Here is a 141616-nt window from a genome sequence, read left to right on the forward strand (position 1 = left end):
CCCAGAGGGACAGCCCCCCAGCTGGGCCCCGGAGGTCAGTGCTGGAGGTGGCAAGTCAGGGGCTGACCACGGAGGGAATCGGGCCGGAGGTGAGACAGCGGTGACATGAAGGACAAAACAGATGGGATGCAGAGGCAGGCTCCCTTCCCTGGGACGGTGCTGTGGTGGGGGAGGCACCGCTCCAGGGTTTACCCGGCCAGCAGTGGTCTGGCCAGGGGCAGAGCAGAAGCAAATGGACCAAAGCCTGAGGGGATGGTTGGGCAAGAGGAAGTGGCCAGGGCAGGCCGAGGACTTTCCTCCGGGAGTGAGCGGGGTTCCCCCACCACCCCTGTAGTGACAGCAGCGACAGTGGGGGTGGGGGAATCAGCCCTTAGCTCCAGTCCACAGAAGCTCCCTTCCACAGAATGCGAGGTGACGGATGAGATGGAGACAGGGACAGCAGGAGGGATGACATGGCCGGCATCACACTGCCCCCTGCTGGGTTGGGTCATACCTTCCTCTCCGGATGTTTCTTAATGAGCCAAGGAGAAGAGGCAGAGAAAGAAAGAAAAAGAAGCCATCTGTAACCGTCCCTTAGGGATGTGCCTTCAGTCCCCATGAGACCCCAGGCCCCAGAGATGGTTCCAGCACCCTGGGGCCTGGATACTAAGGACAGGCCCAGGGAGAGATATCTGGGTTTGAGTCTTGACTCTGCACCTAACTCACTGTGTGACCCGGGGCCTAACATCCCTCCTTAGCACTGGGAGTGTGCTAAGAGCCCAGAGTGGGAGGACACAGGCTGTGGCTGGATCACACTGAGGCACAGTGTGGCCCAATTGTCTGTTTTCAAGAAAAGGTAGAAATCAGCATTGTTAATGTAAAATCTCTGAGTTTTAAAAATGTGAGCAACTAATTTTTTTTAAATGTTCAAACAGCCCTGGCCAGCCAGATAGCTTGGTTAGAGCGCTGGCCCAAGGCCCAGAGGTTGCCGGTTCAATTCCCAGTCAGGGCACATACAGGAACAGATTGCTGTTCCTATCTCTCTCTTAAAAAAAAAAAAATCAATAAAAATAAAATGTTAAAACAAGATGCTATGGTTGCCTTGAACCGTGATGTGTAAGCTCCGATTTAGCTAACCTCTGAGAGGCCCCTCAGCTACAACAATCTGGAGTTCTGAAGCCCTTGGGACACCAGGGAGTGTAGGGTGCATGTGTGTCTCTTACTTAAATCCCCAGCCTGTGCCGCCCAGGACGATGGCTGCAACCAGGACAGCCCCGGCGATGGAGCCAATGATGATGTTGGTGCCACTGGGACCTGGGGAGGATGGCAGGGCTTGGTTGGCAGAGACAGGCATGGAGAACAGAAAAGACCGAACCCCACCCCGGCCAGCGGCAGCCTCACCCTTATATTTCTCCGTCTCCCCAGTGGGCAGAGATGTAGGCAGGGGGTTGTGGATACTGCAGTCTTTGCCTGTCCAGTCTGGCTGACAGATGCACTTCCCTTCATTGCTGCAGACCTAGAGGTAGGGTGAAGCCGGTCAAAGTAAGCAGGGTGCTGTGTCCTCCTGCCGCCTCTGGCCTCCAGGCACCCACCCCATGGTGGGAGCAGACACGGCGCTCCCCGCTGCCTGGGCAGGTACTGAAGTTGAAGGCCGCAGCTGGCAAGCAGCGATGATCCAAGCACAGCATGTTGGGCCCACAGGCTGTGCCATCCTCCACGTAGCTCAGGTCTGAGCCATCAGCCAGCTGCACGTGGCCACCCCTGGAGAAACAGCATAGCCAGCCTCCGCCATGCCCCCCACCCCATCACAGCTGCAACCTCCCCTTCCCCAGCCGTGGTCCCAGCTAACACCTGCAGTCCAGCTCCTTGCCCTGGTGGTAGAAAGTGACACTGCTGATGTCTCCTCCTAGGTCCCCTAGACGAGGAGTTCCAGAGATATTGACACAGAGGAGGAAGCCACAGAGTACATCCCTGTTGGGGCAGCAAGGAGACAGTGAGCCCCAAGTCTGACCTCTGACCAGACTACTAAACCTGTATATGCCTTCTCCCCACCCTCTGGCTTTTTACATATTCTTCCATCAAGACTCACAGGCACATCCTAGAAGAACCTACTGCTCCATGAACCCCCAGGCCCCAGAGCTAGGGAGGCTCAACCAAGAGCCTTGGCAACTCACTGTTTATTGCACTGGACCCAGCCTGACCCCTTGCGCCCACAGTTCCCACGCTCTGTCCCCTCCACATTCAGCTTCTCATAGCAGAAGCGATCAGCAGCCGCTGTAAGAAGATGATGCAAGGCGTCACCCCAAAACCTACCCCAGGACCTCAGGCCTGCACCTCCAACAATCCAGCTGATCTCCTGTCCGCTGGGTCCCCATGAGCCTGGGGAGCCACGCATTTGGTGGAGGGCATATTTAGCTAGAACGTCCCCCTCCCAAGACTCTTGATTCTGGGTCCTTCAGAGTTCCTTCTCCTACTACTACTCAGACTCACCATGGCCCCAAAGGGCTTGGCACTGCCGGTCCCTGGTTTTGCAGCGACCTCCGTAGCAGCGGCCCTAAGATACAAACAGGAGCCAAAAGGGACTGACACACTGAGTGGTCAGAGTGGAGACAACAAACTGTACTGAGCCAGAAGCTCCCAAGGGTTGGAGCCCCTACTCCATTATACCTGTTCATGATCACAGTAGTAACCATCCAGCTTGTGCAAGTTGGGAGGACACTGCGGAGAGAGGAGCTGGACTGAGCAGGGCAGTCCCAGGGCTAAGAAGTGAGGCTGGCCCCAGGGAGGAATGAAGAGGTGGCCTATTGCCCCTGAGTGGAGGCTCACGTTCAGGGCTCTTCCGTGTCAAGAACAAAGATCTGGATTGGAACTCAGACCAGGCAGGTTGGCAAGTCTCATAGCCCCCCCTCCAGTCTCCCAGTTTCCTGCACCAATTCACAGGGCTGGGAGAACGAAATAGCTGGCAGTAAGAAGGACTTGAGATGTTAACTAATATTATCATACACTCCGATCCCTAGCACACACCAGGGCCGTGCCAGGTCCTGGGGACCCCAGCCAGACTACAAATACTGGTTTATGACTGAAGAAGCAAAGCCAGGAGGCGTGAACAACCCCTTTCTCAGGTGAGGAAACAGGCTATTCAGCGGCGGCTATGCCAGCAGCAGAGCAAAGGGGTGCAGAGAACAGTGGTCCCTCGACACAGCCAAAACAAAAGGGACAGGGGTTGCCTCGCCCAGGGTTCCGAAGGGCGGCTGGGCCGGGCGGACCTGGCTTGAGTCGCCGGTGCAGGTCTCCGCGATGTCGCATTCGTTCACGGCTTCTCGACAGGACACACCCCGCGGCTCATACTGAGGGGGGGATGCGTTTCTGGGCTCAGACAGGGACAGCGGACCCGCAGCCCGCTCCCCGCATGACCCTGTCCCCTCACGGGGGCTCCTCGCCCGGGCTCCCACTTGCTCCCGGCCCACTCTATGACGCCACCAGGGCTGCTCACAGTTCCGCCCCTCCCACCACTTCATGGCAGGTGCCCCGCCCCGCTCCTCGTAGCCCCGCCTTTAACAGCCCGCACGCCCCGCCCTTCTCCTTCCCGATTGGTGCTTTCTTCGCGGCAAGCCCCGCTCCTCCAGATCTGCTGTGCTCGCAGCTGCTCCTCATTTCTAAATCCCGCCCCTTATCAGATCTTCAGCAGCTTGGTCCCTCCGGGTCCTGCTCCCTTCCCGCATCAGCAGCGGGTCCCCCTCACCTTGCAGCGGCGACAGCAGAGCCCGTCGCTGCACATGGCGTCGTGAGTCAGGGTGCATTTCTTGCAGCAGGTCCCACCCGCTCGGCTACACTCCTGAGGGACGCGGGGAGAAGGGGAGGGAGGCGGGCGAGCGCAGACCCTCCCCACCTAGACCCTCCCTCGCACCCACTCCCGCGTCCCCTGCCTCCTACCTGGCACTGGTAGCTCACCTGCACAGAGCCGCAGTCACACTCCTCTCCCGCCTCCACAAAGCCGTTTCCGCACTCAGGGGGGTCCAGCAGCTGGACGGAGAAGGGGTGTCGAGAGTCTGACCCGGACTCGACCCAAATCCCGCTCCCACGTTCCCCGCCCTCGGGCTGGTACCTTGAGGGGCTTGTTGAAGAGGCAGCTCCCGCCGCCCTCCTGCAGAAACTGGTTGTACTCGTCGATACTGCAGCGTGAGAACTTGCGGGGCAGGTAGAACCTGGGCAAGGATGATGAGACGATGTTGCTGGGTCCCGGCCCGTGCCCTCTCCTCCAGCCAGTCTAGCCCCTTCTCAAGATTGAGGATGGGCTGCACCAGTGATTCGGGATTCGGTCACCCTTTCCGGGAGACCGAGGATCTCTGTACTCGGAAACTGCACAAAAATCCTCCCGTCTGTCCATCAATCGGGAGTGGGCGGGGGACGTAGCTCTTGTCCTCTTCATGCAACCTCAAGCCGCCTAGAGTCAGAGGTTGGGGCGCCAAGGACAGGTGCCTCCAAAAGAGGCTCTGGCGGCGCCCAGTGGCGACAGTGCGCACTACATTCTGGTCAGTGATGTCTCGCAGGGGAATCTGGGTCTCCCTATGCATTGTGCTGCGGAAAATTGGGTTTCTTGGAATCCCAACAGCTGAACCTCTTAAGGCCAACGGGTCCAGACCGTTATTCAGTGCCTGCTCTGGGACTCTCCTCGCCCGAAGCTTTCCCCTGATTTGTCCCCCAAAACTCACCCCGTGTCCTCCATGATGCAGCCCAGCCAGTTGTCTGGACACTTGCAGTCTCCTGAGAGGTGAGGCAGGTGTATATAAGGGAGGGTGGATGACTGCCCCCCTCCCATGGACACCCGCTTCACTTCTGGAGCTGCTGGGCGTGGGTCTGGGCTGGTTATGGGGCCACATGGGATCTTCACTGTTACCTGCTGAGCTCCGGTGTTTATTCCACATCATGCCCAGGTTCTGCCCGAGTGTCTGGGCCAGTGTCACCGCCATGGCCCCCATGTTGTCGTACTGGGGGTGAGGAAAATGAGCACAAAGATATCTACATCTCTCCTTAAGGCGCAGGCCTCATGCCCTTAGCAGCCCCTTTCCCACCCACCACTACCCCAGCCGGGGCCCCCACATCGCTCACCTCATTCACACCGCCACCCCTTGACAGAGAGCAAATGCCTCCCACGTAGGCAGCCCCACTACTGGTGCTCTGGAAAGTCCTGCCCCTGGGAGGAAGCGGGTTGTCAGGAAAACCTTCTGCCTCCCCAGAGTGGCTCCCCGGGCTGTGCGGGGAAGGAGGGCGCCTCCCTCACCAGGCCCTTCCTTGAGGAGGTGGGTACTGCCCGCATGTCAGCCTGTGTGATCTCAGGCAAGCTCCTTTCCCTCTTTGGCTTTGTTTGCCCATAAGCGAAATGATAGGTTCCTGTTAGGTCATCTCTAATTGCAAGGACTTTTTACCGGATTTTTTCCACCAGGAAGGGATGCTAAAACAGTTTGAAGAAGGAAGAGGGAATGAAGGGGAGGTGAAGGCATAGGTGACGGGGAGGGGGGGAGGGAAAAGAGGCATCAGCTTAAGATGCAGGGGTGATGCTCAGCCTGTTGCAAGCGGCTGGGGGCAGGTACTACAAGATAAGACTGACCAGTCCCAGACCCTGCAAGGTCACCTGGCACAGAGCAGGTGCTCAGTTGCCCTGAGCACTGCAGCTGCCAGCAGAGGCTGGCAGGACGCATGAGGTGGGGGACTCACGAGAAGAGGTGGGTGGCATCGCTGGGCTCAGGCAGGCCCTCCCGCCGATAGACCATGAGTCGAGCCAGGGTCTCTAGGAGGTCATCCTGCACCTGGATCTTGTCCCCATCTGCCCACGTTTCCATGGCAACCAGCACTATCCGGGTATTGAGCTGCTCCTTGTACATCTGGGCCCAGATGGGAGAAGATGGGGAGAAAGCTGGAAGGTGGGAGTTGGCATGGGGGGGATAGGGCTGGAGGAGGGCTTCCATCTGTGCCTCCGGGAAGTGGGCATCAGTGGCTGACAGTGTCCTCCAGAGCTCACCCCAAGGATGCATGGGAGGGTTTGGGGTGAGAGGGAGGGGAAGGGCGAGTTGCTCACCACATCTGCCAGGTTCACCACAGACTTGGCAAAATTGCTGGTGAGGACCACTGACTGTCGCATCTGTTCAAACTGGAGGAAGAGGTGGTGGAGGGTGAGGCTGCCTCCGGCCCCTCCTCCCAGAGCCAGCCCCTGCCTGGGAACTTACCAGCTGGTGGTCATTGATCACGATCAGCTCCACATACTTGGTCTCACTGTGCACTGTAGGGTGGCCCCGGCGGACCTGGGGGATGGGTGGCACTTGGAATCAGTCTCTTCTATGCCTGGCATCATGGCCAAGCCTCGGATAGACTTAGGGACTCTAGCCAGGGACAATGCCAGTTCCTCACTAGCAGGGACACCATCCCTCCCCAGCCTTGGTATGAGGGCAGGCGGCCCCTGTTAGCCCACCATGGGAGTGAGATGGGGGCTTCCTTCCAGAGATGGTTCCCTGGCCCCCAACCACATCAGTATGAGCCCTGCTTTGCCCTAGTCATGGATGGGGTGTCTTCCTGCTCTGGACCACAACCTGAGGTCTCTGCAGCCCGGGATCTGTGCGGGCCCCGTACCTGCCTTTTCCTTCTCAGCCTCGGCCGGTTCAGAGGAGCGGGATGGGCAGGGGCCGCGAACAGGCAGTCTGAGGGAAGGGACAGGTGAGGGAGGGCACAGCCGGTGCCCTCCAAGCCCCACTTCTCCTCCTTACCTGGTTCCCTGCATCTGATGGGAGCTGGGAGGAGAGGGGTCCGGTAAATGAGGTGGGGAAGGGGTCCCTGCAACGAGGGGGAATTAGTTCTTGGGAGGTTGACCAGGACTGCTCTGAGCCCAGCTCGCGGGGGGACAGCTCCCGCCTTTCCCCCCACCCCACCCCAGAGTGACCCAGAACTGGCCAGGGCTCCCATGTCGGATCTGATCTCCCAGATGCTCAGATTCCGGGGTCAAGACCTGGGGGTGCCCTGAGAGATAGGGGCAAAGGACACTGGAACCCAACGGGAGGTTACTTGGGGGACAGAAGGGACATTGGAGCTAGGGGCACAGGGGGAAGGAATTAGAGCTGGGGTCACTGAGGGCAGTGAGGCTGAGGTTACCAAGGAAGGAGGAGGGGTGGTGACAGTCATCAGGACGAGCATGGCAGGGCTGTCCCAGGGAACAATGCAGGCTCACCTGGGGGGGCTCCCGAGGCCCGGCCATGTCTCTGGGCTCCACGATGTAGGTGAAGCTCCCATCAGAGAAGACCCCACTGCAGAAGAGAGAGGCGCAGCTCCCACCATGCCCAGGCCTGGGGCTGGGGGCTTTCCCGGGCTGCCCAGCCCCTCCCCGTACTCACTGCAGCCCCTGGCAGGTGGAGAGAGCGGCAAAGGAGTGGGGGTCCCCTCGGAGCGTCCCCTGGTAGTAGCAGTGGTCTCCAGCCCCCTGTAGGAGCAGCAGAATGTAAGCAGACAGCCCCCTGCCCTGGCATAAAGGGAGGAGGACAGGTGAGGGGCACTGGCAGTGCCCCACGTGCAGGTGGCTACAGTTGTGGGTACACCTGGATTTCCACAGCCTGGCTCTGCTCCTAATCTGCCCTCTTTGGGCCTCCCTCACCTCACCTACAAAATGAAGAAGTTGGACTACATCAGTGGTTCTTACCCTTTGTTGGGGCTAAAGCAGGGACTCGACTCTTGAGAAGAGCATTCATATCGCACCTGCCATGTGCCACGCACTGTTCTAAGCATTTACCCTGGATTACCTCAATTAGATGCACGCTATGGACTCACCCCCAACATGCACACACAATTTCACACACAGTGTGTTCACAGACGCCACTGCCTCAGTGGACCGCTTCGGGACACGTGGTCTGGGTCTGAGGAACTGAGCAGGATGTGTCCTCCTGGCCCGACTCTGGGTCAGAGGGGACCAGCACCCCCTCTCCCCTGCTTCCTGCAGAATTACTTGTGCTCCAGTTACTGAACAGGCTGGGCGGGGGGGGGGGGCTATTTATAGACACTCATTCATGTCTGTTGGGCCCCTGGGCCTCCAAGGAGAGACCATGGTATCCCAGGCAGCTGGGAATTCCCAGAGTCCTGGTGCTGAGCAAGGTGTGTGGGCCTGCAGCAGTGAGGGTGCTTAACGCCTCCATGCCAGGCAGAGAGGCTGTCTGGGGCCAAGGCCTCCGGAGCTGGGCAAGATCTCAGGGCTCCACATGCCACCCAACTCCAACCCTCAAAACCTCCAAGGTGGGGAGAGACGGAGTCCTGAGGGGCCAGGCCCATGTCAGGTGTTCTCCCATCCAAGTACTAACCAGGCCCGACCCTGCTTAGCTTCCGAGGTCAGACGAGATCGGGCGCGTTCAGGGTGGTGTGGCCGTAGACCCATGTCAGGTGTTAAGTATACCCCGGACCCCATCTCCAAGGGCCTCCTGTCCTTCAGTCCACCTCCCCTGTCCCCTCCCAAGGGCACTCACAGTGATATGCTGGGTAGTCCCCTCCCGGCTGAAATGGCGTTCCACGTATTTTGAGGAGAGAAGGTGACTGAAACAAGAGTGGGCAGGGGGAAGGATAGGTCACTAGTGGGACTGGGTCAGGCTTGGGTCCCGCCCCGGGTCAGATCCAGACCCCCTGCCGCAGCCCAGTGCCCCCCGCCAGCAGCCAAGCGCAGGCTGGGCCTTGCCCACCCGCCTGGAGCCCTTTCTCCGGGCTCAAGGCCACACTCACTGGTTCAGTTCCAGGTCCAGAGTGAAGTTGGAGTTGAAGGCTGGGATGACGAAACTCACCTGGGCCAGGTGGACAGCCTGGGGGGGGGGCAGAGGGAGGGTCAACATGGGGAGGCCTGAAGGTAGGAACTGGGGAGTTGGGGAAACCCCAGAACAGGAGTAGCCCTGGAAAGGGGGAGGGTCCAGGCTAGCTGTGGGAATCACTGATTTGGGGGGGAGATGCTTTGCACAAGACCCTAGTCCTCTTCTGGAGGTAGGGGCAGGAGTGTGCACACCCGGGCACAGCCCACTCTGCCCTCTGGCTCAGGGCATGGTGAGCAATGTAGAGAGCAGGTGCCAGGCCACCCTCGCCGGGACGGAGACGGACAGCTTGGCATGCTCACCGCCTTGGGCCAGGCGCTCCTGCTGTTGGCAGGGCCGCCCGCCCTCAGGTGCACTAAAGGGAGCCCTTAGAAGCATTATGGGGAAGGGGAAGCAGGAGCGGGCTGCAGTGGGCCTCCTTCCTGTCTCCCTACCCTGGCCCCAGCCTCAGCTGGAGGCAGAGCCCTCAGACTCTGCAGACGGCGGGGTGGGTCGGAGTCGATCGCAGGACCCCTGGAAGCTGGGGCGATGGGCAGATGCCAGCCCGTCAGGACGAAAGAACTTGGCTCCTCTACCCCCAAGTCCATTGCCCTCTGCCTCTCCCAAAGCGGCTCATCTTTAATATTTCAATCCCATGGTTAATTTTTAAACATGGAAGTTTTCCTGATAAATTTTTCAGAGGGGCCTTTGCAGTGGGGCTGGGAGGCTCCAGGTTGTCATGACAATGCACTAGGCCTGAGCAAGATGGCTGTCATCCCCAGCCTGGGCGCCCACCTCCTGTGGGGGGTGGGGACTCTAGACCTGAAGCTAGTGTGCTTGGAGCGAAAGCCACCGGAGAGAAGAAGGAACAGGAGAGTTTAGGTTGAGAGGGAGTTGGCCTCCTCAGCTCCCATGTCCCTACCCCAAACCTCAGGTCCTAGAAAAGACTGAGAAGAGGCCCTGGTCCATTAGTTTGGTCGGCTAAGAGCGTCGTCCTGAAAGAAGATGTGGGTTCGATCCCCGGTCAGGGCACACGGGAAGCAGCCAATGAATGCATGACTGAGTGGAACAACAGATGAGTGCCTCCCTTCCCCTCCCCTCTCTCTCCTTTCCTCTCTCTGTCTCTAAAAAATAAAAATAGAAAATTCAGCCCTGGCCAGATAGCTCAGTTGGAGCGTAACCTGGAGAGCAGAGGTTGCCAGTTCGATTCCCTGGTCAGGCACATACAGGAGCAGCTCATGTTCCTGTCTCTCTCTCCCTGCTCCCTCAAAAACAAAACAAAACAAAACAAAACAAAAAACAAAGGATTGGGAAGTATGGGAGAGGCCCCGAGTGGCTGGAGCCTTCTTCCCACCCTCGTCCATTTAAGAAGACTGAAATCCAGACCCCAGCTGAAGGGCCCCACCGCTGGGCCATGCATGTATTAGGAATCTGTGCTTTTCTTTAGGGAGGAGCAGGTTGCAGGATGGAGGGGAGCCCCGATGTCATGAAATCCTATAGTCCCATGTTAGTTGGCTTCCTCGTCAAACACCTGGATTTCTGCTAAGCAGTTAGTACATGCCCGACACTGTTCTAAATGCTTTACTAGTATTATCATATTTGACCTTCACAACAACCCAGTGGGATAGATGCTGCTGTTATCCTTATCTGACAGATGGGAAACTGAGGCACAGAGATGCTAACTTACTTGTCCAAGGTCACACATCTAAGAAGTGGTGGAACTGCGATTCAAGCCTAGCAAATCAGCTTCCAGAGCCTTCTCACCCCAAAGGTGGGATAAGACGGGAAGGACTCAGTGTCCACGCAGGCCCTGGGAGAGGGGGTGGAACAGGCCGGAGCGTGGGCTGGAAGCCCTCTGAGCCTCGAGAACACTGACTCACCCCACCCCAGGCTGCCCGAGGCTCCAAGCTCTGTCCTGAGCCCCTACAGCATTGATCAGACTTGAAATAGAAAGTCAAGGACGAGTAGTCACTGCTTCCCTCTCCTCCCCATTGGCGGGGACTACCTCTGCTCTGCCCCTGCCCCTGGGCCTGAAAACTAGCTCTCCACCCACCTCACTCTTGGCATGGACCATCCCTGCTCTCCCCTCCCCTCCTGGGCTTGGGCTGTACCCACCGAGACCACCTCTGCACTCCCCTGCTCCCAGGTCTGATACTGTTTGCTCTTTTTACCCCCAACTGACAAACCCCTGTCCCTACCCCCATGCTGGCCATCCAGAGAAGCAGCCTGTCCAGTCTCCTTGCCCTGATTTCACTCTCTCAGGCTGTGCAGCCTCAGGGATGGTCCAGCAACCTCTCTGAGTTTCAGGTTGTCCCAATGAAAATGATAAGGTGAGCCCAGACGCAAGGTGTGAGGTGGCTTGTGGGCGGGGGTCCTCCTGGGCCTGGAGCATTCTGGCAGAGTTGGCTCCGGCCATTGCAGGATCTTCTCAGGAAGTAAGCGAGCTACCCCATCTGGTCTCTCCCCTCTCTGTGTAGAGCTAGCTGACCCCCATTCTGGGGAAAGCCCAAACTGATGAGGAGCAAACGTCAGCTCCCCTTCGTCCCCATCACTTCCTGCGCCCACCAGAGGCAGTAGGAGGAAGAGGAGGGAGACCAAATATCTGGGCAGGTCTGTCTGGCCCGGCTCTGAGAGGTGGTGGAGGACACAGGAAGTATTCCGCGGCGGAAGGATGAGAAAGAGCAGGCAAACCCACCTCAGTCTCCAGGGCTTCTGTACCCCGCCACCCGGGGAGGGGACCCAAGGGCACCAGAGTTCTAAGACTCCCCTGCCAAGATTCAGGCCCATGTTCTATCCAGACCAAACTGCTCCTGGCCTGGCTTGCCTCCTGCCCCTGACCTGCCCCTGACTTCTCCCAGTGTGCCTCAGCTCCTCCTTTGGGAGCCCCTCCTGTCCCCTGTCACCTGCTCTCCTCTGTGCCCAGCTCAGCGCAGCTGGTGGCCTGCCCGCTGGGCCTCGACCCTGTGCCCTGCTCTTGGTTATTGCTACCTTGTTCCCCAGCCAGCCGGCTTTCACGTGCTCCAGCCCGTTGGATCTCCACCTGCCCGGGATGTCTGCTGCTCATTTTACAAATGCCAGGCTGAGGCTCGGGGAGGGACACTTGGAGGTGACTGGCCCGGGGCCACGCTGGGGAGGTGCAGCAAGTCTCGCTCTCAGTCTGGAGTTTGTGCCTACCATGGCAGCTAGGGTCACCTGGCTAGAGTCACCATACCCTCCCCCAGGCCTCCCTGTCACCAGGTCATCTACTCCCCAGGCACCTGCTTGCATCCCGTGTCAGACCTGACAGATACAGGGTGCCGGGGGAAGGAGGCAAAGATCCCGCTGAAGTCCCAAAAGAACAAATACAGACTACCAGGCCTCCACCCCAGGCCTACAGAATCGGTCTTGGGAAGGGGGAGACAAAAGATTGTTAGGGTCCCCAAACGCCCTAGAAAATGTGAACATCCAGGCAGTATCCCCCATAGAGTCACCCTGAATCCCTCCCCCCGAACCCCGTCTCCTACCACGACCTCCTCCTCCTCCTCACCCGCTTCTACAGCCCATCAACCCAAAGAGGCCCTGGCCCCTCTCTGCTCCTGGTCCTCAGGCAGTCCTCCCACCCTGATCCAGCGTTTCACAGGGTGACCGCTGGCCCCTTGGAGCACACGCTACATTTGCCTTTTTCCCTGCTAGGGCTCAACCCTCGTGTTGAATGGAAAGGCATCTGAAGACCTGACTAAGCGGTTTAATCTCTCCGAGCCTCAGTGTCCCCATTGGTAAAATAGGGTTGTCGTGAGGATTAAATGGAAGCTCTTTTTAACGTGTTATTGGCACAGGGATTAGTAATAATAAGTGAAAAGAAGAAAGTATAAATGGTCCATCTGAACAGCGCTTTGAGGAACTGGATACAATGCGTGAGCTGCGTGGTGGGAGATGCGAAGGAGCCAGAGAAGCAGGGGCCCCACCTGAGGAAATCCCCTCCCCCAGCAGCAATGCCCCCAAGTCTCCCAGGATGCAATGGGGCTCTGCTTATCATCAGGACGGTGGGAGTCCCAGATAGGAGAATTGTTTGAATTTCTGATAACTGGGTTTGACCTAAATTTTTGACAACAGGTCACTTCCTTACAGGGTCATTAGTCTTCTGAAGACAGACTTTGGGCAGCTGGGTCCCCCTAGGCAGCCAGCAGGGGTGCTTAGGGAGGTCAAGCCCACAGGCTGGAGACTGGCTGAATAGGCAAGACTCCTGCCCACGTTGCCCCCTTGAACCCTGCCCGGAGCCTGACAGGTGACCCCCAAATGCCCTGGCTCCTGTTTCTGACACCCAGCCCTCATGCCAGCACCTGGAGGGAGGGCAGGCCTCACAGATGTTGAACAGCTGTTCGTGCCAGATGTTAGGCAGGACACCTGTCTACACATCATCTCCTATGATCCTCACAGCAGCTGGGCAGAGTGGAGATGACATTTATCCTCATTTTATGGATGGGGAAGGTGGGGAAGGTGGGGTTCAGAAGGTATCAGTGGCTTGCCCAGGCCACTCAGACAGAAGTAGTGAAGCTGGGACACACTGACGCTGTCCCTCTCCAAAGCCGCATGTGCAGCCCTTCAGATAGAAGTTTTGTAGCCTTCTGCTTGACCTCTCCCTCTGCTTAGATTCATGGCAGGGCTTGGTTCACTCGCTGGAGCAAACTGAGCCCAGCATAAACCCCAGCTCCGGCTTCCAGCCACCAGCCCCCCGCCCAGGACAGACAGCCTCCTGCTTCCGACCTCAGGACAGGGCTGTGACCTTGGCTGCAGAGACCACAGCGAGACTTTGGCCCTAGTGGGGTACTAGGGCTCCCGGCACAGACCCTGTGGCTCCTTGTCCCTGACTGCCATCTTGCAAGGGCTGGGGCCTAAGCCTTGCTCAGTTGTCCCTCACCCCTCTGCAGGAAGAAAACAGGGTGGCATGTCCTGGAAATGCTGGTCTGGGTGGTTCTCACAGGAGCTCAGCCTAGTGACTGAGGTCCCCTTACTCAGCTGGCCCAGTTGAGGGTCTGTCTCTTGGGCCTGGCACCCTACACCCAAACTGTCCTGTTCTCTTACCCACATCCCACAGCTCTGAAGGAGTCTGGGTTTCCCAGGGGCAGGTACAACCCACGCAGCATCTTTGTGTGGATTAGAAAAAGGGTCTTCAGAATGCATGCAGCTTGACGAGCCTACTGATTTCATTGAGCCCACTGCCCGGCACCCTCGCGCCCTGAACAGCGAGTGCTCTGGCACACCGTGGCTCTGCTCACCCCCCCTCCCAGCTGCAGGCTCCTGTGACCGCAGGTTTCTGCGTTTCCAGAGGCTCTTCACATCTCCGCTTCCAAGCTGGACAGAAGTGAGGTGTTGAGAGCAGTGGCAAAGAGAGCAAAGCGTCCCCTGCGCCCTTGCTCCCAATGCCCTGAGAGAGAGGCAGACACCACACTGGTTAAGAGTGATTCTCTGAGTATCAACCTTGACTCTGCTACTGAAGTGACCTAGGGTAGTTACTTCACCTCTCTGTGCCTGTTTCCCCATCCGTGAAGTGGGAATCACAGCCCCACCTCCTGGAGTTGTGATGAGGATGAAATAAATGAATTCATGTAAAGGCAGAAGAATGCATGGCAGAGCAGGTCCCAGGACCGCGTCATTTCTCTAGTTTCTAATTCCTTCCTGGCTGCCTTCCCTCTCCCCAGTTCCCTCTCATAAAAGCCCTTTCCTGTCATGGCCTCCAGGCAGTGGGGAAGGGGGTGGCTGAGATGATTACCATCCTCCTGATCTTAGAGTGGGCTCAGAAAGGTACCATGAGCAGCCCAAGGCCAGAGCAGGTTAGCACCCTGGGCCTCACCGTCCCAGGCCTGTAGGCCAGCACGTGCCTGTGGACTCGCCCGTGACCCACAGCAGATGGAGACCTTGCTGCCGACCCATCACCTTCTTTGGCCTGAAGTCCTAACCCATGCAACAACTTCAAACAAAGCCCAACAGTGCTGCGGTGGGACATTTCCCGCTGGGACACTTGGGCTCAATACTGTCCTGTCTCCACCATCATCCCCAAGGTCCTGAGCCAGAAGCGCTCCACGGAAAAATGTCAGGTGGGAGGTAGAGGGTTGCAACATCTCCTTCTGGTGTGTGTGTGTAGGGGTGTTCTGGACATGCGTTTTTGCCTCCCTTGGCCTTCCACTTTGCACTGGGTTGAGTTAGAGACCTGCCCCCACCCCCACTCTGTGCCAAGATCTAGAGTTCTGGAGGCAGTGGGAAGTACCTGGTGTTGGAGCAAATTACTCCACTGCTTAAGATCTGATTGAGCCTGACTCGGCGGTGGCGCAGTGGATAGAGTGTCGGACTGGGACACAGAGGACCCAGGTTTGAAACCCTGAGGTCACAGGATTGAGCGTGGGCTCACCAGTGTGAGTGCGGGGGCACTGGCTAGAGTGTGGGATCATAGACATGACACCATGGTCGCTAGCTTGAGCCCAAAGGTCACTGGCTTGAAACCCAAGGTCGCTGGCTTGAGAAAAGGGTCACTCGCTCTGCTGTAGCCCCCACCTATCAAGGCACATATGAGAAAGCAATCAATGAACAACTAAGGTGCCGCAACGAAGAATTGATGCTTCTTATCTCTCTGTTCTTATCTGTTTGTCCCTATCTGCCTCTCTCTCTGTCTCTCTGTCTCTATCACACACACACACAGAAAAAGATCTGATTGACTTTGGGCAACTTACTTAACTTTTCTGAACCACTGTTTGCTCATCTGTCAAACGAGCAGACAAAAGTTGCCTACCTTACAGTGTTATGAAAACTTCACCTACCGGGAAACAGGTACAGGTAAGACCCGTCTATGAGTAAGTTCCCTGGGAAGGCTGCAGTGGGGTGACAGGGAAGGCTCAATCCCAGAGAGACCCACACCCCACTGGAGGTGACCACTGCCTCACAGATGCGCAGAACCCTCCACCCCCACCTCCTGAGACACCCCCTGGGCATGTTCGGACTGTCACTCAGACACACATCACACATCACACACACACACACACACACACACACACACACACACACATGCCACCCACTCACCCAGCTGAACAACACTCAAAGACGCTCCCCCTTCTCCGCACACTCAGCCCATCCAGCTCTCTCCACACTGGCAAGGCATCCCCATACCCCAGAAGTCCCCTCCTTTCAGGCCGACTATGCTGAAGGAGCACTCACTCCTCCTTACCAGCCATGTGCTTCCCCTCCCTGTCCTCTGACCCCACCCGCAGCATCACCGCACCATTCTTCCTGGACGGTCCCTAAAGCACCAGACAGGAGTCCCGGCAGTAAGGCCCAGCAGTCAGCTCCCAGCTGACACAGCCTTGAGGTGCACAGTTTACTGGTGGGGGCCACCAGGGAAGACAGTCAGACTCATGGTCACACCCAGCCAAGATACCTCATCCCTGGCCCTGGGACCATCCCTACTGCCCATCTACTCCCTCCCAGGGAGCCTGGCAGGTGCTGAAGGGCCTCCACCCCTTTTCCTCTCACCCCCATGTCCCACTTCCCCACTGGCACCCTCCCACCCCCACCCCACGCAGGCCTGCTGCTCATGACCATTAACCACCCTTCCTCCTCTGCACTGCCCTGAGTGATGGTCCATCTATTATGCATGCTGCCTTCCTGCTCCATTCCATTTCCCGAGTGCTCCCCCACCCCCCACAGCCCCCCCCAAGGGCTTTTAACCAAGTACATTAGGCAGGGCCACATGCCAGTCTGACAGACGTCCACAATGTTAGCCTCTGTTTCCCTCCTTCCTCCCTTCGTCCAGCCCAATTTATCTTCCATGACTCTAAGACCTCAGCTGCCCAAACTTCTAAACCTCAGCTGACTCCTCCTCTGCATCCCTCCTCCACACTCTTACTTCCGCCAGGCCTTCACCACCTGCCCTCTGCCACCCCCACTGGCCGGGCTAACTTTCAGCTTCCAGCTCCTGGACAGCCGAGGCGCACTGAATGAATATTCCATCTGGGTGATTATTATTCACATGATATTAATTAATTATTAATTGCAATTAATCTCTTTCATTCCTAACCTTCCTCTGGGAGGCAGGAGGGGCCTGGCAACTGAAAGGGACAGGGGGTGGTGGCATTTGTGGGTGTGCTTGAAGCCTGGAACCTTTTTCTAAGGCCTCATCCTCAGTGAGAACAAGAAAGAGGACAAGAAGTCTATCAGTGCAAGGGGGAAACTGATGCAGCAACAAGCACTAAGCTGTTTTCAGAAAGCCCACTAAGGGTGGCTATGGAAAGAACCCAGGAACCCCAATCCTGTCCTGGGCTCTCGGCTGCTTTGCCCTGCCTTTCTCATCCTACCCAAACACTGTTTGGAGTAGAACCACTCGCTTTGGCAGGGGAGGAGTGGGGGCCGGCAGAAGGCTGACCCTGGATATTTCATCCCGCTGAGGGCAGGGGATCCCCACGATGATAGGAGGGGATCTGGAGTGGTGCAAATGGATGTTCCCACTAGTGGGCTCCTGTACCCTCTTGGCAGCCCAAAGGGGAAAGCACAAAAAGGGAAGCCTCAAGAGCCAGCTGCTGGGGAGCTGTCCAAACCCTGGCTGCCCCCGGACCATCCTGGCTCTAAGGCCTGCCCCAATCCTCTGGCCTCCAACTCAGCCCCACTCACCGGGCCACCGGGTGGCTCCTGTCGGACCCTGGTGTCCAACTGCTGCTTTCGGACCTCTCCCCCGGAGCTCTCCCCCACGAGACGGCTGGGCTCTGTGACCTCAGGGGCTTCCAGGCCCCACAACTTGGGTGAGACCCTCCAACGCAGAGCTCCAGCAGGACCCCAGGTCCCAAGACCTGGAGAGACAAGGCCATAGCTATAGGCAGGTGCCCACCGTGAGGCGAGGGACTTGGGGATGGAGTGGGCACCCTCACCCCCCTCTCAAGCCTGAACCTTGGGGCGCTGGGGGGGTCTGAGGGAGAAGACATGCTGCCCTGCAGGGGGAAGAGTCCGATGGGGCGGGGAGGGGGCCGGGAGCTTCATTGCTGTTCAACTGTCACGACTGTCCCCTCAGATCCGCAGAGACCTGCGGAGTCCGCCGGCCGGCGGCAGGGGCATGGCCGCGGTGGGGCGGGCCAGATGGGGACAGGTGGGTGTCCGCACCCTCCCTCCTCCCCTGCCCCCACCCTCCTGCGCTCTGGACCGGCTGTCACTCCGAGCACTGCAGGAAAATGTGGCTGCAGCAGAAACCGCCGCAAACCCCGGGGCGGGGGCAGGGAGGGGGCGCCGGGCGGCGGGCGGGGGTCACTCACCGGGCGGGGGGAGCAGCGGCAGCAGCAGCAGCGCCGCTATCGCCCAGCGCCGCAGCCGCCTCATGGCTCGCTCATAATCCTCCGGGTCCGGGGGCTGCGGCTGAGCGGCTCGGCGCGGGCGGGGGCGGGACGCGGGCGGGGGCGCAGGCTGCGGAGCCGCGAGCGGGGGCGCCGGCCGGCCGGGGGGCGAGGCTGGCGGCGGCAGCGAGGGTGCCGGCTCAGCGCGCTCCGGCCGCGGCCATCCCGGCGGGCGGCGGGCCGGGTTAAGAGCGGAGCGGCGAGCACGTGAGCGGAGGGCCCGCCCCCGCCCCTCGGGCCCCCCCAGCCGGGCAGGGCCCGGGCCGCCGCGGCGGGAGGACAAAAGAGACGCCGCCCCGGGGCCGGCCTGCTCGCAGCCCCTCGGCAGGTGCAGGGCCGGGCGCCCCCGGTCCCCATCCCGCCACCCCCTCCTCGGCCACCTCTTGTTAGGGGAGCTCCAAGGACCCGCAGGTGTGTAGGGGGCGGAAGGCAGGGCACACGGGGCCCTCGGGCTCTGACTTGGTGAGTGCCGGTCTGGGGACCCGCGCGATCGAGATGCGGGGGCGTGGCTGCCCCGGCCCAGGTTCGTTGTACCCAGGACCCGGCTTCCCGGTCCCAGTCCCGGAAGCCCCAGTCGACCGAAGGCTTTTAGAGCTAGAAAGGTTTGGGGCCAGGGACTGGACGGAAGGGCAGATGCTCATTTGACTATCGTCCCGCGGGACGCCTCTGGGATCTTTCTACCACCTCGCAGAGCGGCTCACTGCGGAGTCCTCCCACACCTTTGGTCCAGATCCCTTTCCATCCTACAGGTTCCTTTTCCCGTCCAAAGATGCCTCTGCCTCCAGGAGGGCTTCCAGATTTGCTGTCACCGAGCCACCACCAAATAGGCTGGCCCCTCTCTGGGATCCTGAGTCCTTCACACAGGGCATTGCAGCCCTTCCCCCAAACATCACATTGACTAGCCAGGTCATCTACATGCTGTGAGCATGCCCCATTTCTGCTCCTCCTTTGTCAGCCCAAATCTTTGAGGAGCAGAAGATACCTGTCGAGCCACCCCAGTTTCCCCTCTGCAAACCACCTGACCTCCCAACCTTCCACTGGAGCTGCTCCCACCCCATCCCCCAGCCCAGATACAGGGTCCCTGAGCAACATGGAGCCCAAGATGGGGTGGGGTGGGGTGGGATTTCTGATCACTGCTAGAGATCCCAGGAACCAGAGACCTGAAATATGGGGGGGGGGTAGGGAGTGGGCACCATGGGTGAAGCCCCCACCTTGACCTTGTGCCCAAAGCCAGAGACTCCTTGAACCCACTCTGGAAAACCACAGATTACTGAAAAACAGAGTGGAGGCAGGGAACCCCTTCCTGGGTCCTCTGTGTCCCTGGGGACCCAGGGCCTCCACCAGGAATGGAGAAGCTGCCTCTGGCTTGTGACAGCCCCCCCCCCCCGACTCTATTTTAGGCCCAGGAGAGGTGAGGAGGCGATTTCCCAGGAGTCACTGACATCAATGCTGGGAACAGGAACAGGTGATTCCCTACTTCCAACCACCTGCCATTGCAGACCCAGATGCTCAGCAAGGCTGAACCAATTGTTCCTTCACTCTGGAGACATCGTGGAAACCTCTTAGGGGTGAGGGGGTTCTTGAGGATGAGGACCTACTATGTGATATTCCCTGGTAACCCACAATTACCCAAGAGGGAGAGACTGTGCTCTTCATTCTACAGATGGGGAAACTGAGGCTACGAGAGGCAGCTTGAGCTTCTTAAAGTCACACAGCTAGCTGGTCAGTGAAAGTGCAATCCCAGAGAGGGCCCCACTCTTCTCTCACTACCCCTATCCCTACCTCTGCCTCTTATCTCGGACCTAGAAGGGACTGGTCCATCTATCTCACTCGCCCTCCCCCCACACCACCAGGGTGTGTCTGTCCTACCCCACCTGTGCCGTGTTCCAGGGCCAAGTCAGTGAGCCCTGATCTGATGTGCCTTCCAGAGGACAGCTCGGTTTGTTGTTTCACAATGGAGGGCCCCTGGCCTGGTGGAGCTTGGATCCCCTCCTCCAACACGCCCAGGACCACACAGTAAGCCCAATCTTGGCCTGACCCTCCAAGACTGAGTCACATCCCTATCACTTCTGTGGCCCTGGTTCCTTGGGCTTCTTGCTGGGGAGAGCTTCCCGGACCTCCAGAGTGACTTCTCTCTGGTGCGCTCTCAGGGCCAGCCCCAGAGGCTCGACCTACGGCCCTCAGCCCCCAACGGTTCCTTATCTTCCTGGGTTCCCCAGCTCTAAGGAGGTCCAGCTGGGCATCTTGACTCTCCCCTGGCCAGACCCCGCTCCCCAACCCGAGGCCCCCCACTGTGTCTTCCATGTCAGCCCTGCTGCAAGCTGCACGCCTCTCTCAAGCTGGAAGCGTTTCTGTTCCCTCCCCCACCCTCTCTCCTGAGGCTGGAGAGACATCTCTCCTCTCACCACGGGGATCCCACCCCAACCCCACTGCGAGGGTGGGCTCCTTGGGTCCCTCTGCCCCACTGCTTGTTTTCTGCAAGAGGAGGCCTGGGAACTCTGGAAATTAGAGACTGGTGGCCACTGTTTGTCTTGATGTCACCCTCGGGGTCACTCCTGCTGAGGAAGCTGTTTGGCTCTGGTCCTCAGACCACCCTCAGGAGCTCCCACAACCAGGAGGTCTGGGGCCTCTTTCCGCTACATACAGTTCTCTCTGCCTTTCAGCCAATTCTTCTCTCCCACTGGACTGCACAGGGGCCGAGCCGGGTTGTGTGGAGCCAAGACCTAGTCCCAGCAGCTGCAGGTAAGGGAGGGGCGTCAGCTGCCCCAGTCCTAGGGCAGAGTGCGGGGCAGTGATTCCTGCCAACAGATGATGTTCAGGCCCTGTAACATCTGCGGGGCCTGCAGGGGAGACCACGCCATGCAAGAGGGCAGGGCGGTGTGGTGGGTAAGAGCAGGACTCAGCTCTCCAGGCACCCAGTGTGATCTCAATTCTGGTTAATGTCTATGTGACCTTGAGCAAGTCCCTTAACCTCTCTGAGTCTGTTTCCTCATCTGTGGAAAGGGGGTTAGAAACCTCCTCACAGTGCCACTGGGGGACAAACGAGCTGATGGGCCTCAAGTGCTCAGAGCAGTGCCTGGTGCACAGAGGGGCCACACCATTCGTGTTGACCTTAAGGTGCCAAGGAGAAAGTCCAGGACCTAAGGGACTCCTTTATGGCTTGGGGACCTGAAGGCCTTCTCTACCCACAGCAAGGAGAGACTATGTCTGCTGACAAGATGTTGATGGGTGGGGAGCAGCAGAAATACCTACAGCACTGGGACAGGAAGTTCATTCTCTTTCCACCCAGGTCCCAGCCCATTAGCTGTCCTCCCACCCTGCTTTTGTCACTTGAAGGGAGCCTCGTGCTTCTCCCGTTTTCTGAGTAGCCCCCTTCTTTACTCTCTGGAGCTCTGAGGCATTCAGGGTGCCAGGACTCTGGGGGGACACCCATCCTTTGAGAGGTTCATAGCACACAAATGTAGTCATGCCCCCAAAGGCCTGCCGTGCTATGGGGGTGCAGCACCCACCTCACTGCCCCTTCTCTCCCACATAAGGGACCCTCCAAGAGTTCTGGGAAACTGCCACCAGATAATGGGGGGCGCAGGGATGAGGTGACATCCACAAATTTACACGGGAGATGTAGGTGCGGGTCAGAGAGCCGTCCCAAGGTTGCTTAGTGAAGACGTCTAGGAGGAAGGCCTCACAGCTGAGCATGTGCAGGGGGTGGGTGCGGTGGCGGTGGTCGTGGTGATTATTGAGTATTTACAATGTGCCAAGCTTTGTGTCCAGACCCTCACAAACATATGATTTAATTCTGTGAATTCCTAGTGAGATAGCAACTACTGTTATTACCTCCATTTTCAGATTTAAAAAACCAGGCTTCAGGAGTTTGCCAAAGGTTAAAGTGGCAGCGTCCAGATTTGAACTCAGGCTTCTGCGGCCTGAAGGTTTATTACTCTCTAAGGTTCATGGAGAATATGGAATATAAACTTGGAGAGTGGGGCATTCCAGGTTGGGGACCAGAGCAAAAGACTCAGTGTGGCCAGAGACAAGTGGATCAGCCTAGCTGAATGGGGTCGGGGGTGGTGGGAGGCAGGGCAGACAGTCCAGGAGGCTGGGTGTAAGGGAGGGCGGTCAGCAGAGAGCGGACAGGAGGACCTGGGGCCAGTTGGAGCGGCTGAGGGGGAGGAGTTAGAGAATGCCAGGAGACACGACATGGGAAGGGGAGTCAGTCTCGGGCTAGGAATGAGCTCCTAGGTCTGTCGGTCTGGTGGCAGTAGAACGGGAGGGGTATAAGGGATTTATTGGAGGTCATGGTATTTTACTATTGGAAGGAAGGACCCTTGAAATCATCTCATTGAAGCCCCTTACTTAGATAAGGAAACCAAGGTTCAGAGTAGTCAAGGGACTTGCTCAAAGTCACAGTGTAAGTTGAGGTGGTGGTTAGGTCTGCCTTCCCACCTAGCACAGGTGAAGATTAGAATTAAAAGGGGAAGGGGAGTAAAGAGGGACAAATATATGGTGATGGAAAATGATTTGACTTTGGGTGATGAGCACACAGCACAGTCAACAGTTCAAATGCTATAGAGATGTTTCCCTGAAACCTGAGACAGAGCAAGGGACAGACAGGAATGAAGAGATGAGAAGCAGCCTGACCAGGCAGTGGCGCAGTGGATAGAGCGTCGGACTGGGATGCAGAGGACCCAGGTTCGAGACCCCGAGGTTGCCAGCTTGAGCGCGGGCTCATCTGGCTTGAGCAAAAAAAAAAAAAAAAAAAAAGCTCACCAGCTGGAGCCCAAGGTCTCTGGCTCGAGCAAGGGGTTACTCGGTCTGTTGAAGGCCCGCGGTCAAGGAACATATGAGAAAGCAATCAATGAACAACTAAGGGGTTGCAATGGCAACGAAAAACTGATGATTGATGCTTCTCATCTCTCTTCGTTCCTGTCTGTCTGTTCCTTTCTATCCCTCTCTCTGTCTCTCTCTCCGTCTCTGTAAAAAAAAAAAAAAAAAAAAGAGAGAGAGAGAGAGAGATGAGCTTGGGTCCAAGCTGGTGAGCCTTGCTCAAACCAGATGAGCCTGCGCTCAAGCTGGCGACCTCGGGGTCTCGAACCTGGGTCCTCGGCATCCCAGTCTGATGCTTTATCCACTGCGCCACCGCCTGGTCCGGAAACCTATATATTCTTATTGACCAATGTCACCCCAAGAAATTTAACTTAAAAAAAAAATTCAAGAGGTCAGGGTTGAAGATACCAACTCAGGTCACAACTTCAAGGAGTGAAAGTCAGTGTCCATAGGTGAGAGGGGTCCCAGACCCCTCCTGGGGCGGCAGTGAGGGCTGGAGGGCTCATTAGATCTCTGGGAACAACTCAGGACGGACATCTCAGGCTAACGCAGAATGAGTGCACTTGAGGGGAACAAGCTAATCTGGGCTGCCAAAGTAGGGGACCCAGGTTTCAAGGTGGGAGAGGAGAAAAGGAACCCGAATTTGGTAATTAGCAGGTTATCCACTGGCCCTGGGATGCACAGTCCCAGCTGAGTGCTTCGAGATGGAGGTTTGAACGGGGAAGGGGTGAGACAAGGAGGCAGTGGCTGTAGACAGAAGAAATATACAAAAAACAGGAGGGAGCCTCCTTCAAGCTACTGGATCAATGCAAGCGTTTTCTGGGCCAGAGTTTTCAGGCAGAAGGAAGGAGAGGTGGCGAATCCGAGGAGGCAAGCGGCAGGGCTGGCCGGGGTGGCTTGGAGAGCACAGGGACGGCCTGACTTGGAAGGACACTGCTTCCTTTGAGAGTCCGATGTTGAAGAGGGATGAGAGGCGGTGCCTGAGTCTGAGTTCAGAACACTGGCTAAGAGGGAGGGAGCAGGTTTTAAGTCATGTCAAGGAGCCACGGAGGGGCCACTATGTCAGTTAGCACCCACCTGTCCTGGGCCCTCCTGAATTTATAACCTGGTGGCCTGAAGAGACATGGCTGTGGCTCTGGGGTGTACCCTTGGGCTTGCCCTGGCTGAAATGTAACCAAGGTCACGTAGTTGAGATGGGAGGGGAAGGCCACACAGTTGGACATGAGGTCCTGGGCAGGTGGCGATGAGTGTCAGAACCTGGTATGGTGAGTGGTGTAAGCAGCATGTGAGTATCGGAGGAAAGGCTGGGGGGTACTTCTCATCCAGAGTGGCAGTGTCATGCAAAGGTACCGGGGATGAAGCATCACAATGTGTCACACCAGGGATCAGAAGGAAGCCATTGTCTGGGACCCAGGGAAGGGGAGAAGGCCCTCAGCAGGGTCCTAGTCAGAGCAAAGGGTTTCCCTGAGAGAGGCTGGTGAGCATGCCCTCCACGGTGACCACTCAGCAAGCAGCCGTCAAGTACTGAGGACAGGACACAGAGGCCCCACCAGCCCTGGGGGGGGGGGGTACTCACACAGGCCTCTCTCACCTGCAGGAGGCTCTTGTCCTGCTAGTCAGTTATACTGTCCATGTCAACTGGCCCTCGGCACTGCCTCAGGTCACTGAAGGCCCAACACTGTTCTCTAGCCCCATTGCTTTGCTATTTGTTATTAACAAATTTATTTACAGTTCTTGAACCAAGATTGTGAAATTAACAGGAATGGCACAAAAAGGCCAACCATGACCTCTGTGATGGGTGTATACACGGTTGCTCTATTTCCAAACTAACAGCTCAGGTCCTCACCCGCAGCTAGGCCCCCCTTTCTTCCTCCAAAATGAGAACAGAATGGCACCAGGCTTCTGGTAGCTTCAACATTTAAAGAGACAAACACGCAGAGGCAGAGAAGGGTGAGAAGAACCACAGTACAAAATGTAATAAAAAAATGTGGCCAAAGAATCGATAGCAAACCCATCTCTGTCTCCAGATTAATGGCTTGGCTGAAAGAAATGGGGGGAGGTCCTTGGGGAGAGAGGGGGGGAGTGATGGAGAAGTTGGCAGGTGAGCCACTGACCCTGGAACAGAAGCCCGGTGGGCAGCCAGATGGAGGCGGGGAAAAGCAGAGAGGGGCCTGTCCCCAGAGGGGCATCTGGCCACATCTTGGGCTCAGGGGAAAGGTCAGTGCTGGGCCCACCAAGTGCAGGGGGCGGGAGCTGTGAGCGCTGCAGCCGAGCCCTCCTCTGCTTCGTATGTTCCTGAGGATGTGTGCACAGCGTGGGGGGCTGGGGGAGGGGACACCACAGCACTTTGGAAAGCAGGAGAGCCACAGGCTTGTGGAAAGGAGGCTGGGTGGGGGTGGGGAACACTAACCCTGGCTCTGCAAAGAGGCCAGTGCCTGCGAAGGGACAGGAAGCCAGGCCAGGGTTCCTGCTGCTCCAGCTTCTTTGTGATCCTGCCCTATGCCAATCTTGCCTCTGCCTCCTGGCAAGTGGGCAGCTGGCCATGGCTGGACAAGCCCTTCACCGATCACTGCCCAGCTGGGAACATGGCTGGAGGGAGGGGTGGGAGAGGACAGCCCCCAGGCCCAGGTTCTCCTGGTCCTACCTGAAGACTGGGTGGGTGGGAGGACTGGCTCGGCCCACTCGGAGCTTGGCCATGACAACAGCTGTTCCTTGGACTTCAAAGGCCAGTCCCCAGGCTCCTCTGGCTCCATTGGAGAGGCCCTGTGGCACTGCTCGCTGTAGAGGTGGACTTGTATCTGTGCATCTGGCCCTCAAGCTAGGAGCCGTCTGCCCCCCTCCCCCAAGCTGTGTGCCGGAGGGGACTCACAGGAACAGTTTGCTGCTGGTGCTGGGAGGCAGGGGCTGGCAGAGGGTGGGGGAGAGAGGGAGCCTGGCTCTCTGCAGGTCCTCTTGGGGACTGGGGGTTACATGCCTGCAGCTGAGTGCAGGTGTGCTGACGGCTGGCCTGGGGCTGCAGAACATCTGGGAAGCTGGTCAGTCTGCTGAGAGGTCTAGGGGCTGCACACTCACAATCCTCAGATCCTGGGGAATAGCCTCCCCCAGGCCAGGAGGGCTATGGGGTCCAGAGCTCTGCAGACCTGTCTGTGAGCTGCCAGGGTAAGGGGTCTGAGAGGGAGAGGCTGGTCTGTGGGTGGCACAAGGTCAGAAGGGAGGTCAGAGGCCTGGACTCATGGTCTGGAGGAGAGAAGAGATGTCTGCCATGGGTTGTCCTGGTGTCACACTGGCTGAGGGCTCTTGGGACAAAGAATGAGGCCTGTGGCCAGGACATCCCTGGCCTCTTTTCCGCATTGCCACTGGGGAACTGAATCTTCCGCTTGTGGCCAACAAGTGCCGGGTCTGGGCCAGAGGAGAGGTCCGCAAGACCAGAGCTGGTCAGGAGGCACTGGCACCTAGGGCTCCTGGACACCAGTGTCCCTGGGGGGTCCACAATGACATCAACAGATCCCTTCAGGTCTTGGCAGCTTGCTACTGGTCCAGGTGTCTCTCCAGCCCCCACATGCTCAGCTGGTGCCTTCGTGCTGCCCACCGTCCCAGCCTGTTCTAGGATGCCTGGATCCCGGTGGTCGTCTTCCTCCCTCATCCTGGGAGGCGCTGCCCCGCCACAGGAGGGCTGGCTGGGAGGCAGAGTCTCAGGACACAGAGGGTCACAATCTGAAGCTGGGGAGCCTGGGTGCCTGCGGGGACAGAAATACCCTGTGGGCCACAAGGCTCAACCCCAAAGCAGGCGGTAAGCTGGGATCCTCCCTGGCTGGGCTGAGCGCACGGGGCGGGGCACACATGGTACTACTCTTCTAGGGTTTCGGGGAGACCTGCCCACTCTGGGGCCCTGTAAAACACCCCCTCTTTGGGACCGACCCTGCAGCAGTGGCCAGTGCTGTCTGCACCTCCCTCGGCTCTGTAGCCTGTGGTCAGGACTGGCCAGTGGAACAGGTTAGAGGCCGTTCCATTTAATAACTTCAGAGGAGGCTGGGCCCTTTGGCGGCTGGAGGAAGCAGCACAGAGCCTGGCTGTCTAAGCTGGGCCCCGGAAGGGAGGCCCGAGACAGACTTGGGCTGAGAGATGAAGCCGCAGCTCCTTGGTGGAAGCTCAGAGATACCTGGAATTCCAAGAACCCCCTGCAATCTTTCTTTCTGGAGGTAACTTCTAGAAAGGCAGAAAGACCTTGCTCTTCAGCCACATGGGAGGGACTTTGGAATCCCCCTTCCACACTTCTAGAAGGCCAGACAGGCTCATGACCAGCCACGTGACCGGGAGTGCAGTTGCTGAATGCTCCCAGCCCTCCACACTGTGGCGATGCCCATGTGTTAGAAGGGAGCGGTGCTCTGGCCCAGGTCCAAAGCCACCAAAGGAGGTCTTTCCTACCTCTGATCACCAAAACAAACAAAAGGGAAGATGATGGGAAAGAAAGGTAAGAAAAGAGAAAGCTGCCACCAACCTGAGAGCTCCTTGCCACTTAGAGCGGCGGCAGCAGGAGAGAGGCTGTGGAGCCGCCCCCCGTGCCTGGGCCGCCCGGGCGCTCACCTGGGAAGGCTGGCCCAGCAGGGGGTGTCCGCAAAGCTCTGGCTCAGCTGGGTGATGATCCGATCAACTTCCGCATACAGGTGGGCTTCTAGGGCAAAGCCCTGGTGCCGAGCACCCTGGAGATGCTACCCGGGGGTGAGAGGAGGCAGGGCATTAGACAAGGCCAGGGTAGGGGGACAACAGACCCCCCAGCCACACCAGTGCGACTGGGCAGGAAGTGCTGTCTCAGAACAGTCTGGGAGAACCGCTTAGTGGAAGGGGCTCACCCTCTGGAGCTCCTCAAAGGCCTCCTGGCAGCACTCGCAGTACCCTCTCCTCCTCCTGGGCATGAGGTGGCTGGCCGAGCGTGGGCCTGGCTCTCGGTCCTTGGGTTCTCTGGGGAGGTTACAGGGTGGGGGACAGTGGTCACTGTTGAGGCCCTCAGAGAGGAACTGCCATTCCAGGGCCTGGAGCTCCGGCCAGGGAAGGAATGGACTGAAATGGCCACGGAGCTGGGCAGGCACAGGCAGGCCTGCCCACACGCGGCACCACTGTCCAAGGGTAGAGGAGGGACAACAGGGAAAGTGAGACCTCCCCACGGGCAGCCTGTCCTAGCTCTCGCATCTCAAAATACAGGTGAAAAGAGGTGGTGGTGCGTGGCAGCAAGAACCCCTTGAAGGACAGTTCCAGCTCTGTGCTCATACCCAGACCCGCTCCTTTGGCCTACAGGCTGAAAGGGGAAAGGCCTCCCAGCGGCACGGAGACTGGACTCCTCTGACGGCCTCCACCTTACACGTACCCTTCCCTGCTTCAGTCTGTCCCCTCCTTTATGCTTACTTGTCCCTTGCACAGCTGCCACCTTAACTGAGGACTTTATTTTTTTTTAGAAAGAGACAGGAAGGGAGAGAGAAGAGAAGCGAAGCATCAACTCATAGTTGTGGCACCTTAGTTGTTCATTGATTGCTTTCTCATATGTGCCTTGACCGGGGAGCTCCAGCAGAGTGACCCCTTGCTCAAGCCAGAGACCTTGGACTTTACGCCAGTGACTTTTGGGCTCAAGCCAGCAACCTTGGGCTTCAAGGTAGCAACCACAGGGTCATGTCCATGATCCCATGCTCAGGCCAGTGACCTCATGCTCAAACAGGATGAGCCTGTGCTCAAGCCAACAACCTTGGGGACCCAAACCTGGGTCCTCTGCGTCCCAGGCCGACACCCCACCCACTGCATCACTGCCTGGTCAGGCAATATTTAAATATAAAAAGTTAAACATTTTGCCCTGGCTAGGAAGCTCAGTTGGTTAGATCCTCATCTGGATACGCCAAGATTGCAGTTTAAACTTCCAGTCAGGGCACATATAGGAATCAACTGATGCATAAGTGGAACAAATCAGTTTCTGCTTCTACCTCTCTCTAATTAGTAAAAAAAAAACACCAAAAAAACCTAAAAAAAACCCTTTCAACATTTCCTTCCACAGATTTTACACACACACACACACACCCCACGGAACCCTGGCCAACGCACTCTCAACGTGCAGATACCGAAGCTTCACTGATCCCCACCTGCCCATTACAATCCCTCGACCCCCCACACGAGACCCTCCCAGGCTGGCACCGCCTACACGCCCCACACCCATCGCGTCCCTGCTGGCTCCCTGTGTCCCTTGCACCTTCTAGCAGGGGTGTGAAGGGCACCTGGACATCACCTTGTTTCCTCCTGTCTCCCTTCCACCTACTGCCATGTTCCCTTCTGCTTCCCCTCCCATGTGCACTACTTCCTGACCCCGCCATCTTTGTCAGCTATGGAACCTGCAGGCCCTCCTTGGCCCTGGGACCCCTCAGGCTGAGTCTGCTCTGTCCTGTTCTCCTGGTCTGTGAACTAACTCTGTGGCCCAGAAGTCAGAAAGGGTCTGAGAAGGCATCTAGTCCATCAAGCAAGCTCTGTTCCTTCTGCACCCTGGTCGGTGAAGGTTCACACCTCACACATCGGCAGAGTAGGGATACCAATAAGATGCTAAGCCACTCTGGGCCACATAACGCAGGAGGTCCCCTAGGTTCCCTGCCACTTAGTCATTCCTTATGTTTAGCCCAAAGGCCTCCAATTCCGATGTGCAGCAAATCACCCAGGGCGCTTGGGAGGACGCAGCTATTGGGGCCCCATCACCAGAGATGGTGATTCGGTGGGTGTGAAGTCGGGTCCAGAAACCTGCATTTTTAATGGCACACAGGGGACTCTGATGAAGGCGAGTTATAGACCAGAGTTTTGGAAACCAGCCTGTTGTCCTCTGAACACAAATCAAATGCTCCAGGAGGGATGGAGAACACTCCTCAGGTCTCTCTTCTCTGGGCTAAGTTCCCAGAATAGATTTCGCCTAAGGAGCTAACACATGGCCATTCCCAAATCTGACCAGCAGGTCCTTGAGGAGAAGGACTTGGCCTGTAACCAGCCTTGTTATTCAGGAACCAGAAAGACCCACCTGGTATGGTGCGAGCCGCCCGGGGTCGTCAGGGCCTCAAAGGGACTTGCGTCTTTGGGTCCCAGAAAAGAAATTTCAGGAAAGGATTTAAACTGATGGTGGAAAGGACGAAACTTCCTGAAACACACAAAACTGCCACTTTGACCACAGTGGGGAAGGGAGAGGATGAGCAAGGGCGGCAGCCCACTCCTAGTTCCAATGCCGATAAAGCGACTTGCACTGCACAGCTTCTAGGTCCTAACAAACCCTGATCCGCGGTACGAGGTCAAGTTAGTACTTTGCTCTCCCTGTCTCCTTTGCAAGCTTGTTACACTCACTGCCTGATCTGAGTCCTACAGCCACCCTGAGCTGAGTGGACAAGTGGAGTAAACGAAGCCCAAGCAGTTCTAGAACTCACCGAAGCTCACAGCCAGTGTGTGGCCAGAGCAGCCTGGAAGTCACCGCTCCCACCTCCTGATCTAGTCCTTCCCACCTTCCCATTTTGTTTCTTGATCCTAAAATAACCTTTGAGAACTCTAGCCTCACAGAATCTAATGAAAGGAAACCAGTGCAGTGATTTTCCTGCTCAGAGCAAAAGAGCAGCACTTCTGCTCTGGGCTGGTCCTCCGCCCCCTCGGAAGGTCAGTGTTCTGAACAGAAAAGAGGTGCAGTCTGACCCACGCTGAGGACGGGCAGGCATGTCAGGCTCATGGCGCTGGGTCTTTAGCTGTTCTGCGTGAGGCTGAGGGACTGAGAAGGGACTCTGGCCCATCTGGAGGACGGGCAGGCATGTCAGGCTCATGGCGCTGGGTCTTTAGCTGTTCTGCGTGAGGCTGAGGGACCCAGACAATTCTGGTCCCAGAACCCTCTGCTACACACGGACTTTTTCCCTTCAAAACCCTTCTGAGATAATTACAGATTCACATGGACTTCTGATCTAGTACTTACTGAAGAGTCAGTGACGACCCCGATGGCTAAAAGCTCATCAGGTCATCAACATGACCCTGCTGCTCCAGGTAAAAAGGGGCCCGATGGTGGACAGGGCAGAGTGGAGAAGGCACCAGGCAGGACAGTGAGGACACCTAAATGTCATCAGTAGAGTGGCTCTGTGAAAATCCTCACTTTCTCTGACCTCAGTTTCCCCACTAGGAAGAGGATGGACTGTCCCACCGAGGGCTGTCGTGAGATGCCACGTGCCAGAGGGGGTTCTGCACAGCAGAACAGAAGCACTTCTTCAAGTGCAAGGGGATCCCAGCACCACCCCGAGGACCCTCACTTTGGCCAAAATGAACTGTACTAGCTCTCCACGGGGTGCAACGGCCGCCATATACCAGGGAGCAGACGCGGAGAAACGAGCCCGGCTGAGACAGCACGAGCTCATAAAAGCAGAGCATTACAAGGAGGTCATTCCCACACAGGGTCATTAACCTCTGACTCACGGCCAAGAGGAGTGCCAGCTGTGCCCTGCTGCCCCAGAGGCTCCTCCTGGCCTCCGCGAGGCTCCTCCACGTTGAGGAGGGACGGAGCTGTGGGGCAGAGGGGCTCCCTGACCCCACATCAGCTTGGGACCTCTCCTTCATGTCCTGGTGGGGGTGAGCGAAGAGGGAGGAGGCTTCACTCACCTGCTCTCATCTTCAATTTTGAGGAATGGTGCCTTCAGCCTGGCCACTGGAAAGGAAGAGCGCACGCATTAGCCATCCGTCTGCGCAGTGCAGGGCCCACACCGCACACACAGGAAGCACTGAGGTGAGGCCCTGCCAAGGCCCAAGAGCCTCCCAGAGCCAGAACACACGTTGGCCCGAGGTGCGCCTTTCCGCCTGGCAGAGGTGAGGCATCTGCGCCCAGCTCTTCCGGCCTCTACCCTGGGAGAAAGAATTCCACTTTTGAGGGGAGAGGCTGCAGGGTGCCAAAATCCTAAGCGTGCTCCTCAGCAGGACAGAGGACCCTCCTACATATGGATTCTGGAAGCTGTCAACTGCCCATCAGAAACCTGGCTGAGTGGGAGAAACCCAGCCCCTGCTGGTTTCTGCGAAAACCTCCTTGCCAGACCTTTACTCCTGGTGTTTCAGAATCCTGAGGGGCCTGTGAACACGCTCAGGCAGAACTCCCATGAGGACCATGGTTTTCTGCGGGGAGAGGAGCAGAGAGAAAGAGAGCTAAAGGGTATTCAGAAATCTTAGCAGAGGGATGGTAAAAACACATCAAAGGTGAAATATGGTTCCTGAAAAAAATAGGGCACAGGGGTTCTGGGAGGACAAATTTGAAGTCATTTAATCAACAGATCCATCCCAGACCAGCTAGTTATTTTGCACAGGGTAGAACATCACTTAGGCATTAAGAACCATTTCTACCTTCCCACAGTGACCAGAAGTCCTGCCAAAGGGGCTGGAAGCCTGGGCAGAACTAACAGCCACCAAATCTCCGAAGAGGCTGGCACCTCAAGCTTCTAGACCTGTTCGAGGAGGCCGCCGGTACCCAAGGGAAAAAAAAAAAAGGGCAGCTTTTCCTCTTGCACGGCAGCAGCTCCCATTAATTACTTTTTTCGGGGCGATTCCTTATCTAATTAACTGAGACAGTATTAAAATCAATTCCCCCACAGATTTCCTTAAATTTTGAACAAGAAAGGTGCCAAGTGACTTTTCTTGGCTCCTGCTTGTGCACGAATAAATGCCACTTAAAGAGCATCTTTGGGAGAAACACCCAGCGGGAGAAACTCTCCTGCTGTCCAAGAGGAGTTGGGAACTGGGCCTGTCAATCTGTCTGTTTGTCAATTTCAGGGAGTTTGGCATTTCTAAAAGAGGTAGGCAGCTGTTCATCTGCCCACTCCAAACTGCTTCTGAATCAGAAGGAAAACGATGCGGAACGCCAGCTGCCAGCCAGGAACAGCCAGAGGATGTGGGAGCAAGCGACCGCATGGGGTCTGGGCTCTAAAGGAAAGCCCCAGCCCCGCCGCCTAGACTGTCTGTGGACCCCTTCTCCTGCCGTCCTCTCCAAAGCCCGGGCCCTGGAAACAGGATGGGACAACACAACCTGGACTTGCTCCCTGCCGCAGGAAAGTGAGCAGATGCTGCCACCGAGGGAGTCGCGGGCAAGCATTTAGGAAGGGAGGGACCGCAGTTAGATGAGGAACAGCTACCACACTGACCTCTCCGCGTTCTTGACTCTGCTGGACATGTTCCCTAAATGGAAAGGGAAAATAGGTTATGGATGTGAGGGAGCCGCGGGGGTCAGGGAATGGGGCCGGCGAGTGGAGTAGCTGTGAGGCTGCCCCACTTTGCTTCCTGTTGTCGGCCGGGCCCTGAGCTAGAGCTGACCCGAGTACAGTGGCTCCCCGCCTCCCCAGGGACGCAGCGAGTGGGCACTGGGTGTGAATCTCAAGCTGACTTTGTGGAGGGAACGCAGCCTGGACCAACAGCAAAGCTGTGGAGTCCCGCAGGCCTGGCAGGAAGCGGAGCTGTGCCACCTGGGATGGGAACAGCACTCCCGCCTCCCGGGATGTGGCACAAATCGGTAGGGGCAGGTGACAGGCCTGACGCAGAGTAGGTGCTCACTCTTACAAGATGGGGGCGGCTTGTAAGCCCAACGCCACCCAGGCATGCTGCCGTTCCAGGTCAGCTTACAGGACAAGGGGGAAGACAGTGCCTTTGCTTTGCTTTGCTCTACCTGACTGTAGGTCAATACCAATATTTAGGCCAAGGTCAAACAAAGCTAATATTAAAAACTAAAAAAAAAAAAAAAAGGAAAAAAAAAAAAAGAAAGAAATCAGTAAGAGTTGGGGAAGGGGCAATAAAAGAGCCAGGCCCTGGCTGTTTGGCTCAGTGGTAGAGTGTCGGCCTGGCGTGCAGAAGTCCCACGTTCGATTCCCGGCCAGGGCATACAGGAAAAGCGCCCATCTGCTTCTCCACTCCTCCCCCTCTCCTTCCTCTCTGTCTCTCTCTTCCCCTCCCGCAGCCAAGGCTCCATTGGAGCAAAGATGGCCCGGGCGCTGAGGATGGCTCTATGGCCTCTGCCTCAGGCGCTAGAATGGCTCTGGTTGCAACAGAGCGACACTCCAGATGGGCAGAGCATTGCCTCCTGGTGGGCATGCCGGGTGGATCCCGGTCAGGCGCATGCGGGAGTCTAGTCTGACTGCCTCCCTGTTTCCAACTTCAGAAAAATACAAAAAAAAAAAAAAAGCCAGTGAATCCATAGCCGCCAGACCCTGCTTCAGGCCACATCTCCTGGGCAAGACAGCCCAGGGCCTTCCACGTCCTGTGCGTGCTTGTCAGCGGACTGCACCCAGAGCTCGCTCCAAAAGACTCCCAGGTATCTACAAAATAGAGTAGTCAGTGAACAAAGCCTAGTAAAAATACTGTACATTTGCATAAAAGGAGTTTTTGACCCCTCTGCTATAAACGCAGGGAATCTTGGAAGGATACCTGACGAACTGTTCGAGCTGCTCATCTCAGGGAGGGGCTCGGTGGCCGGGGAACACACACTGGAGACTTTCACTGTGTACCTTTCCCGACTGTGACAATGCAGACTGACGGACCTCAAAGACCCCAGGACCAGAGGGTGCAGGGCAAGGGTGCTGAGGTCAGGCTCCCTTTTTGAGCGGGTGCTCTGCTACTGCTCTTGGTCCTGCTCCTGGGCACCAGGCCCTGGGCAGACCTGCAGGGTTTAGACCTTCCTCAGATTCCGGCTGGGTGAAAGCACCATGGCTTTAAATCAGCCTGGGCTCTCTCTTTCTCTCTTTTTTTAAAAAATTTTTTTTTGTTTATTCATTTTAGAGAGGAGAGAGAGGGAGAGGAAGAGGGGAGAGAAGGAAACATCAACTCCCATATGTGCCTTGACCAGGCAAGTGCAGGGTTTCAAACTGGCAACCTCAGTGTTCCTGGTCAACACTTTATCCACTGCGCCACCAGTCAGGCCTCTCTTTTTTTTTTTTTTAAGCAAGAGAGACAGACACAGAAACAGAGAGACAGAGACAGGAAGGGAGAGATGAGAAGCATCAACTCATTGTTGTGGCATCTTAGTTGTTCATTGATTGGTTCTCATATATGCCTTAACTGGGGGATTTCAGGTGAGCCAGTGACCTTTGGCTTCAAGCCAGTGACCTTCGGGCTCAAGCCAGCAAGCCTGGGCTCCAGTTGTTGAGCCTGTGCTACAGCCAGAGGAGCCTGTGCTGAAACTGGTGACCTCGGCGTTTCAAACCTCACTGTCCCAAGTTGACACCCTATCCACTGTGCCATCACCAGTCAGTCAGCTCAGGCTCTTTTTTATTTTTTATTTTATTATTTTTTTATTTTTTTTACAGAGACAGAGCAAGAGTCAGAGAGAGGGATAGATAGGGACAGAGAGACAGGAACGGAGAGATGAGAAGCATCAATCATCAGTTTTTTGTTGGGGCACTTTAGTTGTTCATTGATTGCTTTCTCATATGTGCCTTGACCGTGGGCCTTCAGCAGACCGAGTAACCCCTTGCTTGAGCCAGCGACCTTGGGTCCAAGCTGGTGAGCTTTGCTCAAACCAGATGAGCCCGTGCTCAAGCTGGTGACCTCGGGGTCTTGAACCTGGGTCCTCCACATCCCAGTCCTACGCTCTATCCACTGCGCCACTGCCTGGTCAGGCCAGCCCAGGCTCTTTGAGGTGATACACACAGTTCTAACTCCAGCAAAGAAAAAGCCAAACCAGAATTTGGAATATGGCAGCCCCCTCTCCAACCCATGCTATCTGCATGCTCAGTCCCAGGCTGAGGTGTCCCCAGAAAGGCAGCCTGGCAGCGGCCATGGGCATTTATGTTTTAGCTAGGCCAGGGCTGTCCGTGGCCCAGGTGGCAGTGAATGCCTCCGTGGACCACGAGGATTTGCAGGTAGCACAGGGAGGACAGGACAGGCTATGTACACCAGGGATGAGCTAGCCGAGAGGCTGCACTCCTCTGACCTTTTTCCAGGATGGCCAGAAACAGATGACTTGGGTGGGACATCAATTTACTAAAGGTGTCTCAGACTTCACGATTTGCAAACCATCCATTTCCCTTCAGCAGGATGACCCACCTCTGGCTTCTTTGGCCCTTGCTTCTTTACACATGAAGCATCTAGGGAGAGTTGCTGCACGTGCATCAGCATTTCTGTGAAGAAAACGGGGCTGTGGCTAACAGCTTCCACTTCTCATTTCCCCAGCAAAGCCCTTTCCCGGGCTGGGGGACCAGAAGTCAGGCCAGGCCTACCACATTGGATCATACCAGCCTTGCCTGCCACCTTCTGGCTACGTGTCACCTCTGCACCTGCTGATAATGAAAGAAATGGCTGGGTCCTCTATCCTTGGACCTCCACCAGGGACCTACGCTGGCTTCATGCTCTTTTGTGGCACTGACTACAACTCTTGATCACGAAGTAACTTAAGGCTCACAAAGGGCTTTAAGGTACTACCGGAGAGCTGTTTCTGTGTGGGGGACCAAGCCACCCAAGCTACTCAGATGTACACTCAGAGGGGAGACCCAGCAGGGGCTACACAAGCTGGCGCTTCTCTAACACACAGGATGGCAGGAAACCGGACCAGGTCAGAAATGGCTGATTTTCCAGGGACAGTGCAACCTCCCAGATTAGGATGTCCCGTGCACAGTTCCCTGTCCCCGGGCAGACCACAGGCTGATCTGGACCAGCCCCCTTCAAGGATCAGAGAAATCCCAACTCGAACTAGAGCCGGCTATGAGGGCCAGTCACTGCCAGTCTATTCAGAGTGTAGTGTAAATTCAGGGTGTAAATATGTCCTAGTGTAAATTTATTACACTCTGCAAACAGGTGCTAATAGTGTATGAAAGAACATGAAGTTTAGTTGGGCGAAACTAGGTTGGCGTGTGGGTCACACTACACACTCCTGGTGAGACGCTAATTCAGGAAATCCCCAAGGCTCAATTTCCTCATCTGTGTACTAAGCAGAGAACAGTGGTGAGGATTAAATGCGGTAATTCCTGGAACAGAGTAAATACCCACTAAGTGGTCACGGAGATTATCAATGGGATTATTTCCTTATTTGTAAAATATCACTACATTAGCTGAGGAGCACCGCTGGGTGGGTTAAACAGCATAGCCCCTTCCAGTACATACTCTGCTAGTGTTACTGCTGGTCTCCACACCCTCCCACCTTTGTGGAGGATCAACCTGGTAACTGAGTACGCCTGGCTTCCAGCAAGCTTACACAACTACGATTCCTCTAAAAATAGACGTTCCCAGTCAGTCACCAAGTCTCCCCTCCACAGGAGCCCGGGGCAGGAACAGTACCGTCCACATGCAGAATCCTCACTCCCCAGGAGCGGGCACTGGTCAGGAGGCTGCTGCTGCTCCCGCCTCCACTGCTGCTCCCCTGGAAAGACGAAGCCATCAGGCAGGAGCAGGAGACGCTTGTCCTGGCTGCTGGGAGCTCTGGGTCATCTATGTGGAGGACTGTGGGAGAGTCTCCCCAATTCCCAGGGAGACCCCTATCCTCCACATAGACTGCTGGTCTACCTATACATTCTGCTCCCATCACATGAGAGCAGGAAGGAACAGATGCACATAAGAGAGTTGCCTGCTGGGAGGGCCTCCATGAGCACACAGTAAGCAATAAATATCAGTGACAATCACCATCATCTAGCAGGAAGCATGCTGGCTGCACTATTCCCACCCTGCTGCCCAAGTCTGACATCATCCTCCCTCATCATAGCCAATGAGCCCATCTTTTTTTTTTTTTTACAGCAACAGAGAGAGAGTCAGAGAGAGGGATAGATAGGGACAGACAGACAGGAACGGAGAGAGATGAGAAGCATCAATCATCAGTTTTTCGTTGGGACTCCTTAGTTGTTCATTGATTGCTCTCCCATATGTGCCTTGACCGCGGGCCTTCAGCAGACCGAGTAACCCCTTGTTCGAGCCAGCTTGTTCAACCCTGGGTCCAAGCTGGTGTGTTTTTTTGTGTGTGTTTTTTTTGGCTCAAGCCAGATGAGCCCGCACTCAAGCTGGTGACCTCAGGGTCCCGAACCTGGGTCCTTCCGCATCCCAGTCCGATGCTCTATTCACTGCGCCACTGCCTGGTCAGGCCTTTTTTTTTTTTTAATTTTTTAAAATTGATTTTTAGAGACAGAGGGGAAGGAAGAGAAACATCGACTTGTTGTTCCACCCATTTATGCACTCATTGGCTGATTCTTTTTTTTTCTTTTTAAAATTTTATTTGATTTTAGAGAGAGGAAGACAGAAAGGAGGGGAGGAGCAGGAAGCATCAACTTATACTAGTCACTTCTTGTATGTGTCTTGACTGGACAAGCCCAGGGTTTCAAACTGGTGACCTCAACATTCTAGGTCAATGCTTTATCCACTGCACCACCACAGGTCAGGCCATTGGTTGAGTCTCATACGTGCCCTGACTGGGGATCGAACCTGCAACCTTGGCATGTCGGGATGATGTTCTAATCAACTGACTACCCAGCCAGGGACCAATGCACCGTTTTGTTATTTTAAATATTTTATTTACTCAGAGAGAAGGGAAAGAGAGAGAGAGAGAGAGAGAAAGAGAGAGAGGATAAAGGGTGGGGGAGGAGTGGAAAGCATCAACTCATAGTTGCTTCATGTATGTGCCTTGACTGGGCAAGCCCAGGGTTTCAAATGGTGCCCTCAGCATTCCAGGTTAACACTTTATCCACTGTGCCACCTTAGGTCAAGTCCAATGCACCTATCTTGATGTCACTTTAATGACCCCTCTCACAAGATCATCTTAATTCTTTCTCCTGCCACTTATGTTGAATGGCTCTGAATTCTCACAAACAGGATAAACAGCTACTTGTAAAAGATCAAAGTCTGGCTATGTGCAGAGGAGACACATCCCATAGCATTCCTCCAGGATTTTCTTGGTTGGCTCTGAGCTGGAAAAATCAAGGAGTCAAACCCTGGCTCTTCCACTGGCACCCTGAGTGACTCTGAACAAATTATTTAACTTCTCAGAGCCCCTCTTCCTCATCTGTAAGAAAGAAACGAGAATACTTCTCAAAGGCTGCACGTTTGGTATTAGTATAGTTGACCCTTAAACAATGCAGAGATTAGGGGTGCTGACCCCTGTGCAGCTGAAAATCTGCATATAACTTTTGACTCTCCAAAAACTTGGTGTCCCTTGGTATCTGTGAGGGACTGGTTCCACAACCTCCCGCAGATACCAAAATCTGCAGACGCTCAAGTCCCCTGTATGAATTGGCATGGATCAATTAATAGTCTGCTCTCCAAATCTGCGGACTCCGCCATGGATCAAAAACAGTACAGGTATTTACTGAAATAAAAGTCCACGTATAAGTGGACCTGCACAGTTCAAACCTGTGTTGTTTGAGGGCCATCTATACTTCAGAAGAACCTTGGAACCCTCAGCTTACCTGGTTTCTGATGGCCTTCTGCAGGAGCTCCTTCCCTCGGCTCAGAGGTACCTGACAGGAAGAGAAGAGCAATAGGCACGCTGGGTAGGACATACCACACTGCAGACTACCTGTGCACAGGAGCTGGGGAGGATGGCGTGGAGTCATGTCTCGGAAAGCTGGGAGCAATGACAGTTCAGGAGTGGCCAAAATGAGGGCCTACAGAACCTTTTGGAGGTAAAGGTTGGGTGACCACACCCAAGTTCAGGTCACCCACAGGTAGCTGTGGCCTGGATCCTGGTGGAAAAGGGCATTCTGAATTTACCAGAGGTCAAAGTGCTACAAATGTTCTAAGTCAAGGGTTGGGAACCTTTTGGGCTGAGAGAGCCATGAATGCCACATATTTTAAAATGTAATTCCATGAGAGCCATACAACAACCCGTGTACCTTACGCATTATCCAATAAAAATTTGGTGTTGTCCCGGAGGACAGCTGTGATTGGCTCCAGCCACCCGCAACCATGATCATGAACGGTAGGAAATGAATGGATTGTAATACATGAGAATGTTTTATATTTTTAACGTTATTTTTTATTATTATTAAAGATTTGTCTGCAAGCCAGTGCAGCCATCAAAAGAGCCACATCTGGCTCGCGAGCCATAGGTTCCCGACCCCTGTTCTAAGACCTCCCTTTAAGAGTCTCTGCACTCTCCAGCAGATAAGTCTAGGCCAGTGGTTCTCAACCTGTGGGTCGTGACCCCAGCGGGGTCGCCTAAAGCCATCGGAAAATACATAATGCATATCAGGTATTTACACTCCAAATAACTGTAGCAAAATTACAGTTATGAAGTAGCCACCAAAATTATTTTTTGGTTTGGGGTCACCGCAACATGAGGAACTGTATTGCGGGGTCACGGCATTAGAAAGGTTGAGAACCACTGGTCTAGGCTAATTCCGACAAGCCCTCGCTGGTTCACAGTGGATCCTCCTATCGTTTCCGAACCTCTGACCCTGCAGTCCCATTATAAGGGGCAACACACCATAAAAGGAATAGCAAGGGGAGAGCATCTTGTGAGGTGTGCAGACCCAGAGCTGTGATAAAATATTTTTAGTCCCTGAATTACAATGAGAAATTAAACCAGGTGAAATGAAAACCAGAGACTGCCTCAAATAGCTTACTTCCTTTGTCCATAGAACACACCTTTCCTACTCCGCAATACTCTTACCAAGTCTACAGGTTTCTGAGAACGCCTGGTGCAGCTGCCTTTGGGATCGGCTGTGGATGGTGTTTCCACTCTGAGCTCGCTGGGGCTGGAGCAGCCTCTGTGGCTTGTCCTACTGCTCTCTGGCTTCACCTCTCTGCGGCTGGACACAATGTAACTGACTTCTCTGCTCAGAAAACCCTCAATTACCTGCAACCAGATCACAGAGGTGGCTGAAAACCAAAAGGCAGATGTAGAATCATCAATATGGAGAAGTTGAGAGGTTGGAGAAGGAAATCTTGGCTGTCAGAAGTTCTAGAATCAATGCCTTTAAATAGACCAAATGCAGTTCTATACTGGGTCCCCAGGTAGACATTCTCCTGAAATATAATAGGGTTATTATACATATAATATAGGTTTTTGTCTCCCGAAGTGCTGCTCCTGACCCAGCAGAAGGTCACAGGCTTTGAGTTATTTGACCAATTTGAGTTTGCACAGAGCAACACTGAGGGGACTAGAGAGGATTGAAGGGTAGCTTAGTTAAGCCACGATTTTTCGTGAAGAGACACTGGGACATCCATCCCCTAATCTGTAACATTTACTACATATTTTAGACTAAAAGGAGCCTAAAATACGAAACCAAAAAGGGTTTTGGCTACTACCCAGCTGCACAGGTATCTGCTTACCTTACCGTTAAGTTTCTCGTGGGCACCAACAGGGTCTGCTGCATCTTTGTATCCCAAGAGCCCAACACAGTGCCTGAAGCACAATGACACTTAACACACATTTGTGGGATGAAAATAAGATGCAAATAAGCACTGGAGAGCTGAGAAATGTTTAACGACTGACTCTGGGGGTAGGATCCCTGCTTTGTAGCATTTGCTGACTTCTGGGGGTAAAACTCCCACTATGGCCGATTTCAAGCTACAAATATGATGTCACTGAATGTGGACTTGAAGGGTGATGATAACAATTGGCTCTTGAGAGCCAGACCCAGCCAGCTCGAGCATACTGAAAATAAGGATGGATGTCTCTACTGTGTGATAGATGAGACTCCTGGCACTTGAGTATATGCACCCAAAAGAATTAAAAATAGGGACTTGAACAGTTACTGTACACCAATGTTCACTGCAGCATGATTCACAATAGCTTAAAAGCAGAAACCACTCAAGTGTCCTTTAACAGATAAATGGATAAGCACAACATGGTATATACATGCAATGGCATATTATTCAGCCATAAAAAGAAATACATGCTACAACAGGGATGAAGCCTGAAAACAGCTAAGTGAACTAAGCCACAAACAAAAGAACAAATATTAGTGATTCTATATAAAGTATCTAGAATAGGCCAATTCAGAGACAGAAAGGGATTGTAGGGAAGGGAAATAGGAAGTTAATGCTTAATGGTTACAGAGTTTCTGTTTGGAAAAAAGAAAGTGATGATAGTTACACCACAGTATGACTATAATTAATGCCAGTGCACTGTACATTTAAAAATGGTTAAAATAAGGCCCTGGCCAGTTGGCTCAGTGGTAGAGCGTCAGTCTGGCGTGCAGGAGTCCCGGGTTTGATTCCCGGCCAGGGCACACAGGAGAAGTGCCCATCTGCTTCTCCACTCCTCCCCCTCCCAAAGCCAAGGCTCCACTGGAGCAAAGTTGGCCCGGGCGCTGAGGATGGTTCTATGGCCTCTGCCTCAGGCGCTAGAATGGCTCTGGTTGCAACAGAGCAATGTCTCAGATGGGCAGAGCATTGCCCCCTGGTGGACATGCCGGGTGGATCCCGGTCAGGTGCATGCGGGAGTCTGTCTGACTGCCTCCCAGTTTCCAACTTCAGAAAAATACAAAAGAAAAAAAATGGTTAAAATGAGCCTGACCAGGCGGTGGCACTGTGGATAGAGCGTCAGACTGGGATGTGGAGGACCCAGGTTCGAGACCCAAGGTCTCAAGCTTGAGCGCAGGTTTATCTGGCTTGAGCAAAAAAAAAAAAAAAAAAAAGCTCACCAGCTTGGACCCAAGCTTGTTGGCTCAAGCAAGGGGGCAAGGGGTTACTCGGTCTGCTGAAAGCCCGTGGTCAAGGCACATATGAGAAAGCAATCAATGAACAACTAAGGTGTCGCAACGAAAAACTGATGCTCCTCATCTCTCTCCGTTCATGTCTGTCTGTCCCTATCTATCCCTGTCTCTGACTCTCTCTGTCCCTTTAAAAAAAAAAAAAAAAAAAAAAAAGGTTAAAATGGCATATTTTATGTTATATACATTTAGCCACAATTCAGAAAAAAATCTTTAAAGTTATGGCTTGAAGGAATTCCTCTGTCTACCATCTATAATATGGCAAAAACAAATGCTAGAGCCCGTGGGAGTGGGGCAATGGTTATCCGATATAAACATGTTTGATGGTTGATGCCTGCACACTCCTCCCATCCCAGTGTACCTGCTCATTTTCAATGTGACTGCTGCCCCTTCCATCAGGAGGTGGAGGCCTATTCTTCCACCCCCTTGAATAGGATTCCTTTTGTCCAATAGGATGGTGAAAATAATACGTATGAGTTCTAAAGCCTAGGCCACAAAGAGGCCTTGAAGCTTCTCCCTTCACCTTCAGGAAAGTTGCTCTGAGACCACCGTATACATCCGGTGGTCTAGCTTACTGTATGTATACATAATAGTATACATTCATTCAATGTATAAGAAGCCACAGGAGCAACCAGCATCAACAGCCAGATGTCTGAGTGGGGTCAACTTGGTCCTTCCAGCCCAGTTGACCTTCCAGCCAAATGTAGCTGCAAGAGAAACCACCAGCAGAGAAATGACCCAGCCTATCCAGAGCGTAGTGAGAAGTAACTTGTTTTAACCCCAAATTCTGGAGTGATTTTTACATAGCAAAGGGTAAATGATTGAAAAATCTAAAAGTTCAAAATACATTTTTGGGCCAGTTTGGGTGTATGATTGTTATTCAGTCCATGACCACTGCTGAGTCTTTATATCCCTGAGTTTCTGCTAGTTTGACAGCAAAAAGCCTCTGCATTCTAAGCTTCTTCAAGCAGTTTTCCCAGTGATCTACCTCTTTTTTTTTTTTACATTGTCTAAGTTTATATAAAGGTTTGTCTCATGGAGGAGAGAGTACCCGAATAGGTTAGACTTTGTTAGCATAGCAAGCTCAAATTGTGTCAGACAGTTTTGCATCTGCCACAGAGTGTTGCTTGCAAGATCTGCCTCTTTTGAGCTAAGCACTATCATCCTATTTTCTCAACTCAAGAGATGCCCATGCCAATCTTTATTAAAAGCACCATGACATACATCTGCTTTAAAAATACTTTAAAGGGCAGTGGATAGAGTGTTGACCTGGGACGTTGAGGTCCCCATTTGAAATCCTGATGTTGCTGGCTTGAGCGTGGGGTCATCCACATAATCTCAAAGGTTGCTGGCTTGAGCAAGGTGTCATTGGCTTGGCCTGAGCCCCCTGGTCAAGGCACGTATGAGAAGCAATCAATGAACAACTAAAGTGAAGCATATGTGAGTTGATGCTTCTCATCTCTCTCCTCCCTTTCTCTCTCTCTCTCTCCCTCTTCACTTCCTGTCTCTTTCTCTCTCTCAAAAAAAAAAAAAAATACTTTAAAGCAGTGGTCCCCAACCATTTTGGGCCACGGACCGGTTTAATGTCAGAAAATATTTTCACGGACCGACCTTTAGGGTGGGACGGATAAATGCACAAAATTATGTGACCGGCGTAAAAACTGTGGTATTTTAAAAATATAATTGTCAAACTTCCGAGACAAGCATCAAGAGTGAGTCTTAGATGGATGTAACAGAGGGAATCTGGTCATTTTTTTAAAAAATAAAACATCGTTCAGACTTAAAAATAAATAAAACAGAAATAATGTAAGTTATTTATTCTTTCTCTGCGGACCGGTACCAAATGGCCCACGGACCGCTACCGGTCCGTGGCCCGGGGGTTGAGGACCACTGCTTTAAAGAACTCAAAAACAGAAAATGCTTTTTACCCAAAGTTGTTCACCACAGTGTTAATTTATAAGAGCTCAAATTTAGAAATAATCTAAATGTCCATAGGGTAAATTAAGTAGATTAACAATCCACTCAAAAGAATATTATATTCTCATTACAAATAATGCAGATGAGGGACAATAATAATAGAAAAGTGTTAATGCTTTAATTATTTTTTTTTATTTTTATTTTTTATTATTATTTTTTTTTGTATTTTTCTGAAGCTGGAAACGGGGAGAGACAGTCAGACAGACTCCCGCATGCGCCCGACCGGGATCCACCTGGCACGCCCACCAGGGGGCGACGCTCTGCCCACCAGGGGGCAATGCTCTGCCCCTCCAGGGCGTCGTTCTGTTGTGACCAGAGCCACTCCAGCGCCTGGGGCAGAGGCCAAGGAGCCATCCCCAGCGCCCGGGCCATCTTTGCTCCAATGGAGCCTCTGCTGCAGGAGGGGAAGAGAGAGACAGAGAGGAAGGAGAGGGGGAGGGGTAGAGAAGCAGATGGGCGCTTCTCCTGTGTGCCCTGGCCGGGAATTGAACCCGGGACTTCTGCACGCCAGGCTGATGCTCTACCACTGAGCCAACCGGCCAGAGCCGCTTTAATTATTTTTTTTTCTTAAGTGAGAAGCAGGGAGGCAGAGAGATAGATTCTTGCATGTGTCCCAACTGGGATCCACCCAGGAAGTCCCCTACCATGATGCTCTTCCCATCTGAGCATTGCTCCATTGCTCAGCAACCGAGCTATTTTAGTGTCTGAGGCAAGGATAGGGATCCATCCTCAGCGCCTGGGGCCAACTTGCTCCAACCAAGTCATGGCTGGGCTGCGGGAAGGGAAGAGAGACATAGAGAGAGAGAAGAGGAGGATTTCCTGTGTGCCCTGACCGGAAATCAAACCTGGGACTTTCACACGCTGGACCAACACTCTACCACTAAGCCAACTGGCCAGGGCCTTAATACTTTAATACTATGGGCAAAAAGTTGGTAATCAAAAATGTATTCATAAAAAAAAATGTATTCATGATCAAAGCTACACAGAAAATAAGCATAAAAAAACAAACAACAAAAAAAGAGAGATACAAGTAGATAAGAGATTACCCAGGGTTAGGGGTATTAAAAATGAGGAGTGACTGATGTAGGTCTGGGTTTCTTTTTGGAGTGATGAAATATTCTAAAATTGTATAATCACACGTGGACATCTCTGTGAATATACTAAAAAACACTGATTTATTCACTTTAAATGGGTGAATTTCACAGTATATGAATTGTACCTCAAGCTGTGAAAGAAAATAAGGAGTCCTGGCCCTGGCCGGTTGGCTCAGTGGTAGAGCGTCGGCCTGGCGTGCGGAAGTCCCAGGCTCGATTCCCAGCCAGGGCACACAGGAGAGGCGCCCATCTGCTTCTCCACCCCTCCCGCAGCCGAGGCTCCATTGGAGCACAAGATGGCCGGGCGCTGGGGATGGCTCCTTGGACTTTGCCCCAGGCGCTAGAATGGCTCTGGTCGCGATAAAGCGACGCCCCGGATGGGCAGAGCATCGCCCCCTGGTGGGTGTGCCGGGTGGATCCCGGTCAGGCACATGTGGGAGTCTGACTACCTCCCAGTTTCCAGCTTCAGAAAAATACAAAAAAAAAAAAAAAGAAAAGAAAATAAGAAGTCCAGAAAAAAAGAAATACATAGAAATGATGGTCCATGTTCTCTAAAATTTCTACAATGAACAAACATTATTTTTCTAATTAGGAAAAAACACATAACTTTATTTTTTGATTTTTTGTTGTCTTTTTTTGTATTTCTCTGAAGTTAGAAGTGGGTAGGCAGGGAGACAGACTCCCACATGTGCCCAACAGGAATCCACCCGGCATGCCCACCAGGGGGCGATGCTCTGCCCATCTGGGGCATTGCTCCGTTGCGGCCGGAGCCATTCTAGCACCTGAGGCAGAGGCCATGGAGCCGTCCTCAGCACCCAGGCCAACTTTGCTCCAATGGAGCTTTAGCTGTGGGAGGGGAAGAGAGAGACAGAGAGGAAGGAGAGGGGGAAGGGTGGAGAAGCAGATGGGTGCTTCTCCTGTGTGCTCTGGCCGGGAATCGAACCTGGGAATTCCACATGCTGGGCTGACGCTCTACCACTGAGCCAACCGGCCAGGGCTCGTAACTTTATTTTTTAAAAATGATTTGTACTTAAAATTGCTTTGAAAAGTCTAACGACACCGCTGAAAACACCTGAAAGACAGATACTAATCCCTCAGCAGCTCCTGCCCTACAACCTGCAAAGGCACATGGCGGCAGGGGAGAGCAGCAGGTTTACATACCCCACCCAGCTGCTGGATGATCCCTGTTAAAAACTGGAGATTCTTGCCAGCAGGCAGATCCAAGTAAAAGGACTTTCCAGAAAAGGGCTGTCTCCTCCCAGCATCTGGTGAGCTCTTCCGGCATTTTCTCAGATAACTGGAAACTCCTAGTTGAGCCCCTAGAAAACAACAATGAAGAGGAACAAAGTAAGAAGACTGAGGTAAGAGCGTCCTGTAAGTCCAGTTACCCTCACCGACAGCCTGTGCGTGGTGTGCCCCAGCTACGACCCGGGCACAAAGATGAATGTGAGACCAGTGTTCCTGCCTTAGGGCGGTTTTCCTCTTCTATCCAACCCCCAGTCCCTAAACTCAATAGAGGTGCCGAAGTTAGGGCTTTCACCTTTGTATCTTCCTTCCAGGATCATATTACCAATCAGTGTGGCTAAGAGTCTCCAGAGAACGTTACCTTATAGGAAAATATGAGACAACTGGAGAAAACAAGATATTTTCTCTGGTATAGGTTATTTATCTGTCATAAGTTATGTACCATCCAAAAAAAAACCTTTAAAGTAAAATAAATATCCTCAATAAGGCAAGGAAGGATACTGGAAACATAAAAACAGGTATAGTAGGTAAAGATAGTAACTGAGAACTCTTGCATGAATCTAGAGACAAGGTAAACCATAAAATGATCCATTTGACAGAAGAGAGAAAAAGGATTATTATCTATCTTAGCCTGGGCTCTGCATGTAAGGAAAGTCTCCCTAAGAACTCAGAACCACAGGCCTCCCGAGAGAGTTTGGAATTCAAATACACACTACTTCTGTGGTCCAAGACCCATTATCACCACTGCCAAACAGAAATTAATGTAAAAAGTAATCCCAGCTAGTAACACTTGGCAACCTCAAAGACTCAAAAGCAAAACAACTTGAGGTAGACAGCTCAGACTAGAGTTCCCAGAATTTCCTCAGATAATGCATCACCAACTATGAGCGCACACTCCAACACTATAAAACACACGGGGGAAACAAACCACCGTGGATAAGGATCAGCAGAAATAAGAGCAAATTAGATTACTGAGTTCCAAATATAGTAAAATGACCAGATAAGATTTTAAATACTTTATTTTTAGTAAAGTAAATACTTAAAATGTTGCAAGAAAATAAATGTCAACTTAAAATTTTATATCTGACTAACCAATTATTCAAGATTGAAGGTAAGCCCTGGCTGGGTAGCTCAGTTGGTTAGAACATCATCCCGATATGCCAAGGTTATAGGCTCGATTCTGTCAGGGCACACAGAAGAATCAAGCAATGAATGCATAAATAAGTGGAGTAACAGAAATAGATGTTTCTCTCTCTCTCTTTCCAATCAATAAATTATTATTTTTTAATTGAGGGTAAAATAAAGACATTTTCCAAACAAATAGTACCCAGACAGTTTATTACCAACCGGTCATTACTAAGGGACTTAGAAAAGGTGTAAAGGGACTTGGAAAGATGGAAACTAAACCCAGAAGGAAGGACTTAAATGCTAAAATAAATTGGTAAAAAATGTGTATAATTCTAAACAATAATTGACTATATAAAGCAATACCAACAATGACTGCCCTGGCCAGGAAGTTCAGTTGGTTAGAGCATCACCCCAATACACCCAGGTTGTGGATTTGATCTCTAGTCAGGACACATACAAGAAGCAACCAATGGCCTGACCAGACAATAGTGCAGTGTATAGAGCAATGGCCTGGGACACAGAGGACCCGGGTTCGAAACTCTGAGGTTATCAGCTTGAGCACGGGCTCACAAGCTTGAGCACAGGATCATAGACATGATCCCATGGTCAATGGCTTGTGCCCAAAGGTCACTGGCTTGAGCAAGGAGTCACTGGCTCAGCTGGAGCCCCCTGGTCAAAGCTCTTATGAGAGAGTAGTCAATAAACTACTAAGGTGCTGAACTACAAATAGATGCTTCTCATCTCTCTCCCTTCCTATCTGTCACTGTCTGTCTGACTCTCTCTCTCACTTAAGAAAATAAAAAAAGCAACCAATGAATGAATGAATAAGTGGAACAACAAATCGATGTTTCTTTTTTTCTCTAAAATGAATAAATTAAAAAAATTAAAATAATAGTCTGACCTTTTTTTACAGAGACAGAGAGTCAGAGAGAGGGATAGATAGGGACAGACAGGACCGGAGAGAGGTGAGAAGCATCAATCATTAGTTTTTCATTGTGACACCTTAGTTGTTCATTGATTGCTTTCTCACATGTGCCTTGACCGTGGGACTACAGCAGACCGAGTAACCCCTTGCTCAGCCAGCGACCTTGTGTTCAAGCTGGCACAGTGGATAAAGCATCGACCTGGAATGCTGAGGTTGCCGGTTCAAAACCCTGGGTTTGCCTGGTCAAGGCATATATGGGAGTTGATGCTTCCTGATCCTCCCCCCTTTCTCTCTCTCTCTCCTGCCTCTCTAAAAATAAATAAATAAAATCTAAAAAAAAAATTTTTTTTAAATAATGGTAATTTTTTTTTTTTTCCCCAGAGAGAGAGAGGGATAGACAGGGACAGACAGACAGGAACGGAGAGAGATGAGAAGCATCAATCATTAGTTTTTCATTGCGCGTTGCAACATCTTAGTTGTTCATTGATTGCTTTCTCATATGTGCCTTGACCTCGGGCCTTCAGCAGACCGAGTAACCCCTTGCTGGAGCCAGCAACCTTAGGTTCAAACTGGTGAGCTTTTTGCTCAAACCAGATTAGCCTGCGCTCAATCTGGCGACCTCGGGGTCTCGAACCTGGGTCCTCTGCATCTCAGTCCAATGCTCTATCCACTGCGCCACCGCCTGGTCAGGTCTGGTAACTAATTTGAAAGTAAAAAAAGATTGACAATAATATTAATAATATTATTGCTTGAGAGCAATAATGCTAGATGGGAGTAGGGGTGGTTCAGATAGAACAGCCTAGCCCTGTAGTGTTCAGGAGGGAGCTACAAATATTTACATCACCACACTTTGCCTTGGCACTCTGGAAGATAAAAGATGATGAAATGTGTCTTCAAAACTCTGAAGAGCCTGACCAGGTGGTGGCGCAGTGGATAGAGTGTCGGACTGCGATGCGGAGGACCCAGGTGAGAAAGCAACCAATGAACAACTAAGGTGTTGCAATGAAAAACTAATGATTTTTTTTTTTTCATTTTTCTGAAGCTGGAAACAGGGAGAGACAGTCAGACAGACTCCCGCATGCGCCCGATCGGGATCCACCCAGCACGCCCACCATGGGGCAACGCTCTGCCCACCAGGGGGCGATGCTCTGCCCATCCTGGGCGTTGCCATGTTGCGACCAGAGCCACTCTAGCGCCTGAGGCAGAGGCCACAGAGCCATCCCCAGCGCCCGGGCCATCTTTGCTCCAATGGAGCCTTGGCTGTGGGAGGGGAAGAGAGAGACAGAGAGGAAAGCGCTGCGGAGGGGTGGAGAAGCAAATGGGCACTTCTCCTATGTGCCCTGGCCGGGAATCGAACCCGGGTCCTCAGCACGCCAGGGCAAAAAACTAATGATTGATGCTTCTCATCTCTCTCCGGTCCTGTCTGTCTGTCCCTATCTATCCCTCTCTCTGACTCTCTGTCTCTGTAAAAAAAAAACTAAAAAAAAAAAACAAACCAAAAAACAAAACTCTGAAGAACTAGTTCCATAATTAAAAATTTTACATTTAGTTTTACATTTTAATTATACATTAAAATTTTATATACTTTGAATATATGATTTTGTAATTCTTTAGATCAGCACTAATAAAGATATAAGTCACAAATATGAACCTTATCACTAATTTTAAATTATCTAGCAGTCACATTAAGAAAATCAAAAACAGCCTGACCTGTGATGGCGCAGTGGATAAAGCGTCGACCTGGAAATGCTGAGGTCGCCAGTTCGAAACCCTGGGCTTGCCTGGTCAAGGCACATATGGGAGTTGATGCTTCCAGCTCCTCCCCCCCCTTCTCTCTCTCTCTGTCTCTCCTCTTTCTCTCTCTCTGTCTCTCCCTCTCCTCTCTAAAATGAATAAATTAAAAAAAAAAATTAACGGCCCTGGCCGGTTGGCTCAGTGGTAGAGCGTCAGCCTGGCGTGCAGAGGTCCCGAGTTCGATTCCCGGCCAAGGCACACCACAGGAGAAGCGCCCATTTGCTTCTCCACCCCTCCCCCTCTCCTTCCTCTCTGTCTCTCTCTTCCCCTCCCGCAGCCGAGATGGCCCGGGCGCTGGGGATGGCTCCTTGGCCTCTGCCCCAGGTGCTAGGGTGGCTCTGGTCTGGACAGAGCGACGCCCCAGAGGGGCAGAGCGTCGCCCCCTGGTGGGCGTGCCGGGTGGATCCCGGTCGGGCGCATGCGGGAGTCTGTCTGACTATCTCTCCCTGTTTCAAGCTTCAGAAAAATACAAAAAAAAAAAAAAAAACAACTTAAAAAAAAAATCAAAAACACAAAACAAATAAAATAAAAACAAAACCAAAAATACAAAAACAAGGGAAATTACTTCTAATAATATATTTTACTTACCAATACATTAAAAATACTATTACTTCAAAATACTGTATAATCAATATAAAATTATTAATGGGGTATTTTATACTTTTTTTATACTGTCTTAGAATTAGTGTATATTTTATATTTACAACCCATCTTAACATGGACAGGCCACATTTCAAGTGCTCACATATGGCCAGTGGTTACCACATAGTACAGTGTACCCTTAGACCATTGAGGTCAATACAGAAACAAAATATGTGAAAATCTTTATTATAACAACTTAATTCACGGTTTTACTCAAGTGAAGGCAAGGAAATAAAATTTTATGTAATAAAATAATAATTTTAAAAACTAATAATTTCCAACCTAGAACTCTACCTACGTGAACTATCGTCAGATCTTCAAGATCTCAAAATATTTACTTGTCACGTACCCTTTCTCAGGAAACTATACTAGAATGCACTCTACTAAAAACAGGAAGTAAACAGAAAGAGGAAAACATGGAATTTAGAATATAGAAAATCTACATTCTAAGAGGCAAAGGAATTCCACAGAATTATAAAGGAAGACCCTAGGATAAAATCAGGGTAATAGGCCTAGTGCATAGCTGAATCAGACTAGAATATTAAGACAAATTGTCTCAGAAGGTATGTCTCCCAGACAGAGAAGAAACCGACAAATTCTCTGATGGAGTTGAAAGGATTGGGTCGGCCCTGGCCGGTTGGCTCAGTGGTAGAGCATTGGCCCAGTGTATGGATGTCCAGAGTTCAATTCCTGGTCAGGGCACACAGAAGAAGTGATCATCTAATTCACCACCCTTCACCTCTCCTTTCTCTCTCTCTCTAGCTCTCTCTTCCCCTCCTGCAGCCATGGCCCAGTTGGAGCAGTTGTCCTCCCACCCCAAGGATGGCTCCACAGCCTTGCCTCAGGCGCTAAAATAGCTCGGCTGCCGAACAACAGAGTAATGGCCCCAGATGGGCAGAGCATCCCGCACTGGGGAGCTTGCCAGGTGGATCCTGGGTCTGGCCGCATGCCGGAGTCTGTTACTCGGTCTCCCTGCCTCTCATGTGAGAAAAAAAAAGTATTGGGTCAAGGCTTAGACTTTTGATAAATAGTCTGGACATGTGATCCACACACAGAAAACAAAGTGTATTTCATAGTTTACTACAAGCCTTAGCTTGAATAATCTTTCCCTAATCATAATAATATAAATACAAAATTACTAAACAAAAATTACATTATATACTGGGAGTTTGAGGAAATAAATGTATATGTGGTATAGAGGAGTGCAGGGATCAGAAAAAAAGCTTTATCTTCCATATTATAAAGTCAACAGATATTGAAAACAATACAAGCTATTCCATACGTAGGTGGGACATAATAGTGAAACTAAGAGACATTTATAAGAGTGTGGTGGTTACGGGGGGGGAGGGGGGAATGGGAGAGGAATAGGGGGTGGGGAGGGGCACAAAGAAAACAAGATAGAAGGTGACAGAGGACAATCTGACTTTGGGTGGTGGGTATGCAACATAATTGAACGACAAGATAACCTGGACTTGTTATCTTTGAATATATGTATCCTGATTTATTGATGTCACCCCATTAAAAAAATAAAATTATATATAAAAAAAAAAAAAGAAAACAATACAAGCAATGAGTATACTATTTAGAAATAAGGTAGATACTAAAAGAAATAGTTAAAAGAGGGTAAAGAAGGAGCAACTCCTACTCCTGCCTTTTTTTTTTTTTTTTTTTTTTCCCCCTGTATTTTTCTGAAGCCAGAAACGGGGAGAGACAGTCGGACAGACTCCCGCATGCGCCCGACCGGGATCCACCCGGCACGCCCACCAGGGGGCGACGCTCTGTCCCTCCAGGGCGTTGCTGTTGCGACCAGAGCCACTCTAGCACCTGGGGCAGAGGCCTAGGAGCCATCCCCAGCGCCCGGGCCATCTTTGCTCCAGTGGAGCCTTGGCTGCAGGAGGGGAAGAGAGAGACAGAGAGGAAGGAGAGGGGTAGGGGTGGAGAAGCAGATGGGCGCTTCTCCTATGTGCCCTGGCCGGGAATCGAACCCGTGACTTCTGCACGCCAGGCCGACGCTCTACCACTGAGCCAACCGGCCAGGGCTACTCCTGCTTTTTTGTGTGCATGTGATAGACCTTGACCTTTTAAACTAAGTAACCAAACAACTGAAAAAAATTAAAAACCCTGTAACCCTAACCCTCATCATGTTATAATAAATTTTAGAAACAAATACAGAGAATAATCAAAACTGTTAAAGTGCCTGACCAGGTGGTGGCGCAGTGGATAGAGCGTCAGACTGGGATGCAGAGGACCCAGGTTCGAAACCCCGAGGTCGCCAGCCTGAGTGCGGGCTCATGTGGTTTGAGCAAAAGCTCACCAGCTTGGACCCAAGGTCGCTGGTCAAGGCACATATGAGAAAGCAATCACCCGCAACAAAAAAACTAATGATTGATGCTTCTCATCTCTCTCTGTTCCTGTCTGTCTGTCCCTATCTGTCCCTTTCTCTGATTTTCTCTCTGTCTCTGTAAAAAAAAACAAAAACAAAAACTGTTAAAGTGAAAAACAGGTAACTTACAAAAAAAATCAGACTGACATTCTCAACAGCATCTACTTACTGCAAGAAGAAAATACTGTAATTTTTCAACGTGTTAAGGAGAAACAAGCTTTACTGACAAGTTTTAATACAAAGGTGAAATGAGAATACTGTATTCTCAAGCATAAAGCCTCAGAAAGTTTGTCACATAAAGCTTCCTTTTGAAAACACTCCTGAACCTGACCAGGCGGTGGCACAGTGGATAGAGCGCCAGACTGGGCAGCAGAGGACCCAGTTTCAAAACCCCAAGGTCGCTGGCTTGAAGCCCAAGGTCGCTAGCTTGAGGAAGGGGTCGCTTGCTCTGCTGTAGCTCCCCAGTCAAGGCACATTTGAGAAAGCAATCAATGAACAACTAAGATGCCAAAGAAAAAAGAAAACACTCTTGAAAAAAGTTTTCCAGCAAAAAGAGACTAGCTCCAGAAGAAAGCAAAAAGACATGGGCAAGAAGAGTTAATAACTTAGTAAAGTGTATTACTGTTTAAAACGCAACAACCAAACAGCGTAACTTTCTACAACTAAAACTAGATGATACTAAGAGAGAGGGGAGGAGAGTACTGAGGAAGGTGACTAGGCGCTAATATACTTACATAATTGGTGGGGGATGCCATGAATATGGGTTAATATTCATGGATACTCAACTCGGACTCCCCATCTGTCTGCCAATCTTGTTCACAATATCAGATTAAAAGCTCTTGTTTGACCTCTACCATGAATTCCTAAGTGAGCCACGAGACCCATCAACATACACAACACTTACACACAAAACCACTAATAATTAGAAAACCTCAACAAGGCTAACGTTTCTCAGCCTTTTCCTCCCAAGACGCTTTGAGGCAGAAGTAGCAACTTTGACCTCGCATCCCTAGTTTCGACCTGTTACCTACCTACGTCCGAAACCCGGAGCTTGCTCTCAGCCATTGAACTCTCCAGCTCAAGGCAATCGTCGCCTGAAAAAGGACAAAATAGCTGAACCATCTTCTCCAAAATCCCGCACAATCCCTAAAGCGACTACCAGAAACAGCAAGGCTCAACTTTACCCCTGCCCACCTCTACTCCCGCGCCACCTTCTAGGCAATTGTGCCCTCAGCCCCTCCGTCAACTTGAGAACCCTATCTGCTCAACTTCTGTGGCCCCTCCTGGCCCCTCTATTCTCCTCAGCTTCTGCTTCTATCCGCTCCCTAATCCCCGTGTCCACTTCCCGACCCCGCTATTCTCTCTACAACTCCTTTGACCCCTTTCCGCTTTCCTTCTTCCCACTTTTCCCCCTTCCCGGCATCCGTACCCTTTCCTAGCTCCCCCAAACTCGCAGCTTTTTCTCGGCCTCTGTACTCCTTCAAGGCCTCCGTATTACATTCGCGGACTCCATGAGCTCTTTCAGTCTCCCAAGTACGGACTGTTGCTCTGCAACTACAGCATCATTCTCCAGGTGTACTCGGCCGCGGCTACGGTTTAAATTTCCTCTCGGTCCCGCCCCCAAAATAGCTGCGAGACTGCCCTACGGTGGCCCTGGAAGGACAATATTAACTGTAAATCCTTCCCAACACCTTTTGTTTTCTGCTTCGCTTTCTCGTTCGTCTGCTCGTTAGCTGGAGATGCTTTGAGCCTCAATAGTCAGCAAGCTGGGGACTAGTTAGTGTTAGTGATTCTTCATGAGCGCTACTTTGAAATTCCTAGGAGTTCGATGATAATAAAATAAGCCTAACACAGAGCATGTACAGTTTACATGAAAATTTCTCATACACATTTCATCTTCACATCTTTGACTCCTTCCCTTTTCTCCCTTACTGGACCAACCAAAAATTTCTCAAGAGTTGTCTCCATTTCTCACTTCCCAGCTTTTCTGCAACTCATCTAGTTAGACTTTGATCCTCACTTCTCCACTAAAACTGTATTTATCCAGGTCAACTGTGATGTGCACGGTCATTTTACTATCCTCATCCTATCTGACTTTTAGAACATTGAAACAGACTACTCCTTTTTGAAACATTTTATTCCTTTTGCTTCCACTTCTACCTGTTTTCACCTTCACTTCTACCTGTTTTCACCTTACTTCAATGGCTCCTTCTCAGTTTCCATTGTGGGATCCAAAGGTACTGTTTTCCTCCCCTCCCCTTCCCTTCCCTTTCCTTTCTTTTCCCAGACAGGAAGGGAGAGAGATGAGAAGCATCAAGTCCTTTTTTTTCTTTTTTTCTTTTTTGTTTAAGCTGGAAACAGGGAGAGACAGTCAGACTCCCGCATGCGCCCGACCGGGATCCACCCGGCACGCCCACCAGGGGCGAAGCTCTGCCTACCAGGGGGCGATGCTCTGCCCCTCTGGGGCGCAGCTCTTTTGCGACCAGAGCCACTCCAGCGCCTGGGGCAGAGGCCAAGGAGCCATCCCCAGCGCCCGGGCCATCCTTGCTCCAATGGAGCCTTGGCTGCGGGAGGGGAAGAGAGAGACAGAGAGGAAGGAGGGGTGGGGTGGAGAAGCAAATGGGCGCTTCTCCTATGTGCCCTGGCAGGTTGGCTCAGTGGTGGAGCGTCGGCCTGGCGTGCGGGGGACCCGGGTTGAGGTTTCTTAGTTGTTCAGTGATTGCTTTCTCATATATGCCTTGATGCAAGGGGGTGGGGGTGGGGAGTGCTACAGCAGACCGAGTGACCCGGTAATCAAGCCATATGAGCCCACACTCAAGCCAGCAACCTCGGGGTTTTGAACCTGGGTCCTCTGCGTCCCAGTCTTACGCTCTATCCACTGCGCCACCACCTGGTCAGGCTTGGTCCTCTTTTCTTCCCTGGTAACATTCTCTCCTTAGATGACTTCATTCAACTCCATTGCTTTACAATTCAGCCCTATGCTAATGCCTAGAATTTCTATCCCAACTTCTGACCTCTCCCCCATCTCTAAACTTATATGTTCAAGTGCTTATTGGACATCTCCTTTTGGATACCAAATAGGCATCTTAGACTTAACATGTTCAAAACAGAACATTTGTTCTACTCCCTACCTCTCAAAAAAACACCTATTCTCCTAGTCTTCCCCATCTCAGTAAATGTTACATTATTCACTCAGCTACTCAAACTTAAAAACCCAGAAATTATCTTTCAGTACTTTTCCTTATTCCCATCCCCACTCTAAAAACAAGTTCTACAAACTCCAAAGTACACCTTGAATTAGACCACTGCTACCACCTTAGTCCAAGCCACTATAATTTCTTTATATAATTTATACTGATCCCCAATACGTTTAGAACGCATATGACACCATGCATAGTTATTACAATATTATTGACTATATTCCCTATGCTGTACTTTACATCCATGTGACTATTTTTGTAACTAGCTATTTGTACTTAATCCCTTCACTGAATTTAAATTTATGTTTTAGCTACAAAAAAACCCAGTAAGCTTTACTAATCTTTAGTGAACAAATTGACACTGGTGCCCCTCCTGGGTCGCTCCTGTTAGACATCATGAGTTATACAGTAAGGCAGGTGGTTATCTGCATTAGGGGCACGGGAAGCTTCCTATTTGGAGGAGTTGTGTGTTTACTTTCTTCTAGTGCTCCATGGTGTGTTTACTTTTCAGTGTTCTATGCAGTTTACATATGTCCAGATAAATGGATTTACAGATTGTAGTATATGTATTTAATTTTTCTGACCCACTTAAAGTGAACAATGGGTTTAACAAGAATCCTTCAAAGAAGCAAGTTGTTTTTTGTTTTCAGAGACAGAGAGAGTGTCAGAGAGAGGGATAGACAGACAGGAACAGAGAGAGATGAGAAGCATCAATCATCAGTTTTTCGTTGCGACACCTTAGTTGTTCATTGGTTGCTTTCTCATATGTGCCTTGACCATGGGCCTTCAGCAGACCGAGTAACCCCTTGCTCAAGCCAGCGACCTTGGGTCCAAGCTGGTGAGCTTTTTGCTCAAGCTAGATGAGCCCGTGTTCAAGCTGGTGACCTCGGGGTCTTGAACCTGGGTCTTCCGCTTCTCAATCTGACTCTCTATCCACTGCGCCACCGCCTGGTCAGGCCAAAAAAGAAAGTTTAAAATTACAAATAATCCTAATGATTCACACACAAGTGGACAGTCCAGGTACAAGCTCTCAGGTTCAAGAAAAATCCAATCAGCATCCAGAGGGAGGTAGTTGGCCAACAAGTGAGAAAATCACCGAAGTTTGGGACACTCTTGCCAGCAACAAATCTTTAACATTACTAAAGTGTATGCTTAGAAATGGTTAAGATGATAAGTTTTATGTCGTGTGTATTTTACCACCATTAAAAATAAAAATAGGCCCTGGCCAGTTGGCTCAGTGGTAGAGCGTCAGCCTGGTGTGCAGAAGTCCCAGGTTTGATTCCCGGCCAGGGCACACAGGAGAAGCGCCCATCTGCTTCTCCACCCCTCCCCCTCACCTTCCTCTCTGTCTCTCTCTTCCCCTCCTGCAGCCAGGACTCCATTGGAGTGGAGTTGGCCTGGGCGCTAAGGATGGCTCTGTGGTCTCTGCCTCAGGCGCTAGAATGGCTCTGGTTGCAACAGAGCGATGCCCCAGATGGGCAGAGCATCTCCCCCTGGTGGGCATGCCGGGTGGATCCCGGTCGGGCACATGCGAGAGTCTGTCTGACTGCCTCCCCGTTTCCAACTTCAGAAAAATACAAAAAAATAAAAAATAAAAAAAATAAAAATAAAAATAAGGCCCTGGCTGGTTTGCTCAGCAGTAGAGCATCGTCCTGGTGTGTGGAAGTCCCAGCTTTGATTCCCAGTCAGGGCACACAGGAGAAGTGACCATCTGTTTCTCCATCCCTCTCCCCATCTCTATCTTTCTCTCTTCTTTTTTTTAAAATTTTATTTTATTACAAATGTTTTTATTATGCATTTATCATATTATAGTGTATTTATTTTATTTTATTTTATTTTTTACAGGGACAGAGAGAGAAAGTCAGAGAGAGGGATAGATAGGGACAGACAGACAGGAACGGAGAGAGATGAGAAGCATCAATCATCAGTTTTTTGTTGCGACACTTTAGTTGTTCATTGACTGCTTTCTCATATGTGCCTTGACCGTGGGCCTTCAGCAGACCAAGTAACTCCTTGCTCGAGCCAGCAACGTTGGGTCCAAGCTGATGAGCTTTTTTTGCTCAAGCCAGATGAGCCCGCGCTCAAGCTGGCGACCTCGGGGTCTTGAACCTAGGTCCTCAGCATCCCAGTCCGACGCTCTATCCACTGCACCACCGCCTGGCCAGGCATCTTTCTCTCTTCTTCCACAGCCATGGCTCAAATGGTTTGAGCAAGTTGGCCCTGGGCGCTGAGGATGGCACCATGGCCTTGCCTCAGGTGCTACAATAGCTCAGTTGCCAAGCAACGGAGCAGCAGCCCCAAATGGGCAGAACATCACCAGGCAGGGGGCTTGCTGGGTGGATCCTGGTCGGAGTACATGCGGGAGTCTGTCTCTCTGCCTTTCCGTCTCTCACTTAATAAAAAAATAAAAAATAATAATAATGCAGGAGAGTAATATTCAACTACATTATTTTCACTAAGGATTTTTGTACACAAATAAATATTTGTAATATATTATTTACTTCACTTTTTTGTGTGTGTGTATTTTTTTTTTTTCTGAAGCTGGAAACGGGGAGAGACAGTCAGACAGACTCCCGCATGCGCCCGACCGGGATCCACCCGGCACGCCTACCAGGGGCGACGCTCTGCCCACCAGCGGGCGATGCTCTGCCCCTCTGGGGCGTCGCCGCGACCAGAGCCACTCTAGCGCCTGGGGCAGAGGCCAAAGAGCCATCCCCAGCGCCTAGGCCACCTTTGCTCCAATGGAGCCTTAGTTGCAGGAGGGGAAGAGAGAGACAGAGAGGAAGGAGGGGGGGGGGTGGAGAAGCAAATGGGCGCTTCTCCTATGTGCCCTGGCCGGGAATCGAACCAGGGTCCTCTACCGCTGAGCCAACCGGCCATGGCCTATTTACTTCACTTTTTAATTGCCCTTTTTATAGTTATGTTTTTGTATGCCTAATGATGGACGTACTAATTTGACATATTAGTTCACACATGTAAATAATTTATAAATAAAAACATTCATACATTAGAGGTACATGGTGAAAATATTTTTACTGCTAAGATTAGTGGCAAAAATATGTTCGATACTCAATAGCCTAGAGAAACTTTCCAACAGGTGCACAAGGAGGCATATATAAGAATGTTAATTACCTGACCAGGCAGTGGTGCAGTGGATAAAGCATTGGACTGGGATGTGGAGGACACAGGTTTGAAATCCTGCAGTCGCCTGCTTGAGTGCAGGGTCGCTGGCTTGAGCGTGGGATCATAGATATGACCCCATGGTCGCTGGCTTGAGCCCAAAGTTGCTGGCTTGAGCAAGGAGTCACTGGCTCTGCTGCAGCCCCCCCAGTCAAGGCACATATGAGAAAGCAACCAGTGAACAACTAAGGAAAGTAAGGAGCTGCTTCTCATCTCTCTCCTTTCCTGTCTGTCTGTCCCCATTTGTCCCTCTCTCTCTGTCACCAAAAAAAAAAAAGAAAAAAAAAGAAAAGAAATGTCAATTAAGTCAATTAAAGCACTGTTTAGAAAACTGGAAAAATACTTAACTGAACAATGGAATTCAAGAAGTGGCTTAAATGAACAGGTAAGAGCTACATGTATCAACATGGGTAAATATTTTAAACAATCAAGTGAAAAAAAAGCACACTGTCGAATAAAAAGTCCAACATGCAAAACAATGTGATATATTGTTTATGGATAATACATATATATATATATATACACACATGTTATAATATGAATTACATATGTAGTAATATGTATTATGTTTCAAAACATTCAATAAGAAGATAAACCCCAAATTCAGTAATAGTTGTTACCTCTGGGGAGAAAGGGAAATAATAAGACTGGAGGAAAGTTTTCAAGTAGGCTTTATTTCTTTAAAACAAACAAAAAGATGCAAGATAAATAAATAGTTGGTAATTTTAAAACAAGATGTTTTAAAACTAGTATCACCGAGTGACAGCCATCCTCACATCCTTTATGTACCTTTCCAAAGACTTTATGGACATTCAAGAACACATGTGTACATATATATATATATGTATTCCCCTGCCCCATCTTCTTTTTAAACAATGGTAGCAAACATTACATACTGTTCTGAGCTTCACTTTTTCTTTAACAATGTACCTTCTATTTTGTTACACGTCAGTACATAAGGAACTTCCTCCATTTTTACAGCTGCACAGTACGTACTTCTTTTTTTTTTTTTAAGATTTTATTTATTCATTATAGAGAGGAGAGAGAGAGCGAGAGCGAGAGCGAGAGAAAGAGAGAGAGAGAGAGAGCGAAGGGGGGGAGGAGCAGGAAGCATCAACTCCCATATGTGCCTTGACCAGGTAAGCCCAGGGTTTTGAAAGTACGTACTTCTTTCTGTGGTTTTCTGAGCCAGTCTCCTATAGAAGAATGTAAACTATTTTCACTACAATAAGCATCACTGCAATGAATATCCTTATGAGTGTCATCCACAGAGATGTATGTATATATGTATTACAATAAATTCACAAAGGGTGGCCCTGGTAGATTGGCTCAGTGGTAGAGCGTTGGCTCAGTGTGTGGATGTCCTGGGTTCGATTCCCAGTCAGGGCACACAGGAAAAAATAAAATAAAAAAATAAATTCACAGAGGTAGAAGTGCTGGGTCTTTTCAAATAGCCCTCTAACAAGATTGTACCAACCTACTTCCTGTTCCAACCTTTTCCCATGTACTAGCATACATTTTTAGCTGAGTAGCAAACTTGGTATCTCATCAAAAGTTTAATTTGCATATTTAAAAAATTGTAAATGTGACAGCATCTTTTTATAGTGTAAAAAGCCATTGTGTTTTTTTTTCTGTGAGCTTTCTGTCATTTGTCCAGTTGTATAAATTTTTTTTAACCATAAGCAATTCTTTTGTAATAAAACAGCCAATGAAGTTTTTTTTTTTTAAGATTTATTTTTTTAATGCAGGGACTGTAGAGCCTTCACTCAGTTTTGTGAAAAGCTTGTGATGCTTTCAAAAAACCTTTGTGCATTGTACCAATATCAATTTCCTGATTTTGATAGTGTACTCCCACTGGGGGAAAGTGGGTGAAGGTGCACAGGTCTCTCTGCGCTATTTTTGCAACTTTCAGTGAGTCTGTATTTATTTCAAAATAAAAAGTAAAAAATAAGGCCTGGGGCTTAGTGAAGAGTGTCAGCTCCGCATATGGACGTCCGGTTCAATTCCCAGTCAGGGCACACAAAAGAAACGACCATGCGCTTCTGTCCCCTTCCTTCTCCCCCTACTCTCCCTCTTCACTTCCCATAGACAGCGGCTCCATTGGTTCCAACGTGCCCGCGCTGAGGATGGCTCCGTTGGTCCTGGTCGGAGGGTATCAGCCTCAGAATGCTAAAAATAGCTCGGTTGACAGGGGTTGCTGGGTGGATCCCTGTTGGAGTGCATGCGATAGTCTTTCTCACTATTTCCTCTCTCTCACTTAAAAAAAGAAAAAAAATCCCTAAAAATTTTGTGTGACTTCTATGGTTGGTTGTGGGGGCTCTGCACTGCCCTCGACTATGATCCTGTGATGTCGGGTTCTGCGTTGAATACCCACACCTGTCAACTGACAAGCCCCACCTGCAAGACAGCTACTAGGTTGGTAGATATATCTGAGGACTTAAAACACGGGCAAGTCTTTGGGGACTGACTCTAGCTTCTTTTTTTTTTAAACTTTATTTATTTATTCATTTTAGAGAGGAGAGAGAGAGAAGGGAGGAGCAGAAAGCATCAACTCCCATATGTGCCTTGACCAGGCAAGCCCAGGGTTTTGAACCAGCGACCTCAGCGTTCCAGGTCGAAACTTTATCCACTGCGCCACCACAGGTCAGGCCGACTCTAGCTTCTTACTCCATTACTGTCACATTCTAACTCAGTGAGCACACAGAAGTCAAGGGGCTAATAGTCACACTATTCTGTATTTTTCTTCTTTTTTTAGAGAAATTTTCTAAGAGGTTAAGATTGACAATAATGTCAGGAAGCAAGATCATACTGCTCCCTCCTGTATTGCTACTGAGTTGTGTCCCATTTTCATTCATTTACATTATCCCAATGATCATGAGTAGAGAACTCTCTCAAGAGGCCCTTTGCAAGAAATACAGGTTCTCCCTTTCTGTTTTCATCCCCTGAATATCTTCAGTCTAAATTCTGTTGCTCAAGCCATCCATGATTCTCTGGAGGTTCCCTAAAAGACCTTTGCACACAGCTCCCTGCATCTGGGTCTACTTCCTTTCTCTTCCAGTCTTTCTGCCTAAAGAACTCTTACTTATTTTTCAAAAAAGCATCACCTCCCATCTCCATTAGGAAGCCTTTCTGGATCCCCACTTTCACAGCTTCCAATCTTACCCCAACAGGGAAATTTAACCCAATCTTCTAAGCACCCTACTGCAATCTCCATTAGAAAAAGCTCCATTAACACATTTATCGCACTATATTGTCATTATTAGTTCAAACATTTATGTTCCCACTGGACTGAAAACCCTTTAAGGGCAGAGATTTTGTGATAATCATTTTTGTATTTTCAGTGCCTAAGAGCAATGACATGCTGTGGATAATCAATAAATCTTTAGTCAATGAAGGATACAGGCCAGTATCTGCCAGTCCCCTCTTTAGTTCAGGGAAAGCCAACCCAAGTTCTTGGCTAATTCAGTTCAGCCCAAAGCCAGGTGTTTGGCAGAGTCAGCAGAGGATCTGGCTGCTGGTCTCAAGTTCTTGCCTCTGGTGAGGTTCCCTGTTGTGTGACTCTCTGTAAGTTTCCTTATCTTCAATACGTGGACAATAAAAGCATCTCCTCACAGGGTTGTTAGAAGGATTACAAGACATAATGCATCACAAGCTCTTAGCCCCGTGCCTGGCAAAGGATAAAGAAGTCCCAAAGATATTCTCGTGTAAGTGTTGATGACTAAGTGAAAGAAATTACTTGAGGTTGCCTGCTTGTGTCGGGTTCTGCGTTAACTACACCATACATGCAGAGAAGCAATCACAACACTCTGGCGTGGTCTTTTTTTTTTTTTTTTTCTTTTCTTTCATTTTTCTGAAACAGGAAACAGGGAAAGACAGTCAGACAGACTCCCGCATGCGCCCGACCGGGATCCACCCGGCACGCCCACCAGGGGCGACGCTCTGCCCACCAGGGGGCGATTCTGGCGTGCCTGATACTGAGTACTGCTAGGGGAGGAGCTTGGAAAGGTGGGTATTCCAGACAATCAGCAGGCTCCGCTTGAAAGCTGTGTGGGAGTGTGCACCAAAGGGCAGCTCCAGGAGGTAGGCCGAAAAGTTGGAATCGAAGTTGAGTTTCAGTCTTCTTCACTTATTCGTCGCGTGACTTCGGCCAAGTTACTGAACCTCTTTGAACTTCCCCAACTGTAAAAAAGTTTTTAAGAATATTCACCTGCTAGGGTTCTTGAGAGACACGTGACCTTGCGTACACCAACACACGCTCTATTTAAAAGTCACAAAACACCAAAGTGAGTCACTACAGATTTATGGGGTTCTGTGCCCGACGCGCTGGGGCGTGGGTTTCCTCTCTGAGCATGCGCAGTGAGTACGCGGCGCGGCCCGTCAGGCACTGCGGTAGGCGCCCGAGGGGCTGGCAGGACCCTTACCCCAAGATGGCGGCGCCCAGTGAAGTGGACTCAACTACCTCCGGAGAAGGCTATAGGGAGGGCAACGGCTTTGGATTGTGGCTAGATGGACGGTTGGAGGCACTGGGAGTGGACCGAGCTGTTTACGGCGCCTATATCCTGGGTGTTCTGCAGGAAGAGGAGGAAGAAGAGAAATTGGATGCTCTGCAGGGTATTCTCTCTGCTTTCCTGGTGAGAAGCCCGGACTCATTTCTTTAGCCTTTTGCCAGCGTCTCAGTACTTTGTATCTCTTTTCCTTTACCCAGTGTCCCAGAGGATTATTGGTTTCACCTGGGAGAGGGGTAATCTTTTGAGTTCTGGGCCGTGGGAAGGGGGGTTTGCTCCCCATCTAGGGTTTGGGGAACCAGGAAGGTTGTAGCTGCATAGAGAGAAATGGCTTTCCCTTATTTCTTGGGGCAAGGCTCTCTGGGATGCCTGTGGATGAGTATTGTTAGGAAAGTGTTCAAATGTCTAAATGAGAGTTTTATCATAGACGTCTAACGACCAATTTCATCCCCATCAGTTGACAGTTTTCAGAGGAGGGAATAAAATGCTCTGAGATGTTTGTATTTTTAAGAGGCAGTGCCCAGGGTTGTCCCATGACAAAAACCTCTCGGTTCCTATTTTGGAGGTAGGGATCCAAAAAAAGTTTAGCTAGTGGTAAGGGTCTTTTGTGCTAGCCAGAACTGAAGGAAATATTGTGCTTTATCTTTTAAGTACTTACAAATGCAGAAATTGTTGTGTGTGTAAGTGTAGTGGGGGAGTAGGAGTAGGAATAAGAGATCAGAATTTTAAAGAAGAAAGATAAACCTGGCACTTAGCTCAGAAATGTGTACTTTAAGTTGTGTTCAAGTAGTAACTCACCAAATTGTCTGCTTTTCCTGATAATTTCTGGTGCCTTTATCTCCACTAACACTTGACGAAAAGGCAGTTTCTTGGTTGGGCACATGGTTGAAATATAAAACCAGTGCAGCTGTCCCAGGATCTCCTGGCAAAGGCCCTCAGAACATGCTCTGGTAAAATTGACCTATATTTGGGAAAGCCTTAACACAGCTTGTGATACAGCTCATAAATTCAGTGAAAATGCAAAATAGGGGAATAAATTCTCTTGGATTCTGACATTGTAGGTTTTAGAAGTAAAGAGTAGGAGACAACCAATTTAAGTTAGTTCTTATTTCCAGCTGGGAAGTTTCTAAATACTCTATGAAAAAGAAGTTGAAGTAATTCAGGTACTAACTGGTACCAATTCTTTGACCTTTTTTTTTTTTTTTCATGGCATTATTTGCAGCTGTGTCTGCTGATACAGGCATGAATTTGCCTAAACTGTAAAGAGTCTCTTGGCATGAAAGGGATAAACCTTGGAGAAGGTACCGAGTTAAGTATATTAGCCAAAGAAGATTTTACAGAGGAGGAGGGTTTTGACTTAGGTAACAGGTTTTTGCTTCCAAAGAATGAGGAAGCCCAACCGGCGATGGTGCAGTGGATACAGAGCATCAACCTGAGACGTTGAAGTCCCAGGTTTGGAACCCTGTGGTCGCTTGAGCATGGGCTCATTTGGCTTGAGCATGGGCTCATCTAGCTTGAGCGCAGGGTTGCAGGCTTGAGCGTGGGACCATACACATGATCCCCACAGTCACTGACTTGAGCCCAAAGGCTGCTGGCTTGAATCCCAAGGTCGCTGGCTTAAGCAAGGGGTCACTGTCTCAGCTGGAGCCCCCGGAGTCAAGGCACGGATGAGGAGCAATCAGTGAACAACAAAAGTGATGCAACTACAAGTTGATGCTTCTCATCTCTCTCCCTCCTGTTTCTCTGTCTCTGTCTCTCTTGCTGAAAAATAACTGGGGAAGACTGCCCTGAGTGGGTGGGAATCCTTTCCCCCAGATCTTGGCAGGATAGAGTGGGAGCTCTTGACCTACCAGGTGTAGATTCTGGGATTCACACATAGAATTGCTTCTGTGTCCAAGCCTCAGAAGAGAAACACTGTGATCTGTGCCTCCGAAACTCTTCTCATGGTTTCTTCTTATTACCAGCTGTGCCCTCAGATAGACTTTGTTCAGGTTGAGGGCTCTCTAAGAAATTAATTAATTGGTCTACTTCTCCAACCAGGAAGAAGATTCTCTCCTTAACATCTGCAAAGAGATTGTGGAACGATGGTCAGAAACTCAGAATATTGTCACCAAAGTGAAAAAAGAAGGTAGAGTTGGAGTTCTGATATCTAACCTCCGTTGCCTTTTCCAATAACCTTTACTATACAGCTGTCAGGGTAAACATTTTAGTTTCCTCTATTGAATACTCATTTTCCCTAAGATAATTTAAACTGGCGAACACCCAGAAGCTTTAACATTTCAACTGAATATTGGTTTCCTTTTCCCTATTCTCCTTTTCCACTTCAGGTGACCACAGTTATCTTTCATTGTGGTTTTTCCTTTTTTTAAAAAATTCTCTTCCCACTGCCCCTTTTAGATTTACATTGCAGGTCTAGGGTCAACTATATTTTCCCACCTCTCACCTTTATTATATTCTCATTTCATAACACAAAGTGTGATTGGTCTTTTGCTTTATTCAGCTAAACCCTTCCCCCTTTAAAATGAAAGAGAAGTGAGTGAATATACGTACTCATCATTATGATGCAAAAAACTCAAATCATTAAAGCCAAACTTGAGTATCTATTTTAAACTATCTAAACTGGTAGTTCTCAGTCTTGGATATGTTTTAGTATCACTTGATTTACTTTTTAAAATGCTGGTGCCTGGCCCTGGCCAGTTAGCTCAGTCAGTTAAGAGCATCGTCCTGAAACACCAAGGTTGTGGGTTCAATTCCTGGTCAGGGCACACACGGAAAGCAACCAAAAAATGCACAGGTGAGTGGAACAACAGATGCTTCCCTTCCCCCTCCCCTCGCTCTCCCTTCCTCTCTCTGTCTTTCTAAAAGTCAGTAAAAATTAAGTCCTGGCTGGATAGCTTAGTTGGTTGGAGCATTGTCTCGGAGCACGGAGGTTGCTGGTTCCATTCCCTGCTCAGGGCACATACAGGAGCAGCTGATGTTCCTGTCTCTCTCTCTCTCCACCTCTCTCTCAAAAAAAAAAAAAAAAAAAAGAAAAGAAAAATGCTAGTGCCTGGGTTACACCATCGACCAATTCTATAAACATCTTTGGAGTTGAGGCCCAAGTATCAGTATTTTTTTAAATGCTCCTCCAGATGATTCTAATGTGCAAACAGGTGTGAGAACCACTACTTGACCCTGTTGCCTCCTTCTTTGAGAATGGAAAACTTAATGGTTGATTTTACTTTAAAATAACCTAAGAATTTTACCTGGCATAAGTACTAACATGAAAAGGACCAGCTTAAGTTGATTTTAGATTCCTTCTTAGGTTTCTGGGTTGAGAGGGGAGAAAGTTGCATGTTTGGAGGTTTAATATTCTGCAGTTCTAATGCAGTGTTCAAACTCTTTTTTTAAAGCAAGCGGAACTTCAATATATAAGACAAGTAAAAAGCAAGGCTGCACTGGTTGAAGACAGAAATAAGACCTAAAGCCTGGCCTGCATGGCCTTTCCTTGCCTTTTTCATGGGCGTCTCCTTTGAACTGGGCTCTAAAGAGTCAGCAGATGCCGTTGCCTTGACTCCAAGCAGTGCCTAGGTGGACTAGTGGTTCGGTGAGCTTGTTTTTTTCTCATGTACAACCTTGGTGTCCCTGTCTCCCCTTCCACCACCTCCCAGATGAGGTACAGGCCATTGCTACTCTAATTGAGAAACAGGCACAGATTGTGGTGAAGCCCAGGATGGTGTCAGAAGAGGAGAAGCAGAGAAAAGCTGCCCTCCTGGCCCAGTATGCTGATGTAACAGATGAAGAAGAATATCCTTTTCGGAGTCTCAGCACCATTTCCCTGAGGCTCAAGCCAGAAGAGTTTGCTGGTTTCCAGTGAGCTTTGGGAAGTTGCCAATCCTCCTCTGTAGATTAATTTTCTCTAAAATGGCAGTGATCTGTGGCCCTTTGTGGGTGTGAGGAATGAAGTTGGAATAGTTGATACTGGACTTACATTTTTCAACACATAATCAATTATGTTCTTGAAGACTCATTTCATGGGCTAGAAAAGAGTGTTTTGAGCAGTGGTTCTCTGGAGGACTTGTTAAAACAGATTGCTGGGCTCTACCTCCCAGAGCTGCTGTTTTAGTAGGTTTAGGATGAGGCCCAAGAATGTGCATTTCTAACAAGTTCTCAGGGAGTTCTGGAAACCACACTTTAAGAACCACTGTTTTAGAGGTCATCGTGCCACCCTCTGGCTTCCAGGTAATGTGGCAGTTCACCCAGACCAGCTTTAATTTCTTTTCAGCCTCCAAGAGATAACAGATTTTACAGAAGCTCTGAACAATTGTCCCCAAGTTGAGACTTCTGAAGATAACTCTCCTGGTTTTACTACCATGTCCTGACAGTGTCCTTCCTTTCATTGTGCTTTTTCTACCCATCAGTTTATTGAATGTTTTCTGATCCTGGGTTGGGATGCACTAATCTTTGTTTTCCATCCAACCTTCCTTAACATCACTTACTGAAGCAGATGAGAAGGATGACTCAGGTGCCACCACAATGAACATGGGTTCTGACAAATGTATCCTTCTCTGTGTCCATCCCCATGTGCTTTTCTCCACTGAATCTTCTTGAGGGTCAGTTTTTATTTTGCTGTCATTGCTGGGAGCAGGTAGAGGACTACCTCCAGGAACTCGTGTCAGGCCAGCATTGGGAGGCCCATTTCAGGACAGCCCTAAGTGGTCAGTTTAGCAAGAACTTTTCCCAAAGAAGACATAATTATATGTACTTTGAAGTGGTAGGTTAGAGGAGGGATTTCTAAGGGAACATAAGTATCTGTACTCTCTGCTTATGGCACTGGGTTTCCCAGCACTGTGGAAGCAATTAAAATAATATTGAAGTTTTGGTCTTTGTCTTCAGAGACCTTATAATTTGTTGGAAAGAGAACACAAACACCAAATACATTTTGTTTCTTCTTTTCCAAGTTGAGAGGAAGGTAGATATAGAGATAGACTCCTGCATGAGCCCCAACCGGGATTCACCCGGCAACCCCCATCTGGGGCTGATGCTCTGCCCATCAAGGGGCCATGCTTGCAACTGGGTTATTTTTAGCACCTGAGGCAGAGCTTCCACAGAACCATCTTCAGCATCCAGGTCTAACGCACTCAAACCAATTGACCCATGGCTGTTGGAAGGGGAGTGGGGGGTAGGGAAGCAGATGGTTGCTTCTCCTGTGTGCCCTGACCAGAAATCGAACCCAGGACATCCACATACCGGGCCAACACTTCCACTGAGCCAACTGGCCAGGGTACGAAATACTTTTTAACTAAAAGTAGTATTGACAGATGAAACATATGTGCTAAGGAAAGTCCCTTCCAACAGAATCACTTATGAGAAGCTTCCCAGGGAAAGTGGATTTAGAAATTCCCCTTCAAAAAGTGAGAACTGTGGTGGATTATTGGGGGGAGGGGTATTTTAGGGACACATTTAAAGCACTGAAGCAGAAAAAAGTTATGTTTTAAGAATAGGAGCTTGTCAGGGGGAGGGGGGTGCACAAAGAAAACTAGATAGAAGGTGACGGAGGACAATCTGACTTTGGGTGATGGGTATGCAACATAATTGAATGACAAGATAACCTGAACATGTTTTCTTTGAATATATGTACCCTGATTTATTGATGTCACCCATTAAAATTAATAAAAATTAAAAAAAAAAAGGAGCTTGTCTGGTAATAACAGGTTATGGTTTTGTGTTTGTTTTGGGGTTTTTTAGAGAGAGATGAGAAGCATCAACTTGTAGTTGCAGCACTTGAGCTGTTCATTGATTGCTTCTCATATGTGCCTTGACTGGGGGGCTCTAGCCGAGCCAGTGACCCCTTGCTCAAGCCAGTGACCATGGGATTATGTCTGTGAGCCTCATGCTCAAGCCAGCAACCCTGGGGTTTTGAACCTGGGACCTCAGCATCCCAGGTCGACACTCGATTCACTGTGCCACCACCAGTGAGGCAACAGGTTATATTTTCTAAAGTAATAAGAAATGGGGTAAAATTTTGGGTATTTTCTAACTGGCTAAACTTACTATTTTATAAATTCAGAGTTTGTAGTTAGTAGAACATGATTTTACTAAAGCTATAGTGGTCTAGGAAAACAATTGATATAGTAAGATTAAACAACTTATTTAACTCATTTCAAGCATTTTAATAGTACCAAGTACAAAGAAATCTTGCCACTTATATTAATACTCTGTTCACTAAAACTAGCATAGATATTCCAATATTCTACCACTGAATGATATAAGTACTCATTCTAGAATGAAATTTTATTTTTATAAAATATTTATATTTAGTTAAGTCTGAATGAGATTTTTATTCTGAGGGTTAGTTTTTTTTAAATTTTTTTATTTTTCTTAAGTGAGAAGTGGGGAGGCAGAGACAGCTCTGTGTGCGCCCCGACCAGGATCCACCCAGCAAGCACCTACTGGGGGATGCTCTGCCCATCTGGGGCTGTTGCTGCATTGCTTGGCAACTGAGCTATTTTAAGCTCCTCAGGCGAGGTCATGGAGCCATCTTCAGTGCTCAGGGCCAACTTGCTCCAACTGACCCATGGTTGTGGGAGAGGAAGAGAGAGACAGAGAGAGAGAGAAGGGAGAGGGGGAGCAGTAGAGAAGAGCAGATGGGCGCTTCTCCTGTGTGCCCTGACCAGGAATCGAACCCATGACATCCACACACTGGGCCAACGCTCTACCACTGAGCAACCAGCCAGGGCCTCTGAAAGTTAGTTTTAACTTGTGTAATGATAAATTTTAGGATTTCCCATTAGACCAAAGATAAACATAAGGATTTTTAAAAAACTAGGGATAGAGAATATTCAAGATTCAGCATGTAGAGAGGGGACAGCAAGAATGAAGAAAGATAGCCTGACCAGGCGGTGGCGCAGTGGATAGAGCATCAGATTGGGACGTACAGGACCCAGGTTTGAAACCCTGAGGTCACCAGCTTGAGCGCGAGCTCATCTGGTTTGAGGAAGGCTCACCAGTTTGGGTCCAAGGTTGCTGGCTCGAGCAAGGGGTCACTCAGGTCTGCTGTAGCCCCTGGTCAAGACACATGAAAAAGCAATCAATGAACAACTAACTGCCACAACAAAGAATTGATGCTTTTCATCTCTTTCCCTTCCTGTCTGTCTTTCTCTGTTTCTCTCTCTGTCTTTGTCACCAAAAAAAAAAAAAAAAAAAAAAAGAGAGAGAGCAGTAACTAGGACTGCATAACCTCTGCTCTGTTCCCTTAACAAGTCATTATAGTTCTCTTCCGAAATACCAACGTGGAAGATGTCCTCAATGCCCGAAAACTGGAACGAGACTCGCTTCGGGATGAATCCCAAAGGAAGAAGGAACAGGACAAGCTGCAGAGGGAGAGGGACAAACTAGCCAAGCAGGAGCGCAAGGAAAAGGAAAAGAAAAGGACACAAAGAGGGGAACGAAAGCGATAACCTTGGTCAACTCTCTTTCTCTTCATGAACTGATCAAAGGAAGAACCAGTTGTGTACATGTGTATTTAAGAGAAATGAGAGAACAGTGCAAAGTGGTTTCCCAAGGCATTTCCCCTCATGTTTACATGGTCAAAAGGAAAATCACAAACACTTCTAATTACAAAATGTGCCATGTGTCTGTGGTGTGGGTAATCAGATTGTTGCAATTGATATCAATACCAAAGATCTGGAATGGGGGCAACCTTTATATTTTCGAACTGAAGTCTTGTGCTTTTGGCCACTTTCAAAAGTCTTCCTGCACCTTGGATAAACAGCAGGAATATTCAGAAAGCTGACAATTATGGTTTTTATCCTGAAAGAGCAGAATTGTGACTGCCTCTTCCCTGAGATGAAATATGGGAGCGTAAATTGCTTCAGAATACTCTTCACCTCTAAATGTATTGTTTTCAGACTCAAATAGAAAGCTAATGAAGAGCCCTACCTGGATCCAGATTTTATGTGATAAGGTACAACAAACTAGGAGAATAAGAAGAAACTATTTGATGGATGTACTAGATTTGAGATTTATTATTTTAAAGTTTGGCCTATGGGAGGAACAGAAGTATCTTTTTAAGTAGAGATAGTTACATTTTTCCTATCTAGGTTGTGATATTAGGAAGGATGTGTCAGTATTACATTGTAAGGATTACATTGTTAGCTAGATCCCTCTGATTGCCAGTAGAGATTTTAACCCTGGCTTGCCCTAAAACATATGATTATACAGACCTGCTAATTACAGGTTTAGGGAAACTGGAGGAAGAAACACTGGAAATCTCTGCTAACACAAAGGTATTTAAGAATGTACATAGTAGGCGCTCAACAAATTAATTGAATGAGTGAATGGGAAAATTGCTTGGGAGAGTCAAAAGGGGGCAGGAACTCTCCATTTCTACTTTTGTCACAAGCTGCATTCAATTTTAAGGCCTTTCTCTTCTTCAGGGAGTAAGACTGTCAAGAAGCCTGAAGAGAGCAATTTCTCTGACAAGACAAAGTAGATATTTTATACCAGGGGTCAGCAAATTACTGTCTGCAGTACAAATTGGGCCCAGTCTGTTTTCGTATGGTGCAAGCTAAAAGTAGATTTTATGTTTTTAAAAGGGTTGTTAAAAAAAATACATGAGAGACCTTTTGTGGCTTGTAAAGCCTAAAATATTTATTATCTGGCCCTTGGGAGAAAAAGTTTGCTGACCTCTGTTTTATACCATTAAGATTAACTAAAGTTTTTATCTTTGTGCAGAGGTAAAAAGAAGCATGGTTAAGGAAAAGATGTGTTACCACTATACACTCCTATAACCGTGGCATTGGCAAAATTTAAATAAACTTTATTTAAATCAGTGTCTTATGATTTATTCTGGTTCTGTCCAGTTACCTATGGGAATGAACTCTGTGTGGATAGTCACTTAGGAATGTGTTAAATTTTACTTTATACTTTGTTTTGCTTAGTTCAAATAATCCCTTCTATCAGAACTTCCTGAAATCCGTAAATTCTCTACCTCAGTTTTCCTTTCTGTAAGGCTGGGTATTAGGAGATCAGAAAGGTTACCTTGTTTTTTGGAAACTCAGTAAATTGGCTTTGAAGTCCTTTCAAGTACTGTTGGAGTCTTAGAGCTTTATGTGGCAGTGGCAATAGGCTGTGCCTACAGATAACATGAGAGAGTCTATTTTAATAAATCTTATTTTGGATATGGTTTACACTTTAGGCCACATTTGGGATTTCAGTCATAACATTAATTCCCAACCCTCTAAAATAGGGGTCAGGAACCTATGGCTCGCGAGCCAGATGTGGCTCTTCTGATGGCTGCATCTGGCTTGCAGACAAATTTTTAATAAAAAAAATAACAAAAATATAAAACATTCTCATGTATTACAATCCATTTCCTACCGCTCATGTTCATGGTTGCGGGTGGCTGGAGCCAATCACAGCTGTCCTCTGGGACAACATAAATTTTTATTGGATAATGCATAACGTACACAGGTCGTTGTATGGCTCTCATGGAATTACATTTTAAAATATGTGGCGTTCATGGTTCTCTCAGCCAAAAAGGTTCCCGACCCCTGCTCTAAAACTTTACAGTAGCAGATTATTCAAATGGGAACAACACTGACTGATATAATTCAAAATAGTTTTCAACTACCCATGAAGTGCTTTTTGTATTATTTTAAAAAAAATTTAGCCTAGCGTGCGGAGGACCCGGGTTCGATTCCCGGCCAGGGCACACAGGAGAAGCGCCCATTTGCTTCTCCACCCCTCCGCCGCGCTTTCCTCTCTGTCTCTTTCTTCCCCTCCCGCAGCCAAGGCTCCATTGGAGCAAAGATGGCCTGGGCGCTGGGGATGGCTCTGTGGCCTCTGCCTCAGGCGCTAGAGTGGCTCTGGTCGCAACATGGCGACGCCCAGGATGGGCAGAGCATCGCCCCCTGGTGGGCAGAGCGTCGCCCCTGGTGGGCGTGCCGGGTGGATCCCGGTCGGGCGCATGCGGGAGTCTGTCTGACTGTCTCTCCCTGTTTCCAGCTTCAGAAAAATGAAAGAAAAAAAAAAAAATTTAGTATGCTAAATTCCTTTAGGTTAGAAATGATGGGAGCATCAGTATTAGCAGTTTTCACTACAAGTCGTGTGATATTTATAATGTTCATAGGTTGTATTTCTAAAGTACAATACCTAAGAACCATCCATTAGGGTGTACCAAAGAAAGGGATAAGCAACTAATTTGAGAATTACTTATAGGGTGACAACGACATTTCAGAGAATTTCTGGGTTTGGTTTTTGTTAATGGACTAGTGTTTCATTTTCATTTCTGAACAGTCATGTAAAAGATTCCCCAGAGTTTTTACCCTAGTTTGCCTGGATCAGCATAAAGACAGAGCAAAAATTTTACCTTTGAAGGAGGTAAGGTTAGATCCAAGGATATCTAAATGGCATTGGTTTATCTACTAACATTACTTCTGTGTAAATAGTAATGTAATTTAAAACAGCACCAGTTTTAATCAGTTAAATGAAATTTGATTGGCTTTCTGACATGAGTGACTTTTTTTTTTTTTTTTCAGAGAGAGAGAGGGATAGACAGGGACAGACAGACAGGAACAGAGAGATGAGAAGCATCAATCATTAGTTTTTTGTTGCGCCTTGACCGCGGGCCTTCAGCAGACCGAGTAACCCCTTGCTCAAGCCAGTGACCTTGGGTCCAAGCTGGTGAGCTTTTGCTCAAACCAGATGAGCCTGCACTCAAGCTGGCAACCTTGGGGTCTCGAACCTGGGTCCTCGGCATTCCAGTCCGACACTCTATCCACTGTGCCACTGCCTGGTCAGGCCATGAGTGACTCTTAAGGTTAGAAACTAATACAGACGTAAAAAATAAAACCAATTATTTTCAACAAAAATAATTTATTTTTTTCTTGAGACTACATTAGTACAATATTTGTTTTTATAACATTCAACATGTCTTATGTCAAACTTAACCACTTTCTATGTAGTGACTGTAGTGGGGTGATCTATTTTATTTGACTACCTTCAATGTAATTCATTTGGTAGTTTTAAGGCATATCAGTGATCAAAATGTTTCTCCCCACAGTTACTCCTGAATTCTCAATCAGTTTCTTCCGCACATCATCTAAAGAAAATTTATGTGGTGTGATTAACACTCTCTTTTTATACCAGGATTTCTAAAACTAGGAAAAACACCAACATTTAAAACATCAGTGTTTCTAGTCAAGGATAGTTCAATTAAATTTCATCAGTACATTATATCATAGTTTAACTTATGCAAGAAATGTTAAAACCCAAGGTCTTCTGAGTCACATAATATCAACATTTCATATTAATGAATAAATTACTTGGGTTCCATACAAAGATATTAAGTGATGAGAAACAGAAAAAGCCAAGCTTTCAAGAGCTCTTTTAAAAAAAAATACAGAAGCAAACTAATGAATACAACTACACAAAATATACACTAACCAATTGCAAACTAAAGATTAACCTTAAAAAAGTACATTTTAAAACATCGTGATACCCTCATAAAAGGCAGCAAACTAAGGGTATTAAAACAATAGTCATTATTTTAATTACCGTGCGTCAAAGCTAAAAGACCCAGATAAAGGAAATGTTTGTTTCGATTCAATTTAAATACTTTAAAATTGGAAATATTTAATAATTGATAGTATAATTAATTTTTAAGAATATACACAAATGATTTGAACAGGTTTTATATTCAGTAACTTGCATGGTTTTTACACTGGCACTTTTATCACTAATTTAGGAGAATCAGATGCTTATTTCCCTCCATATACTTAGGCATTAAGATTTCAAATTAATGTTTTAAATATTAAAATTTTACATGAATATTAGGTTCATTCTGTTTTCCTTTGTTTCCTATGTATTATCCAGTTTTGTAAGGAAAACACTTTTATCACAATCAAAACTTGTCTTGGTTACTAGACTGTAATCATTAATTGGGTTACAGTCATTTAGATTCATTATTTGGAATTATACTTACTATTAAAGACAGACCTAAATGAAACTTATCTTCTAGAATAATTTCACACTTGCATTTACCTGCACTGCAGAATGTGTTTAAGCAATATTTTAGCTGTTAGGAAATTTTAATTTACTTAAACTTATCTTTGACTACTCAGAACTCCTAGAGTAGTCAGCTTTACCTTTGAGTTCACTTTAAACTTATCTGATTCATTCCAAATAGATTTTTAAATAGAAGTTAGACTTCATTAAGGTTATTAACTCTAAATCTGAAAGAAAATGCATTGAAATTTTCAAGTTTGACAAGTTCATTAAAATTGTTGAGCATGTCTTGATACATTTACTTCTCAGCTTTTTATTCTTTCTGCTGGCATTTCCTTAATGTTTGTTTGTGTCACCTTTCTGGTTCATTGGATTGCTACTATTTATGCTTTCATGGACTTTGTCTTCACAGTTGACCATATCTTGTAAAGCCTTTTCCACATCTGCTTGGCCAGCTATATTGGCTGTTTTTGGCAAGGTCATCTGCAGTGCACACCACAGAGTAGTGCGTGCCTTCCGAGTAGTCACACACATGTCTTTAATTGATGAAGCAAGGGCAAAAACATCTGTAAAAGAAATATTCAGAGCCAGTTCACATTAGATACCATTTAAGTTTCTCTTAACTCTTAAAGCCCAGTAATGTGCTACTAAATGATCAAACATTTTTATAAAAGGTTGGGTATTGATTGAGCTAACCACTTCTTGACTTAATATTTAAGTATTGACACTTGATTCCTGACTTGTATGATGCTTATGTTTTGGGTAGGATGCAGACTTTGATGGAAACATAAAGTTAACAAAATAGATCAAGATATTTTTGGAATAGATTATGTAGCCATCATTTACCAATTCATTCTTTTTTTTTTTTTACCAATTTATTCTTTTTTTAAAAATTATTTTATTTATTCATTTTTAGAGAGGAGAGAGAGAGGGAGAGAGACAGAGAGGAGAGAGAGACAGAGAGAGAAAGGGGGAGGAGCTGGAAGCATCAACTCCCATATGTGCCTTGACCAGGCAAGCCCAGGGTTTTGAACCGGCGACCTCAGCATTTCCAGGTCGACGCTTTATCCACTGTGCCACCACAGGTCAGGCCTCCAATTTATTCTTTTTTTTTTTTTTTTTTTCATTTTTCTGAAGCTGGAAACAGGGAGAGACAGTCCGACAGACTCCCGCATGCGCCTGACTGGGATCCACCCTGCACGCCCACCAGGGGCGACACTCTGCCCACCAGGGGGTGATGCTCTGCCCATCCTGGGCGTCGCCATGTTGCGACCAGAGCCACTCTAGCGCTTGAGGCAGAGGCCACAGAGCCATCCCCAGTGCCCGGGCCATCTTTGCTCCAATGGAGCCTTGGCTGTGGGAGGGGAAGAGAGAGATAGAGAGGAAAGCGCGGCGGAGGGGTGGAGAAGCAAATGGGCGCTTCTCCTGTGTGCCCTGGCCGGGAATCGAACCCGGGTCCTCCGCACGCTAGGCCGACGCTCTACCGCTGAGCCAACCGGCCAGGGCTCCAATTTATTCTTTAGATAAGTATAAATCTTAGAATTCCAACCTTTTAACCTTAGAATCTGATTTTATTAACATTCAAACTATCTCACTGCCTTATCAAAAATATAGGCATTAATATTGTACCTCTGTCATCTTGGCATCTAGGAACTCCTTGCTTTTGCCGATTTGAAGCATTAACAATTTCATCCTTTCTACGTGACTGTACAATGTGAATGGACTCCAAGTGTCTATCAAGAGCAGTAGAAATATTGGCATGAAGGGGAGAGCTTCGAAGACGTTCCATTTTGCCTAGTAAAGTTACAACCTGAGGGAAAGATTTTAAATTTTGATAAGGCATGTAACCACACTGCCCTGTCACTAGCTTAAGTAAAAACAAATCTTCTCCCATCCAAGTACTAACCAGGCCCGACCCTGCTTAGCTTCCGAGATCAGACGAGATCGGGCGCGTTCAGGGTGGTATGGCCGTAGACAAAAACAAATCTTCAATGAAGCAGATTAGACACAAGAGCAATGATACTCATAATTATTCATAAATAATTGAATGCTTACTATATCCTAACACCATGCTGGGGGAAACAAAGATGGGAAGTCAGTCTTTTGTACCTACTTGTATATGTTAATTCTAAAAGTTTTGCAGTAATCAGTTAATGGAAATAAACAACAATGAAAAAGTCAAACATTCAAACATTCCCATGTCATTAACATTAAATGCAAATATAAGATATGACCCATTTTGGCAAACAGTGTTATTAGGAAGTATTGTAATTTGTAGAGAAAAAAAATCAAGCTAAAAGGTCCTGACTTCAGCAAGTCCTTTCTGGGCCTCCAAGGTTCTTTGGAAATCAGAAACACTCACATAATAATACTGACCTAGTGGTAGTTTTAAGGAACCCATAATACAGAAAATACTGGTTTAAATTTATGTTGAAATTAAAAAATCCTATAATTATCAGAACTGCTAAGAAAAATTAAGAAGTCAATTTCTTGGTTAATTAAGCTTTTAAAAGGGCACTGCTACATTAGATCAGTAAGGAGAGTGTTTCATATTCCTAACTTGTTTCATATTCTAACTTTGGCAGGTGTAAGCAAAGGACTTTGAATAATTGCCTCTGGCAACTAAATGATTTAAATTTCACATAAGCACTTGATGTTCAGAGATTGAAAAGAGTAAAAAAATACCTCTCAATTAAAAAGCTAAAGCTGCCTGACCAGGTGGTGGTGTAGTGGATAGAGTGTCAGACTGGGACACAGAGGACCCAGGTTCGAGACCCCGAGGTTGCCAGCTTGAGTGCCAGTTCATCTGGTTGGAGCAAGGCTTGCCAGCTTGAGCCCAAGGTCGCTGGCTCGAGCAAGGGGTCACTTGGTCTGCTGTAGCCCACCCCATGCCCAGACAAGGCACATATGAGAAAGCAATCAATGAACAACTAAGATGCCGCAACAAAGAATTGATGCTTCTCATCTCTTTCCCTTCCTGTCTGTCTGTCCATGAATGAATGAATGGATGAATGAAGCTAAAGCCACCTGAATGAATGCCTCTACCTTCATACTCATATCAACTTTCTTTGGAATATGCCAGTTTAGGCCCATGAAAAAATAAAAGTGTACATTTCCTCCCAACTGTACAACCAGATTGACCCTTGAGAGGATAACAAAACTACAAAAGAAAAACACATTATCAAAAATTCCAGTGAACTATCAATTACATAGTTTTTATTTTTTTAGCTAGGTGGGGAGGGGAGAGAGATAAGCATCAATTCATAGTTGCATCACCTTAGTTGTTCATTGATTGCTTCTCATTATGTGCCTTGATAGGGAGCAGGGACAGGGAGGCTCAAGCCCAGCCAGTGACCCTTTGCTCAAGCCAGAGACCTTAAGATCATGATTATGATCCCATGCTCAAGCCGGCGACCCGATGCTTAAGCTGGTGAGCCTGCTCTCAAACTGGCAACCTTGGGGTTTCAAACCTGGGACCTCAGCTTCCCAGGTCAACGCTCTATCCACTGCACCACCACCAGTCAGGCTATATTGTTTTAAAATAAAATAATCAGCCTGACCTGTGGTGGCGCAGTGGATAAAGTATCCACCTAGAACACTGAGGTTGCCAGTTCGAAACCCTGGGCTTCTCTGGTCAAGGCACATATGGGAGTTGATGCTTCCTGCTCCTCCCCCCTTCTCTCTCTCTCTCTCCTCTCTAAAATGAATAAATTAAAAAAAAAAGAATAAAGAATATAAAATAAAACAATCATTTTGAATAAGCGAGAACTGTAAAAACAAGAAATTTGTGCCTGTCCAGGCAGTGGCACAGTAGATAGAGCTTCGTACTGGGTTGCAGAGGACCCAGGTTTGAAACCTCGCGGTGACCAGCCTGAGTACAGGCTCATCTGGCTTGAGCATGGGCTCACCAGCTTGAGTGTGGGATCACAGACATGAACCCATGTCGCTGGCTTGAGCCCAAAGGTCACTGGCTTAAAGCCCAAGGTTGCTGGCTTGAGCAAGGGGTTACTGACTCTGCTGTAGTCCCCTGGTCAAGGCACATATGAGAAAGCAATCAATGAACAACTAAGGAGACTAAGGAGCTGCAACAAAGAACTGATGCTTCTCATCTCCCTCCCTGTCTGTCTGTCCATCTCTCTGTCACAAAAAAAAAAAAAAAAAAAGATAAAGAAAAATTTGCACTGGTGATTTCTAATAAACTTTTAAAAGTTTTCCGAATTCTATAACACTAGCAAACTAGAAAGTAGTACATGTGAAAATATTTTTGCCCTCTATTATTGATCTAATGTTGCTAAATATAGATAAAACAAAATTATTATAATAGCTATAAACATAACTTTCTAACTTAATGTGACACATTACCAAAGCTGGTAAAAGTGTATTTCTTAATGTCTACAGTTTTCAAGCCTTTGATTTATTGCCAAGAAATGTACTACTAAGGAAAAGAATTTTAACTTGGAACAGTTTTAAGAAAACATAATAAAACACTTATTTATGCATTCATAGGCTGATTCTTGTATATGTCCTGACCAGGGATCAAACTTGGAACCTTGGCTTATTAGGATGATACTCGAACCAATTAAGCTATCCAGCCAGGGCCAAAAGACTGAGGTGTGTGTGTGTGTGTGTGTGTGTGTGTGTGTGTGTGTGTGGCAGAGACAGAGAGAGTCAGAGAGAGAGACAGATAGGGACAGACAGACAGGCAGGGAGAGAGATGAGAAACATTAATTCTTCATTGTGGCTCCTTAGTTGTTCATTGATTGATTTCTCATATGTACCTTGGGGGGGGGGGTGGCTACAGCAAACCAAGTGACCCCTTGCTCAAGCCAGCGACCTTGGGCTCAAGCTAGTGAGCCTTGCTAAAACCAGATGTCCCCGCACTCAAGCTGGCGACCTCGGGGTCTCGAACCTGGGTCCTCCACATCCCAGTCTGATGCTCTATCCACTGTGCCACCGCCTGGTCAGGCAAGACTGAGGTTTTTACTAACATTACATCTGGCTGTAATCCATGTCATTATCTGTCTATACTATTGATAAATTCCATTGTTCAAATTTACAAATTTGATAAGAGTCTCAACTGACCAAGGCTGAAAGCTAAGTAAAATCAATCCACTGAAATAGTTCATATCTATATTTTAAAGACAGCATGGTACAAGTAAGAAACTGATGTTCGGCCCTGGCCGGTTGGCTCAGCGGTAGAGCGTCGGCCTGGCGTGCAGGAGTCCCGGGTTCGATTCCCGGCCAGGGCACACAGAAGCGCCCATCTGCTTCTCCACCCCTCCCCTTCTCCTTCCTCTCTGTCTCTCTCTTCCTCTCCCGCAGCCGAGGCTCCATTGGAGCAAAGATTGCCTGGGCACTGAGGATGGCTCTGTGGCCTCTGCCTCAGGCGCTAGAATGGCTCTGGATGCAACAGAGCGAAGCCCCAAAGGGGCAGAGCATCACCCCCTGGTGGGCATGCCGGGTGGATCCCGGTCAGGTGCATGCGGGAGTCTGTCTGACTGCCTCCCCGTTTCCAGCTTCGGAAAAATGAAAAAAAAAAAAAAAGAAAGAAAAGAAAAGAAAAGAAAAGAAACTGATGTTCAATAAAATGGACTCTTTGTTATGTTGATTTTTCTAATTCTTAAATGGCTTTTATTCAATCATAGAAGCAATCTGTTTCATTGCATGCTTTTTCTCAAGAATCTTCATAAAATTTTACTTGGAAAACTAACTTTTTAAGACATAAAGGCCAAAAAATAAGAAATTTACCCTACTCTATTAAAGTTGATTAGAAAATCCTGAAATTACAAAAGAGGTAATAGGAATAATCATTTATTAAATTACAAAAGGACAGAATATCAGTATTCTCTACATTTTATTTGAAGTGCTATGCTTTCCCAAAACATACCTATTTTATAAGATTATGCATACCTACATACTTCAGTTTATCAATATTTAATACACTGCTGTATATGCTTGTTTGTTAAAGAGTACAGCATTAAGAAAATGAAATATGGAAATTCCCTCTTAATTTACCATTCTGTATAATGCAAGCACAGCTTGCTCATCAGTCTAGAAAACAAATGTTTGTGACTAAGAAATGAGACTTTCCCTATAAATAATATTCAAAATGGTTTTTTCTTTAAAAAATTATTTTTGTTGAGGATTAGCTCCACTGCCAATTTGGGTTTGAAGAGCAACCATTTAAGTAGTTACTAAACCTACTTTTAAAATAATTGAGTGGGGCCCTGGCTGGTTGGCTCAGTGGTAGAGCGTTGGCCTGGTGTGCAGGAGTCCCGGGTTCGATTCCCGGCCAGGGCACACAGGAGAAGTGCCCATCTGCTTCTCTACCCCTCCCCCTCTCCTCCCTCTCTGTCTCTCTCTTCCCCTCCCACAGCCAAGGCTCCATTGGAGCAAAGTTGGCCCTGGCACTGAGGATGGCTCTGTGGCCTCTGCCTCAGGCGCTAGAATGGCTCTGGTTGCAACAGATCGACCCCCCCAGATGGGTAGAGCATTGCCCCCTGGTGGGCATGCCGGGTGGATCCCGGTCGGGAGCATGCAGAGGTCTTTCAGACTGCCTCCCCGTTTCCAACTTCGGAAAAATACAAAAGCAAACAACCAAAAAAATAATTGAGTGGGGCTGGTTTCCCTTTCCTACATATTAATCAGTTCTAGGACCAAACATGCAAAAGAATATATTTCAGAGAGTTAGACATAAATGATTTAAAAATCCTTTAGAATTCTAACTTGTTGATCACTTCTCGGCCTTTTGGCTAAGATCAAGTGTAGAATTCTAACTTGTTGAAATGTTTTAAAATTTACCAAGCAACTTAAAAGTCCACTATTGGAAGTTTTTATGGCTTACCCTGGCTTGTTCTCGAAGTTCATCCACAATTAAGCGATCAACTCTAGACGGGTTGGACGTCAGCCTTGGAATTGGAGTATTGTTAGTACTGGATACTTTTTTTCCTGGGTAATTCTTGGCAAGGACCAATTCGGTCTGTAAAGAATTACATAATTTTTAGATGATGAATTTTCTAAATATGATTCAATTTTAATATTTATCTTAGGCCTAAGCAATAAAGTGAAAATTATTTCTTTAAATAAAAATTGTTTTAGTGTCAAAAGACCAAATACAAACCACAATATTTTTCTGTCATACTGAATGCAAATAAAATACCTGAACACTTCCAACAGTTTACTACCTTAAAATTAAAAAGAAATTAACTTTTAACCCATTCAAGAAAATGTCTACTTCATTGGCAAAATAAACTTTACATAAATAACAATTTTTTTAACCCCAAGCTTTTTTAGTCTGTAAGTTACCTAATTATTTCCTTATACTCATTAACTTAATACTACCCATTAGAGAAGAATTCAGCTTTGAAATAAGGCAATTACTCAAAGTACATTAAGATAAATAAAATGAAGATAGGCAGTAGGGACATGCTAAGTTACTCCTAAATGGATAGCTTTGTGTTACCTTTTTTCTCTCCTTTTCTAATGCTCTCCATTGTTCATAGCACTCTTCTAGACGAATATGAAGTTCACTGGCTGGTCCACTACGGGTTTTAATTGGTCTTTGAAATCCAAAAGTTGGCAGGAAACCAGAAAAGGCATTATCACCATACATCATATCATTGAAATAAGGGTATAAATGGCTTAAATCATCATAAGAAAACAAATCACAAGAATCCAACAGTGGAACAACTGAATGGCCAAATGGGTGGGTAGATCTTAGGGGGAACCCATTTGACCCAAGTTGTTGAAAACTCTGATTATGCCTTAAATCTCCCATCATATAATTAGAAAAGCATGACGCCTGTGTGCGATTCACACGGCTATTAATATTGTTGTCTCCACTTCCCTGTCTGTGGCTATTAAAATGACTCTGATGCTCCAACATATCTTGATATGTATTTTGAGATAAGCCATCTAAATGCTTTGGACCTTCCTCAGGATCATAATGTCCACTCTGTGGCTTAGCTTGAAAATTATGTTTGTTTACATTTTCAATGATCCCATACTGCTGAACTGAATAGTTATCACAAAATCCATTTGGCTGCTTAATTTTTTTATCGGTAACCAATTCAAAGAGATTTTCTTCCGCAGTCTTTGTCAGTCCTTCCATGTGATTGACAGATTGAATTCTTTCTGCACCATTATAATTGAAATCAAAACTAGAAAATGCTGCAGGGTTTTCTTGGCAATACTTCTGAAACAAATTGCTGTTTGGAGTTAAATTTGTGGATGATAGTTGGGAGAAATCTGAAGAATGGTTAGAACCTGCACTTAATGGTTTTGAAGCTGCACTTAAATGACTATTTAATTTCATCAAGTTACCTTGATTTCGATAGGGAATAAGAGTGGTATTTTTTGCGTGAACATTTATCCAAGTTGGCCTATTTAAGTTGATACCTCCTGAAGATGTTGCTGAGTTTGATAATAAATTCACTGATTTAAAATACTCAGAATTGGAGGGGTCAGCTTTAGCAAACTGTTGCTTTTCTGTGACATTAGCAAAATCATTATTAGTTGAACAAACTGTGTGAGGTTTTAGTCCATATTCTGATTTCAAGCCAAAATCAGCAAATGCTGCTTCCTTTGCAAACTGTTTTTCTGTCAGGTGTGTTGTAGGTTTTGGAAATGTGAAATTTTGCGGGTCTGGTATTGTCTCTTCCATTTTTTTCTGATTTGCTGGTTTAACCTGAAATAACTTTGTGTAGGTGTCTGCTTCTACCATTGGTGGTTCAGATGTGCCATTGGCTAATTTTTTACTATCTTGGACACTAAAATTCGGACACTTATTAAGCTTAGCCTTATTAGGATGAGCATATTCTGGGTACCTACAATAGTCTGCATTTTCATTGTATCTATTAAACTGGGAAAGAAATATTTCTGCCCTTTTTTGCTGTAATGGTGCTTCAAGACTTTTAACACACATTTTCTCTCTTCCATAAGAATAACTATCAATTCCTGATTCTTTCATGACGTCAGACAGGCCAGCTTGTGGTGTAAAACAGTTTTTGATAAATGGATAGTCTTGGAATGTTGTCTTAGCTGTATCATTTGTCTGAACATTGTAACAGTTAGAATGATCACTTCGTGAGGGGTACATCCATTGTTCTTCAAGGTCTAAACCAGTAAGTCCATGATAAAGTTCATCTATTTTTTGTTGTGGTGTGAGATTACTATTATGCAGGTACTGTTTTTCCACTGCTGACACAGATTCACTACTATAAAAAGCTTGCTGTGAGATGGCTGTATCTACTGGCCTTTTGGTTTCTGTTGACAGGTCATGGTGATCTGCAAATCTGCTTGTGTTCATTGGCCAAACTGGCTTTAAATTAGAGGAGCAGGCCCTAGAACAAGTAAATATATTTAATTACAATTTAGGTTTTAAAAAACTTTATGTCCTCAGTGAAGAAGTTTGGAAAGGTTTTCAAAAACATTTCTCTCATCCCACCTCACCATTCTCTAATCCTTTCTAATTTTGCCTTATAATAAGCTACCATTACATATAATTCTCTGTCACTTGAAATTTGCTATATGCTATATAAATATGTATTTTAATCTTAATATGTCTTCACTATACTTTTCCAAGAAATATTAACTAGACCTGAGGCTGACTACATGATCTTACATAAATATTTTATCTATAGCAAACAGAAAAAATATGTTTTTCCTTAAATTAGGTTATTACATAATACAAAAGTATTGTTGATCACATTTTTTTTCAATAAAAAAAGCTGTGTTTTGCCTGGCTTGTGGTCAGGTAGTGGTTAAAGGCGTTGATCTGGAATGCAGAGGTCACTGGTTTAAAATACTGGGCTTGCCTGGTCAAGGCACATACAACAAGCAACAAGCAAGCAATGAACAATTAAAGTGAAGCAACTATGAATTGATACTTCTCACTCCCCATCCCCCACCACCTTTCCTCTCTCTGTAAAATCAGTAAATAAAATTTTAAAGAACCAATTAATCCATAAATCAGTGGAACAACAAATTTATGTTCCTTTCTCTCCCTTTCTCTAAAATCAATTAAAAAAATGTTTTGTTGAAACTATTACTGAAATTAAAATATTTTAATTGGGTACATGTGTGCTGCATACTTCGTATTTGTGAAATACAACATTTGGGTAGTATGGCTTTCCCACCCAAATAAAACAATTAATGTGTATTTTTAAAATTTTTACCAAATGAATAAAATCCATATGGATTTCTGCACAGCAGAAATAATAACTTTATTCTTTGGGATATATGTATAAAAACTCCTTGGAGCCCTGGCCAGTTGGCTCAGTGGATAGAGCATCAGCCCGGATGTCCCTGGTTCAATCCATGGTCAGGGCGGATGAGAAGTGGCCATCTGTTTCTCTTCCCCTGCCTCGCCCCCTTCTACCACTCTTCCCCTCTTGCAGCTAGTGGCTCAATTGGTTCCAGGGTCAGCCCCGAGTGCTGAAGATAGCTCTGTCAGCCCCAGGGGAGGGCTGAGGATAGCTGGGTTGGTCCGAGTGTTGGCCTCAGGCGCTGAGGACAGCTAGAGAATCGGCCCCAGACGGGAGTTGCCAGGTGGATCCTGGTCCAGGCGCATGGAGGAGTCTATTTCCCCCTTCTCTTAAAACAAAACAAAAATTCCTTGGAATTTATACTCTTTAAGCCACACTTTAGCTCATGAACTCAAAGGAAATAGCTCTGAATTATACAAAAATAATTTTCCAAATGTAAGTCCCTAATAGCAAATTAAACCTTTGATTTAAACTTTCAATTATATATAAGGACCTTAGCAAAATCAAAGCTCATAGAAACAAGTACGTATTTGAATTAAGGTGTCTACGGTCAGATGATCCCCTATTAAGTACAAATAATATTTAATAAATAGGATAATCTAGTATACAAGGTGGGGCAAAAGTAGGTTTACAGTTGTTCGTATGGAAAATAATGAATTAATACAAGAATAAACTGTTTCACATACTCAGAATTGTAAACCTACTTTTGCCCCACTCTGTATGTGAATTTAAAAGCTTACTATACATTATGTAGCTTACAGGATATACTAACCCATCAGCAAAATATGGCTGTGACTTATCTTGTTCTTCCAAAATGTTAGATACAAGTCCATATAAGTCTGTTTCACTGCCATAGTCATTTCTTTCTGTTTGAATCCTAAAAATAAATGAGTATCACATGTAAGTCATTTTACTCACATTGAAATACAATATATTGATTTCTATTTCCAGACTTACCCTACCATTATTTTGTACAACGTATTTGGACTGAATCTACACCATAATTTCAAATAAAAAGGGAACAAAAACTCAAGAATAATTTCCACTTTAGATTACTGTCTATGTTACATAAATATTTCTCCTTCATTTAAAATCCTATGTCTAGTTCACAAAGTATGCTTACCTCTTATTTCTCCAAAACACATGCTATTCATTTTAGGTGACCAAAGTATAAATCTCTGACCTATGATACTTGGTACTGTGGCTGCTCCTGAAAGCACAGCCAGTCCTATTATATATCCTTCCATAAACACTTTCTCATATTTTTCATTTGTGATTTGAAAACCATATGATCCTGTTGCTCTATTTTTGTGTCTCTTATAAATATTGCATTAGAAAGTAAAATGTGATATGGTCATCCCAGATACCACAGCAATATTATACTTGTCCCGTAAATGTAATGGAATTGGGGGCTATTCCTAAATTCTTGCCAAAGAGGTGATGAGTTCCATGTACCTGAAATTATACCTGGTGACTATAACTGTCTAAATAATACAAAATATAAAAACCATAAGGAGATGGAAAAATTGGTGCTTTTTACCTCCTATGGATTTTGGGTAATTTGTTCCTAGAAGTAATATGTTGTTTTAAATTGTAACTTCTTGTTTTGTCATATTTTGTTTCTAATATTTAGATAAATGTGTTAGTACATTTTGCAAATAAAAATACCTTATATTTGTATAACACTCAAACATTTCATTGATCTGCATAACATAAGATGGGCAAGTATTAGTAGTAATCATTCAAGATGTTGAATGAATGATCATTTCAGATATTAAGAAACTTGTATTTTGTAAGGATATGTGATTTGCCAAACTTTTACTTGCTAAACAAATGGTCTTTTTCCACTACATCATGTTATTTCACAAATAGGCAATATAAAGTTTTTTATATAATGATGTATTAGAATATATATCTAAAAAACACTCAATGTAACATATACTAAATATTAATAGTTGTTATTGGAGGTGGAAAAGCAGGGTTAAGGTGGACTTCTGCTTTTCTCTGTATATTTTTGTGAAGTCTTCATTTTTTCAATTAACATGTATCAAGTTAAAAATTTTTATAGAATTATATATTATATAATCTTTCTAATAAGATTGTTATTTTATAAAGAATTTACCAAAATTTAAAATAATTTTAAATTATTTCCTGCTTAAACTAAAGCTGCATTAGCTTCTATCAACTGCTCATTTATATATAATTAAAATAAAGGTAAGATGTCACTCCCCTAAGCTTCTCTTTGCAATAGGCTCCCATAATATCCTATACTTTCTCTTTTTAACCTCACTATACTTGCAGTGCCTGACAAGTCATCATCATCATCAGTATTATAAAATGTATAAAGGCAGGGATGATATTTGCCATGTTAATGCTAATATCTCCACTAGGAGAGAATCTGGCATTGAGTAGTTATTTGTGGAATTACATAGAAAAATAATTGAAAGTATCTTATATTTGATAAAAAACCCTGTTTATTATATACTTGTAAAGGAAAAAAATTACTGAAAATTTAAAATTGGATGAAAAAAAAATCTAAAAATTGTGACTTGGCCTGTAGTGGTGCAGTGGATAAAGTGTCAACCTGGACCACCAAGGTTGCCAGTTCGAAACCCTAGGCTTGTCTAGTCAAGGCATGTACGGGATGATGCTTCCCACTTCTCCCCCATCTTTCTCTCACTCTCTCTCTCTCTCAAATTAAAAAAAAATGTGATTCATATATATCTTTCAGAAGAGAAACTTAAGATTTACTCACTAAAGTTGCCTCTAATGAATAAAAAAAGTAATAAGCTAAAAATTATATATGTAACTGCCTGATTTAGGGTTTCCTGAAAGTTTGATTAACATAAAATTATGTTATAACAAAAATTAAAAACATAAAATTAAAATGCTGATAGAGGGAACAAAGAGCTAATAAAACTGGGTTCCTGTATAATCAAACTTAAAACACTTCATTTAGCCTGAGAAGTATAATTTATTAATTTACCTGTTCTTTACATTAATCTGAGAATTAGAAGGCTGCTTAACATCATCTCCATAAGTAGACCATGGTGCATAGAAAAGTGAAGAATCTACAGAACTTGCATATTCTGATGATGAAGAAAGTGGAGTATAGGTCTGCCTTAGGTCAACATTGTCTTCATTCTGGAATTTTAAAGAAATGCTTGTGTATCAGACATATCAAAACAATACTACAGAATATTAGTGCTATAATAAGAAATAGAAAGCACCACATGTGCAAGAATTGGGAGATCAAATCTAGACTTAAGTTATTTAAGCTTACTTTACACTTGGGATTGGCAAACTTTTTCTGTAAAGGGCCAGATAATACTAGGGTTGGCTGTTAAGTCTCTGTTGAAAGCAACTATAGTAAGACAAAATGTGTATAAATGGATGTGGCTGTATTCCAATCTTTTTTTTTTTTTTTTTTTTTTTTTTACAAAAACAGGCACTTGGGTCCCTGGCCAGGTAACTTACTTGGTTGGAACATCATCCTGATATGCAAGTTGCGGGTTTGATCCCAGGGCACATAGAGGAATCAGCCAATGAATGCATAAGTAAGTGGAACAATAAATTGATGTTTCTCTTTATATCTCTCTCTCCTCAAAAAAAAAAAAAAAAAAAAAAAAAGCAGTACCTGGCAGATTTAATCTAACCTCTGGGGACAGTTGTTGTTTATATCTAGTATAAAACATCTACAATTATTATAGTTTTAATTTTTTGAACAAATGAGCATAATGTGGACACTAGCAATGTTATTCTTCATAAAATATTTACATAATTGTCTTAAAGGCTCCAATATGTTAAAAAATTAATGTACATTTGTAAAATTTCAAACAAATTCCATATACATTATTGTATTCAACCTGTTACATGGGTATTCTATTTTAAAAATGAGAAAACAAACAAAAAAAATAATAAAACAAAAATGAGAAAACTGAGACTAGAAGTTACTGAACCAATAGGTGACAAAACTAAAACCCAAACTCAAGGCCTTCTTACTCCTACTCTAGGGTCTTTTAAAAAAATATCTTTAAAGATACTACTACAGTTAGAAAAAAAAAACCAGTCAATTTTTCTTTTCCCTTGTAAACACTTTTATAATGAAATCTGAATAAATAGAAAGTTTGAATTTTAAGATTTTAATGATTTAAAATCCTGTCTCCTTTTAAAATGAGCTGAGGGGCAGTGAAAATAATTTAAAATACTTGGAATACTAGAATGAATTTAATAAAGAATAGAAGATTAAACATATAGGTTTATTTTACTCTAGAAAATACTTCTTTAAAGAAGTCTGAAAGTATAGGTTCACAATTTTTAACTCTCCAAAGAAGGAACAACTAAAATCTGAGATGTAATGACTATAAATAATCCAGACATAACACAGAAGAAATGATATTTTTTTATACAAGGTGGTGCAATCGCTTCTTGGCCTTTTGGCTAAGATCAAGTATACAAGGTGGGGCGAAAGTAGGTTTACAGTTGGGAGCACATGAAACACAAAGTTTATTCCTGTATTATTATTAATTATTGTACTATTTTCCATATGAACAACTGTAAACCTACTTTTGCCATATCCTGTACTTATAGATACAGAATATAATCTTAGCTAAAATTTTTGCTGCTTTATTCTCTTAATCTAATTCTACATAAAAAGAGAAAACATTTAAAGTATTCCTAAATTTTTGTTCTTCACAGACATAATTGAAACACATTTTGAACATACAATACTGAGTTTATACTATGCCAATAAGATATGAAAATTAATACCTTCCAGTCATTCCTCTTCAAGAATCTCAAATATTTTACAACCATTTGTTTGAATTCTGGTTATGGTGACTAATTTAAAACCTACACATAGTTTTCTTGTTTATAGTTTATATTAGGATGATTATTCTGAAGCTGGGGAAACTAAGGCACAGAAGAAATTTTGCTGAGTGCCACTAAAAACTACCTTTCCAGATGTTAAGTAACCTTTACAAAGACTTTTATTTTTAGAACATTTAATAACTTTATTCCTTTAGCTCTGAAGTTTTTATCATAGGCCCACCTTAACCCTTTTAGGTGTGAGGGATCCAAAGCGACACAAATAATTGTTCATCTTTTTAAAATAGTTGCTTAAACAAAAGGGGCATTTTCAGATTATCTAATGAGGTAAAGAGTACTAGAACCTAAATATACTTTGGGAATATTGATTTAAGTATATTTCACATTTTAAGATTTGAGTATTAGAAAAATTAAGTCCTTTTAAAAAACTAATTTAAATTTTATATTCCAGGATAAAATAAGCAACTAAAGTAATGTGGTGGATTCAAACATAATTATACTTTATATATCTGGATCCTTTTCAGTTAAAATAGTTATATAAATTACATATGCAAATGTTTGGGTTGGCATATTAATTGGACATAGGTAACTGCAAAATTTACCACTTACATCCTTGATATAGTTAAAACAACTGAAAATAGATTCAAATAAATTTTGGTGCTGAAATAGTAAACATTATAGAGCGGTGGAATGCTGGTCTTGGCAGCGACAAGACCTGGGTTTCACTTGGGCTTTGTCACTTAGGGCACAAATTAAGCTCTCTGAGCCTCAATTTCTCAATCTGTATAGTGGGAATAATACTATAAAAGGCTGTAGTATGGATTAAATAAATTATTTAATCCACATTATCAACATTGATGTCCTGGTTAAATAATTTCAAATGAAAATGACTTACATTATCTTAAGACCCATTTAATATGACTAACAAAATTAAATGTTTTAGGTAAGAAAGGTAAAAGCACGTAATGTAAGATATCGTTAAAGCCAGAGAATAAAGGAATGACAAAAACTTCACCTTTAAACTGTCAAAAGTGTGTTTGTACAGATTTACAATAAATGCTCAAAGGAAAAAAAACATTTTAAGGTCTTACTAAGTAAATATGGATTTTCTTACATCTCTGACATCATCGAAGACAAGATGAAAACAATCACTTAAAAATCTTATTTCTGAACTTATTTTCAAAGCAAAGTATGTATTCTGCAAACTTTGTATTTAAAAGTTGGGCAACTTAAACAGCTACTAGGAGAATGGGCTGGGATAAACGGATCCGAATGGAGTGAAGCCTCGAACGCAGAGCACAGGGGGTCAAGGCACCTGCGATTTGTAGCCATCATAGAAGGAGGTGGCGCCCATCAGCACCACGCCGTTGAACACATCCGTTAGCCTGCCGGCGTCCGCACCGAGGTTCCAGCAGCGACTCGCACCTCCGCGGAACGCCACCTTGGGCTGCGCCAGGGGAATGGGAGACGGAGAGAGGCATCACGCGGGGCGAAGGCTCGGCTGTTCGCCCCACTGAACCCCGAGTCCCCGCCGAGGACACTAACTTGCGCCCCTGCGGTTCCCTCCCAGGCCTCCGGCCGTCGAGGCCCACCCTAAGGAGCGCTGCCGTCGGCCGCTCTCGCAGGCCAACTCCGCCTGCCGCCGCCTCTGCGCCGTGCGCCCCGACGTGGAGGCGGCCCGCACCCCCGCCAGCCCGTCCTGTCAGCCGCGCCTCGCCCCCCGCCCGGCCCGACCCGTCGCCGCGCCCCCCGCACCCCCGGCCTGGCCCGACCCGTCGCTGCGGCCCCCGCACCCCCGGCCTGGCCCGACCCGTCGCCGCGCCCCCCGCACCCCCGGCCTGGCCCGACCCGTCGCTGCGCCCCCCGCACCCCCGGCCTGGCCCGGCCCGTCGCCGCGCCCCCCGCGGCCCCGGCCCGTCCTGTCAGCCGCGCCTCGCCCCCGGCCCGGCCCGGTCCGTCGCCGCGCCCCCCGCGCCCCAGCCCCGGCCCGACCCGTCGCCGCGCCCCCCGCGCCCCAGCCCCGGCCCGGCCCGGCCGCCCGACCCGTTGCCGCGCCCCCCGGCCCGGCCCGACCCTTCGCCGCGCCCCCAGCCCGGCCCGAGGCAAGCCCCCCCCCCTCCCGTCGGGGCTCCTCACCAACGACCTGCCCTCTCCCGCCCTGCAGCGGCCTCCTCAGAGAACCGCGCCGGCGGACGCGCCCACTCCTCAGCCTCTCCACGCTGTTGCCATCCTCCAGGTCTGGTGGCCACTCAGACCCCGACCGACCCCACCGGTTACCTCAAGACCCTCCCTCAGGCCTGGAGGGTGAGGGGGCCGCCTGGGTTGTCCGCCTCTCACCTCCATGGGCCCCCAGCCCCTCCGGGACTCGGTACGGTTCCTGGGGCACGGGGGTAAGGGAGGACGTCGAGGTCCTCCTCAGCCCGCACCCCGCCGCCGCCGCCCCGGGCGCTGCCTGGAGCGGGTCTGTGGGTGCGGGGTCGGAGGAGGGAGGCGGGTCGGGGGGAGAGGCCGTTATATTGCCAACCCCTGCTCGCGACCGGCTCTGCCCCGCCCCGGACCGCTGCCTCCTGTGAGGTACGCCCCCCACTTTGCACCCCCCCATTGGCCCGCTGCTCAGCCAATGAACAACCGCCTGCAGGGCCTGTTACCCCCTCAGAGACAAGGCCAAGAGGCGACGGTTAGCAGCCCTCGTTCTCTCACAGCTTCTGAGACTTTCCCGCTTAGAGTAAACGGGTTCGGGATTGGCCAGGAGCGGCAAGCACTAGCCCGATGATTGGCTAGTAGGGGAGAGGCGGGGCCTGGAAGGAGGGGGGGAGCTTACCCCATGAGACGAGTTAGGGAGGTGGTGGGAAGATCTGAGAAGTCGCTCAGCAACCGGTTGATACTCCTAAACCTATCCGCTGTCCACCTTGTACCAACTTTAAATTTTTGCCCCTTGTTCCCCCAACTCCCAGAATCCCTTGGAGTCGCCAGAGAATAATAGAGCCGTGCGGGTTTACAGAGGGCAAGGAAACTCTCATGGAGTTGGGTGTTGTTGGTAAACCCTATTCTGAGGGGGAGCCGTTGCTCTGTCGTAGGTCCCAAGCTTCAGTGGCAGTGAAGGCATTTTGGTGTTAACGTAACTCTTGAACAGAATTCACGTCCATCTGCACCGAACAAACCATTTACGTCGGCAGCCCATTTGGGGATGTGATATATCAGAGAAATGCAAGTTTTTGTCTCCAGACAATGCTGAAAAAACATTGTGTGCTTTGAAATACTGATGATAAAAGTGAACATAATAAACACTTTTTAGGATGTTTATATTTAAAACGAAAACTTGAGAAATTCTCAGTTAAGTGGAAGATGTTCTTTTAACTCAGGCACAAATTAGAAATAGGACAGGGGGACAAGTTTCATTGACCCATATTGTCCTGGCAGTCATTTCAGATCTCTACTCAGTCATAATTTTAGAAAGTGCATTGAGAATTGACTGTTCTCTCTCATAGTACCCAGAAGAATTTGAAAAACTGTGAATCTTTTTATGTATTTTTCTTTTTTTTTTTTTTTTTTCATTTTTCTGAAGCTGGAAACGGGGAGAGACAGTCAGACAGACTCCCGCATGCGCCCGACCGGGATCCACCCGGCACGCCCACCAGGGGGCGACGCTCTGCCCACCAGGGGGCAATGCTCTGCCCATCCTGGGCGTCGCCATATTGCGACCAGAGCCACTCTAGCGCCTGGGGCAGAGGCCACAGAGCCATCCCCAGCGCCCGGGCCATCTTTGCTCCAATGGAGCCTTGGCTGCGGGAGGGGAAGAGAGAGACAGAGAGGAAAGTGCGGCGGAGGGGTGGAGAAGCAAATGGGCGCTTCTCCTGTGTGCCCTGGCCGGGAATCGAACCCGGGTCCTCCGCACGCTAGGCCGACACTCTACCGCTGAGCCAACCGGCCAGGGCCTGTATTTTTCATTGTAATAAAATATACATAATTTATCATTTCAGCCATTTTCAAGTGTATAGTTCATTGGCATTTAGTACATTCACAATGTTGTACAACTGTCACCACTATCCATTTCCATAACTTTTTTTATTATACCAAACAGAAACTCTGGACCCAATGAACAATAATCCCCCATTTCCCCTTCCCCCAACCCCTGGTAATTTCTCGTCTCTATGAACTTGTCTATTCTAGGTACCTCATGTAAATGGAATTATACAATATTTGTCCCTTTGTGACTATCTTATTTCATTTGCATAACATTAAGGTCCAGCCATGTGGTATGTGTCAGAACTTCATTCCTTTTTATGGTTGAATAATATTCCACTGTATGTGAATACCACATCTTGTTTACCATTCAACAGTTTATGGATAGTGTAAACATTAATGTACAAGTATCTGTTTGATTTTCTTTTTCTTTTATTTTCAATTATTTTGGACATATATCTATGAGTGGAATTGCTGGGTCATAGGATAATTCTGTTTAACATTTTGAGGAACACTAAACTGTTTTTCACAGCACCTGCACCATTTTACGTTACCACTAGCAATGCACTAGGGTTTCAATATTTCCACACCCTCAACAACACTTGTTATTTTCATTAAAAAAAAAAAGCCATTCTAGAAGGCATGATGTGTTATCTCCTTATGTTTTTGATTTGCATTTCCTATGGCTAATGTTAAGCATCATTTTGTGTGCTTATTGGCAAGATCTTCTTTGGAGAACTATTCAAGTCATTTGTTCCTTTTTTTTGAGATCATACTATCCTGTTTAGTATTGGTATGTTTGTTTTGGAAGTGAAGATTATAGGAAAATTTAACATAGCATTGAACTCGTATGAATGCATTAATAAACAACATTTTACAGAGCAAGTATTTAGTATATAGTTAGCTTTTTCTTTCAACTCTTGCATTTTTTTTATTTTATTTTATTTTAGTGAGAGGAGCGAAGGTAGAGAGACAGATTCCCGCATGCGCCCTGACCAGGATCTACCTGGCAAGCCCACTAGGGAGTGATGCTCTGCCTATCTAAGTTGTTGCTCCCTTGGTCTCAACTGAGCCATTTTTTGGCGCCTGAGGCAGCGGCAGTGAAGCCATCCTCAGTGCCCCAGGCCAACTCGCTCAAACCGCTTGAGCCATAGCTGCAGGAGAGAGTGAGAGAGAAAGAGAGAGAAAAAAGGGAGGGTGGAGAAGCAGATGGTCTCTTCTCCTGTGTGCCCTGACCGGGAATTGAACCCGGGTTGCCAGGCCCACGCTCTACCACTGAGCCAACTGGCCAGGGCTCAGCTCTTGCTTTTTTTTTTTTTTTAAAGATCTTATTCATTTAATGTGTATGTTCAGAGGTGGGTAGGATTGGTTTCACAATCTTACCCAAAGATGTATAAACCTCAGCTTAAAGTGAGAAGGGGTTAGAAATACCCAAATAATTGTTTTATTGCTTATCTGTCTTCATCTGAATTTAAAGGGTGGTTTTGTTGTTGTTGTTGTTGTTGTTTATATGTTGACCTTCTTTCTCCATTTATTGAATGTCCCTGTATAGGAGCAACCATGAAAGATTCTTATGTAATAATTTTGATCACATTTCAGTAACCTTGACTCAACTTAGAATGATGTTGTCCTCAAGTAACAAAACTCATTTTTCTTTGCTATTTTGGGATATTCAAGTGAATCTGAATTTATAATTGGATTAAAAAGATGTTTATTTAAGAACATTCTTTGATAGAACTGGAAACAATTTAAACCTATTTCATCCTGGAAACTTAGTGCAGAATGCAGACTGTCTCCTCCAAAATATATTGAAAGGTTAATTCCTTTTCCTCCTCCTCCTCCTCTTTCTTCTATGCAACTCTGGAAGGCAATGTACAATGTTCATTCAGTTAGATTAATTAAGTCCTTTTTATACTCTTACAGTTTTTAAAATTTATTTTTAATTAATTTTTTTAGCGAGAGAGACAGAGAGAGGGACAAACAGCAAGGGAGAGAGATGAGAAGCATCAATTCTTTGTTGCAGCACCTTAGTTGTTCATTGATTGCTTTCTCATATGTGCCTTGACTGGGAGGCTCCAGCAGAGCAAGTGACCCCTTGTTCAAGCCAGCGACCTTGGGCTTCAAGACAGTGACTTTTGGGCTTAAGCCAGAGACCATGGGGTCATGTCTATGATCCCATGCTTAAGCCAGCGACCCCGTGCTCAAGCTGGCGACCTTAGGGTTTCAAACCTGGGTCTTCTGTGTCCCAGTTTGATGCTCTATTCACTGCATCACCTCCTGGTCAGGCATACTTTTTTCAGTTGTGAATAATAAAATAAATAAAATTTCATTATTCTCCCAGGTAAAATTTTGAATTTAAATAAAGCACTTATAGCCTGGTCTGTGGTGGCACAGTGGATAAATCATTGACTTGGTATGCTGAGGTCGCCGGTTTGAAACTTTAGGCTTGCCTGGTCAAAGCATATATAGGAGTTGATGCCTCCTGCTCCTCCCCCTCTGCTGTCTCTCTCTCTTCTCTCTCTAAAATGAATAAATAAAAATCTTTTAAAAATTTAAAGTAAAGCTCTTATTTTGAAAGTATTTTGAAAGGTATATTATGGTTACAAACTCAGTGACAGAACTCTGAATCAATCTCCCATACAAAGCAATCATAATTCCAAGTCAGTATATAATTAAATTGCTGCGGGGTTGTTATATGTGCTCAATTTGTATCAAACAAATTGTTTTTCCAGTTTATTAAAGGACTAGAGGTCCAATGATTTAAATGGGCTACAAAATCGTTGTGATTCAAATTTCCAATTCCTCACAGGCTTCTCTGACTCAAGGAACTAAATTCCTTTAATTATTTTTTTTGTAATTAATTGGGCTGTCAGACACGACTTCTCAACCTCCAATAGTTTGTTGGAAGACTTGCAAAATACTCCTTTTTAGAGCTATTTGAAACTGCCTGTTAGATACTCAAATTAGTGTTTTTCTGACTCTCTAGAATTATTGTAGTTTCTTTCTTTATAGGAAATCAGCTTGTTTCTGCTTTTCTCCCAGTTGGGCGGGGTTCCAGGTCACTGTCTCTTATCTGTGCTCCAGGAAACTTGAGGTTTCTTCTTAGTTTGAGATGAGATCCTGAAAGATTTATGCATTTACCTTTGCTGAGTAAATGTTTCTGCTTGGAGTGGATGAAGATACTTGGGTTGGTTAACATTTATCAAAGATAATATTATTGTGCTTTTCCTATGGCAAATTCTTTTATCCTTTCAAAGGTCAGAATTAATGTTCCTCTCATCTTTTGATATTTTTCTAAGTATAACATATCTTGAATTGATTGTAATGGGATTATATTTGCTATTTAAACAGATGAATTAGACATTGAACTAGGGTTTTCTTTGTAAAATGAAGAGTTCTGAATATCTCTGTTTCATTGCCTTCCAAAACTGAGTTTCTATTTTTCAGTGTTTGATTGGAGCCAGATGTTAGAAAAGGTTCACAGAAGAGTGCCACCAAAAAAGAAAAAAGAAAAGAAAAGAAAAAAACCTTAAAATGATGTCTTTACAAAATTTTTTTAGGCCTTTAAGTTTCTCCTGCATTTGAGAGATCCCTAAACTATATAATGAAAAGTCTTCTGACACTAAAAATTAAGATCCAGAGATTTAATTTGGACCACAAGGTTCAAGGACATATGAGGGGATCTATTATTATATTTTTTTGAAGGAATCTATTTCTAAAGGTCTGTTAAAGCTTTGTATGTTGTAATGTACCACTGCAAGCATGCTTTCTTCCAAAGGGTAATCAAAGGGTGTTTATGAAAGATGTGGTTTCCAAATTAGATGATGATATACCCTTAAGGTGGGAAATGGAATCTGGATTTATAGATTCGTCCTGAAAATACACAGCCCACCTAATTGTCGCATTTTTTAAAAAAAGATTTTATTTCTGGTATATGCCTTGACCGGGCAAACCCAGGGTTTTAAACCAGTGACCTCAGCATTCCAGGTCAACACTTTACCCATTGCACCACCGCAAGCTAGGCTAATTGTTGTGATCTTTGAGCGGCCCCAATTTTTATTTTATCTGTCTCACTTTCTATTTCAGCAGTCTAGGTTCTGTGAGAGGACATACTCAGAGGTTCAATACGAGAGTTGGGTTGTTTTGTAGATAGATCACTGTAATAAATACAAAGAGGTTCAGGCATCTTCATTGAAGTTTGTCAGAGAGCTGATAGTTGTTTCATTGCAAATGCTGTTAAAAATGGCTCACATTCTGAGCTGGCCACTAATTAGTCAGGGTTCCTCATTCCTGTCCTTCCCCAGGACACCTACAAAATTGAAATCCGGAGAAGCTACTTCTTTGACTCCTGCTTTGGAAGGCAGAGTAAGGGAAGTTTCCTCAGCTTTAAGGCTCAACCTCTGTTTCAAGTTCTTTACCTCTGGAGTCCTACTGTTTTTCTGACTTAATACTCTGGTTCTCACTCTCTCTCTGTCTCTCACTCAATAGACTTATCTTTTAGAGCAATTTTAGGTTCACAGCAAAACTAAATGGAAAATGCAGTGTTCTCCTTACTCCTTGCTTTCATACATTCGCAGCCTACCCCAATATCAGAATCCTGCACCAGAGCGGTATATTTGCTACCATCAGTGAACCTGCATTCACACATCATTATCACCCAAAGTCCATAGTTTATATGAGGGTTCACTCTTGGTGGTGTACATTCTTTGGGTTTTGACAAATGTAAAACAATGTGTATCTACCATTATAGTATCACACAAAATAGTTTCAATGCCCTAAACAATTCTCTGTGCTCTACCAATTCATCCCTCCCTCTCTCCTAAACCCTGGTAACCACTGATCTTTTTACTGTCTCCATATTTTGCCTTTTTCAGCATATCATGTAGTTGTAGCCTTTTCATATTGGCTTCTTTCACTTAATAATATGCACTTACCATATTTCTTCATGTATAAGATGCTCTCACATATAAGACACACCTTAATTTGGGGGCCTGAAATTTGAAAATAAAATGTGCTACATAAAGTTATTGAACTCAAGTTTTATTCATCATAAAATTCATACAACTCCTCATCTGCGCAAAAAAGTGGGAAATGCAAGTAAAAAAAATCTACAACCACTGTATAGACACACGCAGTTTTTAGAGCCTAAATTTTTCAAAAAGGGGTGTGTCTTATACTTGGAGAAATATGGTAAGATCCCTCCATATCTTTTCATAGTTTGATAACGCATTTCTTTTTGAGACTGAATAATATTTCATGTCTGAATGTACCACAGTTTCTTTATCCATTCACTTACCCAAGGACACCTTGATTGCATCTAACTTTCAGCAGTTATGAATAAAGCTGCTATAAATACCCATGTGCAGCTTTTTGTGTAAACACTTCTTCAATTCATTTGGATAAATGCCAGTGAGTGTGATAAAAGTGTGTTTAGTCTTGTAAGAAACAGCCAACCTATCTTCCACTGTGACTGTATCATTTTGCATTCCCACGAACAATGAATGAGAGTTCCTGTTGTCCCATATCTTCGCCAGCATTTGGTGTCATCAGTGTTTTTAATTTTGGCTCTTCTGTTTGGTATGTAATGGTATCTTGTTGTCTAGTATTCCTTTTTTACCTCTTGCTTTTACATATTCCTAGCTCCTAACTGCTTCTCTACTTTTCTTTCTATCTCACCTTATAGATAAATGGTCTTGGTTCCCAGACCAACAACATCAACACCACATAAGAACTTAGAAATGCAAGTTTTGGGGCCTTACTCAAACCTACTAAATGAGAAGCTGTGGGGGTGAAACCCAATAATCTGCATTTGAACAGCCCTCCAGGTGATTCTGATGCAAGCCAAAGTTTGAAAATACTGATCTAGACCTGCACTGTCCGACATGATAGCCTCCAGCCATATGTAGCTATTGAGCTCCTGGAATATGGCTAGAATGAATTGAGATGTGCTATAGGTATAAAATATGCTCTGGATTTTGAAGACTTTGTATGAAAAAGAGTATAAAATATCTCATTAGTAATTTTATATTGATAATAGATTGAAATTAATTTTGGGGTATATTAGGTTAAATAAAATATTGTATATTATTAAAATTAATTTCACCTGTTTCTTTTTAGCTTTTACAAGAGGTACTAGAGAATGTTAATTTACATATGTGGCTCTCATTATATTTCTATTGAACAGCATTATTAAGACCATGAGTCTACAAACCACATTCTGCCAGCCAGATCTGTCCTATTGACTATTTTTATATGGTTCCTGAGCTAAGAATGGTTTAAAATAATTTTTATAAAATAATGATATCCATGATATGAAATTCAACTTTCATTGTCCATAAATAAACTTTAAACTTTTACTTTATTTTTATTTATTTTATTTTTTCTTTTTACAGAGACAGAGAGTCAGAGAGAGGGATAGATAGGGACAGACAGACAGGAACGGAGAGAGATGAGAAGCATCAATCATCAGTTTTTCGTTGCGACACCTTAGTTGTTCATTGATTGCTTTCTCATATGTGCCTTGACCGTGGGCCTTCAGCAGACCGAGTTACCCCTTGCTTGAGCCAGCGACCTTGGGTCCAAGCTGGTGAGCTTTTTTTTGCTCAAAGCCAGATGAGCCCACACTCAAGCTGGCGACCTCGCGGTCTCGAACCTGGGTCTTCCGCATCCCAGTCCGATGCTCTATCCACTGCGCCACCACCTGGCCAGGCCATAAATAAACTTTAATTGGAATATTAGCACACTCATTTATTTATGTGTTATCTGTGGTTGCTTTTGCTCTACAATGGCAAAAGAATATCTGTGATAAGGACCTATCTAAAATATTTCCTATCTAGCCCTTTACAGAAAAAGTTAGACTATTAGCTGCCACATATTCCCTGGGAGAGGACACTACTTTTAACTTGCACCTATTCTTTGTTCCTAACCTCTGCTTAAGTTTTAGGTCCAACTGCTTACCCAAATATCAGTAGTATTTTAGGCTTATAAAATTTGACCTATGCATTATTTAAGCTACAAAGAGGCGGGCCCAAAATGTTTGTGCTTTCCTAAAACTGTACAAGGAACTTATGGATCCAGCAAAAAGGAACAGCAATGTTCAATGGCTTCTTTCTTCCTTCTCAGAGGACAAGAGAACCCAGGACTGACATTTGCATCAGATTGAGAGGTGAGCCTATGGTTTAGGGCTGGCCATTTCTTTCACAACTCAGCAACACCTCTTGAATTAAAACTCTCCCTCCCCCCCCCCCCACCTCACCTGTGCTGACTCCCAGCTAGTTTAGTTGGCTTCTGCGGCAACTTGTCCTGCCAGATATATTCTGGAAATCGCTATGATGGTTTTTCCACTCTAGTGAAGCAGACGTCTGGATTCCTTTGTGAGCCTCTTGATCCTTATTTCCCACCACCAGCACCAATATGCAGCCATAGCCTTGTTGGCTCAATGAATCTTTATGGTATTATTTTATAGGATCCCCAAAGAGGAGAAGTATGGCTGTGGTTTCCAGAATGTTAATTGTTAACAGTTCTTGGCAACAGTGCTCTTTCTGGCTTTCCTTCCTTAACCTATGCCTTCTACCCACAATATCATTCCTTAATTGATTGAACCAGTCTGGAGTTCTCAGTGCCCCCCACCCCATCCCATCCTCACCTCTACTCCCACCCCACGCACATCACATTCTTTCTTGCTCTACTGATTATACTTAGGCCTGTTTAACTTTCTAATATGAGCTAACTTGTAAGCAAGCTTCTTGAACATTGTGATGATATAAATATTAATGATTAAAAGGGACCTCATTGAGAGCTGTTGCTCCCATTTCCACCACACTTTCTTATCCAAGTTAAGGAGGGGTCTTGCATCTCTACTCATTTAAGAAATTTTTCCTCCAGCCTGACCAGGCAGTGGTGCAGTGGATAGAGCATCAGACTGGGACGCAGAGGACCCAGGTTCGAAACCCCAAGGTCGCCAGCTTATCCCACTTGAGCATGGGGTTGCTGGCTTGAGTGTGGGATCATAAACATGACCCCATGGTCACTGGTTTGAGCCCAAGGTCGCTGGCTTGAGCAAGTGGTCACTCGATCTGCTGTAGACCCCCCCCATCAAGGCACGTATGAGAAAGCAATCAGTGAACAACTAAAGTGTTGCAATAAAAAATTGATGCTTCTCATCTCTCTCTCTTCCTGTCTGTCTGTCCCTATCTGTCCCTCTCTCTGTCTCTGTCTCTGTCACAAAAAAAAATTCTTCTCCAGACACTTGAACCACCTATTATATACATAAACTCTAAAAATGTCTAGTTTTTCATATGTAGCTCATCTTACATATTGGGCACCAAGAGGGAAATCTGTTGGGAGGTTTCTGTTAGAAAAATACCATATTTTCCCACGTATAAGATGCACTTTTAAAAAAAATTTGGAGTCTAAAAACTAGGTGCGTCTTATACAGTGGTTGTGGCATTTCAAATGCCATAGATGGAACTGAGGACAAGGCAATATATGAAGACAGTGATTTGTCATCAGACACAGATGAGGACAAGTTAATGGATGGGAGTTTTGACAGTGATGAGGAATTGTATGAATTTTATGGTGAATAAAACTTGAGTTCAGGTGATGGACGACAATCTGACTTTGGGTGATGGGTATGCAACATAATTGAATGACAAGATAACCTGGACATGTTTTCTTTGAATATATGTACCCTGATTTATTGATGTCACCCCATTAAAATTAATAAAAGTTTATTTTTTTTAAAAAAAACTTGAGTTCAATAACTTTATGTAATACATTTTTTTCAAATTTTGGGCCCCAAAATTAAGGTGCTTCTTATACATGGGAGCGTCTTATACATGGGGAAATATGGTAAGCTGAGGATCAAATGGCCTAGTGTTTTATTCCAGCTCTTGTCCAGATAATCTCCAAATTTCTGACCTTTGTCTTCTCTGGGTTTTATTTTTGTCATCTATAAAATGAAGGGTCTGATTTGTCAACGTTTTTATTTATTTATTGTAAAAGTTTTACTTTTTTTTTTTTTTTGGTATTTTTCTGAAGCTGGAAACGGGGAGAGACAGTCAGACTCCCGCATGTGCCCGACCGGGATCCACCCGGCACGCCCACCAGGGGCGATGCTCTGCCCACCAGGGGGCGATGCTCTGCCCCTCTGGGGCGTCGCTCTGCGCGACCAGAGCCACTCTAGCGCCTGGGGCAGAGGCCAAGGAGCCATCCCCAGCGCCTGGGCCATCTTTGCTCCAATGGAGCCTTGGCTGCGGGAGGGGAAGAGAGAGACAGAGAGGAAGGAGAGGGCGGGGGTGGAGAAGCAAATGGGCGCTTCTCCTATGTGCCCTGGCCGGGAATCGAACCCCGGTCCCCCGCACGCCAGGCCGACGCTCTACCGCTGAGCCAACCGGCCAGGGCCCATTTTTATTTTTAATTTATTGTGTTGACATGGTTTCAAGTGTCCCACTCAATATAACACCCTCTACCCACCACATCATGCCCCCTGCACCATGCAAAGTCTCTTTCCACCTCTATTTTACCCCCTTTGCCTCCTCCCCCTGCGTCCATCCCCCCTTTCCCTCTGGGAATTACTACTCTGTTGTTTCTATCTATGTGTTATGTATATAATTTGGCTTGATTAGTCAACCTTTTAAAGTTCCTTCCAACTCTAAATTGTTCTGATTCCATATCCCTATCTATCACCTAGAGACAATAATCTCTAGCTTCATCATTCAAAGATTGAGTAATGTTAGTTAATGAACTGTCAAAAATAAAAACTTGTTGAACTCCTCATAAGAAAGACAGAGTCATTGAATTCCCACTTAATCAGAATGAGCAAGAAATGAAGTATTCCAATGTTTCCCATGTGTTGGTTAAATGGGAGTTCTTATATACCACATATGAATTAGCAAATGTTTATGTAATTAGAACAGAATAAAATACCCAGTAGTAGAATTATGATAACTATAACATAAACTTTTTGATTCAGTCTCTTATACTGCCCTCAGAATAGATTCTGAACTCTTATAATCATTGTATAGCACTGAAGCTATAGATGAGATCAGACTGGGCTCAGTTAACAATATGTAATTAAAATTGCTTCCTGAAAGCTTTGTTTATAATTTTTCTTTCTCACAAAATTAGAATATATAAAAAATAAAATTATTAGAACCATAGAATTACTCAATTTGAAATCATTTGACCCCGTCCCCAAAAGTACACATGAGAAACGTGAGGCTCAGAGAAGTTCAGATCACAGAGCTGGAAGTGCCAAAGTTGATTCTGGAATTTATTGCCTCTTGGAGAAAGGGATATTTATAAGGTCACAGTCACTTTGTTTTTAATTCTCAGTCTGTAGTAAGGCATCATAATCTCACAATTGTCTACTCATATCATCACTGTTATAATTGCCCATCATTGAGATAAGTTCTTACCCAGGATAGTATTGCTGGGTTTTTTTGCAAATAATCAGTAAAATGTGAGGCAGGGGAGACTACACTAATACTGTTTTATTTATTTATTTATTTGTTTGTTTGTTTACTTATTTATTTATTTTACAGAGACAGAGAGAGAGTCAGAGAGAGGGACAGACAGGGACAGACAGACAGGAACGGAGAGATGAGAAGCATCAATCATTAGTTTTTCACCGTGTGTTGCAACACCTTAGTTGTTCATTGATTGCATTCTCATATGTGCCTTGACCGCGGGCCTTCAGCAGATCAAGCCAGCGACCTTGGGACCAAGCTGGTGGAATTTTGTTCAAACCAGATGAGCCCGCGCTCAAGCTGGCGACCTCAAGGTCTTGAACCCGGGTCCTCCGCATCCCAGTCCGACGTTCCATCCACTGCGCCACCGCCTGGTCAGGCAATACTGTTTTATTTTTAAAGAGATAAAATATGGCCCTGGCCTGTTGGCTCAGTGATAGAGCATCAGCCTGGCGTGCAGGAGTCCCGGGTTCGTTTCCCGGCCAGGGCACACAGGAGAAGCGCCCGTCTGCTTCTCCACCCCTCCCCCTCTCCTTCCTCTCTGTCTCTCTCTTCCCCTCCCACAGCTGAGGCTCCATTGGAGCAAAGTTGGCCTGGGTGCTGAGGATGGCTCCATGGCCTCTGCCTCAGGCACTAGAATGGCTGTGGTCGCAACAGAGCAACACCCCAGATGGGCAGAGCATTGCCCCCTGGTGGGCATGCTGGGTGGATCCTGGTCGACTGCATGCGAGAGTCTGTCTGACTGCCTTCCAATTTCCAACTTCAGAAAAATACAAAAAAAAAAAAAGATAAAATATGTTTTCTTTTTTTATTTTTATTTTTTTAGGTGAGAGGAGGGGAGATAGAGAGACAGATGCCCACATGCGCCCTGACCAGGATCCACCTAGCAACCCCATCTGGGGCCAATGCTCAAATACCAAGCTATTTTTAGCGCCTGAGGCCAATGCACTCCAACTGAGTTATCCTCAGCGCCCAGGGCCATGCTGGAACCAATTGAGCCACTAGCTGTGGGAGGGGAAGAGGGGAAAAAGGGGTAGAGGGAGGGAAGGAGAAGCAGATGGTCACTTCTTCTCTGTGCCCTGACCAGGAATTGAACTGGACGTCTATATGCTGGGCCGATGCTCTATCCACTGAGCCAGTGACCAGGGCCAAATATAAGTTTTCAAAACTAACATTTTAAAGCTTATATAGCAGCAAATAAATATCTTATTTGCAAAATTTTTCATTTTTTTACCTAGATGTTTTGACATCACATAGATCAGACTTCTTAACTAGTAATTAGATATTTACATACCCATAAATTTAGAAACAACTGTCCTGGGTTTGCATCAATTTTTTTAATAAGGAGACCATAATATATAATAATGCTTTTTCTCACTGTCCTTCATCCTTTCTCTCTCTGAACTGTGCTGGTGAGCCTGTGCTCAAGCCGGATGAACCTGTGCTGAAGCTCGGGGTTTCAAACTTGGGTCCTCAGCGTCCCAGGTCAATGCTCTATGCACTGTACCACCACCAGTTAGGCCAGGCATTTTTACTTTTAATACCAACAAAAATAAGCAATATATAGCTATTATTTTTATATATAAATGAGGTCATAGTATAGTGTAATGTGATTCTGCAGCTTACATTTTTTTAAAGATTTTATTTATTGACTTTAGAGAGAGAAGAGAGAGAGAAAGGTGGAGGGGAGGAGCAGGAAGCATTAACTCGTAGTAGTTGCTTCTTTCAAGTGCCTTGACTGGGCAAGCCCAGGGTTTTCTAACAGCAACCTTAGCATTTCAGGTCGACGTTTTATCCACTGTGCCACCACATGTCAAGCAGTATACAATTTTTTAATGACTACATTTTATTCCAGCAGCATGAACCAATCCTCTATTGATTAACATGTAGGTTTCCCTTCCCAATTTTCACCTGTTATTTTTGGTTCACTTCTCTTATTAATTGTTAATGATAAAGTCATATAATAGTGGGATTTCTGAGTTAAAATTTAAGTTCATTTAATATGTTGACACATGAGACAAAATGCCTTCCAGGAAAGTTATACTATTTTATACCTTTACCAGAAATGCAAGAGAATCTATTGTCTGGGTATCATAATTTTTAAAAAATATTTTATTTATTGATTTTTAGAGAGAGAGGAGAAAGAGAGAGAGAGAGAGAGAGAGAGAGGAGGAAGCATCAACTCCCACATGTGCCCTGACCAGGCAAGCCCAAGGTTTCAAACCGGCAACCTCAGTGTTCCAGGTCGATGCTTTATCCCACTGCGCCACCACAGGTCAGGCCAATTTTTTATTTTATTAATTTAAAAGTAATAAATACAATCTCCTTGTTGGTTTTATTTATACTTTTTTTTTTTTTTTTTTTGTATTTTTCTGAAGCTGGAAACGGGGATAGACAGTCAGACAGACTCCCGCATGCGCCCGACCGGAATCCACCCGGCACGCCCACCAGGGGGCCAGGCTCTGCCCACCAGGGGGGGATGATCTGCCCCTCCGGGGCGTCACTCTGTCGTGACCAGAGCCACTCTAGTGCCTGGGGCAGAGGCCAAGGAGCCATCCCCAGCGCCCGGGCCATCTTTGCTCCAATGGAGCCTCGGCTGTGGGAGGGGAAGAGAGAGACAGAGAGGAAGGAGAGGAGGAGGGGTGGAGAAGCAGATGGGCGCTTCTCCTGTGTGCCCTGGCCGGGAATCGAACCCAGGACTTCTGCACGTCAGGCCAACGCTCTACCTACCACTGGGCCAACCAGCCAGGGCCAAACCCAGGGTTTTGAACTGGCAACCTCAGCATTCCATTGATTACTAATGAGGTTAAATATATTCTTATACATCTATTGACCATTCAGTTTTTCTTTTATAAATTATCCATTCTTCTTTTCAATAGAAGTGATTGGCTTTGTCTTATTAACTTGTAAGAGTTATTTGTGTATTGAAGAAATTAGTTATTTATCATGAGTTGCAAATATTTTCCCCATTTGTCATTTGTCTTTCAACTTTGTACATAGTAATTTTTGCCATGCACAACTTAAAGAAATTGATTTCATTTGTGTGTTTCGTGTGTATGGTCAAACTTATCAATCTTTTCCTGTTGGGTTCCAGGGCTTCATGTGAAGCCTATAAAATTCCCCCATTACCCAGGAGTATAAAAAGTGCTATCATATTTTCCTTCTAGAACTCTCATGGTTCCATTCTTCTGCATTTAATTCTTTCATCCATCTGGAATTCATTTTTGTATAAACTGTGAGGTATGGGTCTAGCTTTATTTTTTCCCAAATAGCTAGCCATTTGTTCCAATAGCATTTATTTAACAACTCATCCTTTCCCTACTGATTTTAGCTGTCTTATTCAGCTGATTTCCAAAATATACTTGACTCTACTTTTGGACTCCAATCTGTTCCCTTGGTTTATCATCTATTCCTGTGCCAATAACACATTGTTTTAATTTCTGTAGCTTAAAATACTTTCTAATAACTGGGAAGGCAACTCCTTTAAAATACTAATTTTCATTTCCACGAGTTTTTAAGTTGAGTTGAAATTCATGTAACATAAAGTTAACCATTTTAAAGTGAACAATTTAGCCTGACCAGATGGTGGTATTGTGGATAGAACGTTGACCTGGGATTCTGAGGACAGGGTTTGTGAACCTGAGGTTGCCAGCTTGAGCGCAGACTCACTAGTTTGGGTGGCAGTTGCTGGCTTGAGCATGGGATCATCGACATGATCCCATGGTTGCTGGCTTGAGCCCGAAGGGTCTCTGGTTTGAAGCCCAAGATCACTGGCTTGAGCAATGGGTCACTGGCTTGTACAAGAAGCAATCAATGAATGACTGAAATGATGCAACTACCAGTTGATGCTTCTCTTTCTTGCTCTCTCAAAAATAAAATAAAATAAAGTGAACAATTTAGAGCATTCACATAGTTATGAAACCACTTCTTTTTGATTCAAAATCATTTTTGTCATGCTAAAAGTAAACCCCATAGCCACTAAGCAGTATTTCCCCCTTCTACCTTCTCCACATATTTTTAACACAACAAAAGCTGAACTTTTATTATAAAATCTCAGGCTTCAAGTCCACTGTGTATTAAGGAATCTTAAAATTCTAATTCAAGTCCAGAATCATAGAGAAACCTTACTTGGTTCAGGCCATTCTTTAGCATGCTCTGTATCCCGCACACCTGCTTCTGCATCACCAGAAGCCCAAGACTCAATTCTGGATCCTATTAATCTGCTGCTAAGTCGCTTTGTGATTTTTCTCAAGCATCTGTGACTTGTGTTATTTCTCCTCAACAACCTTGTGAACCTGCTACTTTTCTCCTTTCCTCCAGTCCACCCTCATAGCACGGCACTGGCTTTACACCGTCACATTCTCATGAACTTATTTTTTGATTGATTGTTACCAAAACTTCCATATTGGATTCAGCAGGGTGTCAGGAACTTCCTAGAGCATGATTTAAATGGGAATGAAGAGGGAATTAGCATACAGCATATTACTTTAAAATAATATAATACTACTAGCTGCCATTTATTAAGTGCCTATAAATTGTTCTACCATACACATTGTCTTGTTTACTATTAAAAAATTACCTAGGGTTGGGGATTTACTGATATTCACAGAGGTTAACTAATTTGCCTAAAGTCTGTGGGCTTAAAGTCAGACCCAAGCTTTGAACCCAGGTTTGCTTGACTACACAGCACTTTCTACTGTGCTGTATTTCCTCCATATAGTTTCTCCATCCAGGGCTACCCATGAGGTTACTCCAGTTCATGTTTTTACTTTTATTGTTATATTCAGGTTTGCTTAGAGCAGGGGTAGTCAACCTTTTTATACCTATCACCCACTTTTGTATCTCTGTCAGCAGTAAAATTTTCTAACTGCCCACCAGTTCCACAGTAATGGTGATTTATAAAGTAGGGAAGTAACTTTACTTTATAAAATTTATAAAGCAGAGTTACAGCAAGTTAAAGCACATAATAATAATTACTTACCAAGTACTTTATGTTGGATTTTTGCTAAGTTTGGCAGAATAAATCTTTTTTTTTTTTTTTTTTTTAATCTTTCTTGAAGCTGGAAATGGGGAGAGACGGTCAGACAGACTCCCGCATGCGCCCGACCGGGATCCACCCGGCTCGCCCACCAGGGGCGACGCTCTGCCCACCAGGGGGCGATGCTCTGCCCCTCTGGGGCGTCGCTCTGCCGCTACCAGAGCCACTCTAGCGCCTGGGGCAGAGGCCAAGGAGCCATCACCAGCGCCCGGGCCATCTTTGCTCCAATGGAGCCTTGGCTGCGGGAGGGGAAGAGAGAGACAGAGAGGAAGGGGGGCGGGGGTGGAGAAGCAAATGGGCGCTTCTCCTATGTGCCCTGGCCGGGAATCAAACCCGGGTCCCCCGCATGCCAGGCCGATGCTCTACCTCTGAGCCAACCGGCCAGGGCCAGAATAAATCTTTATAAAACAACTTACTATAGTTAAATCTATCTTTTTATTAGATGGAGCATCTAAGCCTTCCCACTGAGGTATAGGATTAGGATAGTCATGAAATACCAAAGAATCATTGCTTTTCTCACACATGACCTCATGTCATGCCCTGGCCAAGTTAGTAAGGATCAAGTTCATTCATTGCTTTATTATGTCCTATGTTCTGGACGGGGTCCCATGATGGCTGGCCCATGTGTTACAAATGTCATCTTGGCTGGAGCTATTAAATGGAGTTAAAGCCAGGCACAGGCTCCACTTTATGTATGGAAGATATCATTTCCTAAGGGAAAGAGCCCCAGTGGGTGCCAGAGAGCTCCATCTCTTATCAATCTGCCCACACTTGCCAGCTCTCCATTTCCTGTCTTCTAGAAAATGTATGAAGCTCAAGGATGTCAGAGAGCACTATTTGGAGAAATTAAGTGTAAACAAATAAGAAACATATAAATTGGCTTTCCCTCAGAAAAGATGCACATTTTAAAGTGGAAAGGAAAGGGAAAATAAATAAATAAGAAACTATATGGGACAAAGACCAGATGAGGTTTTAAGTATGGCATGGCAGGGTTGAGCTTTTTCAGGAAATCTGAATCTGAGGGGCATACCCAGGTCAACCTTCTCTTGCCACTTCACAAAGACGGACCCCCTCTGGGATGGTTTAGCCCTGGATCTGTGTTCTTAGAAGACAGAGGTCCCAGCTGTGTAAGTGGAAGGCATGGGTTCATGATGCAGCAATGCCAATTAGCAGCTCTGTGACCTTTGTAACTGGATAACAAGACAATTAGTCCTACTAAAATTCCTTACCTGTTAAAAAAAAAAAGAAAAAAAAGCTTGCCATATATTTATATATGGCTTCTTTCCTACCTGCTAATCAAGTTTTTGTGATGTCATAGTTACAGTTTGCTGTAAACTATTATGTCATTATCATTATTTAACTACATAATAAAGACTTTGAAGAGGTAATAAAGTGATGATAATGAACAAATTAGGTCAAATGGGCTGACACTTTATAAAATGTCTATAAGACTTTTCCTTCAAGGGAATATTAAATAAGAACTAACATCAATAACTCTTTTTATTAGATGACCTTTTAACAGCCTGGCCTCCTAGATGACATAGTCATTCAGTCAATAATAATAGGAACCCAGCCCCGGGCGCTATGTATGAGTATACTTCGATGTGTGTGTGATGGAGGTGTGTGATGTTTTATGTGCTACTGAGTTGCCTATGACTCCTGGCAAACCTGTGAATGGATGATATTCACAACGTCCTGTCTTCAACAGCCCTGCTCAGCTCCTGTAGACTCATATCTATGGCTTTTTCGGGGCGGGGGGGGGGAGATAGAGATGAAATTATTGTGCCTTAATTACTTCTCACACATGCCTTGACCTGGGATCAGACTGGCGACCTCAGGCTCAAGCCAGCAACCTCAGACTTAATCCAGCAACCTTGGGTTTTGAGCTCGGTGACCAACATCATTGTCTTTTCCAAAGAACCCTGCCCTCTCATGATGTGCCTGAACTAGGACAGCTTCAGGTTTGTCATTTTTGCCTCCAGTGATGCTTCAGGCTTAATTTGCTCTAGGGCCTGCTTGTTGGTCTTTCTGGTCATTCAGGGTATCATAGAGCTCTCCTCCAGCACCATATTTCAAGTGAATCAATTTTATTCCTATCAGTCTTCTTTACCGCTCAACTTTTGCATCTATACATAGTAATTGGGAACATGAGGGTGTAGATGATCTTAACCTTGGTGTTTAATGGCATGTCTTTGCTCTTGGTGATCTTTCCTAATTCTTAAAAGTAAAGATCTTATGCTAGAAGGAAGTTTAGGAATCATTAAGTCCAATTTTCTTATTTTACATATTAAAAAAAAATGAGGCCCAGTGAGACGAAGTAATTTGCCAGAGGCCATACAACTAATGGCTGAGCTGGGGCTCAAATCCAGCTCTTAGTCCTTATGCCTCTGACACACTCATTAATAGTTTCTCAAACTGCAGGTTGTAACCCATCAGTAAGTTGTGCAATCAATTAGTAAGCTGTAACCAGCATTAAAAAAATAAGAACAGAATGGAATAGAAAAGATCAGAGTGCATGGCTGGCAGGAAGCATTAGTATTGTCTTGAGAAACTTTTGTTTCACTCATATATTTATATAAGTATATGTGACTTGATTTATAGGTAAAATGTATTTCTGGCTATGGGTTATGGTTTTTTAAAGTCTAAAAACTGCTCAAGGGACATCTACTCTGTCCTCAGGTTCTTATACTCTAATGATTCAATAAAAGAATAAAATAATATGAATTAATTGAAGAACCCTTTTGAAAATATTTCAAAATAGGTCAGTTTGCATTGTTTTTCTTCTCTTCCTAGGTAATGCAGAGAGAGCTAGATGCCTGATTGGTAGCGAGTAGATCGGAGAGGACATGGCTCCCACAAAATCTTCATTAATCGCCTTTAAAGCCGCAAATTGTCTGACCCACATGGAGGCATTTCTGATCTCAAGCTTTTGATAACAAGGAGTTTGAACTGGTCGTTTAGAACACCTTTCAGTGAGCGCATGAACCTGGGTATCTCCCAATGTTGTCTCTTCCCCATTCTCCTTGCCTCCTCACCTTAGGAGATACACAAGCTGATCCCATTCCGAAATGATTGACCAAATACATGATCCTCGGACTCAGATCAGCAGAGGGAAAAATACTAGGAATATGTTCTCATGGTTATTTCTATAAGCCTTGAAGACATCCCTGAGCAAACAAAAGATAAGATCATACTAAAAAAACCATTGTTAAAGTATAAGACACCCACACCCTGAGACAGATCTGGTCCTAACTGGGAAATGCTCAAATCACATGGTTTATTAAATTAATTTAATACAGCCTGACCAGGCGGTGGTGCAGTGGATAGAGCGTCGGACTGGGATGCAGAGGACCCAGGTTCGAGACTCCGAGGTCGCCAGCTTCAGCGTGGGCTCATCTGGTTTGAGCAAAGCTCACCAGCTTGGACCCAAGGTCGCTGGCTCGAGCAAGGGGTTACTCGGTCTGCTGAAGGCCCGTGGTCAACGCACATATGAGAAAGCAATCAATGAACAACTAAGGTGTCACAACGTGCAACGAAAAACTAAATGATTGATACTTCTCATCTCTCCGTTCCTGTCTATCTGTCCCTGTCTATCTCTCTCTGACTCTTTCTCTGTCTCTGTAAAAAAAAAAAAAAATAATAATAATAATAATTAATTTAATACAGCAAGAAGCAAGGGGAAAGGGATAGGACTACTTCATCAACCTACGGCAGAGTGCACGCAGGGTGGAAGGGCCCTACTACCTGAATTTGAGATATGCAACGTTCATACGTTCTGTGTCTCTCTCTGCTGCCATCAGCCTTCCCTGCTGATGCTATACCAAAGACCAGTGTTGACACTTGAGCAAGGGGACCCACAGATGGAAAGTACACTGAGCCAATGACACACACTTGCTTTTTCAGATAGGTGTAGGAACAAATTTGCTGGGCCATTGCTGTAACTTGCTAATTTACCTGCTGAGTAGCCGTGAGCATAGTTGTATCTCTCACACAGAATATGCAGAGGGCCAGACTAGGTATCACCGAAAAATCAAATTAAAACTCATGAATATTGAGTGCTCATGGATAATTAATTTATTTTGAATATTAGTGCCTTTGGTATATTTAGTGCCTTACATGTCTTATGCATGTTCAGGATTTCATGAATATTTTGTACCTGTCTTGTATTTAGTGTCTCCTGACTATGATACCCAGGTGCCTTGTGAATACTAGATGTCTCTTGGTTCTTTCCATCTGTGCTTACCACACACATGCTCTACTTGCTAACTACTTAACACATCCTATGACTTCTGCCTATGTCTGACATTTTGCTTACTAACTATTTATCTATACTTAAAATATCTTTAAAAGTTTCACTTATGTTTTACAAACTTATCTTTTATAATAGGATTAAATATTCTTAAAGTAAATGTGTTACAGCCTCTCTATTCACATCACAATTAACCCCTGATCTACCCTCTGCTGCCCCCAATATGCTCCCCCTTCAATCTTTCTCATCTCCAGAATGGTATTTCCTGCCTGAACTGTGCTGGTGCAGTGGATAGAGCCTCAACCTGGACTGCTGAGGTCATCAGTTTGAAACCCTGGGCTTGTCTGGTCAAGGCACATATGACAAGCAAGCAATGAACAACTAAATTGAAGCAACTATGAGTCGATCCTTCTTGCTCCCCTCTCTTCTCTCTCTGTAAAATCAAATCTTTAAAAAAAAATTTTTTAATGGTATTTCCTGACGTCAAAGTCAACCTTAACAACCAACTCTTTTTTATCCTCCTTATATCTAATATGGCATTAAACCCTCACTCAGACTACTACTCCTATGATATTCAGGGTGAGGCAAAAGTAGGTTTACAGTTGTTCGTATGAAAATAATACAAGAATTGGCCTGGCCAGATAGCTCACTTGGTTTAGAGCATCATCCCAAAGCACAGAGGTTGTGGGTTCGATCCCTGGTCAGGGCACATACAGGAGCAGATGGATGTTTCTGTCTCTCCCTTCCTCTCTCTCTCTCTCTCTCTCTCAAATCAGTACAATAAACATGTTTTTGGAAAAAAAAAAAAAAAGAAAATAATACAAGAATAAACTCCGTGTTTTGCATACTCACAACTGCAAACCTACTTTTGCCCCACCCGTACTTACTTCCACCCCAGTCCAAGCCATCATCGGCCTTCAGGGTTGACTGCAATTTGCTGCCACCTCCACTCTTTGCACATTTCTTTGCTACCTCGGCCCTGTTTCATGCAGCATCCCAGAATAATCTTTCTCACACATCAGTTGGATCATGTCACTTCTTTTTGTTTGTTTTCATTTTTCCATTGATTTTAGTGAGAAGGAGAGAGCGAAAGAGAGAAGCATCAACTCGTTGTTCCACTTAGTTGTTTCATTTAGTTATATACTCAGTGATTGCTTGTTTTACATGCCCTGAACAGAGATCAAACCTGTGACCTTGGCGCTCCGGGGGGACACTTTATCTATTGAGCCATCCAGCCAGGGTGTCACTTCCCTTCTTAAAAATGCTTCATTGGTTTCTCACTGAGCTTAGGATCAAGTCCAAAGCTTTCAATATGTATGCAGGTCTGCACGGTGTGGCCTGTGTCCCTTCCCGGCCTGCCCTCAGCATCCTCTCACTTTCACAGGGCTCCTTCACATAACCTTTAGTTTCTTCCTTAAGGCTTCCACGCTCTCTATTTCTTTTACCTGGAATATTCTTGCTCAGGATTCTGTCTCTCTTATACACACACCAATCCTCCTCATTCTCCAGGCTTCAGGTAAAATGTGACTTCCTCCGAGAGGCCTTTGCTGACTCCCCCGTCTTCTTAGGTCCTGCATTGCTCTCTATCATCGCACCCTCTCTTTTTGTTTCCTTCATAGAATTTATTTGGCTGTGATTTATTTAAAAATTGCCTGGTCTTCCAAGCCATAAAGCCCCATTAGGACAGGGATCATGTCCGTTTTGTTCACAGTAGCCCAGGCAGCACTTGGCACAATGCCTAGCACGTAGTAAACACTCAATAAATATTAGTTGAATGAATGAGTGTGAGTCAAACACAGATTTCCTTAGCTTGATATTTCTAACATTATTCCTTTATATGGATTTGTGGTCAGAGTTCTGGGTGGAATTTTGTTTCTTCCATTTGCTAAGTGTGACCATTAGCAACTTATTTTACCTCTTTGATTCTCAATATTTCTTACTCTGTTGTTTTAAAATATTTTATGCATCTATCCTGTTTCTCCAACCAGACTCCAAGCCCTTTGGCAACAGGGTGCCCATCTCAGGCTTCTTGTATCTCTCAGAACACCTGGCTCAGTGCCCTACACAGAGATGCTCAGCTCAAATTCAGCTAAGATGTGCAAGTGCCCACAGGATACCAGCTACTGTACTTCACATTTTTTATTGCCTAACTTCATTTTTCATGAGCATCCTGCCAGGTAGGTATTACTATGCCTGTTGTGAAAACAGAGGTTCAGAAGATTTAGCAATCTAAGGGTTCCAGATAGGAAGTAGTAGTCTTCTAACTCTGTTTGGTTTATAGCCTGGCACATAGTAAATACTCAATAAATACTTGTTAGTGCTCTTTCCACTATACCATATTACTGTTCTCAGGAAATACATATTCATAGTGAGGATGATAATTATAATCATCCTTTCAGTTCCTAACCTCCCCAGAATTTGACTGAAAATCTCCCACCCTTGATCCTTTCCCCAAAAGTTCTGTACCCCTGGTTCCCACTCAATTTTCTTTTTTTTTTCTTTTTTTTCTTTCTGAAGCTGGAAACGGGGAGAGACAGTCAGACAGACTCCCGCATGCGCCCGACCGGGATCCACCCGGCACGCCCACCAGGGGCGATGCTCTGCCCACCAGGGGGCAATGCTCTGCCCCTCCGGGGCGTCGCTCTGCCACGACCAGAGCCACTCTAGCGCCTGGGGCAGAGGCCACAGAGCCATCCCCAGCGCCCGGGCCATCTTTGCTCCAATGGAGCCTCGGCTGCGGGAGGGGAAGAGAGAGACAGAGAGGAAGGCGTGGCGGAGGAGTGGAGAAGCAAATGGGCGCCTCTCCTGTGTGCCCTGGCCGGGAATTGAACCCGGGTCCTCCGCACGCTAGGCGGACGCTCTACTGCTGAGCCAACCTGCCAGGGCCCCCACTCAATTTTCAATTAGTGCCACATCTCTTTGGTAAATTCTCAAAGACCCTGACACAGCACACCCTTTGGTCTACCCACGAGCCCAGTTCTTCTCCATATCTTTCTGTCACTAAAGCTTCTCTTCATTGCCTGACAAGGCGGTGGCACAGTGGATAGAGCATCAAACTGGGGCACAGAGGACCCAGGTTCGAGACCCCGAGGTCGCTGGCTTGAGTGCAGGCTTACCAGCTTGAGTGCAGGGTCACTGGCTTGAGCGTGGGATCATAGACATGACCCCATGGTCACTGGCTTGATCACAAGGTTGCTGGCTTGAGCAAGGGGTCACTCGCTCGGCTGTAGCCCCCCAGTCAAAGCACTTATGAGAAAGTAATCACTGAACAACTAAGGAACCTCAACAAAGAATTGATGCTTCTCATCTCTCTCCCTTCCTGTCCTTCTGTTCCTATCTGTCCCTCTCTCTGTCTCTCTCTCTCTCTGTAACACATAAAAAAGCTTCTCTCCCTCATGGTTTCCCCTTCCTCCACCCCCATCTAGTCCAGCTCTAGTTCAGGCTACAGGAATAAAGAACTACACCCTTCCCTGACCTGTGGTGGCACAGTGGATAAAGTGTCAACCTGGAATTCTGGAGTTGCTAGTTCAAAACCCTAGGCTTTCCCGGTCAAGGCACACAGACGAGGTAACTACGAGTTGATCCCACTCCTTCCCCATCTCTCTCTGTCTCTCTCTTTAATCTCTCTAAAAATAAATAAATGAAATCTTAAAAAGAAAAAGGCCCTGGCTGGTTTGCTCAGTGGATAGAGTGTCGGCCTGGCATATAGACATCCTGAGTTTGATTCCCGGTCAGGGCACACAAGAGAAGGGACCGTTTGCTTCTTCCCCCCTCCCGCTCCCCCTCCTTTCTCTCTTCCCCTCTCACAGGCCAGTGGCTCGATTAGTTTGAGTGTTGGCCCTGGGCACTGAATATGGCTTAATTGGTCTGAGCATGTCAGCCTCAGGTGCTAAAAATGGATGGGTTGATTGAAGCATTGGCCCTAGATGGGGTTGCCAGGTGGATCTCAGTCAGGGCGCATACAGAAGTCTGTCTCACTATCTCCCCTCTTCTCATTTAAAAAAAAAGAACTACACCCCCACCTGAAATGCCCTCTATACCAGTGTGTTTATGTCCAGTAGGTGTCTAGGGTCCTTAGGAGGTGGAATTATTACTACCCATTAGCTGGATGGCTTTAGCAAGTGACATCCTTCTCCAAGCCTCAATTTATTCATCTATAAAATGGTAAGACTTGTTAACATTTATCAAGTACCTACATAAAGTACCCAAGTGTTGCATATAAGTCAATAATAGCATATGCTTACATAGCTCTAATGTGTGCCAGTCACTATACCAAATGCATTACATGTATTTGTTCACTTAATCACCACAACAACCCTATGAAAATGTTAACTTTATTTCACAGATGTAAAAACAGAGGTCTACAAATTAAGTAATTTATTCTAGATCGCCCGGGCCAGTGGGTGGGGGAGATGGGCTTCAGACTCTGGTAGCTCTGGCCGCAGAGTCCCGTCTTACCCACTGTCCTAGTCTACCTCTTATTGCCTCATAAAATAAGGGGAGCTAGTTAAAAATAATCCCCTAGCATTTTTATAGCACTTTTCCAATTCTAAAGCACTGTTCACATTTTGTAGCCTATTTGATCTTCACAACAACCCTAAGGGTAGACATTATTAGCCCAATTTATGGGGCAAGAACTGAGACTTATTAGGAGGGTCATGTGTCCAAGGGCAAACAGCAGGCAAGAGCAGAGTCAGGACTCAGAATCCAGAGTGCCCTTTCCCAGTGCCCCTTCTGTTACGTCTCAGGTGCCACAGGGCACACCCTGACCTTTCTAAGTCTTCTCTAGCTCTGACATCATAAGATATTCTTTCCTCTCTTTCTTTAAAAAGGCTCCTGTGTTCCCTCAAAGAATCCGGGGCTCTGTCAGCCCGCACCCATTTTGCTCAGTGCGCGCTCACAAACAGCAGGGGGTGCTGCAGCCCAGCACACAGAGACGGGGCTGGCTTAATCCTGGAGCCCCCATTGGAGGAAACAGCCATAGACCTCCCTGGCATTCCCTTCTTTTTAATTTCTTGACATGATAAACTGTCTTAGTCAATACTACTTGTACATGGTATAAAAATTTAAAAGTATAAATGAGTATACAATACCCCTACTCCCCAGCTACCAGCTTGCCAACCTAGGGGCAAGCCCAAAAGGTTTTCTAGTGTTTCATGCTAGAGAAATTCTATGTTTATATAAGCAAATATGTATTCTTCCCCACATAAATGGTAGCATACAAACACACACGTACTTTTTTTATTGTTCCCCAAAATGGAACAACACTATACACACTATTATTCTTCCTTCCTCTAGTTTTTTGAGATAATTTATCTTGCTGATCTCTCTGTATCATAAATCATAATATATAATTGAATAGGCAAATCATAATCAATTTACTAGTCTCCTATTCTTTTCTGTACATGATTGTACAATTACAAATAAACCTGTGAATAAAAACACTGTACATCGGCCACTGTGCCCATGTGCATACCTTCAGAATAAATTTCCAGAAGTGAAATCAGTTGCCTGCAAATTACACACATTAGTAATGTTGATCACTATTGCTAATTCACCTTACACAGAAGCTACCTATTTGCGGCTGCATCAGCAGGGCATGCAAGGATCTGTTTCCTATACCCCCACTGACACAGAATCTTATCAAGCCTTTTCATCTTTACATAGGTTAAAAATGGTTTCTCACTGCAGTTTTTATTGCATTTCTCATTAAAGGAGTGTCCCCTGACCTCTGAGATTCATTCAAGCAATCTGTAAGTAATTAGCAGGTGCCTCCTGGGTGCCAGGCACCACACTGGAGGATCGTCCTCCTGCTGTTTCTGGTCTGACTCTCACTGTTTTCCTGCCTGCCTTGCACTAACTTTATCATATCCCTCAAGAAGCCATTTTTCTTGCTTGGCCATCTTTACCAGATCAAGCAGGGGTGACCTCACTTGACCTTCTCTTGATAGGCTTAAGAGTGAAGAGAATGTGGTCTTGTCTTTTCTATTTCTCAAAACTAATTCCTATAACGCAAAGTGGGAGACATGTTTGTAGGTTTTGTTTTGGGGTTTGTTTTTTGAGAGAGAGAGTAGAGAGAGAGTGAGGTAGGAAGGAAGAGAGAAATGAGAAATATTAATTCGTAGTTGTGGCACTTTAGTTGTTAACTGATTGCTTCTTATATGTGCCTTGACGGGGGGGGGGGGGGGGTCCAGTTGAGAGCCAGTGACACCTTGCTTAAGCCAGCTACTATGGTATCATGTCGATAATCCCACATTCGAGCCAGCGACCTAACGGTTTTGAACTTGGGACCTCAGCATCCCAGGTTAATGTTCTACCCATTGCACCACCACTGGTCAGGCTGGAGACATGTGAAGTCAGAGTTAGTCCCAAGCCTTTGGGCTTCTCAAACACACCCAAGCCAATGGGTCAGTCAGCGCTTCAGTTTGCTCATCCTAAACCCTCTAGGCTGTTAGGAACCTGGGCACTTGTCTGTGTTCAGTGGCTGTTGTTTGCTTCATGACTGGCTGGTTGAAACTTCCTCAGAGTAGGTGTCAGCTAAAGGGAAAATGCTAAAAGTACTATTTAAAGTAGGGAAGAAATAAGGTTAGAATCAATGTTCTCTTTCATGGGGGAAACTTCTGAACTGTTTCTCAAAGCCCCCTTCCTTTGCGGTCCCAGAGCCCTTGACCCCACTGCAGGATAACTGCTCACTCACCTGCCTTCTCCCAATGCTGTGAATCAACTCATCTAGAGCTCATGTCTTTCATCTTTGTTCACCTTTGTATCTGTTCTCAGAATAAAGGGGAAATCAACACATAGAAAATTTTAATATCTTCCTGCCTAACAATTCCCAAGACAGCATCCTTGTGAAGGCCTGCATCATTCTCTAGTAGCTTATAATGGGACCTCCCGTTTATCCCATGCACCACTGTTGGAGTTTCCCTCCTAAAGCACACTTCTAATCCAGTCATTTGTGGATGTTCCCTGTGGCCTACTAAATGAAGTGCAAATTCCTTAGCTTGGAATTGAAGGGCCTCTGTGGTGATATGGCTCACGTCTACCTTTTCAGTTCTTTCTTCCACTACGTCATGCTCCAACTAAACTGAATTACTCAATGCTTCTCCAGTGTGCCCACACTCCACTCATGCCTTTGTCTGTGCTGCACCTCCTGTGCCTAAAACACCTTTCTCTTTGCTCCCCCTCCACCACCCACTCCATCACTAATGCCCTTTCTCTTCCTACTTCACCATTTGTTTTAAAACTAGGGTAATCTCTCTCTCTCTCTCTCTCTCTCTCTCTCCCCCTCTCTCTCCCCTTTCCTCTCTTTCTAAAAATCAATAAATTTAAAACATTAAAACAAAACAAAAAAAGCTTGGCTGGTTAGAGCATCTTCTCAATACACAAAGGTTGTGGGTCTGATCCTTGGTCAGGGCACGTACTGGAACAGATTGATGTTTCTGCCTCTCTTTCTCTCTCTCTCTCTCTCTCTCTCTCTCCCTTCTTCACTCTCAAAAATCAATAAGTAAAAAAATTTAAAAAACACTAGGATAATCAGTTTTTAAAAAGAAGGAAATAAAATTTACTTATCTTTCTGGGTCCCTCTCAAATGTTATGACCCCCCAAACATTCCTGTTCAGACTCTGCGTTTGCTCCTCTCTCAGAACAGGTCTACTCTCTCTTGCACCCTCATTCCCACTCCCCTTCCAGACCAAGTCCTGGAAAGCAGAGCGTGGCGAGACCCATCTTTGTATCAACTACAGTTGGTCAACGTCTGTTGAGACGCTCTGAAGTCCAAGGAGCCTCTGCTCGCTGCTGCCTTTCCCAGTTCGAGTATGAGAAAAGTTTGGGACCCGTCAGCCATCTGCGACTGCTACAGCCAACCCTTCAGCCCCTCCTCCAAGAAGGTCTCCTCTCAACTCAGAGCCACCCCACCAAAGTGAAGAAGTGTCAGCCTGCACTGCACCCTGTATCCCCCTATACAAAGCTTACAGAAGACAGTGGGAACCTGTGCCTTGGGCCTGGAAGAAAATGGTCCTGTTTGCTCCTTCTCTAAGGGAAGATAACATGGTTCTGTATCTCACTGACTGGAAGGAAGAGTGTTTGTTTGCTTTGAGTTCTTGGAAGGAGACGTGGAAAGCCATCCCACCCCTTTCCCTGCAGCCCCGGCCTCCCCCCCTCTCCCCTCCAGCAGATGGGCATAGACACTTCTCTGGGAAAGGCCTGTCTGCATTATTGGGTGGTGATGTGTGCCCTGGCAAGGCTGCAGGAAGACAACCTGGTCCCTCTCCAGGGCTTTCTTTTGGTGCCCTCTGCAGAGGAAAGAGTGGTACTTTGGAGTTCATCTACCTGAGTTTTAGTTCTTACTCCACAATTCAAAAGCAAGATGACCTTGACCAAGTCCCTTAATCTCTCTCAGCCTAAAAATAGAAATAGCTTCATCGTTTCATCCTTCCACGTGGGCATGGGCTGTTCTGAGCACCAAAAGAAAAAAAATGCACATGAGAGTGTTTAGCACATTATTTTTCAAAAATGTTATTTTTATCCTGCCTGTTGTGCAATGCATTTACAGAGGCTTAAAAGATACATAAGATGTAAGATGGCATAAATTAAAAGTGAGAGTAAAAGCAGAAGGAAAAAGGACTGAGGCCATAATGAACACAAAATGAAGTTAAATGCATACCCTGTTTGCTATGCATGGATCTCAAGGTTGTTGGTAAACTGTCAAGTGTTATCAGGATTGGTGGAAGGGCTCACTTGAGAGGCGGTGTTTCAGGGTGTCTAGCGTGGAGACTGAAGGCTCATAGCAGGGCTGACAAATTCAGATCCCCTTGAACCTGGAGGCAGTCAGGTCCTTCTAACCATCTTATCTATCCCTCATCTGCCCTACACAGCCATTATCTCCTCCCTCTGCGGGGACAGACTCGCCTACCTCCCACTCAGGCACTCATTAAAAAAATAATAAAACAGCTTTATTTTATCTATCTATTTTTTATCTATCTATCTATCTATCTATCTATCTATCTATCTATCTATCTATCATCTATCTATCTACCTACCTATCTATCATCTGTCTATCTACAGAGGTGTCATTGGCTATGGGATGATGCCCCGTATTATATATAACATATATTTTATAATATATAATACATACCATATTATATATACTATATATAATATATACCATAAAGTTCACTCTTTTAAAGTATCCTATTCAATGTTTTTTAGTAGTATATACTCAATCTTTTGTACTGAACACCATTCTCACCCAGCCTTCTTTGCCACACAAATCCCCTTTGCTCTCCCCCTACCCCAATTCTTAACTCCCTAAGAATCAGAACTCCAATTCTGGAAAAGTTGCCCCATATTTCCGGCATTTTCCATGTCTGACCTATCTCTTTGGCTGGATGCCCCGTTAGATCAGCTATACTGAAAGTAATCATCGGAGCTGGGGATGGTGGGGAGTGCACAGAAGAGCCACCAGCGTGATCTCCACATTTTGTAAGATTGAGGAACGCCCAATGAGAATCCAGGCGGCAGGAGGCTGTGGGCAGGACCAGCCCAGGGAGCTGCAGCACTTGACAGATCACATTGTTAGACCGTGACTCACTGCCGCAGCAGTCTGGAAAGCTGAACCTCTCAGCCTGGCCTTCAAAGGAGGGCCGCTAGGACTGTGGGTGGACCCTCTGAGCAATCCTCTGAGGGCCAGGTTGGGCAAGCAGAGTTGGGACCTCTTAATCGCTGAGCTGGAGTGTTTCACACCCCTTGACCCCACAGGAGAATCCCACATGTTAAAAGGTCATGTGTTGGGAGCCTGAAGGGAGAAGAAAAGGTATCTTCTTTGTGCTTTCCAAGAGAGAAGAGGGAGCTGTCTTAGCTCCTGACGCTGCCAGAGATTTGGGCTCTGCTGAATAGCTGTGGGGACCCAAACCCCAGCTCTGGAGTTAGTGACAATCAAGCAGGCCCTCTTAAGGGAACTTCTCATTATTTTCTTCCCCTGTTCAAGGCTGTTCCTTGATTATGTGGCACTCACACCCCTCTTTCTCCTCATCCCCTCTCCTCCTGCACTCTCTGGTTTCTCCCCACTACTCTGTTTCCCATCCAGCCCAACAGCCTATCAGATCTTTCATAATATGAGGAAGAAAGTAGGGTGGGGGTGGAATCTTCCTTTTCCATCTTACTCAGTTGGCTTAGGATTCCTTCTATTTTTAGTGCTCATTGAAGTCCAGATCTGCAACAGGATTGTCTCAGTCCAAATGCCCAAGGGGCCGTTGAATGGATTGCTCTGTGCAACCCCAGCCCATCACACTGTCCTGCTCTCCTGGTGTGCTTGGGCCAGGGCGTGATAGGAGTGTTGAGAGGGTGACCCAGAACTCCCTGTCTGATGGGGGAGGCAGAGTTTGGTCTTTAGAAACTCCCAGTCTGGAAGAGGAACTTAGACTAAAAAAAATGAAGGACTATTTCACAGGGCAGTAAGTTCCCAACTGCACATCCTATAAAGTGCTGAAGCACTTTGAGATTGAGTGCGATCATAGCAAGAGTCCCTCAGAAGCTCATTCCTTAAAGCCCTTGTGGGAACCATCACATGTGTATGGCCACAATTTCTAACACTCCCCTAAACAAAGCCAAGTGGAGAGTGTCCATTGCCTAGGGAAGTTAATGCTGGGCTGAGTTAGGGAAGCTGTCTCTGGGTTAGATGTCTTTCAAAACAAGAAAGAGGCCTGACCAGGTGGTGGCGCAGTGGATAGAGCGTCGGACTGGGATACGGAAGGACCCAGGTTCGAGACCCCGGGGTCGCCAGCTTGAGCGTGGGCTCATCTGGCTTAAGCAAAGAGCTCACCAGCTTGGACCCAAGGTCGCTAGCTCCAGCAGGGGGTTACTCAGTCTGCTGAAGGCCCACAGTCAAGGCGCATGTGAGAAAGCAATCAATGAACAACTAAGAAGTCGCAACACGCAACGAGAAACTGATGATTGATGCTTCTCATCTCTCTCCGTTCCTGTCTGTCTGTCCCTGTCTATCTCTGCCTCTGTTAAAAAAAAAAAAAAAAAACAAAACAAGAAAGAGCAGGCCCTGGCCGGTTGGCTCAGTGGTAGAGCGTCGGCCTGGCGTGCAAAGGTTCCGGGTTCGATTCCTGGCCAGGGCACACAGGAGAAGCGCCCATCTGCTTCTCCACCCCTCCCCCTCTCCTTCCTCTCTGTCTCTCTCTTTCCCTCCCGCAGCGAGGCTCCATTGGAGCAAAGATGGCCCAGGCGCTGGGGATGGCTCCTTGGCCTCTGCCCCAGGCGCTAGAGTGGCTCTGGTCGCGACAGAGCGACGCCCCGGAGGGGCAGAGCATTGCCCCCTAGTGGGCAGAGCGTCACCCCCTGGTGGGCGTGCCTGGTGGATCCCGGGCGGGCGCATGCGGGAGTCTGTCCGACTGTCTCTCCCCGTTTCCAGCTTCAGAAAAATACAAAAAAAAACACCCCACAAACAAACAAACAAGAAAGAGCACCAAATCCAGTGGTCTTTCCACTACTCCAAGCCATTTCCATTGTCTTCAGATAACATGAGGAACACAGAGAGTGGGGGTGGTAGTGAGTAGGCTGTGCAGTCAAGTGGGAAAGCCACCAGATGGTGAGAACTGCTTCATCTAATAAGGGAAGAGGGGTGAAGGAGTAGACTCAGGTTTCTCAAAACCGTATTTTCTCTTCCAAAAGAATAGCTAGGTATAACTGGAGGAGAGAGGAGAAGTTCCTATTTTGTGGAGAGATCAACCATTTATATAGCTTAGTACACCATCCCAAAGCCAGTAATGACACCTGTGTGGTTATTTTTCCCAGTTACATAAGTACTTGGACCAACTTACTACTCACAACCATCCTGTAAGGCGTGCTGCTGTTAGTACTCCAATTTTCTAAGTGAAATCACCGGCAGCTGGCTTCTGCAGATTTGGGATCCAAGCCCAGGTCTTCTGATTGTAAGTCTGGTGGTTGTTCCACTATGCTGCGCTGTCACCCCATGAGGCTGTGTCTAGGGGCAGTATTGATTCTGAGGTTCCCAGTGTAGTCCTTCACCCTGGATCCAAGCAACTGCCTTGTTCAGTATTTGGGGGAAAGTTGGAAAGGCACATGGTCAGGGCACAGAGATCCCCCTGGCCTCTTTCCCAGGCTTGTCAAGCTGTTCTCAGGTTCGGTTTCACACCTGCTTCCCACCCCCACCCACACCCTTCTAGCCCCACCTGATTTGGAAGCAGGGAGAAGGAGGCAAGGCCAGAGGCTTTTGTTTTCTAACGATGGAGAAATGGCTGAAATCCTGGCATCTCCCCCAGAAGACAGAGGCAGCTCTGGATTTCCTGTTGCTCCCAACACAGGCCAGATAATTGGAGACAGATTTTTGGGCTTGGGTTGGGAGGTGAAGCTTGAAGTACAGTCATCAGGCCTCCTGTGAGTCCGTGTGCGCCTGCTTTCTTTGTTAATACTGAATGTGTGTGTGTGTGTGTGTAGATGCTTGTGTTTTAAAACAGTGTGTGCGTCTAAGTGTGGGCATGTGTGTTTGTGTGGCAGGCCATGTTCCTAGTACTTCTTTGTTAGTGTATAGGCTCTGTGCACGTGTGTATGTGTAAGAAAGTGTGTAAGCACGTGTCTGGGCCTCCAGGAGTGACTCCCTTGTTTTGTTTTTTGTTTTGTTCCTTTGTGAGAGTCAGTCCAGCCGGGGAGACCTCACTAGCTCTTTCAGGATCTTATTACTCAAGACTTGGTGATTAAATGTAAAACAATAATTAAGATCCAAAAAAATGAAAAAGGCAGGAAGGCAGATGGCCCTCAGAGGGAGAGGACATGCAGGATAGAAACAGCCAGCACACAGTCAGAGGGGAGAGCAAAGGAGGACATTTTTATAGGGCAGAGAGTTCCTTTTAGGGAGTCCCCCCTCCTCCCTAATGGAGACAGGCGCCGCACACTTACAGAGGGGTTCAGCTTTCTCCACACTCCCAAGGTTGGACAAGGGAGGGAGCTGCTATTGCCTCCCTGCCTGAATGGCCACCCTGGAAGGAGAGTCAGCCTCCTTTCTCCTAAGCCCCTCTGTGCACATTTATAAATGTAGGGTCTTTTTTGCTACAAATGAGATACAGACCAATTGGGAAGTAACTTAAATCATGACAACACTTAAGCCAGCCATTGTGTATCAGCTGTATGTTGGGCCCTGGGTTGGGCACTCGCTTTACATACATTTTTTATCAACATATGTGTGTATATATGTATGTATGTGTATGTATGTATGTATATAAAACCACTTACGAGCTGGGTATTAGCTTTCTGCAGAGGAAACCAAGGCTTATGACAAAGTAACAACTAACCCTTCACAATTCTCCCAAAGGATAACTCATTTGTTCATGCAAGAAACATATACTGACTGCTACCTATCTTCATTGGGCGCTAAGGCTAGATATCAGAAATGAACAAGACCCAGTTCCTGCCCTCAGGGAGGCCACTTTCTAGGGAGGGAATGAGTGATGTTCCAAGAACTGAACTTCTCACTCTCAGAACTAGAGAGAAGTAGTTGTGGAGGCGAGAACGTTTCAGACTGCGGCAAGATTTATTCCTGAAATTAGTTGTTCTTCATAGAGACATATTAAACAAGGACTGGCTGGGGAGAAGAAGACATGGCAGAAGTGGAGGGCAGTGGATGTGTGCTCTGGGGACTTAAAATGAGACAGGAGGAGAGGATACAGCCTGACTGCCCACCTGTTCGCTTCATTGCTCAGCATTCCCTAGATGGATGTGGTGTCCTTAGATGGCTCAGCCCCTCTGGCAGAAAGAAGGAGGGAATCCAAGGAGATGCACACACCCTTTTCTCTCTGGACTGGTTGAGGGGTGGGGAGGATGGAGTCCCCTACTAGATCCGGCTGCCTGACTCAATTCCCTAGTGCAGCCGCCTCAGCGTGCTGCCGCCGCCGCCAACATTCTCTGGCCTAAATCGCTTCCAGTTTGTTTAGTCAAAACCCTTGGCCCCAACATCAAAGTCACTTTGGAGTTTCTGGGGGTTGTTGTTCTTATATGGTGTTTACTTCAGAGACAGTTCTGTCACCGGCTGTGCGGCTGTGCGGGGTGGGACAGGAGGGGCTGCTGGCGCTCTTGGGTTTCAGAGACATCAAGTTGGCCTGGGGTGGGGAAGGTGAAAGGACAGTTTCCATGACAACTCCCCTAAGACATGAGCTCCCCCAAGCCTGCCTCTACCTGGTACATAAGGGCACAAAAAGGGAGGCTGCCTTTTCCTTTGCCCAGCAGGCAACAGAGTAGCCTCCATTCTCTGCATGTTTATGTAAGACATTTCAGTTCTGGCCTCCGGGTTCAAGCCTTCACCACATCTCCCTCCCCCCCATGGCAGTCCTCATCTTAGAGCCCATGGGCTCACTCTGGGCAAAGAGCTCTCAATCTTGGCCCCTCTTTGTGGGGCCAGGACCCTGGTTCCTCCTACACGCCCATCCCCCTTCTTCAGAAGAGCCTGTCCCCCCTTTCTGAAATCTGATTGGCTGAATGTGTATTCAGCTATTTGTACTCACATTAGTCTCCATTTTGCTCTGGAATCTGTAATTTTCTTACTTCTGATCTTGCAGGTTCCTGCAGGTCCACTTCCTCCTGTGATGCGTTCTCCAGTGCCTAGCATGGGGCGTGCACACTGAGAAGAAGGGGCGCTCTGTCCAGGTGTGGTAGATGGAGAAGCTGCTTTCATGGGGATGGATAATAAGGATGCAGAGCTGGTGGCCTGGGGAGAGGCAGGCTTCTAGGAGTCTCCCCAGGGAAATAATCTGCACAGGGTGATGAGAAAGCCAACTGCAGCCCTTAGCCATTTGTGAGAACGAAGGAAGGAATGAGACACAGGGAAGGGGAGAAAGAGAGAGAGGTGTAACAGAGAGAACGAGAAAGGATAGGTAATAGAGCCAGGTCTTTGGTAATCAGTTGCTGAACACAACAGGTTCCAACAATGCTCTACAAAGGCTGACTACCTTCTTTCTTAGGGTGTTCCTAGGATCCAGAAGAATCTCCAGGCCCTCCTCAACGTTTCTCCTCTCCCCCCACCACCTCATCTGCCTCTGTTTTTTTTTTCTCCTATCATCTTCCTGGGCTATGCCTATTTTGCTTTTTTAACTTCTCATGCTCTCGTTCCCAAAGGGAACCTCAAAGCACCAATGGCTACCTTTCAGCGTCTGTCATTGGATGATACATACTTTACAGTTGCTTGATGAAAGTGAGAGCCCAGATGGGAGAGATAGTGGAAAAACTAGGAGTGGATTTAGCTGTCTGTCATCCCTGTCCTGGGACAATGGACAAGGCTCTAAATCTGAAGCTTCTTCACTTTTGTACACATTTGGAGCCAAGAGCTAGGTATTTACAAGGGGCTTTAGTCTAGAAACTCAGCCAGGCACTTGCTGTGTGGACTGTCCCAGAGGGAGCTTAACTGAGGGTTCCTCCAAGATGTACTAATTCAGAATGCCTGGACATAGACTCCCCATCCTCAGACCGGTGTTTTCAATGCCCAAAGAAGCTGGTCTCCTGATTAAGAGGGATGTAGATTTAAGTCACTCTCTCCCAGGGTGGCCCCTTGGCTCAGTCATACAGCAGGTGCCTCCCTCTCCACCTCAACCCCTCACCCAATGTCCACCCTGCCTTAGCAGACTGCTCATTAGTTAGTAATGTTAATGTGACTGCAGCTAGTGATTAAAACCATTGGTCGGGTGAGCGTTAGTGATCAACATCCCTAGCATAGTTGCTAATCCCTTGGAAATATGTTTGTAATAATCACAGGGGAGGAGGTCAGGGTGGGTGGTCTTGGGAGATGGGATCCAGTGTCTCCTGTTCCTCCAGCCTTCAGTTCCCGTGGTTTCTCCTAGGCAGGCACTGTGGGGTATGTTGGCATAGGGGAACCACTTGGGAAAACTGGCCAACTCTGCAGCTGATGGAAGTGGTGCCTGGCACACAGCTGCCTCTGCTAATGGGGCAAGGACAGGGATGTGCCAAGGGTGTGGCTTGTGTGGCTAAATGGAGTGCCCAGGGTCAAGAGGCTTTAGCCACGTGGAAGGATTAATTCTGAGCCCTGTACTGCTCACTCCTATGCCAAGTGCTCAGGGAGGTACCAGGGGTCCCAAGGATCCCCTTACCACAGCAGTCCTGTTCCAGGCCTCTTCACTCTCTCCCAGTTCGAAGGGCTCCATTTCTCTTCCCTTAAGTTTCCTGGGCCTCCTGATCATCCCGTTCAATCGTTTAATTTATGTAATGCCTTTAATGATACATAATTATAACTGTTATATTAACAATATAATAACAGGCACATAATAAATGTAAACTCTATATTAATATATTATGTGTAATAATATAATTATTATGGTTAACATTTTATTGACTGCCTACTTTGTCAGACCCTTTATATATATTACCTCTTATGTTCATAACACCCTGCAAAGCAGGCCTTATTATCCTGTTTTATATATGAGAAATCTGAGACTTGGAGAGGTTAACTTGTTCAAGATCATATAACTAATAAGGGGCAGGGCCAGCATCAACCCTAGGTCTCTGGTTAGTTTCAAACCCATTCTTTTCCAAGCCTAACACTGTAGGAAACTTAAAGAATAAAATAATACATTGTCAGTGCTATTAAAACACTGATAATCCAGCTTCTGGGACATGGCCAAACACACACACACACACACACACACACACTGAAAGTTCGATAACAGCCCAAAATAGTTTTTGGAGGGCTGATACTAGGTCCCAGGGAGTAGTACTGGCAGTAAATGTCACAGTTTGGAAGAAGCAGGAGCCACCAAGGGCAGCAGGGATTATTGAATATATTATGCAGGGAGGAGAAGGACGTAAAGTATGGGTAGGAGTTGGTGGCAGGAAGAGCAGGAGCAAAGGTACACAGGTGGAAATTCAATGGCAGTGGATGGATCAGACTGGTCTTATCTCTCCTGGTAGCTCCTGTCCTCCCACTCACCACTCCTGGGAGCTGGCCTGCCCTCAACATCTGTGAGGTCTGGGGCAAGAATACAAATAAAAGGCCACAAACGGCCCTGGCCGGTTGGCTCAGTGGTAGAGCATCAGCCTGGTGTGCAGGAGTCCCGGGTTCGATTCCCGGCCAGGGCACACAGGAGAAGCACCCATCTGCTTCTCCACCTTTTCCCCTCTCCTTCCTCTCTGTCTCTCTCTTCCCCTCCCGCAGCCGAGGCTCCATTGGAGCGGAGTTGGCCCGGGCACTGAAGATGGCTCTGTGGCTTCTGCCTCAGGAGCTAGAATGGCTCTGGTTGCAGCAGAGCAATGCCCCAGATGGGCAGAGCATCGCAGCCTGGTGGGCATGCCAGGTGGATCCCGGTCGGGCGCATGTGGGAGTCTGTCTGACTGTCTCCCCTTTCCAACTTCAGAAAAATACAAAAAAAAAAAAAAAGCCACAAACAAAATTTCTAAACATTTAAAAATTATCAATCAAGTGAACAAATGTTAAGTAAATTATATCCTAGCCTTTTACCTTGACAAACCTACTTTCATGAAGACTCAGAGTTTTGCCCTGGAATGAGGCGGTACTACCCCGTCCTCTTGCCTACCCACTTTCTCTTGCTGCCAACAGTTCCTTTCTGCTCTGCACAGGTGGGGCCAGCTTCCCAGCCCCTGTGTGCCAGCTCTACCTCCCCACAAAGAAAGCCATGCTTTGACTACCCCTCAGCCCTGAGATCATGCCCATTTGCACTTGGTCTACCCTTGAAAGTATGGATAGGAGAAGCACTCTGCAGTCCTTGGGAACAGTGTGGGGTCACTGAGATAGAAAATTCTGAGGATCCATGTGTCCTTAAGCTTGGGTGTAAAATTTAAAAGATGCCAAAACCCCTCAGAAATAATGATGTCATATTTTTTTATTTTTTATTTTATTTATTCATTTTTAGAGAGGAGAGAGACAGAGAGGGAGAGAGAGGAGAGAGAGACAGAGAGAGAGAAGGGGGGAGGAGCTGGAAGCATCAACTCCCATATGTGCCTTGACCAGGCAAGCCCAGGGTTTTGAACCAGCGACCTCAGCATTTCCAGGTTGATGCTTTATCCACTGCGCCACCACAGGTCAGGCCAATGATGTCATATTTTAATGCAATACTTTAAAATAAAAATTAATACAAAAGATCTATAATATAAAAAAGTTTAATAAAGACAGGATCAGTATGACTGACTTCTTCTTTCCTCAGACCCCAATACAGTTTCACACTGGCCAGGAACCCAGACCAGGGTATTAGAAGGCAGAGTGAAGGGAGCCGTTTAGGCTTTGGTCAGGCACTTCTCATGGACTCTTTGTTGTGTGGGGTGGGGCGCAACTTGAGGCTTCCAGAACAGGGAATGCTCTTTCCCAGAGCCCAAGGGTGATGCATACCAGCTGTGAGTTCCATAAACGCATCCAGCATCTAGCAGAGGACCTGGCATTTAGTAGGCCCTCAGTAAAGACCTCTTCAATAAGAAAATAAATAGCACTAACTTCCAAAATCATCACAGTCCTATTCATTACAAGGCTACCAGGACAGTGATTCTCAGTGTAGCTCCAGCATCTCTATTAGCATGTTGGTGGGGTAAGGCTCATGAGTCAGGAATAGAGGCAGGGGGTCTGTTAAGACTTAGAGGAGACAGAGCTGGGATCCTGAATGGTTTTGGGAGAAGGCAAGGCCAAGGTTGAAGAGAATGTGAGCCCCAAGAGGAGACCCAGAAGAGATGGCAGCCAGAGGTCTCATAGGCTCAAAAGGACAGGGTTTGGAAGGAGGTGAGGGCTTATAGTTGGGAGTGGGAGGAGGGAAGAGCTGGCTCTGGGAGGACCAAGGGGCAGGCTTGGGAATGAGCAGGAGTGGGATGCAGGGAAGGGAACTGTGGAGCCTGGCAGGAAGAACACAGCGTCTGGAAGGAGTGACGGGGGTGTGTTTCTGCAAAGTGAATAGGGGCCTGGAGAAGGGGAGTCAGAGCCTCTGAGTAGGGATCCCAGAAGCCAAGAGCAGGTCAGTTCCTCAAGAAAGGTTCTGGGCAGCCCCCCTCTCCACCGACTCGGGTTACACACTGGTGTTTCCTATTTCAGGCCCTTGCCGATTGCCCAGCCTCCACCCTGTCCTCCCTCCTGCTTGCCCCACCTTCCCCAGGGAGGGACAAACACACTTGATATATGAAGTGTTTCCACCTCCACGCTTGGGAGTCCCACAAAGGCTTCAGTGTGTGGTGGTCCCTCCTCCCCTTCCACCCCGCCCCTCCCCTTCCTCCTTCTGTCTGGGAGTCTGGGAATGCCTCCTTTTTCCGGGGGTGTCAGAGAGAAGGAGGACAAGCAGTGTGTGGGGAGGTTCCTGTCCTTTCCAGCCTCATCACCCAGTTAGTGGGTGGGTCAGTGTGGGTGAGTGTTGGGGGTCCAGATGATGATCACTGTTTCTTTGGCTTCCCGTTAGGCTCCAGAGGTTGAAGTGGTGGTGGTTTGCTGTCAGGAGAGGTTTGACATTTGCCTCTTTGCTTACTCTGCCCACCTCACTCTTTGCTGCGAAAGCCTGTGCCCACTGGTCAGAGGAGTGTTGCACGCCCCCCTTTTCTACATACAGGAACCCAAAGAAGAAAGAATACTGTGCTTTTAAATTCTCCATGTTCCAGGCACTGTGCTAGGCAGGCTGTTTTACCAAAAAATCATCTCAATTGTTTTAGCCAAGATAGCTCGGATCATTAGAAATTGGCCTGAAGCACAAAGGTTGCTGGTTCAATCCCCGGTCAGGGCACATACAGAAACAAATCTATGTTCCTGTCTCTTTTTTTCTTCTCTCTCTAAAATCAGTAAATTAAAAAAAAATTTTTTTTAAATAATTTTCTCAGTGTTTTGAGGTGGGTATTATTACAGCAAGTGAAGTTGAGGTGGCATGGCCCAGTGTTTAAGACCATGAACTTGGTCCTAGCCAATTGGCTCAGAGGTAGAGTGTCTGTGTGTGGATGTCCTGGGTTTGATTCCTGGTCAGGACACACAAAAGAAGCAACTACCTGCTTCTTCACCCTCTTCCTTCCCCCTTCTCTCTTTCTTCTCCTCCCGCAGCCATGGCTCAATTGGTTCAAGCACATTAGCCCAGGCACTGAGGATGGTTCTATGAAGCCTCCATCTCAGGCCCTAAAAATAGGTCATTGAGAGCATGGCCCCAGGCAGGGGATGCTGGGGAGATCCTGGTCCGGGTGCATGCAGGAATCTATCTCTCTATCTCCTCTCCTCTCAGTTGGAAAAGAAGAAGAAAATGAAGGAGGAGGAGAAGAAGAAGAAAAAAAGACCATGGATTTGGGTGGCAGATAGACCTTGGACCAAATTCCAACTCTTAACTTCATTAGTTCTATGAATGGGGCAAGTTGCTTTATCCCCTAAAGCCTCAATTCCTCCATTTCTAACAGAAAGGTATAATGCTCTTCAAAAGCTTGGTAGAAGTATTAGACAAGATTATTGTTCATGAAATGGCAGGCAAGCCGTATGTAGTAGAGGCTAAGATTATTATTTTTTTTTTTTTTGTATTTTTCTGAAGTTGGAAACGGGGAGGCAGTCAGACAGACTCTCGCATGCGCCCGACCAGGATCCACCCAGCATGCCCACCAGGGGGCAATGCTCTGCCTATCTGGGGCACCACTCTGTTGCTGCGACCAGAGCCATTCTAGCGCCTGAGGCAGAGGCCATGGAGCCATCCTCAGCACCTGGGCCAACCTTGCTCCAATGGAGCCTCAGCTGCGGGAGGGGAAGAGAGAAACAGAGAGGAAGGAGAGGGGGAGGGGTGGAGAAGCAGATGGATGCTTCTCCTGTGTGCCCTGGCCGGGAATCGAACCCGGGACTCCTGCACGCCAGGCCGACGCTTTACCATTGAGCCAACTGGCCAGGGCTGAGGCTAAGATGATTATCATTGCATAGTCTCATAACTTGGGGGGGTGGGCAGAGTAGTCCCTGAGCTTTCCACTGCTTGACAGCCTATCTCAGAGGGCAGGAACCCTGGGCCCAGCAGAGTGGGCTTGGACAATAAAGTTGGCATAGGAAGTATGTATACAAGACAGAATTCCCTTCCAATTCCCAGGAGCCCTTTATAGAAGTACAGGTGGGGGCCCCTGAGGACACAGACATCCCACTTCCTACTCATAGACAGGGGGAGGACCCACTCTAACACAGTGGGTGGTCTCTCTGGCCAGCTCCTCTACTGATTCAGGGAGAAGCTACAGCTGGCCCTGGGCCACACCAGCCACTCACACTGCCAGTCACACCACATGTGTCCATCACTCTAGCTTTTCTTACCACCAATGGTACAGGGAAGAGTGGAAATTGGCACAGTTGGGTGTTTGAAATAATGTTCCTGTGTGTACGAATGAGGTTATGTACTGAGCATGCAAGTACAGGTACCAAGTACTCATGTGGGAGTATGTTTTGGGTGTATGTGCCTTACATCTTATCTGTATATGGGGGGTGCTTGTATGCAGACCCATTTGTGGCCACACAACTGCCAGACTCACCCTGGGGCCGCTGGGTGCATGTGTGTGCCATGTGCCAGGATATGTGCCTGTGTCCACGTGTGTGACTGCATGTCAGACAAACTCCCTGAAGCTGAGGCTCTGCAGGAAGGGTCAGATGGCAGTCTGAGACACTTTTCATGTGTCAGGAAAACCAGGCTCCCCTTTCAGGAAGCCTGCCCAAGGAAAATAAACTAGCCCAGTTCCTGGGGCAGAGGGGGCGGGAGCTGGGGATGGGGAAAGGGCGAAGGTGGCTGAGCTGCAGGAGGAGGTCACAGCAAGGCAGTCAAATGACACCCTTTGACCCCAACCTATGACCCCACCCAGGTCTCTGGAAATTCTCTTCCTTTCACTTTGTCCTAAGGGGGTTTTGTCTTCTTTCTCCTCTTCAGATCCTTTTTCCTCCTCTCCACCCCTTCTTTCTCTCCTCTTTCTTCCTTCCTTTCTCTGTCATCTGCCCTTTTCCCTCTAATTTTCTCTCTTCCTCCCTATTATGACTGGCTGCCTGCAAGTCACCTCTGCTTCTCTCTGTCACCTCCCCTGCAGGAACCAAAGCCATAGTCTACCTATGAGAATAGGTGGTCAGAAATCCCAATGAGCAGCTGTCCATGTGTACAGGTTGCTCTTAACTTTTGTCTTTTGGTGCCAGATTGGCTGCAAGCCCCTGGATCTTTTGTGTGTCTACTGGCTAATTGACTTCATCAGTTATCACATGTTTATTAAACACCTGGTCTGTGCCAGGCACTGTGGTTGGCTCTAAAGTTACAAAGGTGGGCAACAAATCCGTACTGCCCAGAAATTTTAGACTGATGGGGGACTCAGAAATTGATGAAAGCCACATACATAATATAAAATTAAAACAATGTTGAAAGCGGCAGAAAGAGGAATACATATCTATTGTGAGAGCCTCTAATGGGAGAATTAACATGGTCAGGGGATGGGAAAGATTTGCTAAGGAAGTGATTATCCCAGGTTTGAAAAGTAAGAGTTAACTAGGCCAAGTAGTAGAGGGGGCAGGTGAGAAGAAAGATAGATTACTGGATTGTTGTAGGCAGAGAGAACAACATGTGCAAAGGCCCTGAGGCCAGAGGGAGTGAAGTCCATTTGTATACTTGAAATAAGGTCTATGTGGTGAGTAGGGAGAGGGAGCTTAGATAAGCCTGGAGCAGTAGTTTGGAGCAAGCCTTATACCCTCACATAGGCTGTGGTAAGGATCATTCATCTTGACAAAAGTCAGCTTGACAAAATGCCAATGTATTTTATAATTCTTAAGTAAAGAAAATGTAAACTTATTAAGATTTTTAAACAATATTATGTTTTTTCACCACAACACCATCCATTCATATTTTAAGAACAACAGGCCCTGGCCAGTTTGCTCAGTGGTAGAGTGTCGGCCTGGCGTGCGGGAGTCCTGGGTTTGATTCCCGGCCAGGGCACACAGGAGAAGTGCCCATCTGCTTCTCCACCCCTCCCCCTCTCCTTCCTCTCTGTCTCTCTCTTCCCCTCCCGCAGCCAAGGCTCCATTGGAGCAAAGTTGGCCCAGGCGCTGAGGATGGCTCCATGGCCTCTGCCTCAGGTGCTAGAATGGCTCTGGTTGTGGCAGAGCGACGCCCCAGATGGGCAGAGCATCGCCCCCTGGTGGGCATGCCAGGTGGATCCTGGTCAGGTGCATACGGGAGTCTGTCTGACTGCCTCCCCATTTCCAACTTCAGAAAAATACAAAAAAAAACAAAAACAAAAAAACCAACAGCCTGCAGACCTGGGAAACAGTGAGAAATTTGTGATCTACATATGATGCTTGGTCCACTTATGAATTCCCAGGGCCCCACAGGTTGAAGGTCACTGCACTGGGGAATAGAGGAAAAGAAGAGATAGAGAATCATTCAGTATGTTGCCAGGGCCTGGGTCAGACTAAAGAAGCCAGGCTGAGCCCAGCTTCACACCCTCTCCTCCTGGAGAATCTGACCCTGGCCCTGCCACTCCGCCATGTGCTCAGACCCTAACAACTGGGATGGCTTGGGCTGTGGTCTGGGGGAGGGGGGCAGGCAGGTGCTGGGAGAGGGATGAGACAGCTGAACCAGAAGAGGAGAAAGAAGGGGTAGGGTGCTCCTCCAAGTGTGTCCTGTGGACCAGGAGCATCTGCATCATCTAGGAACTTGTTGGAAATTCACATGTTCGGCCCCCACCCTTGACCTACTGAATCGAAATCTCTGAAGTGAGATGGCCTTCAAGGCAATATATTTTAACAAGCCCATCAGGTGACTTCCAGGCACTGCTGAAGTCCCAGAACCAGTGGTGCAGAGGGCAGAAGGTTGGGGGGAAGTGCTCTGGGCTGAATCAGTGAAAATAGGAGCTGAGTCCTCCGTTCATCCATCTATTCAGCCATCCAGCTGTCATCTATTGCTGGGTATTCTGTGTGAGCCAAGTGTTTTCCATGTAAGCCTTTCTGAGGGAAAGGCACAGAGATGGAAATAACATGGCTCCTTAGGCCCAACCCCCTCTCTAATCTTTTCCTAGTCTCTGTCTGGCCTCTTGTTCTGGGTGGGTGGAGAGTACGCCCCTCATCTCAGCCCATGTGTGTGGGGAAGAGGAGGGGAAGTGTCTCAGGAGGGGTGTCAGGCAAGGCTTCTTGGCAGACCCAGCTGTCCTTCCCAATCCACACCGCCCCCCAGCTCTCTCACAACAAGCACACCCAGCAGCTGCAGGCACCATCCAGCCTGGCCCACCTCTAGCCCCAATATCCCCCAGCTCAGGGGAAGCGGAGTTCAACCCGTTCTTTCCTGACATTCCCTCCCAGACCTCAACAAGGGACCCAGACCCACCCACCACAGCTTGAACCCATGACATCCACTGAACTCTTCTCTCCTTCCTTACAAATCTCTCCTTCTCAAGGGTACTGGGAAAAGTTGCCACAAGCAATGTTCTCACCCCACTGCCCTCAGACAGAGCCCCAAACCCAGCTGTCAGCTCCTTAGGTCACAGCCCATCCCTACTGAACGCCATCCCACACTGTGGGTGGGATCTCATCTCCAAGGAGTTCAAGCAGCTGGTTGGACCACCTGCCTCAGGAGAGACCAAATGGAAATCTGAAAGGAAGGGCAGGGGTGGGGGAGGCTCTGAGGGAGAGGAAGCAGGGGTGAGAGGGCTGGGGCCAGGAAATCTAGGCTGTTAAAGCTGGAAGGGATCTTAGTGGTCAACTAGAGCGTCTGGACATTTTACAACCCTCCCCCAGAGGGGAAGACAGAATTGGGTGGGGGGCATCTGTTTATAGAAAAGTGCTCTTCCCCAACAAATCATAGTCCATGTCATTACCCAGGGTCTTCCTCCAGGAACTTCTTTAGTTAATGCCTCATTTCTTCTCCCCTAACACGAATTTTACTACTCTTGGTACTCACTTCATTAGGTAATCTCATATTCACTCCATGTTTATACTTTCCTGTGCCTTAAGAATGTGTGCGTGTCTGTGTCCTGCCTTCATCAGACTGAGGGTTTCCCAAGGAAAAGAAGCAATGTCTCTACTATCAGACTAGGTGTTTCTAGAGAACAACTGATGTCTCCCTTCCATAAGCATAGGAGCTCCCTGAGGGCAGGGGTCATCTGCGTGGTTAGACTGAGGTTGTCTAAGAGCAGAAACTGAGCCTCCAGAATTTTTGTGGGCCTCCTTCTCACCTCCACAATTCTCTTCAACAGAGACAGCCTTGGTGTTGGACCCTGAGCCATGGGGCTTAGGACCTGAGAACTGTGAGGCCCTTGGACAAGGAGTACTCAGTTTAAAGAAGCTATGCCTGAAATGGATTGTGGCACTTGGGAACATGACTTGGGAATTCTTGGACAGCTGTTACCATTCCTTGCCCATCCCAAGATTCCAAATTTTTTTCACAGTAACTCTAGCCTTGGTGTTCTGTGGATCCTGTCCTCCTGAGAAATTCTCTGAAGTTTTGAAGGAAGCTCATCCTGCTTAAGCTGGAGACCCTGTAAAGTCAGGGAGTCTTGTGGGGTATGAGGATAAGAAGAGGGCCGCTCTTCCTCCCCTTGGCAAAGGCCTCTGGGAATGGCTGAGGCAGATGACCCCTCTCCAAAGCTTCCCAGTCTCCTGCGCCTCGCTGCCCTTCCCTCTCTCATTTACCCGAGCTCCTCCTCACCATCTCCCTGAAGATTTGAGATTATAATTCAATAAAGGCATCAAAACTCTCTCTCTCTCTCTAGATCTTGTCTTAGAGCCTTCCTCCCTGTTCCCCAGAGAGGGTGTTGGGGTTTTTGTCACAGCTCCCAAGCTACCATCCTAGTAGAATTCATTCTGGAACCTTTTTGGTCTTATTACCTTGAGCATCCAGCAGCCCCAGCCCCCACCCAGAGATGTGGCAGGGTCTGAGTGAGTGCAGTAAGAACAAGGGGGCCTGAGCTCTGTCCCAGAGGATCCTCCACAGCCTCCTCCCGAACTGTGCTGGGCCTTACAGTATACAGGGCACCTTTCCAGATGTCATCTTAAGAACACATATGGCCTGCCTGACTAGGCAGTAGCACAGTGGACAGAGCGTCAGACTGGGCCGCAGAGGACCCAGTTTCAAAACCCCAAGGTCGCTGGCTTGAAGCCCAAGGTTGCTAGCTTGAGCAAGGGGTCACTTGCTCTGCTGTAGCTCCCTAGTCAACGCACATATGAGAAAGCAATCAATGAACAACTA

General features: G+C 46.9%; 4 protein-coding genes, 1 non-coding gene and 1 pseudogene across 8 annotated transcripts in view; 2 read left to right on the forward strand and 4 right to left on the reverse strand.

Annotated features, from left to right (window-relative positions):
• Nucleotides 1-18197, reverse strand: part of ADAM11 (ADAM metallopeptidase domain 11) — an 18672-nt gene extending 475 nt beyond the window's left edge. The window contains exons 1-26 of one of the 4 annotated variants that reach the window (XM_066363949.1): nt 18050-18197; nt 17418-17593; nt 8725-8801; nt 8475-8541; nt 7359-7444; nt 7196-7271; nt 6738-6804; nt 6604-6671; nt 6204-6278; nt 6056-6127; nt 5695-5861; nt 5089-5173; nt 4877-4967; nt 4692-4743; nt 4085-4184; nt 3931-4002; nt 3722-3814; nt 3246-3326; nt 2647-2697; nt 2470-2533; nt 2154-2253; nt 1831-1950; nt 1572-1740; nt 1381-1495; nt 1203-1293; nt 494-511 (exon numbers count right to left, since the gene is read on the reverse strand). In XM_066363949.1, the coding sequence (XP_066220046.1) occupies nt 494-511; nt 1203-1293; nt 1381-1495; nt 1572-1740; nt 1831-1950; nt 2154-2253; nt 2470-2533; nt 2647-2697; nt 3246-3326; nt 3722-3814; nt 3931-4002; nt 4085-4184; nt 4692-4743; nt 4877-4967; nt 5089-5173; nt 5695-5861; nt 6056-6127; nt 6204-6278; nt 6604-6671; nt 6738-6804; nt 7196-7271; nt 7359-7444; nt 8475-8541; nt 8725-8801; nt 17418-17593; nt 18050-18113 (2297 nt within the window). In that variant the 5' untranslated portion in view covers nt 18114-18197. Of the gene's footprint in view, nt 512-1202; nt 1294-1380; nt 1496-1571; nt 1741-1830; nt 1951-2153; nt 2254-2469; nt 2534-2646; nt 2698-3245; nt 3327-3721; nt 3815-3930; nt 4003-4084; nt 4185-4691; nt 4744-4876; nt 4968-5088; nt 5174-5694; nt 5862-6055; nt 6128-6203; nt 6279-6603; nt 6672-6737; nt 6805-7195; nt 7272-7358; nt 7445-8474; nt 8542-8724; nt 8802-17417; nt 17594-18049 lie in introns of those variants that run through there. The other 3 variants (XM_066363948.1, XM_066363950.1, XM_066363951.1) reach the window with 3 other exon arrangements.
• A 6717-nt stretch (nt 18198-24914) lies between these two features.
• On the reverse strand, nt 24915-55362 carry DBF4B (DBF4B-CDC7 kinase regulatory subunit). Its single transcript, XM_066363955.1, has 13 exons — nt 55209-55362; nt 54811-54873; nt 46824-46981; nt 40545-40730; nt 39340-39390; nt 37229-37310; nt 36002-36075; nt 33112-33145; nt 31589-31634; nt 29988-30104; nt 27802-27910; nt 27536-27660; nt 24915-26688 (listed from the first exon to the last, which is right to left on the reverse strand). The coding sequence occupies exons 2-13, from the start codon at nt 54842-54844 to the stop codon at nt 26067-26069; spliced, it is 1638 nt and encodes a 545-aa protein (XP_066220052.1). The 5' UTR covers nt 54845-54873; nt 55209-55362; the 3' UTR covers nt 24915-26066.
• LOC136396081 (small nucleolar RNA SNORA28) lies at nt 43597-43720 on the reverse strand. Its single transcript, XR_010749504.1, has one exon. It is a non-coding gene; the product is annotated as a small nucleolar RNA SNORA28 (small nucleolar RNA).
• Nucleotides 55363-64523: 9161 nt separating the features above from the next.
• Nucleotides 64524-73477, forward strand: CCDC43 (coiled-coil domain containing 43). The gene is made up of 5 exons (XM_066363953.1): nt 64524-64790; nt 66705-66792; nt 68315-68450; nt 69143-69201; nt 71916-73477. The coding sequence occupies exons 1-5, from the start codon at nt 64587-64589 to the stop codon at nt 72101-72103; spliced, it is 675 nt and encodes a 224-aa protein (XP_066220050.1). The 5' UTR covers nt 64524-64586; the 3' UTR covers nt 72104-73477.
• A 3511-nt stretch (nt 73478-76988) lies between these two features.
• On the reverse strand, nt 76989-94087 carry MEIOC (meiosis specific with coiled-coil domain). The gene is made up of 8 exons (XM_066363952.1): nt 94022-94087; nt 93060-93191; nt 89904-90061; nt 87690-87794; nt 84115-85993; nt 83497-83631; nt 78282-78462; nt 76989-77218 (listed from the first exon to the last, which is right to left on the reverse strand). Exons 1-8 carry the CDS (start codon nt 94085-94087, stop codon nt 76989-76991), a joined length of 2886 nt encoding a protein of 961 aa, XP_066220049.1.
• Nucleotides 83385-83539, forward strand: LOC136396315 (U2 spliceosomal RNA; annotated as a pseudogene).
• Nucleotides 94088-141616: the final 47529 nt, after the last annotated feature.

This window comes from Saccopteryx leptura, chromosome 2 (genome assembly GCF_036850995.1).
Source record: "Saccopteryx leptura isolate mSacLep1 chromosome 2, mSacLep1_pri_phased_curated, whole genome shotgun sequence".
NCBI classification, from domain to species: Eukaryota; Metazoa; Chordata; class Mammalia; order Chiroptera; family Emballonuridae; genus Saccopteryx; species Saccopteryx leptura.

Bases quoted from the DNA above. Each gene is read 5' to 3' on its own strand.
- DBF4B (XM_066363955.1), bottom strand. From the start codon at position 54,844: ATGGCTGAGAGCAAGCTCCGGGTTTCGGACGTAG. The intron at 37,311-39,339 runs GTAAGCTGAGGG...TCGTCTTTCCAG, and splicing joins AGAAGGCCATCAGAAACCAG to GGGAGCAGCAGTGGAGGCGG. The intron at 27,911-29,987 runs GTGGGTCTTTCT...TAACCTCCCCAG, and splicing joins GGCGGCTCGCACCATACCAG to AGAACCCAAGGACCGAGAGC.
- CCDC43 (XM_066363953.1), top strand. From the start codon at position 64,587: ATGGCGGCGCCCAGTGAAGTGGACTCAACTACCTCCGGAGAAGGCTAT. The intron at 64,791-66,704 runs GTGAGAAGCCCG...TTCTCCAACCAG, and splicing joins GTATTCTCTCTGCTTTCCTG to GAAGAAGATTCTCTCCTTAA. The intron at 66,793-68,314 runs GTAGAGTTGGAG...ACCACCTCCCAG, and splicing joins CACCAAAGTGAAAAAAGAAG to ATGAGGTACAGGCCATTGCT.
- MEIOC (XM_066363952.1), bottom strand. From the start codon at position 94,087: ATGGAGGTGAGAGGCGGACAACCCAGGCGGCCCCCTCACCCTCCAGGC. The intron at 90,062-93,059 runs GTGCCTTGACCC...TTAAAATTCCAG, and splicing joins ATGATGGCTACAAATCGCAG to AATGAAGACAATGTTGACCT. The intron at 77,219-78,281 runs GTACAATATTAA...TTTCTTTTACAG, and splicing joins TAGATGCCAAGATGACAGAG to ATGTTTTTGCCCTTGCTTCA.